Genomic DNA, 144,179 nt, shown 5'->3' on the forward strand with positions numbered 1-144,179 from the left:
GGGCATTTGCTACCATCCATGAATCGGTGTAGAGATAGAGAACTGGCCATTTTTCTCGTTCAGCAATGTCTAAAGCCAGATGAATGGCTTTCACTTCTGCAAACTGACTCGATTCACCTTCTCCCTCAGCAGCTTCTGCAACTCGCCGTGTAGGACTCCATACAGCAGCCTTCCATCTCCGATGCTTCCCCACAATACGACAGGACCCATCAGTGAACAGGGCATATTGCTTCTCATTCTCTGGTAACTGGTTGTACAGTGGGGCTTCTTCAGCACGACCCACCTCCTCCTCTGATGATATCCCAAAGAATTTGCCTTCTGGCCAGTCCATAATCACTTCCAATATTCCTGGGCAACTGGGGTTTCCTATTCGAGCCCGCTGAGTAATCAGTGCAACCCACTTGCTCCACGTAGCATCAGTTGCATGATGCGTAGAAGAGACCCTTCCCTTGAACATCCAGCCTAGTACCGGCAATCGGTGTGCCAGGAGGAGCTGCGCTTCAGTACCAACCACCTCCGAAGCAGATCGAACTCCTTCATATGTTGCCAATATCTCCTTTTCAGTTGGAGTATAGCGGGCCTCAGATCCTCTGTATCCCCGACTCCAAAACCCCAGGGGCCGACCTCGAGTTTCCCCAGGTTCTTTCTGCCAGAGGCTCCAGGTGGGGCCGTTCTCCCCGGCTGCAGTGTAGAGCACATTCTTTACATCCGGTCCTGTTCGAACTGGCCCAAGGGCTACTGCATGGACTATTTCCTGCTTGATTTGTTCAAAGGCTTGTCGTTGTTCAGGGCCCCATTTGAAATCATTCTTCTTACGGGTTACTTGGTAGAGCGGGTTTACAATCAGACTGTAATTTGGGATGTGCATTCTCCAAAAGCCCATGACACCTAGGAAAGTCTGTGTTTCGTTTTTGTTAGTTGGTGGAGACATAGCTGTTATTTTGTTGATCACATCCATTGGGATTTGACGACGTCCATCTTGCCATTTTATTCCTAAAATGCGTTAGCGATATCAATTGTGGCGTACCACTTGGCTGACTTCGATTCAAGTTCGTACTGAAGTTCCAGCATGTCCGGCACTGCAGCACTCAGTGGTGGCGTCACTTTGTTCAGGCCACGATTGTCCACTGTTAGTCTCCACTCACCATTAGACTTTCGCACTGGCCATATGGGACTATTGAAAGGTGAATGAGTCTTGCTGATCACTCCTTGGCTCTCCAATTGGCGAATTATCTTATGGATGGGAATCAGGGAGTCTCGGTTAGTGCGATATTGCCGCCGGTGCACAGTTGTGGTAGCAATTGGCACTTGCTGTTCTTCGACCCTCAGCAACCCCACAACAGAGGGGTCCTCTGAGAGACCAGGCAAGGTAGATAATTGTTTAATGCCCTCTGTCTCTAAGGCAGCTATACCAAAAGCCCACCGGAACCCTTTTGGGTCCTTGCAATATCCTCTTCTAAGATAGTCTATGCCAAGGATACATGGAGCATCCGGGCCAGTCACAATACGGTGCTTTTCCCACTCATTCCCAGTCAGACTCACTTCAGCCTCCAATACAGTCAACTGCTGAGATCCCCCTGTCACTCCACAAATACAGATGGGCTCTGGTCCTTTATAGCTCGATGGCATTAGAGTACATTGTGCACCGGTGTCTACTAAAGCCTTATACTTCTGTGCGTCTGACGTGCCAGGCCATCGAATCCACACAGTCCAATAAACTCGATTGTCCCTTTCCTCCCCCTGGCTGGAGTCAGGGCCCCCCTAATCCTGGTCAGAATCTTCTTCGTTTCTGTGTTTGAAGGACTGTCTGCTGGAAGTTGGAGCAGCAAACTTTTCAGAGAATCCCTTTTTCCTGATTGTTTTCTTTTGCAACTCACGTACCCGTGCCTCTAGGGTCGCGGTAGATTTTCCATCCCATTTTCTCATGTCCTCTCCATGGTCTCGTAAGTAAAACCACAGGGTGGCACAGGGTGAGTACCCACCATATCGTCTTCCTTGTGTGGATGAACGCCTACCCCTGATAGCTGAGACACTGCTTTGTACAGGTACGGAGGAGAATAATCTCTCTTCAAGTTGGTGAACCTTTTCAGAATGTTTCTCCACAGTGTTCTCTTTTGGTCGGTGGACACTGGTTGGTTCAGGTGGGGAGGACGATAGATTCTCTTTAAGTTGGTGAACCTTTTCAGAAAGTTTCTCCACAGCTGAGATGCAGGCCTGTAAGGAAGAGGAGAGACTTTCTTCGTACTGCCGGAGTTGTTTAGCCACTTCATCCACTGTGGGTTCCTCATCCTCTTTCCAGGCCATTATTGCCAATGAGCTGGCATATGATGATGGTGCACTCCGTACAAACTTCCGCCACATGGGTCGTGTACACCTGACTTCATCTGGATCTTTGGATGTTTGTCTGAGGTCTGGATCCTCATAAATCACTTCCCGTAAGGCTAATTCCCTCAGGTACTGGATTCCCTTCTCCATAGTGGTCCACTTGCCTGGTAGACATAAAAGTTCTTCCTTGAAGGGATACCTTTCCCTCACAGCTGACAGGAGACGCCTCCAGAGGCTGTTAGATTGTGCTCCATCTGCAATTGCTTTGTCAATGCCTGCGTCTCTAGCAAGGGATCCCAGTCGCTTGGCTTCCCCGCCATCTAATTCCACACAATTGGCTCCAGTGTCCCAGCATCGGAGCAGCCAGGTGACAAGCTGCTCACCTATACAGCGACCAAAATCTTTTCACACATCTCGTAACTCACGCTCGTTTAGGCTTCGGGTAGTTACTGTTGATTTTTCGGCATCCTCATCTTCCTCCTCCTGAATCCTTGATGGCCCAGCGTCGTCGTCGTCTCCGTCGTCTCTATACCTAGATTTGGCAGAAGACTCTCTCCGTTCTAAACGACCTGAATCTCTATACCATTTTTTCACCTTCTCTACAGGGGCAGCTTGCACTGCTACTGCTCGTTTTTCTGACCTTGTTACAGGGTCTGCCACAGAGGTTGGAATACCCTCTGCAGGGTCAACTTGCACTGCTACAGCTCGTTTCTCTGACCTTGTTACAGGGTCTGCCACAGAGGTTGGAATACCCTCTGCAGGGTCGACTTGCACTGCTACAGCTCGTTTCTCTGACCCCGTTACAGGGTCTGCCAGAGAGGTTGGAATACCCTCTGCAGGGTCAACTTGCACTGCTACAGCCCGTTTCTCTGACCCAGCCACAGGAGCTGGAGTGGCTGCAGGAGCTGGAGCAGCTGCAGGAACTGGAGCTGGAGCGGCTGCAGGAAGTGGAGTTGGAGCAGTTGCAGGAGCTGAGACTGGAGTAGTGGCAGGAGCTGGAACTGGAGTGGCTGCAGGAACTGGAGCTGGAGCAGTTGCAGGAGCTGGAACTGGAGCAGCTGCAGGAGCTGGGACTCAAGTGGCTGCAGGAGCTGGGACTGGAGCGGCTGCAGGAGCTGGAACTGGAGCGGCTGCAGGAGCTGGAACTGGAGTGGCTGCAGAGTCCACCGTAGGGGTCACAGTGTCCGTTGGATCTGTCACAGGGCTTGGAGTGGCCACAGGGTCTGTCACTAAATTGATAGCAGTATCAATGGCAGCTCGATAGGCATGAGCCAGGCCCCAGCATGTTACAATGATTTGTGTCACTTTGGAACTGCCAGAATCATGACACCTTTTTCTCAAGCATTCTGCCAGTTTTTGAGGATTTTGCAGTTGTTCAGGGGTGAATTTCCAAAACTCTGGGGGTGCCAACTGCTCTAGATGCCTGCCCATATCCTCCCATACTCCCTGCCACCCACAACTATACTGCCTCCGGGCACATCTCCGGATGAGCTTCCTAAGTAGTTGTTTAACTTTAAGCAGAACCTGAAGTGCATTCAGGAGGCAGAACAACAAGACTATGCTGGTCTGAGTATCCCAAGGATATTCAATATCTTGGAGAGCTATTGTAGCAAGCTCGGAGGGTAAGAGGGTGGTGAAGGAGGAAGGCATAGTGATCCAGGAGGATACAGGGGTGGTGAAGGAGAAAGGGAGAGTAATCAAGTAAGAAAAAATATCTTCCCCTTTCCCCTCCACAGATTGACTCCCTAATGGAAAAAAACAATAGGTATAATTGCTAATAGTTTCCAAGATACAGTTTCCAAAGTACAGAGTCGATGATGTTACTGAGTACAAATACCAAGTTAGAGTCATGACCAGATATCTCATCGTCTCATAAGCCATTGCTACAACACTCAGTACCATAATGATCTGAAACCAGGGCCCGGAGAGGAAAAACAACATGACAGAGAGCAAATACGGAAAATAATGTGCTATAATACTCAGTTTGGAAAACAGGCGCAGCACAGTTGAGATTAAAGCAATCAGCATTATGACAAGTGACTATTAAGCAGGACTAATACTTATACCAATTTTAGTTTAACACACTCTGGTCAGATCTGCCGTTATCTCAACCTTTCGAGCCCCACGTTGGGCGCCAAAAAGACTGTCGTGGTTTAACCCAGCCGGCAGCTAAACACCACACAGCCGTTTGCTCACCCTCCCCCCTCCCTCTTTGGGATGGGGGAGAGAAATGGAAAGTGAAGCCCGTGAGTTGAGATAAAGACAGTTTAATAAGACAGGAAAATAATAATAACAAAAATAATAATAACAATAATAATAATAATAATACAATGGTGATAATAGGAAAGTAATAATAATATGTACAAACAAGTGATGCACAATGCAATTGCTCACCACCCGCTGACCGATGCCCAGCCTAACCCCGAGCAGTCCGGCCCCCTCCCCCCCGGCTAGCCACCCCTATATATTGTTTAGCATGACGTCAGATGGTATGGAATACCACAGCATTCCACCAGCTACTAGGAAGAAAAATAATTCTGTTCTAACTGAAACCAGGACACCTCCCCATTCCCTTTCCCTTTAATTAAATCTTTCTAATCTCAAACCTCGAGTTCTCTGTGTTATATTTTCTCCCCCTTCCTCTTTGAGGAGAGGGGGAGTGAGAGAGTGGTTGTGGTGAAGCTTGGCTGCCCACCTGAGTCAAGCCACCACAGTCCTTTTTGGCGCCCAACGTGGGGCTCAAGGTTTGAGATAACAATAGCATTGGTTGAAGTATTTACAACTAACATATTGGTAGTCATAATGTTCGTTTTTCTGGTAATACATTTCTGTGTGGCTATGTTGTATGTAGTCCACTCTGTTTTCTTTTTTCCTTTACATCTGATCGGAGAAAGTGTTGAAGTCTGTGCTTGGTTTTTTTATCATGTTGTGCTGTAACATACTGGCCTTCAGTTTTGTTTGGTATTTAAGCCCGGCATTGTTATCTTCCTGGTCTCATGGAGATTATCTTTTTGAAAATATTAAGAATTACAGCCTTCTTTTTTGCCCCTAGCAGTCAATCAGTGAATAATATCGGGGGTGGTGCCTTCTACTTTTCTCCCTGTGGGCTAATTACAGCAGCCTTTCAGTATCTTGGATACCCTTGGTCAGATATTATCCTCCTATTACTAGGTCTAGTGTTTGTCTTCTTCCCCAAGGTAAAGCAATTTATTAAGAATAGTATCCAAGGACCTGTCCCTAGACAACGTAGTTGTGGGTGGCAAGGTGTGTGTGGGGATTTGGGCAAGTACCTATCACTGTTTTCTCCTCCAATGTTTCTAAATTTCACCCCTGAATAAGTACAGAATCCAAGAAAACTGGTAGAATGTTTGAAAGACGTATGCCCTGACCCTGGCAATACTAGAGAACTCCACCAGCTTGCTGCACTCTGCTGGGGTCTGGCTTACGCCTATCAAATGTCAATTAACATTGCCCAACACCCTCAAGGGGATAGGGAGGTTCCTGAATTTGATGATGAGACAGCACGCACTGTGACCACCCCAGAGGACCGACCATCTATGGTATCAGTCGCCCCTATAGTCAAGACAAAACAATGGAAACAGAAGTCAGCTCGTTTAGTAAGGGAAGAAGCTCCTCCTACGGATGAGGGAGAAGAGGAAAAGGCAGGCAGCTCTAAAGCAGCGTCATCACGGCAACATCATGGAGAAGAGACTGAAATCATAGATGAATCAGAAACTACTCGGTCTCTATCCTTGAGTGAGCTGCGAGAAATACGAAAAGACTTCAGTCGCCATCCAGGTGAGCACATCCTCACCTGGCTGCTTCGATGCTGGGATAGTGGGGCCAATAGCCAACAGCTAGAAGGCAATGAAGCCAAGCAGCTGGGATCCCTCTCTAGAGAAAGGCTCATTGATAGAGTAATTGGGAGAGAGGCACAAGTTCTCAGCCTCTGGAGGTGACTCCTAACAGCTGTGAAAGAAAGGTATCCCCACAAGGAAGATATTGTATACCAAGTAAGCAAATGGACCACTATGGATAAGGGCCTCCAGCGGCTGCGGGAATTAGCTGTGCTGGAGATGCTTTATAGTGATTTAAACAATGTCCAGACACCTAAAGACCCTGATGAAGTCCAATGCACAGCATCCATGTGGCGGAATTTTGTACGGGCTGCACCCTCATCACATGCCAGCACACTGGCAGCAATGGATTGGGAGGAGGGGATGGGGCCAACTGTGGACAACGTGTCCAACCAGCTTCATAAATATGAAGATAAATCTCTCTGCCCCAGTATGGGACTGCATTTCAGCTGTGGAGAGACTGTCCCAACAGTTAGATGAACACATAGCTTCCTCCTCACCTAGACGGAAGAATCTTTCAGTCATCAAGTGCCATCAGTCTCCGGCTCAAACAAGGGAGAATCCGGGACGCACACCGCGGGGTACCTTGTGGTTTTATTTACATGACCATGAGGAAGATATGAGGAAGTGGGACAGTGAACCGACCTCGGCCCTAGCTGCTTGGGTACGTGAGCTATGGAAAGATACAGCAGCAACAAAGAGGGCCCCTAGGAGGATTGCTGCCCCAGTTTCTGTTGGGCAGTCCCCCAGAGGCAGTAGAAGGGATAGTATTACTTCTGACCCTGACAAAGAGACTTCTGCTTCACATTTGGAAGAATTAATTGACAGATGCTCCAACCAGTGCCAGTGGGGCCCTGCCTCTGGCCAGGTAGAGGAGAGGGACAAACGGATTTACTGGACTGTGTGGATTCGATGGCCTGGCACACCGGAACTGCAGAAATATAAAGCTTTAGTGGACACAGGCGCACAGTGTACTGTAATGCCATCAGGCCACCAAGAGGCAGAACTCACCTGTATCTCTGGAGTGACAGGGGGATCCCAAGAGCTAACCGTATTGGAAGCTGAAGTGAGTCTAACTGGGAATGAGTGGCAAAAGCACCCCATCGTGACTGCCCCAGAGGCTCCGTGCATCCTCGGCATAGACTATCTCAAGAGAGGGTACTTCAAGGATCCAAAAGGGTACCGGTGGGCTTTTGGAATAGGTGCCTTGAGCACAGAGAAGATTAAGCAGCTGTCTACCCTGCCTGGTCTCTCACAAGACCCTTCTGCTGTAGGATTGCTGAGGATTGAAGAACAGCAAGTGCCAATTGCGACTACAACTGTGCACCGGCAGTAATATCACACCAACCGAGACTCCCTGATTCCCATCCATAAGCTAATTCGTCAACTGGAGAGACAAGGAGTGATCAGCAAGACTCATTCACCTTTTAACAGTCCTATATGGCCAGTGCGAAAGTCTAATGGCGAGCGGAGGCTAACAGTGGACTATCGTGGCCTGAACGAAGTCCCGCCACCACTGAGTGCTGCAGTGCCAGACATGCTAGAACTCCAGTACGAACTGGAATCGAAGGAAGCCAAGTGGTACGCCACACTTGATATAGCTAATGCATTTTTCTCCATCCCTCTAGCAGCAGCATGCAGGCCACAATTTGCTTTCACTTGGAGGGGCATTCAGTATACTTGGAATCGACTGCCCCAGGGGTGGAAACACAGCCCTACCATTTGCCATGGACTGATCCAGACGACACTGGAACAGGGGGACACTCCTGAACACCTGCAGTACATCGATGATATCATCGTATGGGGTAACACAGCAGAAGAAGTTTTTGAGAAAGGGAAGAAAATAATTCAAATTCTCCTGAAAGCTGGCTTTGCCATTAAACAAAGTAAGGTCAAGGGACCTGCACAGGAAATCCAGTTCTTGGGGGTAAAATGGCAGGATGGACGTTGTCAAATCCCAATGGATGTGATCAACAAAATAACAGTCACGTCTCCGCCAACTAACAAAAAAAGAAACACAAGCTTTCCTAGGCCTTGTGGGATTCTGGAGAATGCATGTGCCAGGCTATAGTCAGCTTGTGAGTCCTCTATATTGAGTGACTCGAAAGAGAAACTATTTCGAGTGGGGCCCCGAACAACAACAGGCCTTTGAACAACTCAAACAATTAATAGCTCGTGCAGTAGCCCTTGGGCCTGTCCGTACTGGACCAACTGTGCAAAACATACTGTACACTGCAGCTGGGGAGCATGGCCTCACCTGGAGCCTCTGGCAGAAGACCCCAGGAGAAACTCGAGGCCAGCCTCTGGGGTTCTGGAGCCGGGGCTATCGAGGATCAGAAGCCAATTACACCTCAGCTGAAAAGGAAATATGAACAGCATATGAGGGGATTCGAGTCACTTCAGAAGTTGTTGGTACAGAAGCACAACTTCTTTTGGCCCCACGGCTACCTGTGTTACACTGGATGTTCAAAGGGAAAATTCCCACTACACACCATGCAACCGACGCTACATGGAGTAAATGGGTAGCGTTAATTACACAACGGGCTCGAATGGGGAAACCCAACCGCCCGGGAATCCTGGAAGAGATTATGGACTGGCCAGAGGGCAGGGATTTCAGAGCACCGACAGAAGAAGTAACCTGTGCTGAAGAGGCACCACCATACAATGAGTTGCCAGAAGACAGAAAGCAGTATGTGTTGTTTACTGACGGATCCTGCCATGTGGTAGGGAGCCATCGGAAGTGGAAAGCTGCTGTGTGGAGTCCCACACGACAAGTTGTGGAGGCCATGGTAGGGGAAGGTGAGTCAAGTCAGTATGCAGAAGTAAAAGCTATACAACTGGCCCTAGAAATTGCTGAAAGAGAAAAGTGACCGGTACTGTATCTCTACACTGACTCATGGATGGTGGCAAATGCGCTGTGGGGGTGGCTGCGACAATGGAAACAGAACAACTGGCAGCGCAGAGGTAAGCCTATCTGGGCTGCTACCCTGTGGCAAGATATTGCTGCCCGGGTAGAAAACCTGGCTGTAAAGGTACGTCATGTAGATGCCCATATGCCTAAGAATCGTGCTACCGAAGAACATCAGAACAATGAAGAAGTAGATCGAGCTTCGAAAATTGAAGTGGCTCAGGTGGACCTGGACTGGGGACGTAAGGGTGAGCTGTTTGTAGCTCGATGGGCTCATGAAACATCAGGACATCTGAGGAGGGGTGCCACATACAGATGGGCTCGTGATCGAGGGGTGAACCTGACCATTGAGGCTATCACACAGGTTACCCATCAGTGTGAGACCTGTGCTGCAATCAAGCGAGCCATGAGGGTAAAGTCTCCCTGAAATAGGGGGAGATGGCTTGGATTTCGATATGGCGAGGCCTGGCAGATTGACTACATCGGACCACTCCCACAAACCCGGCAAGGTAAACATTACATACTTACCATGGTAGAAGCAACTACTGGGTGGCTGGAAACATATCCAGTATACCATGCCACCACCTGAAACACTATCTAGTGCCTGGAAAGACAAGTATTGTCGCGACATGGTACACCAGAAAGAATTGAGTCCGACAATGGGCGTCACTTCCAAAACAATTTGGTCACTTCCTGGGCCAAGAGACATGGCATTGAATGGGTGTATCACATCCCTTATCACCCACAAGCCTCTGGGAAGGTTGAGAGGTACAATGGACTGTTAAAGACTATGTTACGAGCATTAGGTGCTGGGACGTGGAAACAATGGGACACAAATCTACCAGAAGCCACTTGGCTAGTTAACAATAGGGGGTCTGACAGCCGTGCTGGTCCTGCTGAAACAAAACCCCTACACACTGAGGGAGAAGTCCCTGTAGTGCATGTGGGAAAGTGGATGGGGAAGGCGGTCTGTGTTGCCCCTGCTTAGGGAAAAGGCAAACCCACTCATGGGATTGTCTTTGCCCAAGGACCAGGGTATACCTGGTGGGTAATGCAGAAAGATGGGGATATCAAGTGTGTGCCTCAAGGAGATTTAACACTGGCAGAAAATTAATCTGTCATCCAAGTTATGTGTTGTAGGAGGACACTGCAGAACCAACGACAGGTCTACTTTGCTAGGAACGGGGCAAGTGCAACAGTGATGTGAGCTAAGCTGGTGCTGGTGTCAAGAAAACCAACTTCGCCTGCCCTGAGTGACCACTTTGACAGATGAAGCTGAAACCATCAACAGTTTTAATGAACATTTTTGGAAAAGACCTATGGAATAAAGAGAAGTACAGATATATAAATGCTTCAATGGACAGAAAACAATGGTGATGAGAACATCTATATACTAAACTGTACCTGATTGTGACACAAATGTTATGGAATACTTGTTTGGTTGGTTATCATTCTAAATTATATTCTTGTGGTATGAATGAGATGTGCTAGAGGCCTCTCTGTGTGATTGCATGATTGTGCTGTGTGAGTGAGTGTGTTGGGTCTGTCTGAGCTGGAGTCACCTTTTCCCTGCAGCAGTCCACACAGTGCTGTGCTCTGCACTCGTAGCTGGAACAGCACTGATATCACTCCAGTGTTGTGTCTATTGCTGCGTAGTGCTGGCACAGCATCAGGACTCCTTCCAAGCCCCCAAGAGCCAGCAGGCTGGGGATGGGCAAGTGATGGGGAGGGGGCATTGCCGGGGCAGCTGACCTAAACCAACCAAAGGGATATACCATAACACCTGATGTCACACTCAGCAATAAAAAGGGGGGCTCTCATGGGGGAGGGGTCTGTTCCTCCTGAACAACCACTACACGTTTTGAGGCCCTGCTTCCCAGGACGTGGCCGAACATCGCTCGTTGATGGGAAGTAGAGAATAATTTTTTTTTCCCTCTCTCTGTGCTTCCGTGTGGACTTATTGTTTCTTTTGTTTCTTTTTTTTTTTTTTTTTTTTTTTTCCTCCCCATTCCCTTTCCCTTTAATTAAATCTTTCTCATCTCAAACCTCAAGTTCTCTGTGTTATATTTTCTCCCCCTTCCTCTTTGAGGAGAGGGGGAGTGAGAGAGCGGTTGTGGTGGAGCTCGGCTGCTCACCTGAGTAAAACCACCACAGTGAGACGAAGCGTCGCTGCAAACGAGTGCGGAGTTCTGATCTGCGGTTCCGTATTCTCTGTGAGGGGAGCGGCTGGAGACGAACGAAGTGCGTGACAGACAGAAAAGAAGTGCTGTTTTATCCAAGTTTTGATTGGTGGTGTCTAATATATGGGCCTGGCGGTGTATCTTGTGATCCTATTTTATTATTTTTTTTTTCTCTTAAATGCTTTGAGTGTGACAAGAAAAAGGCGGGAGCATTATCTAAGTAACTAACAGTTGAGAAGTCTTGGTGTATTTTCTGTGGTGTTTGGTCAGTTTCCCAAGTACTGGGGGGGGGGGAGAGGGCTGACTGATTATCAAAGCAGTAGAATGGAGAGAGTCATTTCTTTGGTGGTTCGGGCTTGAGCCCTGGGAATTTGGTAAGGGGGGGGGAGTGAATTTATTTAGGCCTCAATACCTTTTAAACCCCCATATTGACAGATACACAGGAGTGATTCCTAGTTTTGTTTTGCATGGGTATACTAACAAAATGCATGAGAAAAATTGGCATTCGGATTGAAATTCGGTCCTGTTGAAATGCAAATTTTTGTGGAAAAGGTGATAATGTTTGTCTAGAAGACGGAAGGCTGAGTGCTTCAGATGTTTTCCTGAAGTCCTGTGGATTTATGATTGAAACGGGGCTCATTAATAATCTGAAATAGTAAAGTTTGCATGTGGGAAGAAGAGTTTAATCCCAGAGAATTGGGACATTGGGGAAGAAGATTCGGAAAAGATAGTAAAAACCCGCAGTAAAAAGGTTTGCCTGGAAATTGAAACAAAGGACAGTAACTACTAAGGAATAGTAATAAATAAATAAATAAATAAAAGGGAATAGGAAATCAAGGAAATGGATAATATCCAAATCAAAGACGTTTTAAAGAAAGCCTCCTTGGGTGCATATTGACACATTTGAAGAATATTGTTAGAAGTCGGGGCACAGAAAGCAAGAGGGCTTTCACTAAGTATTGCAATCAGTGGTGGCCACTATATAAACTAAATGGCCACTTTATGGATCAATCGACTATAACACTATCTTGCAATTAATGTTGTTTCTTAGAGGGAAAAGGAGTGGAATTAAGTTGGCCCCTGACTTAGCCTTTGGTGTTGGCATGAAAAAAATACAGGCTGGAGAAAGATAAAGGAAGTGTTAAAAGGGTTGTTGAAGGTGTGGCATGTAGTATTTAACAGAGCTGTTTGAAGTTGAATGAGCAGGGAAAGAGGATGTAGGAATGTTAATAGTTCCACCTCAACAGGAGGCTGTGATCTCAAAATCACCTGTGTGAGCCCTCTGGGGCAGAGGGACCATGATGGGTCCCAGAGAGTTGTCATGGAAACAGAAAAGCAGTTAACCCTTAAAACAACCTGAGTTGATGAGTGAGCTCAGATTGCCAATGGGACCACTCAGGGAACTGTTGACAATTGCATTCCCCTAAACCGACCCCCAACTGAGATTATAGTCACCCCGGAAATAATGAAAGGTAAATACCAAAATCTGGTTAAATTGGGAATTGAGAATCTGTTCCAACAAGATCCAAAAGAAACCCCTATGGAATTTTTGGACTGATTATGAAAAACAATGGAAAACAAAACAAAACAAACAAACAAAACTGGAGAAAATAGGGGCTAAATTAGAACAAGGAAAATGGACGCGGCCAGACAGGTGAGAGATATTGCTAAAAGATTACGGGAAGCAAATATTGGGACGTTTGCATGCACAAACACATAGGGGTACAAAGGTGTTAAGTGATCATTTACTAAAACAATTTGGTTGCATTGTTTTTTTTTTTTTCAAAATAGAAAAGCAAATTACACGAAGTTGTTTAACTTGTCAGAAGATAAATAAGAAAGTGTTTTGACAAGCAGCCACTGGAGGGAGGAAAAAAAACAACAACAACAAAAAAAAAACAAAACAAACAAAAACACAGCTTATAGGCCTTTTGAGAAAATACAAGTTAATTTCACTGAATTGCCCAAAGTAGAGAGGATAAAATATATATTGGTAAGAGGAGATCATTTAACACAATGGGTAGAAGCTTATCCCGTAGCACGAGCTATGGCACAAATGGTGGTAAAAATTCTATTAGAACACCTGATACCTAGATATGGGATAATCCAGTACATTGATTCTGATCAGGGCACACACTTTACTTCTAGAATAATAAAATTATTATGTCAATCATTAGGTATTCAGTGGGAATACCATACTCTGTGGCACCCACAAAGCCTGAAGGGAGGAAAGGGAGAAGGCAAGACCGGGGCAGGACCCTCCACTGCAGTGTGTATGGTCTACCGAGGGAGGCAACCCCTATGGGTATTGACTGCCGAGTGAGAGAGTCTCAACCGAGACTTCTCCCACACTAAGGTTAGGAGAGAAAATAACATTGAGATTAGTTTTCCAGGAGCTGGATCTCCCCGACAGGCTGAACAAGTAACACAAGCCCAAATCGACCCTGAAAGCGGGCCCAACCCCTTGATTGAAGGCGTTTGCCTATTATGATCCAGCTACATGGGCAGAAGACGGATCCTGAGGCTATAGGACCCCTATATATGCTTAACAGAATAATTAGGTTACAAGCTGTAGTAGAAATAGTTGTAAATAAAACCAGAGATGCACTTGGATTAATTGCAAAACAAAATACCAAGATGAGAACTGCTTTGTATCAAAATTGCCTAGCTTTGGATTATTTACTAGCACAAGAAGGAGGAGTCTGTGGAAAATTTAACCTTAGTAATTGCTGTTTAGAGGTTGATGATAAAAGAAAAGCTGTAAATGAACTTGTAAAAAAAATGAAAATTGGACATGTCCCAGTTCAAACCTGGAATGGAATTGATCTAGGAGTATTATGGGGGGGACTTTATGGGCGGTGATTGGCTTACTAAAATAGGGATGGTTTTATTGGGGAAATGTGGAGGATTGTTAAAAATTCCATGTTTAATACCTTGTATTACCAGACTAATACACTCGTGTTGCAGGAAGAACGGCCGAAAGCATGACAGACACCAGTATGGTCAGATCATGCTCTAACTTTATTACCCAAATAGCCTGACTTTTATAGTGGACTTAACAAGGGTGGATAGTGTCTCACGCAAGATTATTGGTCAAAAGCACTCAGACAAACAACTGCACGAAAACAAGGCCACCTGCAAGAAAACAACCCCCTTGTGATTAGCAGTCACGTAGATCCAGTCCTTGAAGCCAGCTGCAGGCAATAATATTTTTCTAAATTCCTCAATCAGGCGATATGGGAACACTGTCATGGGAACTTCTCATAGTCGCCCTGGTAGCTTGGTTTACTCAGCTGCAGCAAGCCATGGGATCTTTGCTGTTTCAAAAATCCCTCAACAATTCCCCCTTTTTCTTTTTGAGCAAACCAAGCCCGATATAACAGTTTTGCAAGTAAACCTTTAACCACATTTATTACAATACAACACGCAATGATGATTAACACCACAACAAACAGAATCCTTAATCCCTCTTTGACTAATCCCAGTAACCATCTATGCATCATTTCAAACAAATCAGTGAGCCATTGATTGAAAGGATTGATATCATATTGAATCTTTCTCATGTGCTCTTTCAGGAAAGTAATGGATTTGTGAATTGACTCATGATCAGAAAGGTTCAAACAGCACATTCCCTCAAAGTCCTCACACCCATGCCCTTGAGCCAAAAGCAAGAAGTCAATAGCAGCTCGATCCTGTAAGAGCGCGTGTTGCAGACTATTTTGATCTGGTAACATCTCCTCAAGTATCTCTGTTGTGGCATTGGCTTGCTTCCTGTCAGTTTGACCTCACCCTGTCAGTTTGACCTCAGTGCCAGGGAAGCTCATGGAGCAGATCCTCCTGAGAGTCATCACGCAGCACTTGCAGGGCAAGCAGGCAATCAGGCCCAGTCAGCATGGGTTTATGAAAGGCAGGTCCTGCTTGACGAACCTGGTCTCCTTCTATGACAAAGTGACGCGCTGGGTGGATGAGGGAAAGGCTGTGGATGTGGTCTACCTTGACTTCAGCAAGGCTTTTGACACCGTCTCCCACAGCATTCTCCTCAAGAAACTGGCTGCTCATGGCTTGGACTGGCGCACGCTTTGTTGGGTTAGAAACTGGCTGGATAGCCGGGCCCAAAGAGTCGTGGTGAATGGAGCCAAGTCCAGTTGGAGGCCAGTCACTAGTGGCGTCCCCCAGGGCTCGGTGCTGGGGCCAGTCCTCTTTAATATCTTTATCAATGATCTGGATGAGGGCACTGAGTGCACCCTCAGTAAGTTTGCAGATGACACCAAGTTAGGTGCGTGTGTCGATCTGCTTGAGGGTAGGAAAGCTCTGCAGGAGGATCTGGATAGGCTGGACCGATGGGCTGAGGTCAACTGCATGAAGTTCAACAAGGCCAAGTGCCGGGTCCTGCACCTGGGGCGCAATAACCCCAGGCAGAGCTACAGGCTGGGAGAGGAATGGTTGGAGAGCTGCCAGGCAGAGAAGGACCTGGGAGTGATGGTGGATAGTCGGCTGAATATGAGCCAGCAGCGTGCTCAGGTGGCCAAGAAGGCCAACAGCATCCTGGCTTGTATCAGGAACAGTGTTACCAGCAGGGCTAGGGAGGTGATTGTCCCCCTGTACTCAGCTCTGGTGAGGCCGCACCTCGAGTACTGTGTTCAGTTTTGGGCCCCTCGCTACAAGAAGGATATCGAGGTGCTTGAGCGGGTGCAGAGAAGGGCGACGAAGCTGGTGAGGGGTCTGGAGAACAAGTCCTACGAGGAGCGGCTGAGGGAGCTGGGCTTGTTCAGCCTGGAGAAGAGGAGGCTCAGGGGCGACCTTATTGCTCTCTATAGGTACCTCAAAGGAGGCTGTAGCGAGGTGGGGGTTGGTCTGTTCTCCCACGTGCCTGGTGACAAGACGAGGGGGAATGGGCTTAAGTTGAGCCAGGGGAGTTTTAGGTTAGATGTTAGGAAGAACTTCTTTACTGAAAGGGTTGTGAGGCATTGGAACAGGCTGCCCAGGGAAGTGGTGGAGTCACCATCCCTGGAAGTCTTCAAAAAACGTTTAGATGTAGAGCTTAGGGATATGGTTTAGTGGGGACTGTTAGCGTTAGGTCAGAGGTTGGACTCGATGATCTTGAGGTCTCTTCCAACCTAGAAATTCTGTGATTCTGTGATTCTGTGATTCTGTGATTCTTGGCCCAGCATACCAATTTTTCTAAGTTGTTAAGTGCGGCCGAAGAGGCCACTCCTGGCACTGAAATTGCCAATGCCTCTCTAGCCAAAACACCAAGCAATTCAACATTATCATTGCAATCCGGTATGAGCAATGCCTGTTTATGTCTAGTGATCTCATGCAACTGTGATAAGCTAGGAGTAAATATAGTGAGTTTATCTAAGTAACATGGACCTCTGATAGCATTTGCAGGGATACTTTCCCAGGCCCTATCCCCGCAAATCAGAAAAACATCAGGAGGTAAGGCCATAGCTGTACGATTGTTCCAAATGCTATAGTTGTTACCCCTTGTCTCCATGACGTAAGCCCCTAAACCCTGCCTATCAGTGTCATTGTAACCACAGGCGTTATTTGTATTTCTGTACCCGTATGGCCCTTTCCAAGTTCCTGTGGCAGGATCTCGGTAATTCATTCTTATTTGTGGTAACACATTTGGTGCTGCTCTATTTATTGTCTGAAAATGAATGCTTGCAGGAGGGTCTTCTCGGTCACTAGTCAAACATAAGTGATTCGAGACAACCAATGCCTCGGACAATCGCTCATCGATGTCCTTGATCTCTTTTAGTCTCTCTAATTGTTCCTTTAAAACCTGATGTGATCGTTCGACAATCGCTTGGCCCGTGGGAGAATATGGAACACCTGTGATATGCTTTACTCCCCACATTTTCATAAATTTTCTAACGCTTATGCTAACATATGCTGGACCATTGTCCGTCTTGATCTGCTGTGGCACTCCCATAATGGCCAAACAAACCGTCAGATGCCTACACACAAGGTGTGCTTTTTCTCCCCCCTGCACCTTTGCCCATATGAATCTTGAACAAGTATCAATACTCACATGCACGTATCTTTTAGTACCAAATTCCGTCACATGCGTTACATCCATTTGCCATACCTCAAGTGCCTTAACACCCCGTGGACTAATTCCCAAACCTAACCCTGGTCCATGATGACTACAGGAAGGGCACGCTCTTACTATTCCTTTTGCCGATGTCCAAGTAAATCCAAGCATTCTCCAAAGACCCTTTGCTTTCTGATGGAGCATTTCGTGCAACACTCGCGCATGTGCAAAATCACTCTCAGGCCTCTTTGTGACTATACTCACCAACTTGTCTGCTTGTGAATTACCTTCTGCTAACCCAATCGAGAACTGATGACTATGTATATGGATAACACAGTAATGAAAACAATCTGTCCCTCTTAGTTTGCCGTATCAAGGCATCCTCTATCCGGTTTTCCAAGTTGACAACATACAGAGAGTCTGAGACGATATTAATTGGCTCATGCATCCAGCACTGACAAGCTCAAACAACTGTAGACAATGCCAATGTTTGTAATGAATCCCCTGTTTCCCCCAGAATTATGTATTTCTCCCAACTTCTGTTCTTGTAGCACACACACACACAGCCTTCTTACTTGCTGCACCTGCATCAGTGTACACAGTGCGACCCACCACTGGTCGGAATGAGAGTCGTGGTGCTACCTGCCATTTATATGATCTTATATCTTGCCAGAGAGGCCCCTTTGGAGTTCGGGAATGTACCAATCCTGGGTAAACTAGCACAGTTTCTTGTAGTGGTATGGATTGCTGTAAACACCATTCCAAATGATCCTGAGTCATCGGCAGACTACTATCTCCTGGTTCCTGACCGCTGATCTCAATACTCCGCAAACGACCCTTACGTACTAACTCTGTGATAGCTTCTGCACGTGTTTGAACACTCGTTTTTTGGCTGAATCTGTAGGAAAATCCATTCCAGAACTCGAAAATTCTGCCCTATCATTCCACCCTTGTTATCACCTGTTTCATTTATGCCATTCCTATTACCCGTGCTGTTAATGTCAGTGGCATCCTCCTGATACTGTTTCCGTCTTTGTCGCCCCTTACTCTCCCCCTTTCCTTTTTGCCACTGACCAATCACCGCAAATGGATGAGACACATGATTGCTAATTAGGAAAGAGAGTGCAACGTCTGCTATATGTCTGCAAGCAGTGCCGGCTGCAACCTTAGAAGCTATTTGTGAAAGAGCCTGCCGGTAGTCATTTGTTAGTGTAATCTGTGGCTCGGCACTCCTGCCCTGCAATAAAGGTAGTAATATAGCTAAGTCGTCATTAGTAATCCGTACAATGTGGCAACCCCACTGAATATTATCCAGGAACATTTGTACATCTGTCAAGTTATGTAACATTGTAGCTATATCAACTTTCTGTGGACGAATAGTAGAGTCTGATATTTTCCATCCCGAGTATAGCCATGGCTGTTTCTGTTGAACCTTCTCTGGGGCTATCTTCAACCCTTTTGCTACCAACGTATCCTGAATAAACTTTAAATCTGAATCCTGGAAGCATTCTGGCCTACAAGACCGAATGTCATCCATATAATGGTAAATAATTACATAAGGCCACACTATCCGAATTGGTTGTAATGCCCAGGCCACATATAATTGACATAACGTAGGGGATTTCTTCATTCCCTGCGAAGCACTAGCCATTCATAGCGCTTTTCTGGGGCCTGTTTGTTAATGGTGGATACCGTAAAAGCAAATCTCTGGCAGTCCTTTACAGCCTGTGCCACCACATCTGGTTGCCTGGACTGATCAGCTCTCTGTACCCTTTCCAACATGTCCTCTACCGGTGCGGTTTTCGGCAGTGCAACTAAGATGTTTCGAGTGTTTGGTTTTGCATTGTCAAATGCAAGCATTTTAAACGTACTGCTTTTAGACTCCGGTGTTAGATCAGGATGATCAGGAATTGCTGCCCACAACCAATCGATAAATTTAGCATATGGTTCCGCAGGGGCCTGTTGTACAGATGCGAATGGAGGTGCTTTCTTTTCCCCTGGGAGACTAAGAAGAGCCCTCAGTGCGAGCTGTGCAGCTGTTTGGTGAATAATCGCAGGGAACTGCAGCTGAAGCTGGGTATCGAGATAAGGACCCATCCCTGTTAACATCTCTGCAGTAATCCCATACAGAGGGTCCCCCGGTTGACGCAGTTCACCCGCTTCCCCCTGTGCTAACTGCAACCATTCCCTTTCAAACAATAACAATGGGGAAGGAGTTAACAATAAGCGCGCCAAGTTTCGACAGTCAAATGGAAACATTAGTTCTGCCTGGAAAATCCATTGAATTATCTGTCAAGCCGCCTGGGATTTTAAACCGTAGTCCGTAACCGTTTTTCAAGCTTGTTGTAAAAGCTTCCAATCATGTGGCTGCCACGATTTGCTTTGCACAGGGTCGATAATTATAGGGCAGGCCAAGGATGTAGCATGCCAATGCCCTTCTATGATGGCATCATGTATGACGTCGGAGCACCTGTCCCTCCTTGGTGCCGACGGTGTTGTAGTGACGGATAATGAGGGATTCGGCTCCGGTGGGGCAGATGAGAGAGGAGGCTCCTTCGAATCTGTAATTTTTAAGTTCTCCGATTTCACTAGCAGTTCTTGGAACAGCTCCTCCAGTGAAGGTCGATTTTCGCAAGCTGCTGCTGCACCTCTCATTGGCAAAGAATCCCAAGTGGATTTATTGCTGCCTGGCAGCGGCACAGATGCTGGCAGCGCAGTTTTATCAAGATTTTCCGCCGTGGGGATTCGGAGGGCAGCCCCCACTTCCCATCAGCACTCTGCTCTGATAGGCCCTTAGTTATTTCTGCCACTGATTCCTTTATTGAAAAGGTCATACCCCAATCCGTGGTGGGTGCAGGAACCGATGAAAAGAATTGTGCCAGCCCCATTCCTGAGGTCTCAGGTTTTGCACTCGGCGTTCTGTCAGTCCCAGATGGTACTGACAAAGCTTGCGCCATCGTCATCGCTACCTGCTGTTCAGTTTTCATACCACACAGCACATTAATCACTGTGCTCCACATCCCACTTACATCTTTATTTAGCTTTCCACTTGAGATGGCTTTATCCGATAAGCTATCTCCTACGTGCCGCCACTCAGCTGGGCTAAACATTAGAGGGACTTCCTTCAGAAAAACCTCCTTCTGAGCCCAGTGCACCAAGGATTTGATCTTTTTTTACATTGCAAGATACACCTGTGTTAGAGAATACTAGAGAGAAGCTGGATAGCTGCTTCCTCCTCCATGGTTATGTCGGACGAGCTGCAGGGTCGTGATCTCCACCCCTCTGCTGTAAGCCAGTTCGCCTCACAGCAGCGCTCGTCTGCTGTTTCCACTGACGCCTCCGATCTGCCGTAGAAACTCGGCCCCGGATGTCCCACGTCTCTCCATGTCACTATTCTGCATCTCACCGCGACCCTATTCTGCGTCTCACCGCGACCCTATTCTGTGTCTCACCACGACCCTATTCCACGTCTCACCGCGACACCACTCACTGCATCTGTCCGTGTGTCGCGTTAAGGGGTGTAGCTGATTAACCGTTATGGGCCCAGTTGGATTCAGGGTACTGAACTATCACAGTCACAGATTTCACCAATAATGCATTAACCATCTGGGGTCCAGTCAGATATTCACCAATAACGCGTTAACCGTCTGGGGTCTGGTCGGATATTCACCGATAACGCGTTAACTGTTAGGGGTCTGGTTGGATTCAGAACACTGAGCTATCACGGTCACGGATTCACCAATAACGTATAACCACCCTTACCCTAGTTGCACTTAATGAGAGCTATCACAATGCAATCAAGTGTGATTTATTACAGCACCAGGTACACAGGTTCTTTGGATTGCCGGCGATAGTGACTGTCTGCAAAAGCAAGCTATCATGTTTGAGGAATGTTTTTGTGCCCGTAATTCTGCGCGCGAAGATCCGGACGAAGACGACAGGGTCGTTTGGATACCGTCTGGTTGGGTTCCGGTGTCCGGGATCGAACCGGACGAAGACGACAGTCGTTTGGATACCGTCTGGTTCGATCCCAGACGAAGACGCTTGTGGATACCGTCCGGTTGGACTCTGGACGAAGACGACTGATTCGTAAGATACTGTCCGGTTGGGTAAAGGTACGGTTGCCCGTGTTTGTGTGTGAGAGTGTAACTGAGGCTTCTAAAGTCTGAGGCGTAGAAGTCTTTTTGTTTTCTCACTGGTTCTAATCTCCTGTCGGGGGGGGCTGGGCTGGTGAAGAGAGGGATACGTGGGTGGGTGATAGGTCCTAAGCCCCCTGCAAGACACTCTCACTAGGGGCAACCAAGGGCTGTGGGAATTGCCACTAGTAAAATTCCCGGATGGGTCAGATAAAATCAAAGACCAAGGACCAGAAAGGGAGCGAAATACCAGATATACCACCAGAAAGTCCATTAGGAATAATGATTGGAAATTGGAACAATAGGGGCCCCAGAAAAGGAAAAAATAAATTAAAATTGGTTCATTACTGTATGATAGAATGGCCAAAAAAACCTTTAAGACCGTGTGTTTTCTGGCCTGTTTTTGGATCTTTTGATGATTGGATTTGTCAGGCTTTGAATATATACGTTAATTCAAAAGAGCCTTTCTGTCAGGAAGAAAGTGAGTATGCAGAATTGTGGATTGGGACTCCACGTCCAGCCTCAATATTAGCACTAAAAACAAATGAGGATTCTGGAGGGGAGGAAAAGCAGGAAAAAGAAAAGAATGATGAATGGGAGCCGCTGGATAATTTACCACCACCACCACCACCTCTGGGTCCTAATAACACACTCCCGGCTCTCCCGGCTCCCCCTCTGGTAATCTTTCCGGCAGTGCAGCCATGGTCCCTGCCTCCACCACAAACAGCACCAGAATTAGACCTGCCTCCGGCTGCATGCACAAGAAGTAAGACTGCCGTACCTGAAGAAACCTCTCTATATCCATTAAGAGAAGTACCCCTTGGAGGCAATCAGGGAGGATTTGGGTTCGTGGCAGTCCCTTTAAACACCACAGAGGTGAGATCTTTTAGGAAAGAAATGGGGACTTTGTTAAATGACCCCCTCGGAGTAGCTGAAAGACTAGATCAATTCCTGGGTCCTAACACTTATACCTGGGAAGAAATACAATCCATTTTAGGAATCTTATTTACTGTTGAGGAAAGGGGAATGATTAGGCAAGCTGGAATGAGGATTTGGGAAAGACAAAATCAAGCTGGACCCCCAGGAGATCAAAAATGGCCAAATGTGGATCCCCACTGGGATCACCAGCAACCCCAGGGAAGACAAAACATGAGAGATTTGAGAACAATGATTATACAAGGGATCAGAGAAGCGGTTCCACGAGGAAAAAACATTAATAAAACATTCAATGAACAACAAGGAAAAGAGGAATCTCCAACAGAATGGTTGGAGAGATTAAAGAAAAGTTTGCAAATGTATTCGGGGATCGATCCGAATACAGCAATTGGAACCGCACTCCTTAGAACACAATTCGTAGCCAAATCCTGGGTGGACATAAGAAAGAAATTAGAAAAGTTAGAAAATTGGCAAGAGAGAGGATTAGAAGAGTTACTTAGAGAAGTGCAAAAAGTATATGTCAGGAGAGATGAGGAGAAACAAAAAACAAAAGCCAAGATCTTTGTAGCAGCAGTAAAAGAAAGTCAGAAAAAGCCCTTGTCAGGAGAGAGGGAGAAGAGAAGAAGTATAGAAGAAACCCCTAGAGGTCAGCCTTCTCAAGGGAATTCAGCGTTCCCCGCTTGTTACTATTGTCAAAAAAGGGGACATTTACAGAAGAATTGTTGTAAGCGGGAACAAGACAAGAAAATGTTTAAAGAAGAATAGGGGTGTCAGGGGCTATATCTTCTGGGGACTTCAACATCAACAGAGCCCTTGATAAAACTATTAATTGGTCCCCATAAAGAAGAAGTACTATTTTTAGTAGATACAGGAGCTGAAAGATCCACTATTCAAAAGCTCCCAGAGGGAATAAAAGAAGGGAAGAGTTATACGTCTGTAATAGGGGCAAGAGGGGAGCCCTTTAAGGTTCCTGTTTTAAAAGATGTGGAAATAGAAACCGATCAAAAGATTTGTCTTAATGATTTACTTTTGCTTCCTGAAGCGGGGTACAATTTACTAGGAAAGGATTTGATTTTAAAATTGAACTTAAGCATTCAGAGTCAAGGGGATAAGTTGCAAATCAAATTATACACTTTAACCCAAAAAGATGAAGAAGTTATTAACCCTTTAGTGTGGTATAAGGAGGGAGAAATTGAAAAAATGGAAATGGACCCCATAAATGTTCAGATAATGGATCCACATCGTCCTATTCGAATTAAACAATACCCTATACCAATGGAGGGTCGAAGGGGATTAAAACCTATAGTTGATAGACTTTTGGAGGAAGGGACTTTAGAACCATGTATGTCACCTCACAATACACCCATCCTCCCTGTGAAGAAATCGGATGGGTCATACAGACTGGTACAGGATCTGAGAGCTGTAAATCAGCGAACAATCACTAAATTCCCTGTGGTAGCAAATCCTTACACCCTGCTGAGTCATGTCTCTCCCAAATATACTTGGTATAGTGTAATAGATCTGAAAGATGCTTTTTGGACCTGTCCTTTAGATGAAAATTCCAGGGATTACTTTGCTTTTGAGTGGGAAGACCCGGAGACAGGACGAAAACAACAATTAAGGTGGACTGTGCTACCACAAGGGTTTACTGAGTCACCGAATCTATTTGGACAAACTTTGGAAAAAGTTCTACAAGATTTTACATTACCTGGGGAGGTAAAGTTATTGCAATATGTGGATGATTTGTTAATAGCTGGAGAGACTGAAGAAGGAACACGAAAAGCCACTATTAATTTGTTAAATTTTCTGGGGGAAAAGGGATTAAAAGTGTCCCGATCAAAGTTACAATTTGTGGAACAGGAGGTAAAATACTTAGGACACTGGTTAAGCAGGGGAGAAAAGAAGTTGGATCCTGACAGGGTATCTGGGATCCTCTCCTTAAGACCCCCACAAACTAAAAAGGAAATTCGGCAAGCATTGGGATTATTGGGATATTGTAGACCGTGGCTTGAAAGTTACAGTGAAAAAGTTAAATTTTTATATGAAAAACTAATTGATAATCGATTTAAGTGGTCCACAGAAGATGATCAAAAATTTGAAGAAATAAAAAAAGCATTAATACAAGCACCTGTATTAAGTCTCCCAGATCTAGAGAAACCCTTTTATCTCTTTGTGAACACATCAAACCAGACAGCATATGGAGTCTTTACTCAAGATTGGGCAGGAATTAAAAAACCCGTGGGGTATTGTTCCAAATTACTTGATCCAGTAAGTAGGGGGTGGCCTGCTTGTCTTCAAGCCTTGGTTGCTACAGCATTATTGATAGAAGAAGTGAGAAAGATTACTTTTAGTGCTCCCTTAAAAGTGTATACTCCACACAATGTCAGAAGTGTCTTACAACAGAGAGCGGAGAAATGGTTAACAGACAGCCGGATCCTAAAGTATGAAGCAATACTAATTGACTCCCCCGATTTAGAACTGAAGGTAACCTCTGCTCAGAGCCAAGCACAATTTTTATTTGGAAAACCCTCAGAGGAACTACAACATAATTGTTTGGAGGTAAGCGAGACCCAGACTAAAGTGAGACCCGATTTGAGAGATACTGAATTAGAAAAGGGAGAGATACTATTCATAGATGGTTCCTCTCGAGTAGTAGAGGGAAAAAGAAAAACAGGGTATGCCATAATTAATAAACACCTGGAATCTGTGGAATCAGGCCCCCTGAGTCCATCATGGTCAGCTCAGGCTTGTGAGCTGTATGCCCTATACAGGGCCCTGGAACTATTAAAGGGAAAAAGTGGAACTATATATACAGATTCTAAATATGCATATGGAGTGGTTCACACCTTTGGAAAAATTTGAGAGGAAAGAGGTTTAATTAATACTCAAGGGAAGAATCTTATACATCAAGAATTAATAAGGAAAATTTTAAAAGCTTTAAGGGAACCTAAAGAAATAGCAGTAGTACATGTAAGAGGGCATCAGAAAGGATTGGAATACCACACTAGGAGAAATAATCTAGCAGATAAAGAAGCTCAGGAAGCAGCTTTAAGAATTCAGACTGCTAAAATTAATATAGTACAGGAAGAAGTAAGACAAGAAGAAGAAAGACAAGAAGAAGAAAAGAAGTTTACTCCTGAAGAACAAACAAAACTGGAGAAAATAGGTGCTAAATTAGAACAAGGAAAATGGACATTGCCAGATGGGCGAGAAATGTTACCAAAAGCTTATGCAAGACAAATATTGGAACGTTTGCATACCCAAACACACTGGGGTACAAGAGCATTAAGTAATCACTTACTTAAACAATTTGGTTGTATAGGGGTTTTTGAAATAGCAAAGCAAATCACACAAGGTTGTTTAACTTGTCAGAAAATAAATAAGAAAATATTTCGACAGGCGGCAGCGGGAGGAAGAAAAACAGCATATCGGCCTTTTGAGAGAGTACAAGTTGATTTTACCGAATTGCCTAAAGTAGGGAGAATCAAGTATTTATTGGTAATTGTTGATCATTTAACACAATGGGTAGAAGCTTATCCTGTGGCACGAGCTACGGCACAAATGGTGACAAAAATTTTATTGGAACATCTGATACCTAGATATGGGATAATCCAGTACATTGATTCTGACCAAGGCACACACTTTACTTCTAAAATAATAAAATTATTATGTCAATCATTAGGTATTCAGTGGGAATACCATACTCCGTGGCACCCACAAAGCTCAGGGAAAGTAGAGAGAATGAATCAAACAATAAAACAGCAATTGGCTAAATTAATGATTGAGACACAATTGCCCTGGACTCGATGTTTACCATTGGCACTTTTAAACATAAGAACTAAACCACACAGTGAGACTGGATTATCACCATATGAAATGTTATATGGTATGCCTTATTCACAGGGAATGCCCCTGGGGGATAATGTAGTTGAGGATCGAAGTATCCAGAAATATATAATTACTATTGGGAAAAGGTTGCAAGAACTAAGAGAAATTGGAATACTGGTTCAGACATCACCTTTAGGGTTTACCATCCATAAAATACAACCAGGGGATAAGGTCTTAATAAAAACTTGGAAAGAAGAATCCTTACAACCCCGGTGGGAGGGACTGTATCTTGTTTTACTTACCACTGAAACAGCTGTGAGAACAGCAGAAAGGGGTTGGACCCATGCATCCAGAGTGAAAGGACCAATAAATACCAAAACCTGGAGGGTTGAGTCCGCTCCTGGGGAACTGAAGTTAAAACTAAAAAGAACTAATGTTCCGGAAATAGGGCCTGCTCTGCATGAAATACCAGAAGAAGGGGACAAGCCTGCAATGAAGAAAGGGGAGAAGGCAAGACCGGGGCAGGACTCTCCACTGCGGTGTGTATAGTGTGTATAGTCTACCGAGGGAGGCAACCCCTACGGGTATTGACTGCCGAGTGTGAGGGCCTCGACCGGACTTCTCCCGCACTGAAATCAAGCTGTCCCAGAAAAAGAGACAAGCGAGCAGACGAAAAATGTATGTATATAGTAAGAGTTTTTTTTAACCTATTGTAATTAGTTTTCCAGGAGCTGAACCACCCTCGAAGGCTGAACAGTGACACCAGTTTAAATAGATTCTGGAAGTGGATCCAACCCCTTGATTGAGGACATTTCTCACACCCCTACATACCCTCCCTGGACGACGTAGAAGGATGCTATACTTCCTGGTACTATTCTTACAAGGGCAATTGAGCCATGGGAAAAATTTTTTTATTCTGGGGGAGGAAGTGGCTAAGACTTTTAATCTTAGCAATTGCTGGGTTTGTGGGGGACCAAGAGGAGCTGAAAGTTGGCCTTGGGTAGCTGGCCCAGTCGAACCTAAATGGTGGGTTAGTAATTTAAGTGAAGTTCATAATGGAACACAATTCTGGAAAGAGGAAGAAGGCCCGTGGCAATTGCATTCATCAGAAAAAGGTATATATTGTTTAAACAGAACAGGAACAGTAAAGGTGGGAGAAAGCATTTGTAAATGGACTCTGTCCCCTGGATATGAATGCACTGATCCTGAATGTAGACCTATAAACTGTACAGCAAGTAAAGGAAAATGGAATGCTACACATGTCCAGCTGAAAAGGGACTTGGCTGAAATGCTCATCTAAGGAATTCTTTGGACCTGGGTGTAAAGCCATGGCAAGAGCACAATCAAAAGGACAATTCGATGTTCAAATCTTGAGTTGTCAGCGTGATAACACCACTAGGGAACAGCATGTGGTAAAAATCTACCGCTGGAGGTGGCAAAATGAGAACGGGACGCAAGTGTTTTTTAAACATTTCTGGTCAGCCAGTAATATGACAAGTCGTGAAGGAGAAATTAGCTGTAATTGTGAGTGGGAATCTAGTGTAGGGGCTTGGAAGTGTATATATACGAGTATTAAGGAAGCAAACATTGTAACGGGGCCACTTGGTAACGAGAACACCTTGTATTTTCATGCCCCAAGGAATAGAAAAAACTGGGATGGTCCTTTTCCAAATGGGACGTGGACTTTAAAAGGACATTATTGGATATGTGGCAAACGGGCCTATAAAAGGTTACCAAAAGATTGGTCCGGAATATGCTACGCGGGATTCATAAGACCTTTATTCTTTTTATTATCTCAAATACAAGGGAATCACTTAGGAGTAAAATTATATGATGATCTCAATAGGGAGAAACGATATATTGATACCTCTTTAGCTGGAGGTAGTGCTCAAAAATGGAGAGAAAATGAATGGCCCCCTGAAAGAATCATACAGTATTATGGACTAGCTACATGGAATCCGAATGAAGTAATATCTGGAGCTCGAGAACCTATTTATAATTTGAATCGCATAATTAGGTTACAAGCAGTTCTCGAAATAATAACTAATCAAACAGCAACAGCTCTGGATCTCCTAGCTGACCAATCTACCCAGATGAGGAATGCTATTTTCCAACATAGAATGGTCTTGGACTATTTACTAGCAGAAGAAGGGAGTGTGTGTGGTAAACTAAACTATTCTAATTGTTGCTTACAAATTGACGATAATGGGAAAGTAGTTAAAAAGATAACCAAGGAAATTAGAAAATTAGCCCACGTCCCAACACAAACCTGGAAGGATATGGAATGGGATTTATTTTCATGGCTGCCTGGTGGACCATGGATTAAAAGGGTGTTATTTTTATTATTATGTGGTATAATGACGTTATTATTTGTACCTTGTATGATACCTTGTCTTACACTATATAATACACCGGGTGATAAATAGTACATTGGTAATAACTTCATTAAAAAAAGAAGGGAATATGTCAATTATGATGCTTAAGAATTGGACCCTCCAAGAACAAACTGATGAAATCCAATTATTAATAACAGAAGAGACACGAATTGGGGATATTAAAAAGAAGATAAGGGATTGTGAGGAATGTTTTAACAATTCGTGTCCATAAAGAACAATTCTGTTTGAATCGTTTGAATCCTGTCTGCCTCTGGGCCCTGCACTGGCAATTTAATTCTTGAACCACAGCTGCAGTGTGTCCCAGTCTCCCCCTCATTCCTCATTCTAGTCAATTTATCACTTCTTAAATTTATGAACCTGTTTGCTTTTGTTATTCCGGACTTCTATTTCTAACACTGCTATAGATGTGTCTGTGAATGGCTGGGGAAGAATGTTTTAATTACTCGTGTGTCTGGGAGTTTCAGAACAACTGATAACAACTAGTGACTGTTATGGGATACTGTGTGGATCTTTGGTATCTGGTTAGGGGGGGCCGAGAGATAAAGAGGAAGGAGAAAGAAGCTGAAGGGCGGCTGGGAGACAAGACTTGAAGAAGGTGTTCCGTAAACTTGGCATGGTGCCCAGTAAGTACAAAGGGGGAGAGGAAGACTGCGAGCCTTCAGCATGGAAGACCCCTAGAGACCCCCAGAAGAGACCCCAGAGGAGACTGCACATGCTCCAGTAGGAGGGACTGCACCCTGGAAGCTAATTTTAATAATCTATTTTTTTTAGAAGTAATAATGAATATGTATTAGTCTAGGAGCATAAAAATCAGCTGCTTGATGTAACTGGTGTGCGTCCTGGTGGAGCGGAGACTCCCGGTGCACCCAGCGCTGTTTGCTTACCTCTATTCCTTTATATCCTTTAATAAATCCTATTTTTCATTTAATCCTAATTTGAATCCTGAGCCATTTATAACACATGCATGAAATACACAGGTGTTACAGGTGTTACAGGTGCACAGCCTAGAAATAAACGCGTTAAAAGGATCAAAGACTCTAGAGAGATTTATAACCAAGTGTTCAAATCTCACCCAAAGGCGTCCCAATAGGGAGTGAAGAGAGGCTCAGCCCGTCGACTGGTCCCAGGAGTCAGGAGGTCCTAAGGATGTTGTATTTCCTCGGGATGGTATCTCCCCTGACGGTGGTATCTTCCCTAACATCCCCTTTTTTTTGGGCCAATTTATATTATTTTCTATCTTTTAGGTGGAGCTTGAGTGGCTCTAGTCAAGCATATCTTAGTTATGATTGGTGTAAAGTTTTCCCGTCTCCGTTTAAAGTAATAGGCTCCGAGAAATGCAGGGCACATGCTCAGTGAGGGGTGGTCGCACCTTGGAGGCGGGTAGCTTTTGGGATGGAGGTGTGTTTTGGTATTATAATGATATTATAATGAGCAAAAAGTACACTAGGGTACAGCATTTGTCAAAACATTACAGGTCCTTGGCTCAGGGTAGCAAAACATGCAGCTTATCGGTCTCGGTATGCACAACAACAATCGAGTCCCAACCTGGTCACAGAGCCTAGCCGTGGTGTCTCCACTCCACTCTACGCTCTGTGCTGTTCCTTAGAGCTAGCACACCAGGTTTCCCCAGCGCGATAGCATCTAAGATTGGAAACCTAGGGAATGCTCAGGTAATGCAGCTATGCCCTACCCTGAAAGCCTCTTCAGTGCTGTACATTTTCTTTAAAATGTGAATATTAGTTTTATTTCCCTAGTTACCTCAGGCAATTACACCACACCGTGTCTGTCTGGGTCTGTGCTCCAAGTCTCTCTACGTCCCGCGTGTTACTGCGTCTCTGTTCCTAGTCTCTCTGCGTCTCTCCATGTGTCTCCAAGTTCCTCTACGTCCCACGTCTCTGTGGGACACTCTACGTCTCAGGTCTCTCAGTGTCTCTCCGTGTCTCGCGTCTCTCTGCGTCTCACCGGGTGCCATTTGTTGCAGGAAGAACGGCCGAAAACACGACAGACACCAGTTTGGTCACATCATGCTCTCCCTTTATTATCGGAATAGCCTGACTTTTATAGCAAACTTAACAGGGGCGGATAGCGTCAAAAAAGCAATGGTCAAAAGCACTCAGACAAACAACTGCAAGAAAACAACCCCACCTGCAAGAAAACAACCCCCTTGTGATTAGCAGTCACGTAGATATTGTCCTTGAAGCCAGCTGCTGGCAACAATATTTTTTAATTCCTCAATCAGGCGATATGGGAACATTGTCATGGGAACTTCTTGTAGTCATCCTGGTAGCTTGGTTTGCTCAGCTGCAGCAAGTCATGGACTTCTTGCTGTTTCAAAAATCCCCCAACAAAAGGTCATCCGTTACCCACCTAGAGGGTGATGGGAGCCAGGGATTTGACCTTTCCAAAGTATATAGGTAGACTTCACTGAGTTACCTAAAGTAGGGAGACTTAAGTACTTGTTTGTCCTAATTGACCACATGACTGGATGGGTGTAAGCTTTCCCCTCGGTATCTGCCACTGCAAACACGGTGGCTAAGGTATCACTGGAGCAAATACTCCTTAGATATGGGATAGTTGAAAACATTGATTCAGATCAAGGAAGTCATTTCACTTCACAAGTACTGCAAGGGTTAATGCAGGCCTTACAGATTGAATGGGATTTTCACACCCCCTGGCACCCTTCCTCTTCTGGGAAAGTAGAGCTAATGAACCAGACATTAAAGAAGCAATTAAGTAAATTAGTGTTAGAAGCTCAACTTCCTTGGGTAAAATGATTACCTTTAGCACTCCTACAGGTTCAAACAGCACCAAGAAAGGAGATGCTGTTCAGATTACCCTATCTGGGCAGAAGGGATGAGATACCACAATTTGAAATGGGAGTTTTCTTAAAAACTGTAATTTTGGGATTGTCCTCTTCTTTGTTATCTCTTAGGACCCGTGGGCTGTTGGCTCAAACCCCACCTTTGGAATTCCCCATTCACCACCATCAACCAGGAAACTGGATCCTGATTCGGACCTGGAAAGAATCAAAACTCTGGCCTGAATGGGAAGGACCATTCCAAGTACTACTAACCACTGAAACAGCCATAAGAACTGTGGAAAAAGGTTGGACTCACTATACTCGAGTGAAAGCACCCATCAACCCTAGTACCTTGGAAGTTGTTCCTACAGAAGACTTGTTAAAAGTTAAAATCAAAATGAAAAACCTCATAATGGACTCTGGGCAGGATAAAAGCTTACTGTTGTAAACTAACCTTTCATTTTCACAGGTAACTAATGAGTGTGACTTGTGATTGAGAGAAAGGACTGGCTTATAGTGAATTGAAGTGCTCCCAAGGGGGGGTTGTTCTAATAGTAGTGTACATATATCTTATTATTTGTATTGATAATTATCTGGAAACCTAAGGGTTAAAAATAATGACAGGGAAAAATCAGAAAAATTAATTTTGTTTTTAGTGTTTGTATGCCTCAGAGAAGGCCTTGGTCATTTGGCAACTTAGAAAAGGCATGACTAGATAATAGGAAGATGGGATACCCCATCAAAATATAGGTGACTGTGACAGAGGGTTATGTACCACAATCTGTCATGTTTGATGCTTGTGAGGTGTTAGCTTGTGGAGATTTAAATGCCCAACGACAATTGAGCAGAGAGAACAAATAACTGGGAGAGACCCAACAGCCAGATTGAGAATAGCTGTATGGAAACAATCCTCTATTGCCATCAGAGAAAGGGAGAAACTCAAGGAGAAAACAGGAGAGAAAACAGGAGGCCCTCTTTGAAATGCGGTAGTTCAAACATTTGAGATTGAAACAGGGTATGGGGATGTGAATGCCTGGATAGAATGGGTCAAATATAGTGTCCAGAGTCTCAACCATAGCAACTGCTATGCTTGTGCCTCGGGACGACCGATTGCCCAGATAGTGCCCTTCCCATGGGGGTGGACCAAGGATTCCCAGGGGATGCAATGTATGATTGCATCGTACCAAGAAAAGACTGGCTGGGGAAATGAGGCCTGTAAGTCTCTCTTTGCTGTTCCCTTCTTTGTGTGATAGCAATATCAGGGTTCCCCCTGCATTCTCTACAGCTATAGATAACCATACGTCTTCCCTTTCATGGCAGGCCGTGAGTGCTACCCGGCATCTGGGAGAATTTCCCTTGTGCACCAGGACCTTGAATGCTACCAAGGACTTGATGGGAAACTGCTCAAGACTAGAGATCCCCAGGGCAGATCTCTGGTGGTACTGTGGAGGGAAGATCTTACAGTCCACCCCACCATCTAATTGGGGAGGCACTTGTGCACTTGTTCAATTAGCTATACCCTTCACCCTGCCATTTGAAAGAGAAACATCACAAATACCAAGAAGAGAAGATCAGCCGTCATGAGGGAGGCTGACGAGGTGTAGGCGGAACCAGCAGCGCCCCTCTAGGATGACGTTTAAAAGCAGCCCCTAGGGAGTGTGAGCAACCAGGGCGGGCAAAATGGGCGTGGCGCGGCAGAAGGGCATGGCTCGGCAGTTTGCCAGATGGGATCCACCCAAGGGTACTGAGAGAACTGTCGGAGGAGCTGGCCAAGCCGCTTACCATCATTTATCAGCAATCCTGGTTATCAGGGGAGGTCCCAGGCAACTGGCGGCAAGCAAATGTGACGCCCATCTACAAGAAAGGCCGGAGGGTAGACCTGGTGAACTATAGGCCTGTTAGTTTGACCTCAGTGCCAGGGAAACTCATGGAGCAGATTATCTTGAGTGTCATCACGCGGCACTTGCAGGGCAACCAGGCAGTCAGGCCCAGTCAGCATGGCTTTAGGAAAGGCAGGTCCTGCTTGACGAACCTGATCTCCTTCTATGACAAAGTGACGCGCTTGGTGGATGAGGGAAAGGCTGTGGATGTGGTCTACCTTGACTTCAGCGAGGCTTTTGACACTGTTTCCCACAACATTCTTCTCAGGAAACTGGCTGCTCATGGCTTGGACTGGCGTACGCTTCGTTGGGTTAGAAACTGGCTGGATAGCCGGGCCCGAAGAGTTGTGGTGAATGGAGTCAAATCCAGCTGGAGGCCGGTCACTAGTGGCATCCCCCAGGGCTCAGTACTGGGTCCAGTTCTCTTTAATATCTTTATCAGTGATCTGGATGAAGGGTTTGAGTGCACCCTCAGTAAGTTTGCAGATGACACCAAGTTAGGTCCATGTGTCGAGTTGCTCGAGGGTAGGAAGGTAGGAAGGCTCTGCAGGAGGATCTGGATAGGCTGGACCTATGGGCTGAGGCCAACTGTATGAAGTTCAACAAGGCCAAATGCCAGGTCCTACACCTGGGGCACAACAATCCCAAGCAGAGCTACAGGCTGGGAGAGGAGTGGTTGGAAAGCTGCATGGTGGAGAAGGACCTGCGAGTATTGGTGGATAGTCGGCTGAATATGAGCCAGCAGTGTGCTCAGGTGGCCAAGAAGGCCAAGAGCATCCTGGCTTGTATCAGAAATGGTGTGGCCAGCAGGGCTAGGGAAGTGATCGTCCCCCTGTACTAGGCTCTGGTGAGGCCGCACCTCGAGTACTGTGTTCAGTTTTGGGCCCCTCGCTACAGGAAGGACATGGAGGTTCTCGAGCGAGTCCAGAGAAGGGCGACGAAGCTGGTGAGGGGTCTGGAGAACAAGTCCTACGAGGAGCGGCTGAGGGAGCTGGGGTTGTTCAGCCTGGAGAACAGGAGGCTTAGGGGTGACCTTATTGTGCTCTCTATAGGTACATTAAAGGAGGCTGTAGCGAGGTGGGGATTGGTCTATTCTCCTACGTGCCTGGTGACAGGACAAGGGGGAATGGGCTAAAGTTGCGCCAGGGGTGTTTTAGGTTGGATATTAGGAAGAACTTCTTTACTGAAAGGGTTGTTAGACATTGGAACGGGCTGCCCAAGGAAGTGGTGGAGTCACCATCCCTGGAGGTCTTTAAAAGACCTTTAGATGTAGAGCTTAGGGATATGGTTTAGTGGAGGAATGGTTAGTGTTAGTCAGGTCAGAGGTTGGACTAGGTGATCTTGGAGGTCTCTTCCAACCTAGACGATTCTGTGAATCTGTTCCCCTGAGAAGGGATTCACCTACAACGATTACCCTTCTTTCTTTCTTGGTGGAGGCAGTCTTATGGCGTGGAGTTGACTTCCTCACCCTAGGCATCCCCATGGGTACACTTTCTACCTCAGCCTCACCCACCGGTCTCTCAAGCTCCAGGGCCTCAAATCTGTTATGTAAGGGCACCTGGGAAGGTGAGGCCGGTGGGGCCGGTAGGGGAAATTTAACAGGCCAGCAACTGAAGGCCATGCATTGTCTGTGAAGCATCGGATAGTTTGTGAACCTGGATTACCAGGTCAATGGGGAAACAGGGGAGGGTCCCGGTCATCGAGAAAGGAAGTATATAAACTGTACTGTGTGACTAGTAGATGTGCTCCTGCTTGTGGGACGCCTGTCATTGCAATTGCGAATGAATTACTGCTTCACTGAGATCCTCGCCTGTGCCTAAATTATTGGCTACGGAGTGTTTCTCACATAATAACGATTATTATTGTTATAAATGAGGTCTCAACTCAATCTGAATTTTGTAATATTTATAAAACAAATATTTCTAAAAGGTTTAAAAGGCAAGCAAACAGCGCTGGGTGTGTGGGGAGTCTACGCTCCACCAACATGTACACACGAACATCAAACATTCTAAACATATAGAACATGGCTTTTACATACTAAACCCAAGTATGCCTATACATACGTACAATCAGAAAAGGTAACAAACAATCCTTTAAGTTCCATGACTTAGCCTCCATTTTCCATTCCTTTTCTTGATTACTAACAAGTCTCCATTTTCCATTCCTTCTGAACAATATGTCTCGCTTTAAGTTGTCAAGCAAATCGGTCTTCAGGCCTTATGCATCCCATTCTTCCCAGATCGAAGAAGAGCATATCCATCTCCTTTTCAAGGCCAATAGGGCCTTAGTCAAAAGGCACGTCCAGGTCAACAAGGGGAGTAACAGCAAAAGCCTTCGATGGCTGTAGCAGCAGAGGGGCCCATGGCGTAGCAGTCGGATCAGTAAAGGAGCCCGCAGCTCCATCACTATCTGGCAAACCACGTTTCCGACTGTGGTCCCACATGGCTCTTTAAGGCCTCAGAGACTGCTCGCCAGGTGCCGAGCAATCCCACCGCAACCTTGCCATTTTTAGTTGCAGAGTCCCACACCTTGACCTCAGTTTGGTCCCATATTTCAGGCTCATAAACTGTCTGATTGTTAATAAGGAGAATAAGCTGTAAGGTTACCAGGACATGTCTTTATTCCTAAGGACATATGATTTCCCATAATGAACAACTGCTTACCAGCGAGAGGCAGTTGTGTGCGCGGGTCCACTTCTCTCAGCTTGAGCTTCTCTTCAGCTCCAGTGCACCTATTTCCAGCGACTTTCTGTACGAGCTTCTCTGAGCTGTTTGCTGAGTTTGGCCGAACCTATCTTCATGAGGCGATCAATGTGCCTGTCCCCGTCCTGGTCTCCGTTCTGCTAGCCTGTTCCTCTTCACTTCTTTTTCCTGTTTCTTTATTGATCATAACTTCATCACATCATGTTGCCTTCCTTTTTTATCTTGAGTGCAGGCTCCCCTCTTATACCCTTCTCTCCACAGCAGTTCTTTTCAAAACAACTTTTCATTGGTCAAATAACTTTGAATATAACAACAACAGCAAACAGCCTGCCTTAACGGCTGGAGAACAAGAAACCAGCTGGAGTACAAGAAACCGGAGACTGCATGGAGTCTCCTGAATCACCCTTCTTTGTTCCCTCTAAACTCTTTTACATTCCTGATGACCTCATCGTTAAGAGTCTCATGTTATCACCAACCACGAGGCTTTCCGACCCCCATCGCCACACTCCCACATCTCCCCCTTCTTTATTAATATCAACCATTTTTCTCAAGACAAATTACCACTCCATATATAACAATATACACCCTGTGGAACAATGAGTTGGGTGAAATATTACCATGAAATTGAAACGGAAGCTAAATATGAGATTCCAACCATTGCTAAAAACTTGTTTATAAACCTTGCAGAGAATATTGTGAAGCCTACACAGTTGTGGAGGCATTAAATGTAACAAACTGTTTTGTCTGTGGAGGAACAAATCAAGGGGAATGCTGGCCTTGGGAGTCGATGGAAGCAAACATTTCGGACCCAGAAATTTGTAAACCGGCAAAGGGTAATAGAATGACACAATGGGTATTACAAACAAGCATAATTGGGCGAACCTGCTGGCAAAACCAGAATGGGAAACAATCAGTAGGGCATTTAGTCTGTGAAGAAGGATATGAATGGAATAAGTCAATATTAAATTGGATCTGTGGTAAACTAGCATAAACTAAATTACCTAAAAATTGGACAGGATCATGCATATTGGGAACAATTAGGCCCAGTTTCTTCCTATTACCCATTGCTTGAGGAGAAAGACTGGGAATTATAATCTGAGTGTTGTTCCTGCGACTACTAACAATCCCGTGCTTAATTCCTTGTATTACACTTCTTGTATGGAGAATAATCCCAGGAATGCAGTTTACCACAGTCCTGGTGGAAAGTCCTCAAGAAGACAGAGTCTCTCTTATGGTTCAAGTGGCCTTGGCCAAATTTGAAGCTAAGACATGAATTAATGACATTCAAAAGAAGAGGAGGGATTGTCATATATGGAGTAATAATTCATGTCAAGAAGATGGTTGATAAACTGTTAAAATTTGTTGTTTAATGTTATATGATAATCATATCATTAGTGTAGTTTCAAGGGTTAATGAAACGCAGGAAAAGACGATTTCACATAAGTTCGTGTCAATCACATTTTGTTACATTCAGGAACCTTGTGGAGGGCAGAGCATATGCAGAAGAGGGAGCTGGTCGAAGCCGCCTCTGCGGTCTGGACGAGATCCAGGAACCCACAGAGTCTGCGCAGGAACAAAAGGTTACGTAGCTCGTGCTACGGGATAAGCTTCTACCCATTGTGTTAAATGATCTACTATTACCAATAGATATTTTATCCTCCCTACTTTGGGAAATTCAGTGAAATCAACTTGTACTTTCTCAAAAGGCCTATAAGCTGTTTTTCTCCCTCCCGTGGCTGCTTGTCGAAACACTTTCTTATTTATCTTATGACAAGTTAAACAACCTCGTGTAATTTGCTTTGCTATTTCAAAAATCCCAATTCAACCAAATTGTTTTAGTAAATGATCACTTAACGCCTTTGTACCCCAATGTGTTTGTGCATGCAAACGTCCCAATATTTGCCTTGCATAAGCTTTTGGCAATATCTCTCACCTGTCTGGCAGTGTCCATTTTCCTTGTTCTAACTTAGCCCCTATTTTCTCCAGTTTCATTAGTTTGGTTTGTTTTCCATTGCATTTCAAAGTTGGTCCAAAAATTCCATAGGGGTTTCTTTTGGATCTTGTTGGAACAGATTCTCAATTCCCAATTTAACCAGATTTTGGTATTTACCTTTCATTATTTCCGGGGTGACTATAATCTCAGTTGGGGGTCGGTTTAGGGGAATGCAATTGTCAACAGTTCCCTGAGTGGTCCCATTGGCAATCTGAGCTCACTCATCAACTCAGGTTGTTTTAAGGGTTAACTGCTTTTCTGTTTCCATGACAACTCTCTGGGACCCACCATGGTCCCTCTGCCCCAGAGGGCTCACACAGGTGATTTTGAGATCACAGCCTCCTGTTGAGGTGGAACTATTAACATTCCTACGTCCTCTTTCCCTGCTCATTCAACTTCAAACAGCTCTGTTAAATACTACATGCCACACCTTCAACACCTTCAACAACTCTTTTAACCATTCCTTTATCTTTCTCCAGCCTATACTTTTCTCATGCCAACACCAAAGGCTCAGTCAGGGGCCAACTTAATTCCATTCCTTTTCCCTCTAAGATGCTGAAACAACATATCAATATACTACATTTTATCTTATTTTCCTTCTCTCCTCAAAAACAACATTATCCTTCCAATGAGCCAATATGCACCCAAGGAGGCTTTCTTTAAAATGTCTTTGTTTTGGATATTACCCATTTCCTTGATTTCCCATTCCCTTTTGTGTATTTATTTATTACTATTCCTTATTAGTTACTGTCCCGTGTTTCAATTTCCATGCAAATCTTTTTGTAAGAAATAGTCCAGCAATTCGTGTCAATAGGGGATTTGAAGGGTTAACACTGAGGCTCAGGTCTGGGTCTACGAGATAAGAGAAAGAAGGGTTTTGAGATAACTGCTGACTATTGCACGAGATGCTGCACAAGTCTCTGACATCTGTCCCAGAGACTACCAAATGATTAGAGATATAAGCTGAAGGACAACTGAAGGACAAAGCCTGGGAGGAAGACTACGAGCCTTCAGCACGAGAGACCCCCAGAGGGACCACCGGAGACTGATACGCATGCATCCGTGGGAGGGTTCGGATTCCGGGAACTAATTATAATAACCCTGCCTTTTCTAGAAGTAGTAATGAATATGTAGGAGCCTAGGAGCATAAAAACCAGTCACTTCATGTAACTGGTGTGCGTCTTGGTGGAGCAGAGACTCCCGGTGCACCCAGCGCTGTTTGCTTGCCTCTATTCATTTAGTAAATTGTAAACTTTAATTGCAATCCTATTTGGGACTCAGTCATTTATTACATTTTTACTGCAGGTTTTTACTATCTTTTCCTACTCTTCTTGCCAAATGTCCCAATTCTCTGGGATTAAACTCTTCCATCCACATACAAACTTTACTATTTCTGATTCTAAATGAGCACCGTTCCAATCATAAAACCACAAGGGCTTCAGGAAAACACCTGAAGTACTCAGCCTTCCGTCTTCCAGACAAACAATACCACCTTTTTCAAAAAATTTACATTTCAACAGGACCAAATTTCAAGCCGAATGCCAATTTTTCTCATGCACTTTGTTAGTAAGCCCCCACAAAATAAGGAATCACTCCTACGTATCCGTCAATATGGGGGTTAAAAAAGGTACTGAGGCCGAAATAAATCCACTCTTCCCCTTCTTACCAAATTCCTAGGACTCAGGCCCGAACCACCAAAGAAGTGACTCTCCATTCTACCGATAATCAGTCAGCCTCCCCCCCCCCAATACTTAGGAAACTGACCAAACACCACAGCAAATACACCGAAACTTTTAAGTTGTTACTTAGATAATGCTCCTGCGTTCCTCATCACACTCAAAACATTTAAGAATAAAGAAAAAGTAGGATTACAAAATGCACCGCTGGGCCCATATATCGGGCATCACCAGTCAACACTTGGATAAAACAGCACTTCTTTTCGGTCTGTCATGCGCTTCGCTCGTCTCCAGCCGTTCTCCTCACAGAGAATACGGAACCGCGGATCCGAACTCTACACTCGCTTTGCAGCAATGCTGCGTCTCACACAGCACAATCACGCAATCACACAAAGATGCCCCTTGCACTTCTCACTCATACCACAAGAATATATCACTTAAAGCAATAAGCAAACTTGTTTGTATCATCTCTGGCCATGTTCCTCGTGGAGTAACTCACTTCACAACAATACTTTGTCTCAAACACATACACTTACACAAATGCTTTCAACATGAAATACCTAGACATCTACAAATAAGCCATACAATTGTTAACAATTAATATCCCGCCAACAGCTGCAAATATTACCCAGGTAACTTTGTCACAATTTTGAGAGGCCCGCTTACCCTTCTCTTGCTTCTTATACAGTCATTAACAGGTCTGTCCTGGCTCCCAATACTGGGATGCAGCGGTAACCTCGGATTTGCTTGATCTGCTCCCAAGATCACTAGTAGCTGTTCCATCAGTCAGCAAGTCCCCCTTGACCACTCCATCGGTCAGACAGTAGGTTACCCTCCTCCCATATGGGGACTATGCTGCACACCAGACATCGCTGCATGATTTACCAGCTGCCCCAGCCACGCGTATGACTTACAGGCCCTTCCTGTACTGTAAAACATACCATTTTTCCATGGTCCAGCAGGTCATTGTCTGCCCCTGCAGTGAGCGTCTGAGGAGTGGAGTTCCTCCAGGGAATTGTGCCCAGTGTGTGCTAGTATGTCCATGGCATGGCCACTCCTGTGGGCAGGCAGAGAGCCTCCTGGCTGGCTCGCCAAAATGATTCGTGTAAGAACTCTATAACTCAAAGCAAATGAGTTTATTTCAGTGCCAGGCACATGTGGGATAGCTCCCAAAGGCATGCGCACCTTAACACGGCAACTTGCTTTGGTTATATGCAGTAAAAAGTTACATATGCATGAAGTTTCCCAATACGCCTATACATATTCATAACCTATCCCTGCTTTGTATTAAAATTAGTTCCAAGTCATTTCCATAAACTCCTTCCATCTGCATCTGCGCAGTGCCTTCTGGTGGTGGTCGTCAGGGGGTCGTGGGGATGAAGTCCGATATCTCCATCACCACTAGTTGACCCCCTGCCTTTGTACAGACTCAGCTGCTCTTTGGCTCTTGTCCAAACCGCAAGGTCAGTCTCAGCTGGTTTTTGAGACAGGTTCCTATGAGTGACCCGTTCTGTGATAAACTAGAACTGATTGATATGGTGGTGCACTAAAGGTAATCAGGCTAGAGTAAGAGGAAGTGGGAACCAATCAGAAGAAGTTGCTAGGCTCAGATGGGCCTATAGAGAGCTAGTGTGGCTGCCTCTAACTTAAAATCATAGAATTATAGAACCATTTTGGTTGGAAAACACCTTTAAGATCACAAAGTCCAACCACCAACTAATACTACCATTAAACAATGTTCTTAAGTGCTACATCCACATATCTATTAAATGCCTCCAGGAATGACTACTCCACCACTTCCCTGGCTACCTGTTTGTGGTGGTTTTACTCAACCGACCTCCATGAGAACCTCTCTCTCTCCCCCTCCTCAAAGGGAAAGGGGGAGAAAATACCATGCACAGGCTGAAGGTATAATCACATCAGGACTTTTCCTATTACAGGAAAGAAAGAGTTAATTGTAATTTTATGCTAATTCGATATGATAAAAAGCAGTAATAAAATCTAATATTTAAATTGAGTTAGTGCTAGAATGCACCATACTTCCTGTTCATTTTAGCAGAACTGGGAACTAGTTTCTAATGTCAGTTTGAACTTGTGATAGATAGATAGATAGACTATAGCGCTTTGCCTCCTCTGCTCCTTCATGGTCACTCTCTTCCCCTGCTCCAATGTGGGGTCCCTCCCATAGGATACAGTCCTTCCCAAACTGATCCTGCAGGGGCTTCCGGGCTTCCCACAGGCAGCAGCTCTTCAAGAACTGCTCCAAATAGGGGCACCATGGGGTCCATCTGTCAGAAGCAAACTGCTCCAGCACGGGTCCCCCACAGGCATCAGCTCCCTTCAGGCCTCCTGCTTCTGCATGAGCTCCTCTCTACAGGCTACAGGTGCAGCCCGGAGTCTGCTCCAGTGGGTGTTCACAGGCCTCAGACTCCTTCAGGTCAGATTCACCTGCTCCACCATGGTCTTCTCCACAGGCAGCAGCATGGAAAACTGTTCCACCTTGGTACAGCATGTGCTGCAGGAGGGCAAACTGCTCCACCATGGTCATGTTCAGAGGCTTCAGGGGAACTTCAGCTCCGGCTCCTGGAGCACCTCCCTGTCCTGGTTTCAGTTAGAACAGAGTTAATTTTCTTCCTAGTAGCTGGTAGAATGCTATGTTTTGGCTTAGGATGAGAAGAGTGCTGATAACACCCCGATGTTTTAATTGTTGCAGAGCAATGCTTACACCAAGCCAAGGACATCTCAGCTTCTCACTCTGTCCTGCCAATGGGCAGGCTGGGGGTGCAGCAAGAGCTGGGAGGGGACAGACCCAGGACAGTGTGGTGTAAATGCCTGAAGTAACTAGGAAAATAAAACTAACATTGACATTTTTAAGGAAAAGGTACAGCATTGAAGAGGCTTTCAGGGTAGGGCATAACTGCATTATCTGAGCGTTCCCTAGGCTCCCAGCCTTAGATGCTATCGCGCTGGGGAAACTTGGTGTGCTAGCTCTAAGGAACAGCACGGAGTGTAGAGTGGAGTGGAGACACCATGGCTAGGCTCTGTAATCAGATGGGGCCTCGATTGTTCTTGTGCACAAAGCTGCACTTTTTGCCACCCTAAGCCAAAGACCTGTCATGTTTTGACAAATGCTGTACCCTAGTGTACTTTTTGTTCATTATAATATCATTATAATACCAAAACACACCTCCATCCCAAAAGCTACCCGCCTCCAAGGTGCGACCACCCCTCACTGAGCATGCGCTCTGAATTTCTCGGAGCCTATTACTTTAAACGGAGACGGGAGAACTTTTCACCAATCATAACTAAGATATGCTTGACTAGAGCCACTCAAGCTCCACCTAAAAGATAGAAAATAATATAAATTGGCCCAAGAGAGAGGGGATGTTAGGGAAGATACCACCGTCAGGGGAGATACCATCCTGAGGACAACATCCTTAGGACCTCCTGACTCCTGGGATCAGTCGACAGGCTGAGCCTCTCTTCCCCCCCATTGGGACGCCTCTGGGTGAGATCTGAATACTTGCTTATAAACCTCTCTAGAGTCTTTGATCCTTTTAACGCGTTTATTTCTAGGCTGCGCACCTGTAACATCTATAACATCTATAACATCTGTAACACCTACAACATCTATAACACCTGTAACATCTGTAACACCTACAACACCTATAACACCTGTAACATCTGTAACTCCTATAACACCTGTGTATTTCATGCATACTAGCTTGCTTTTGCAGACAGTCACTATCGCCGGCAATCCAAAAGAACCTGATTATCTGTTGCTGTAATAAACCATACTTGATTGCATTGTGATAACTCTCATTAAGTGCAACGAGGGTGAGGGTGGTTATCCGTGGTAGTTCAGTGTTCTGAATCTAACCAGACCCCCAGGCGGTTAATGCATTTTTGGTGAATGTCCGAACGGACCCCCAGATGGTTAATGCGTTTTTGGTGAATGTCTGAACAGACCCCCAGACGGTGAATGCGTTTTTGGTGAATGTCTGAACGGACCCCCAGACCGTTAATGCGTTGATGGTGAATGTCTGACTGGACCCCCAGACGGTTAATGTGTTTTTGGTGAATGTCCGACTGGTTCAGTATCCTGAATCTGACCGGGCCCGTAACGGTTAATCAGCTACACCCCTTAACGCGACAGACAGGTGACCCAAACTAGCCAAAGGGGTATTCCATACCATCTGACGTCATGCTAAACAATAGATAGGGGTGGCTAGCTGGGGGAGGGGGGCCGGACTGCTCAGGGTTAGGCTGGGCATCGGTCAGCAGGTGGTGAGCAATTGCACTGTGCATCACTTGTTTGTACACATTATTAATAGTAGTACTATTATCATCATAGTTATTATTATTATTGTTATTATTATTTTCCTGTCTTATTAAACTGTCTTTATCTCAATTCACGGGCTTCACTTTCTGTTTCTCTCCCCCATCCCGGGGTGGGGGAGGGTGAGCGAACGGCTGTGTGGTGTTTAGCTGCCGGCCGAGTTAAACCACGACATGATAGATTTGTTTCATAGAGTGTTGAATTTTCAGCAGTTTAATTTGAGTAGGTTTTTCTTCCCAATATTTACAGATAGCAAATCACTTTGAACAAGGTGTGTCATGCAGCTCACAGGCATGCTTATATGAAACCTACAAATCTTATAACAAATGTTCACATATATTTTTTTTTTTGTAGAGAAGAAGAGCAACTGTTTATATCACTTAAAAATGGTTCAAAAGTCTACCATTTTCTCTAAATAATTTTATAGATAGACCTGGCAATTTCTTTGTCACACCCCTTGAAATGAAATGTCTGAATAGATGGAAAAAAGAAAATAAAATAAGACATCTGAGTCAGTGTTTGCTCTACCTAATAGCAATTTGGCCATTATTCAGTGCCAGTTTATTTTCTATGATGCCTGACAATGCCATTTATTGAGTAAAGAGACAGGTAGTCCTCAGTGGATGTGAACTGAAAATACTTTTACAAGTTAGAAAATGTTTTCTGCAGAAATAAGGAAAAAGCTTGGCATTGTTTTGTCATGAATCACAACAAAATGTATATATCTAGTCACGCTAAAATTTTTTCCATATTCAGCATCTGATTTTTATATTTCTTTTCAAGTATAGCTGCTTAGGTTGGAAGATGCATGAGTAATGTTAACAAAAACATAGGCTCTTTAGTTGTTGTGAAGACAAGTGTGTTGCTGTTGCCTGTAGCATTTGCTAAAAAGCAGACAGATGTCACATGCCTGTATGAAATAAGACCAAACATCACTCTCAGCTTACAACATATTAGACATCATAGAAACATAGAATGGCTCAGTTTGGAAGGGACCTTAAAATTCATATAGTTCCAACAGCCCTGCCATGGGCAGAGATGCCACCCACTACATCAGGTTGCCCAGGGCCTCATCTAACCTGGTCTTGAACACCTCTGGACAACCTATTTCAGTGCCTCATCACCCTCTGAGTGAAGAATTTCCTCCTAAACTCTAATCTCAATCTTCCCTCTTTTAGTTTAAAACCATTCCCCCTTGTCCTGTCATTATGGAATTGAACAAAAAGTTGCTATCCATCTTTTTATAAGACTGCTTTAAGTACTGATAATCCACAGCGAGGTCACCCTTCTCCAGTCTGATCAGCCGCAGCTCTCTCAGCCTTTTTTTGTAGATGAGGTGCTCCAGCCCTCTGAGCATCTTTGTGGCCTTCCTTGTCTGGACCTGCTCTAACAGATCCACATTCTTATTGTGCTGGGGGCCCCAGACCTGGACGCAGTACTCAAAGTGGGGCCTCATGAGGGCAGAATGGAGGGGGACAGTATCCTCCCTTAACCTGCTGGCCACTCTTCTCTTAATGCAGCCCAGAACAAAGTTGGACACACTCTGGACTGCAAGCATGCACTGCTGGCTCATGTAAGCTGTTTGTCCACCAGAACCCTTAAATCCTTTTCTGCAGGGCTTCACCCCTCTGTACTCCTGTCTGGGGTTTCCCCAGTGCAGGTGCAGCCCCTTGCACGTAGACTTGTTGAACTTCATTAAGTTCAGGTGAGCCAACTTCTCAAGCTTGTTCAGGTCTGTTTGGATGGCATCCCTTCCTTCTGAACCACTCAGCTTGGTGTTATCTGCAAACTTGCTGGGAGTACACTAGATCTCACTATCTATGACACTGATAAAGATATTAAACAGTACCAATCCCAGAATAGACCCCTGAGGGACACCACTCGTCACCAGCCTCTACCTGGACATAGAACCACTGACCACCACTCTCTGTGTGTGACCTTCAAGTCAACTCCTTACCCACTCATGGTCCACCCATCAAATCCATCTCACCAATTTGGAGACCACCGGATATCATGTGGGACCATGTCAAAGGCCTTTCAGAGATCCAGGTAGATGACATCAGTTGGTCTTCCCTTGTTAACCGATGCAGTCATTCCGCCTTAGAAGGCCACCAGATTGATCAGGCACAATTTGCCCTTGGTGAAGCCATGCTGGTTGTCTTGAATCACCTCTTTGTCTTGTATGTGCCTTTACATTGCTTCCAGGAGGATCTTTTCCATGATCTTGCCAGGCACAGAGGTGAGGCTCACTGGTCTGGAGTTCATCAGAAGATCTTGTTCTGTAGTGAAATCACTGGGTCTTCTCAGAGTAGCTGAAGAAGCAATATTGGTTCTGCTGACAGAACCGTAGCAGCCATCAGAAAGAGTTAGGCATATCTAGTGTCTATGTATAAGGATGAGAAAAGATCACCTCTCCTTGACCACACAATCAATAACTTATGCTACTTTTTTTTTTGAGCAGGGACAATCATATGATTGTGTTTCAAGACATTTTTGAGAGTCTTTACATATCAAAAGAGTTAAAAGAAATGAAAGTGCTAGACTACATAGAGAAATATTTTCCTTATCACACTTTTAGCCTCAAAACGACTGGTAGTTTTGTGGCAGCCTTCATAGGGCATGTAAATACTTAGAGCATAGAATGCATTATAGTGGTTTAGTTACAAAAAACTGTGCCATGAGAAATTCCTGCATCAGTATTGCCAATCTACCCTTACACTCCTAATGGTTAGTGTGCTTCATTTTTAGGAACTCTGAAAGTAGAACACATAATACAACAAACTCATAGGTGTGTTCTCTTTGCTGATTAATACTATCCTGATAGAAAAATCCCTTGTACTCTTCATCATCAGATGACAAGAGAAATTGGAAACATCCTGTGAAGCTGTCAGAGAAAAAGCAGGTATGTTTTCCCATAATGTAGAAAATACACTACAAAACTAATTGTCTTGTAAAAACTAAAAACTAATTGTCTTCTAAAAACTAATATATATGTATTTCAGAAAAAAAAAAAAAGATTAGGCATGTTGATCAGGGGTAAAATCATTATAAACAATTGTCTGGGTGAAATTGAAGGTAGGGAGTCACTAAGTTTTAGGTTGCTAAAAACTGAGGTAGGGAATGTAAATGATGAAATTGTTCTATACATACACCATCTTTAATAATTTTTCTCTATATATTCATTCCCATCTACTCAGAACCAGAACAGGTGAACTGGTGAACCTTTGATTCCATTCTGTGTGGTTTATATTTACAGTCTTAGCCTTTTTTTTTTTTTTTTTTTTTTTTTGGGGGGTGTGTGTAATCCTAACACATCACAACTCACTGATTATTCCCTTTTCTGGTATTCCTGAAGAAAAGTCTTTCCTGCAAACTTCCTAAATATTTTTCTATGGAAATCTTTGGTGTTTCTTTGGTGTTTCTCTGTTTCTGCCTAAACTCTAAAACCAAACAGGAAAGCTGTTATCTCGATACATCCAATTGCAGTAGCTTCTGTCACCAAAATAAATGTTAGACTATAGTAGCAAAAGTACACTGAGATACTGGAGCATAACTCCTTACATTTACATGGGATTGACCAATGCAATTTTCTCTGTCCACTGCTATCAGACGGAAACATTAATGACCAGTTAAGATTAAGAGGACAATCCTATTGATGCTGACCATGAGAAACAGTCAAACTCTTCAAAAGTTCAAGTCACACACATATGGAGGACAACAAATCACCAGGATAGAGTACATTGGAAATCTAGAAATATTGCTAGAAATAGAAGCTGTGAAAATATGAAAGTCAGAAGAAATCAGAGATTTTTTTCCTTTAGGAATATTTAAAGACTAAATGCATTTTTCTTTATTTTCTTTAACATTTATCTTCCAGGTAATGTCTATGTACAACATAAATTTGAATTACTCTTTATATTTTAAAATCTTAATGACTTGCAGAAGATAGTGCATATGTCAGATAAATATTTCAGAAGAATAGTTTATGATGCAGCCTTGTATTTAAAGAGTTGTGACCAATAGTATTTAATACATGATATAAAAAGCATTGTACTAGCTTTCTCATGTTGCTTTGAAGAGCCAGATGTTACAAGGATTTGCAAGCACATTGCACAAAAAAAAATATATATATATATTGACCATAGCCCAAAGAGGCATGAAATTTATTTTCGTATAATTCTCTTTTTAAGCATCAAGAAACTGTTTATCCACTTTGAAAAATGGGAGCTTTTGCTGGGAATTCTTTCGCTAGTGAGATGTAGTCAGATGTTTCCTATGGGAACAAACCGTGTAACTGTCCTAGATAAGCAACCGTAAGAAGTCAGAAAGGGGGAGGAGGGACAGGGGGAGATGAATGGTGATCAAAGCTCTAACTCCTTTGTGTGAATGTATTTTGAGAATAAGAGAGAAATTAACAGAAAGTGACTTAGGGAACAAACATGTACATCACATTTTAGTTAATCATTTATTCATGATTCAATTTCTTTTTTTCTTGTAAACATCTACAAGAAACATAGCCAGGGAGAGATCAGAGCAGCATCAATAGGGAAATCACATGTGTCAGAAAGGGAAATAACAGATCTTATTTCACATGAAGTATTTTTAAGATATTTTGAGAAATACACAAAACATATAAATAATAAAAGCAAAATCTTTTGATTAAATTGTCTGTTTTCTTGAAAATGTCTACATACATATAAAAACATGTAAGAATAAATTTTCTTTGCAAAATAAATTTTTAAAGCTCTCAGAGTAATTCCTGTGTAGAAGATGAGTCAAAATGCTCCACAGAACTTACACTTATCCAAGAAAGTATTAATGATTATGGATTTAGTTTCTGAGTGGGTGGGGGAAAACAAACACACATATTATAATCTTGTGATATTCCTGAACAACGTACCTCCTTGGCACATGTTTGTGACAAGGAAAACAGAGTGAACTGAAGCCACAGTTTCACAAATCCAATAATTCAACATAAGATACTGTTGTCCTTTCCCTCCAAGTTGCTTGTTTCTATTCCAAGATACAATTTCTTTCACCTCCACTAAATGTTTGTGTGACTAAGTGATGAAACAAGTCAGGGAAATGAATTAAAATAAAAATAATGTAGCAATAAAATCTTATTATTAAAACATACCAGACCACATGTTTATAAATTATTATTGATACTAACAGTTCTTCCTTCAGAACACAGAAGATCCCAGGCATGGAGTGGTGAAGGAACCACTAGTGGGGAACTAAGGAAAAGTGTCATTAACTGAAACTTCACAACTGGGCCTGGGAACCCAAGGAGGAAAATCGACCTTATTAATAATGTAGTCAGCTAGTGCTGAAGTTACTAGGTTAGTGAAAATGGCACAATATAATAATATCAAGATTTGTTGATGTTTATTTATTTATTTATTTACCCCACAATGATTTGAAAGAGGACCTGAAATCAGTTTGTCATTTGCAGTTAAAATTTCTGCATTAGGCTTTTGTTTAGAACTCTTTTTCAGAATCCTAGCTGAAAACACATGCCTCAAGATGGGAATACCTTTCTGGTTGTTTAAGGAAAAGAATGAAATAAAACATATATTGCCTTAACATAGTATTTCAGTTCCTGTAACACATAGTAGCTAGTGTATCAAACTTTACTGAAGATTTTGAGCTACCCTTGAATGAATCTTGGAAAGTGAATTCTATTAACAGATGGACTAAGGTAGATTGATTCTGTTTTACCATGCAACTGTGCAGTGCAAGTCCATGAGTTTCATAACTAGAGATAAGAAACTGTCCCCTCTCTTTATCAAGACCTGTATCTTTATTGACCAAGATACTTGTTTACATAGCTAGTTAAAGTCATATAACCATTCCTTGATACTGTTACTGACTTGATTAGCTTGACTTTTTTAACTGTCCTGAAAGTAATTGACACAGATGACCAGTGGTAGATGCTGCAGTTGCATTTGAACAGGAAATTCAATTTTCCCAAATGTTTTATGAACATATAGCATTTTAGAATATCAGGGTCAATAGCTGTAAAGGTTCAGAGCCTGTCATCATTTATTTTGGTCAAAGTAGTCATATATTGTAAGATACCATGAAAAAAAAAAAGTAAAATAAATAAAATAAACTTCACTGCAAGTGTCATCTTTCCTAAGCATATTTAGAACATCTTGTATTGTCCTGTAGGGCATTTAACATGATTGTAAGACACTTCCACAAACAATACTTGCTTTTCAAGGTATTCATAAGATTAACTCACCCTGTAAAGGCTTTCCCTCTCAAATACCCAGGCAATGGGAGAAATTCCCTTTCTCACATTCTGTTTAGGTATTGTCCTCAGACTCATTCAGTTCCAAGTTAGTGATTATTTGCAACACAGCTTGGTGCACAGTTTTATCTCCATAGTCCTTGGCTCCCCACCTGTTTCTATAAAACAGTTACTAAGATGAAAAAGTATTTCAGCCAATAACAGCAAATTGAAACATGAAGAAACAGCAAAAAAGTTATATCTTGGGAATTTTGGTTGAATATTAGAAAAAGAATATTTTATTTATGAAGATAGTGCAGTGCAATGAGATGCCCAAAGAGGCTGTGGCACACCCGCAAAGTTTCCAAGTCTCAGCTGTACAAATTCATGGCTGACAATACAATATTGGCAATTGTAACATAGAATAGGGGGCTGGGCTGAAAGACCTCTAGAAATCCCTTTAAAAACAATCCAACACTATTTTTTTTCCCTCCATATGGAAAAGGGACAGCTGCAATTGAGAAAGACTATATGTGGGCAAAGGACTTCACTACAAAAATCTTTTAGTCTGAAGATTAATTGTATAGCTACATTTATTTTCCACTCTCCCCCGCTAGTGTCTGGCCTTTTCAGACAGCAACTTGTCTGCTTTCTCTCAGCACAATGATTTAAGCATAAGTGATTTCAAAATAAAGCTTTAGTTCTTCTATCATTCAAAAGCAATCTCAGTAGAGACACTTAGTGAACTATGTTAAACTATATAGAATCATAAGATTTGAATCTTTCAGAAATAGTGTTGTTTTGTTTGTTTGTTTTTGTGTACTTACATGCCCTCTCTAGCTATCCTGAAAAAGGAGAAACAAACAAACAAACAAAAAAACACGTATGATTTCTCCAAGTAACATACCTGAAAGACCATTAATGGTGATCTTTGAAAAACAAAGCTATAGACTGATTGTAAAGGGGAAAAGAGAAACCCATTTCTCTTTTCCAGGTGCAACATGACAGCTCTCAGAGACTTGTTAATATATTTATATATATATATATATATATACACCTGCATATGTTAAAGAATAGATTAATTATTTGAAGGGCAAAGTTCAAACAAGAAGATATTATCTCTCATCAACCTATAGCCACCTGAACCTGAACCGTACAATCATTTCAATCACATGAACAGTATCAGCCCAGTGTTTCAATACAATTAAAGATAGCAGGTATAAGATAGTAGCTGACAAGATTCCTTTAAGGTTAGCCTTAAGGATGAAAATGTTTCTGAACTTTAAAATTCTTTACAGTGATGGTAAATTAACATTGTTGTGATTAATGGATTTGAAAGAGCTTCTTGATTTAAATAGAATTTAGAATTTGGATGATCATCAAGTTTCTCAAATAAATTTCTTTATGCTTTATCATTAAAGGTATCACTGTGATATAAAGTAGGTGTTTCAGCAGGTAGAACATAAAACCCCAAGATTAGAAAACAAACCCACTTCTCATTCACTCAGAAGATATTATGTGATCCCTGTCTTCTTAATCTTTTTACAGTTTTTGTTTATCTCCTTATCGTTATAACCAGAGTATGAAAAATATTGTTTGTTCCTCTTCAAAATGTGCTAAATATACATGTAAAAATAACAGGAGATAAGTATAGAAAGAAAAAGCATGAAGCCAAATGAATGAGAAGGAACATAATGTACATCTCCAACAAAGACTTTAAAGGACCATAATTATCTGTTATTATGTGGTCAGTTATCCCCATAGGTATTATTATGTTGATTTGGGTATATTAGAATAGGGCTTCTAACTTTTTATGGCTGTAGTAAGCAATTATCAGTTTCATCGTAAGCATTTGTAGTTAACAGTATTTTCACATTATTATTATTTATCTGCCTGGCTGTAAACCTGATCCAAAGCCCAGAGCAGCTGACTCAGATTTGAGGTGACTTTTATATAGACCCACTGTTAAAATCAATGTTTTTGTCATGTTAGTATTTTGTCTTCAAAACCTAATTTAACTACTATTATATGTATTCACAAGGACAAAGGCAGAGTATCACTGTGATTTCCAGCAGCAGTTAAGTGGCTTAGCTGAAAACTATCCAGAGAAACAAAATTTCTGCAAAGCAATACAGAAAGGCACCTGGGAATAACAACGCATACAGGCTCTGACACTTCGCTTTGGTCTTTGCAGTTGGACAGTATGCCTCTCACTTTTTACTTTTTCACTTCTGCTCTCAATGACATATGCAAGTCAGATACAAAAGATACAGTCCAGACAGCAGTTCAGTTCATGTTCTTTAATACAGAGATGTTATATGAAGTTGTGGGCTTCCAACTGACTTTTTAAATGTAATAAATAAATATATATGAGTTCCCATAACAGTATCCACTTAGTAATTTTGGTCAGTATATGTAATGCAAAGAAAAGCATGAGTTCAGTGAATGGAGAAGAGACAAACATTATATATATATATATATTTCCCCTATGAATAACCCAGCTCATTTGCCCTTGGCTCCAGAAATGCCTGATTAAGGTTTAGAACCATCAATACAGAAGGAAGGGGCAAGAGCAAAAGGAAAACCAATCAAACAAAACATGCAACAGATAGCCAAGTAGGGAAAAAATATCCTACAAATATTAGAAAGATAGTTGATATGATTTTTTTTAGAGATCTGTATAAAACAGTGATAACTCTTTGCAAATCCTGACTTCTTTGTATCAGCAGTTCTTCCAGTTCATCTACTGAAACACGGTAGTAGGTGATAAAGCTGAAAACAGTAGGCTAATATTCCTTTGATGTTCTATATTGACTGATGACCATGCCAGCACATAAATAAATAACCTCTACGAAGCATACAAACTATATGCATACATGATAGTTTAATGTATATTTAGGATACAGGTTCAGATAGTTTATTAACATCTATCTGTCCTGATATTTTCTTCCTCTTCTAAAGTCTGTTGCAGAACAGAGTACTGTGATTTAGTAAGTTTAATTAATTTTAAAGGAATATTTTAAATGCATTGAGGGTTCTACAAAATGACATGTAGAAGCAAAAGAGTTAACACCTCCTAGGCTGCATAGTCCATTACTTAACTGGCCTCATGAGTTGAGAAACATTTGCAAACAGAACAATTTAATTAACAAATGAGTGGGTTATTTATAAAAGGATGTCCTGCCTAGACTATCCTTATCTGAGGGATTTCACTGTTTACCATATTCTGTTTATCTGAGATTATTTGGTAAAAAAACAGTTGAATAGCCTGAAGGTTTATAAACTGTTGCTGGAAGAACAGCCGAAAACACGACAGACACTAGTATGGTCAGATCATGCTCTCCCTTTATTACCCAAATAGCCTGACTTTTATAGCAAACTTAACAGGGGCGGATAGTGTCTCACACAAGATTATTGGTCAAAAGCACTCAGACAAACAACTGCAAGAAAACAACCCCACCTGCAAGAAAACAACCCCCTTGTGATTAGCAGTCACGTAGATATTGTCCTTGAAGCCAGCTGCTGGCAACAATATTTTTTAATTCCTCAATCAAGCGATATGGGAACACTGTCATGGGAACTTCTCATAGTTGTCCTGGTAGCTTGGTTTGCTCAGCTGCAGCAAGTCATGGCCTCCTTGCTGTTTCAGAAATACCTCAACAATAAACCCTGAAACTGTCCTATTTGGGCAAAGCTCACATGGGCAGAGGCTGTATGCTGCTGCTCTGTGCTTCCCCCTATAGCTACAGTAATAGACAACTTTTTTTCTAACCTGGTCTAAATCGTATTCTTGTTACTTCTACAACAGACATAACAAAACAGAATGTTTTCTATATTTCTTCAGGAAAAGAAAAAATTCAGAGTACAATAAAACTAATAATAGAAAGAAAATTAGATTTGTACAAGTATATTAGTAAAACTACAAAATTTTTGAAATTAGAGAAAAATGCACCCTGAAACTTTGTACTTACAACTGTATTTGTCTTTTACATATTTTCTTTTGTTACAGCTTGACTTGTTGATCTTTTTTTTTTTTTTTCCTTTGGATGGTTAAGGATATCCATTTTAAGATTTTATATTAGTCATATCTAATCACTTTGAATATTAACGTATTCTTTGTACATCAACAATCAAATGAAGAGGAGTAACAGTTTGCATCTATATTATTTCTAAACAGTTTCTTCCTCTTTAAATTGCAAAATTTACTGAAATGTCATCAGTTTCTTGAGAGACCATTCACATAGAATCATAGAATCATAGAATATCCTGAGTTGGAAGGGACCCTTAAGGATCATCAAGTCCAACTCTTGACACCGCACAGGTCTACCCAAAAGTTCAGACCATGTGACTAAGTGCACAGTCCAATCTCTTCTTAAATTCAGACAGGCTCGGTGCAGTGACCACTTCCCTGGGGAGCCTGTTCCAGTGTGCAACCACCCTCTCTGTGAAGAACCCCCTCCTGACGTCAAGCCTAAGCAAAAGTATAATCTGCAACAGTCCTTTGCAAATTTGATTTTGCATCCTTTGCAAAAGTATAATCTGCAACAGTCTGTGAAGGAATTATAATAAGTCCCAATACAACAGACTTGTAGCCTAGCTTTTATTCTATTTTCCTTTTTATTCAACAATTAAGAAAACTTTATGGGATTCCACAAAAGGTAAGGTTTTTCTGTAGACTACTTTAATTATCATGCTGCTATTAATAAGCTCTCCCTGCCAAATGCATGGACAGAGTTGTTAGCGCAGCATGCAAATCATAGCCTCCTGTCCAAAAGCTAAAATTCTGACAAAAACTCATTACATGGCCCCTTGTTTTCTGCAAGCTGAGTAATGATTTATTTGCCTGCAGCCCACCATTCTGGTTATTATCATACAGTATCTTTAACACCTTTCTGAAGGGCACAGACCTCATCACCCAGTGGGGAAGCATATGAAATAAAACAGTTGATTGGGAATTGGAAGGTCTATGGGCACATCACTCTCGTGATATATCAACCCTACCAGGACCCTATTCAACATAGACAGATTGTCTGCCTGTGTACATAGCACATGGATGAATGATTTGAGGTTGGTGCTGGCTCAGTAATCTGCATAGTGCTCCACAACACAGCAAATATTCTCCCTAAATCATCTGACTGGACACCAAAGCAGACCTTTAACTTATCTGTTACCCTTGTATGGGTCTTTTATGTTTTTGGTGGTGGTGTTTTTGTTTGTTTGTTTGCTTGCTTGTTTTTTCTATATAGACCATGTTTGAGAGACTCAGTTTACACAATGTAATCTAATTTCCTTATCAGAAAGCTGTTAAGACAGAATGAATCATCAAAGCAAGGCAAAACTGACTGTATAACTGTATGGTGGAAAGAAAAGTCATACATATAATTGACAGACATAGCTATGTCATCCCAAGACACACAGCTTAGATTTCATCATCTTTATGGACCAAAGCACTTATCCTGAAAAATGCAGTTGCTGTATCATTGTAGTAGTCACCACTGACACATTCCCTACTGTTAACAGTGACATTTGAAACCTTGATCGGGAAACTACCTGTTTGATGATGCTCATGCAGAGCAAGTGCGAAGAAGAATGTCTTCAATCTCTCCGTAACATCTTACTACTTCTTTGCAGGTGTTCAAATGACCACAGAACATAAAAGGCAGCAATAAAAGCAAGCAAACAAGCAAAAGCTTGCTTTTTTTTTTTTTTCTTTTTTTTTTTTCTTTTTCTGTGTGTCCTGGTTTCAGTTAGAACAGAATTAATTTTCTTCCTAGTAGCTGGTGGAATGCTGTGTTTTGGCTTAGGATGAGAAGAGTGCTGATAACACCCCGATGTTTTAATTGTTGCAGAGCAGTGCTTAGACCAAGCCAAGGACATCTCAGCCTTTCGCTCTGTCCTGCCAACAGGCAGGCTGAGGGTGCAGTAAGAGCTGGGAGGGGACAGACCCAGGACAGGTGACCCAAACTAGCCAAAGGGGTATTCCATACCATCTGACGTCATGCTAAACAATATATAGGGGTGGCTAGCCGGGGGGAGGGGGCCGGACTGCTCGGGGTTAGGCTGGGCATCGGTCAGCGGGTGGTGAGCAATTGCATTGTGCATCACTTGTTTGTACATATTATTATTACTTTCCTATTATCACCATTGTATCATTATTATTATTATTATTATTATTTTGTTATTATTATTTTCCTGTCTTATTAAACTGTCTTTATCTCAACTCACGGGCTTCACTTTCCATTTCTCTCCCCCGTCCCAGAGAGGGAGGGGGGAGGGTGAGAGAACGGCTGCGTGGTGTTTAGCTGCCGGCCGGGTTAAACCACGACATTCTTTTTCTTTTTCTTTTTCTTTTTCTTTTTCTTTTTCTTTCTTTTTCTTTTTCTTTTTCTTTTTCTTTTTCTTTTTCTTTTTCTTTTTCTTTTTCTTTTTCTTTTTCTTTTTCTTTTTCTTTTTCTTTTTCTTTTTCTTTTTCTTTTTCTTTTTGTGTACACCTGACTTCATCTGGATCTTTGGATGTTTGTCTGAGGTCTGGATCCTCATAAATCACTTCCCGTATGGCTAATTCCCTCAGGTACTGGATTCCCTTCTCCATAGTGGTCCACTTGCCTGGTAGACATAAAAGTTCTTCCTTGAAGGGATACCTTTCCCTCACAGCTGAGAGGAGACGCCTCCAGAGGCTGGGAGATTGTGCTCCATTTGCAATTGCTTTGTCAATGCCTGCGTCTCTAGCAAGGGATCCCAGTCGCTTGGCTTCCCTGCCGTCTAATTCCACACAATTGGCTCCAGAGTCCCAGCATCGGAGCAGCCAGGTGACAAGCTGCTCACCTATACAGCGACCAAAATCTTTTCGCACATCTCGTAACTCACGCTCGTTTAGGCTTCGGGTAGTTACTGTTGATTTTTCGGCATCCTCATCTTCCTCCTCCTGAACCCTTGATGGCCTAGCGTCGTCGTCGTCTCCGTCGTCTCTATACCTAGATTTGGCAGAAGACTCTCTGCGTTCTAAGCGACCTGAATCTCTATACCATTTTTTCACCTTCTCTACAGGGGCAGCTTGCACTGCTACTGCTCGTTTCTCTGACCTTGTTACAGGGTCTGCCACAGAGGTTGGAATACCCTCTGAAGGGTCGACTTGCACTGCTACAGCTCGTTTCTCTGACCTTGTTACAGGGTCTGCCACAGAGGTTGGAATACCCTCTGCAGGGTCGACTTGCACTGCTACAGCTCGTTTCTCTGACCCCGTTACAGGGTCTGCCACAGGGGTTGGAATACCCTCTGCAGGGTCAACTTGCACTGCTACAGCTCTTTTCTCTGACCCAGCCACAGGAGCTGGAGTGGCTGCAGGAGCTGGAGCGGCTGCAGGTACCGGAGCTGGAGCAGTTGTAGGAGCTGGAACTGGAGCGGCTGCAGGAGCTGGGACTGAAGCGGCTGCAGGAGCTGGAACTGGAGCAGCTGCAGGAGCTGGAACTGGAGCGGCTGCAGGAGCTGGAACTGAAGCAGCTGCAGGAGCTGGGACTGGAGCGGCTGCAGGAGCTGGAACTGGAGCAGCTGCAGGAGCTGGGACTGAAGCGGCTGCAGGAACTGGGACTGGAGCGGCTGCAGGAGCTGGGACTGGAGTGGCTGCAGGAGCTGGGACTGGAGCGGCTGCAGAGTCCACCGTAGGGGTCACAGTGGCCGTTGGATCTGTCACAGGGCTTGGAGTGGCCACAGGGTCTGTCACTAAGTTGATAGCATTATCAATGGCAGCTCGATAGGCATGAGCCAGGCCCCTATATATTGTTTAGCATGATGTCAGATGGTATGGAATACCCCTTTGGCTAGTTTGGGTCACCTGTCCTGGGTCTGTCCCCTCCCAGCTCTTACTGCACCCCCAGCCTGCCTGTTGGCAGGACAGAGCAAAAGGCTGAGATGTCCTTGGCTTGGTCTAAGCACTGCTCTGCAACAATTAAAACATCGGGGTGTTATCAGCACTCTTCTCATCCTAAGCCAAAACACAGCATTCCACCAGCTACTAGGAAGAAAATTAATTCTGTTCTAACTGAAACCAGGACATCTATCCACCCCTTATTCCATACCATTTATGTCATGCTCAGGTTACACTCTTTTCCATACATTCTAATTAGTCACCTACAGTAGTCATAGTAGTGATAACATACAGTATTATATAGTAATTAACATGGTACAATTCAGTTCATGGGCTATTCTCACCCAGTATTAAATCTCCTTGAGGTACACACCGGACCTCTCCGTTCTTTTGCATCACCCACCAAGTGTATCCAGGTCCCTGAGCGAAAACAATTCCACGAATAGGTTTGCCTTTTCCTGAGGCAGGAGTAGCCCAGACTGTTTTACCCAGCATATTTCTTACATGCACTACAGGAACTTTATCCCCATCTACAGTACGTAACAGGTTTGATTGGGCAGGTCCAGCTCGGTTGGCAGATCCCCTAGTATTGACTAACCAGGTGGCCTTTGCCAAATGCGTATCCCAATTTTTGAATGTCCCAGCACCCATTGCTTTCAATGTAGTCTTTAACAGTCCGTTGTATCGTTCAACTTTCCCGGAGGCTGGTGCATGATAGGGGATGTGATACACCCACTCAATACCATGTTCTTTGGCCCAAGTGTCTATAAGGTTGTTTCGGAAATGAGTTCCATTGTCTGACTCTATTCTTTCTGGGGTACCATGTCGCCATAGGACTTGCTTTTCAAGGCCCAGGATAGTGTTCCGGGAGGTGGCATGAGGCACAGGATATGTTTCCAGCCATCCGGTGGTTGCTTCCACCATTGTAAGTACGTGGCGCTTGCCATTGCGAGTTTGAGGGAGTGTGATGTAATCAATCTGCCAGGCCTCTCCATATTTATATTTCAGCCATCGTCCTCCATACCAAAGAGGCTTTGACCGTTTGGCTTGCTTGATTGCAGCGCATGTTTCACAGTCATGAATAACCTGTGCTATAGCATCCATGGTCAGGTCCACCCCTCGATCACGAGCCCATCTGTATGTTGCATCTCTGCCTTGATGGCCTGAGGTGTCATGGGCCCATCGGGCTATAAATAATTCACCTTTATGCTGCCAATCCAGGTCCACCTGAGCTACTTCAATCTTAGCAGCCTGATCCACCTGCTGGTTGTTCTGATGTTCTTCAGTAGCCCGATTCTTGGGCACATGAGCATCTACGTGACGTACTTTCACAGCCAGGTTCTCTACCCGAGCAGCAATGTCTTGCCACAAAGCAGCAGCCCAGATGGGTTTGCCCCTACGCTGCCAGTTGTTTTGCTTCCATTGCTGTAACCATCCCCACAGGGCATTTGCTACCATCCATGAATCGGTGTAGAGATAGAGAACTGGCCATTTTTCTCGTTCAGCAATGTCTAAAGCCAGATGAATGGCTTTCACTTCTGCAAACTGACTCGATTCACCTTCTCCCTCAGCAGCTTCTGCAACTCGCCGTGTAGGACTCCATACAGCAGCCTTCCATCTCCGATGCTTCCCCACAATACGACAGGACCCATCAGTGAACAGGGCATATTTCTTTTCATTCTCTGGTAACTGGTTGTACAGTGGGGCTTCTTCAGCACGACCCACCTCCTCCTCTGATGATATCCCAAAGTATTTGCCTTCTGGCCAGTCCATAATCACTTCCAATATTCCTGGGCGACTGGGGTTTCCTATTCGAGCCCGCTGAGTGATCAGTGCAACCCACTTGCTCCACGTAGCATCAGTTGCATGATGCATAGAAGAGACCCTTCCCTTGAACATCCAGCCTAGTACCGGCAATCGGGGTGCTAGGAGGAGCTGCGCTTCAGTACCGACCACCTCCGAAGCAGATCGAACTCCTTCATATGCTGCCAATATCTCCTTTTCAGTTGGAGTATAGCGGGCCTGAGATCCTCTGTATCCCCGACTCCAAAACCCCAGGGGCCGACCTCGAGTTTCCCCAGGTTCTTTCTGCCAGAGGCTCCAGGTGGGGCCGTTCTCCCTGGCTGCAGTGTAGAGCACATTCTTTACATCTGGTCCTGTTCGAACTGGTCCAAGGGCTACTGCATGGACTATTTCCTGCTTGATTTGTTCAAAGGCTTGTCGTTGTTCAGGGCCCCATTCAAACTCATTCTTCTTACGGGTTACTTGGTAGAGCGGGTTTACAATCAGACTGTAATTTGGGATGTGCATTCTCCAAAACCCCACAACACCTAGGAAAGTCTGTGTTTCTTTTTTGTTAGTTGGTGGAGACATAGCTGTTATTTTGCTGATCACATCCATTGGGATTTGACGACGTCCATCTTGCCATTTTATTCCTAAAATGCGTTAGCGATATCAATTGTGGCGTACCACTTGGCTGACTTCGATTCAAGTTCGTACTGAAGTTCCAGCATGTCCGGCACTGCAGCACTCAGTGGTGGCGTCACTTCGTTCAGGCCACGATTGTCCACTGTTAGTCTCCACTCACCATTAGACTTTTGCACTGGCCATATGGGACTATTGAAAGGTGAATGAGTCTTGCTGATCACTCCTTGGCTCTCCAATTGACGAATTAGCTTATGGATGGGAATCAGGGAGTCTCGGTTAGTGCGATATTGCCGCCGGTGCACAGTTGTGGTAGCGATTGGCACTTGCTGTTCTTCGACCCTCAGCAACCCCACAACAAAGGGGTCCTCTGCGAGACCAGGCAAGGTAGATAATTGTTTAATGCCTTCTGTCTCTAAGGCAGCTATACCAAAAGCCCACCGGAACCCTTTTGGGTCCTTGCAATATCCTCTTCTAAGATAGTCTATGCCAAGGATACATGGAGCATCCAGGCCAGTCACAATGCGGTGCTTTTCCCACTCATTCCCAGTCAGACTCACTTCAGCCTCCAATACAGTCAACTGCTGAGATCCCCCTGTCACTCCACAAATACAGATGGGCTCTGGTCCTTTATAGCTCGATGGCATTAGAGTACATTGTGCACCGGTGTCTACTAAAGCCTTATACTTCTGTGCGTCTGATGTGCCAGGCCATCGAATCCACACAGTCCAATAAACTCGATTGTCCCTTTCCTCCCCCTGGCTGGAGTCAGGGCCCCCCTAATCCTGGTCAGAATCTTCTTCATTTCTGTGTTTGAAGGACTGTCTGCTGGAAGTTGGAGCAGCAAACTTTTCAGAGAATCCCTTTTTCCTGATTGTTTTCTTTTGCAACTCACGTACCCGTGCCTCTAGGGTCGCAGTAGATTTTCCATCCCATTTTCTCATGTCCTCTCCATGGTCTCGTAAGTAAAACCACAGGGTGGCACGGGGTGAGTACCCACCATATCGTCTTCCTTGTGTGGATGAACGCCTACCCCTGATAGCTGAGACACTGCTTTGTACAGGTGCGGAGGAGAATAATCTCTCTTCAAGTTGGTGAACCTTTTCAGAAAGTTTCTCCCAAGTGTTCTCTTTTGGTCGGTGGACACTGGTTGGTTCAGGTGGGGAGGATGATAGATTCTCTTCAAGTTGGTGAACCTTTTCAGAAAGTTTCTCCACAGCTGAGATGCAGGCCTGTAAGGAAGAGGAGAGACTTTCTTCGTACTGCCGGAGTTGTTTAGCCGCTTCATCCACTGTGGGTTCCTCATCCTCTTTCCAGGCCATTATTGCCAATGAGCTGGCATATGATGATGGTGCACTCCGTACAAACTTCCGCCACATGGGTCGTGTACACCTGACTTCATCTGGATCTTTGGATGTTTGTCTGAGGTCTGGATCCTCATAAATCACTTCCCGTACGGCTAATTCCCTCAGGTACTGGATTCCCTTCTCCATAGTGGTCCACTTGCCTGGTAGACATAAAAGTTCTTCCTTGAAGGGATACCTTTCCCTCACAGCTGAGAGGAGATGCCTCCAGAGGCTGTGAGATTGTGCTCCATTTGCAATTGCTTTGTCAATGCCTGCGTCTCTAGCAAGGGATCCCAGTCGCTTGGCTTCCCTGCCGTCTAATTCCACACAATTGGATCCAGAGTCCCAGCATCGGAGCAGCCAGGTGACAAGCTGCTCACCTATACAGCGACCAAAATCTTTTCACACATCTCGTAACTCACGCTCGTTTAGGCTTCGGGTAGTTACTGTTGATTTTTCGGCATCCTCATCTTCCTCCTCCTGAATCCTTGATGGCCCAGCGTCGTCGTCGTCTCCGTCGTCTCTATACCTAGATTTGGCAGAAGACTCTCTGCGTTCTAAGCGACCTGAATCTCTATACCATTTTTTCACCTTCTCTACAGGGGCAGCTTGCACTGCTACTGCTCGTTTCTCTGACCTTATTACAGGGTCTGCCACAGAGGTTGGAATACCCTCTGCAGGGTCGACTTGCACTGCTACAGCTCATTTCTCTGACCTTGTTACAGGGTCTGCCACAGAGGTTGGAATACCCTCTGCAGGGTCAACTTGCACTGCTACAGCTCTTTTCTCTGACCCAGCCACAGGAGCTGGAGCGGCTGCAGGAGCTGGAGCGGCTGCAGGAACCGGATCTGGAGTGGCTACAGGAACTGGAGTTGGAGCAGTTGCAGGAGCTGGGACTGGAGTAGCAGCAGGAGCTGGAACTGGAGTGGCTACAGGAACTGGAGTTGGAGCAGTTGTAGGAGCTGGAACTGGAGCGGCTGCAGGAGCTGGAACTGGAGCGGCTGCAGGAGCTGGGACTGGAGCGGCTGCAGGAGCTGGGACTGAAGCGGCTGCAGGAGCTGGGACTGGAGCGGCTGCAGGAGCTGGAACTGGGGCGGCTGCAGGAGCTGGGACTGAAGCGGCTGCAGGAACTGGAACTGGAGTGGCTGCAGGAGCTGGGACTGGAGTGGCTGCAGGAGCTGGGACTGGAGCGGCTGCAGAGTCCACCGTAGGGGTCACAGTGGCCGTTGGATCTGTCACAGGGCTTGGAGTGGCCACAGGGTCTGTCACTAAGTTGATAGCAGTATCAATGGCAGCTCGATAGGCATGAGCCAGGCCCCAGCATGTTACAATGATTTGTGTCACTTTGGAACTGCCAGAATCATGACACCTTTTTCTCAAGCATTCTGCCAGTTTTTGAGGATTTTGCAGTTGTTCAGGGGTGAATTTCCAAAACTCTGGGGGTGCCAACTGCTCTAGATGCCTTCCCATATCCTCCCATACTCCCTGCCACCCACAACTATACTGCCTCCGGGCACATCTCCGGATGAGCTTCCTAAGTAGTTGTTTAACTTTAAGCAGAACCTGAAGTGCATTCAGGAGGCAGAACAACAAGACTATGCTGGTCTGAGTATCCCAAGGATATTCAATATCTTGGAGAGCTATTGTAACAAGCTCGGAGGATAAGAGGCTGGTGAAGGAGGAAGGGAGAGTGATCCAGGAGGATACAGGGGTGGTGAAGGAGAAAGGGAGAGTAATCAAGTAAGAAAAAATATCTTCCCCTTTCCCCTCCACAGATTGACTCCCTAATGGAAAAAAACAATAGGTATAATTGCTAATAGTTTCCAAGATACAGTTTCCAAAATACAGAGTCGATGATGTTACTGAGTACAAATACCAAGTTAGAGTCATGACCAGATATCTCATCGTCTCATAAGCCATTGCTACAACACTCAGTACCATAATGATCTGAAACCAGGGCCCGGAGAGGAAAAACAACATGACAGAGAGCAAATACGGAAAATAATGTACTATAATACTCAATTTGGAAAACAGGCGCAGCAGAGTTGAGATTAAAGCAATCAGCATTATGACAAGTGACTATTAAGCAGGTCTAATACTTACACCAATTTTAGTTTAACACACTGTGGTCAGATCTGCCGTTATCTCAACCTTTCGGGCCCCACGTTGGGCGCCAAAAAGACTGTCGTGGTTTAACCCGGCCAGCAGCTAAACACCACACAGCCGTTCTCTCACCCTCCCCCCTCCCTCTCTGGGATGGGGGAGAGAAATGGAAAGTGAAGCCCGTGAGTTGAGATAAAGACAGTTTAATAAGACAGGAAAAAAATAATAACAAAATAATAATAATAATAATAATAAAAATAATAATAATAATGATACAATGGTGATAGTAGGAAAGTAATAATAATATGTACAAACAAGTGATGCACAATGCAATTGCTCACCACCCGCTGACCGATGCCCAGCCTAACCCTGAGCAGTCCGGCCCCCTCCCCCCGGCTAGCCACCCCTATATATTGTTTAGCATGACGTCAGATGGTATGGAATACCCCTTTGGCTAGTTTGGGTCACCTGTCCTGGGTCTGTCCCCTCCCAGCTCTTACTGCACCCCCAGCCTGCCTGTTGGCAGGACAGAACGAAAGGCTGAGATGTCCTTGGCTTGGTGTAAGCACTGCTCTGCAACAATTAAAACATCGGGGTGTTATCAGCACTCTTCTCATCCTAAGCCAAAACACAGCATTCCACCAGCTACTAGGAAGAAAATTAATTCTGTTCTAACTGAAACCAGGACATATGGCAATTACAGGTCTGTCGGTCTCACGTCAGTGCGTGGTAAAATTATGGAGAAGATGATTCTTGAAGTTATTGAGGCACACCTGGGGGACAATGCAGTCGCTGGTCCCAGCCAACATGGGTTGACGAGGGGGTAGGTCCTGCTTAATAAATCTGATTTCCTTTTATGATAAGATCACCCGTCTAGTTGAACAAGGGAAACCAGATGATGTGATCTTTTTGGACTCCAGCAAAGCTTTTGACACAGTTTCCCATAGGATCCCACTGGAAAAAATGTCCAGCATACAGCTAAACAAAAACATCATACGATGGGTGAGCAATTGGCTGACGGGCAGGGCTCAAAGGGTTGTGGTAAATGGGGCCACATCTGGCTGGCGGATGGTCACTAGTGAGGTCCCTCAAGGCTCCATTTTAGGGCCAGTCCTCTTCAATGTCTTTATAAATGATTTGGATGTAGGACTAGAAGGTGTTCTGAGCAAATTTGCCGATGACTCCAAACTTGGAGCAATTGTAGACTCTGATGAGGGTGGAAAGGCCTTGCAGAGAGATCTGGACAGATTGGAGAGCTGGGCGATCACCAACCACATGAAGTTTAACAAAAGCAAGTGCTGGGTCCTGCACCTGGGAAGGGGCAACCCTGGCTATATGTACAGACTGGGGGATGAGACGCTGGAGAGCAGCCCCGCAGAGAGGGATCTGGGGGTTGTGGTTGACAGCAAGTTGAATATGAGCCAGCAGTGTGTCCTGGCAGCCAGGAGGGCATCCTTGGATGCATCAAGCATGGCATTGCTAGTTGGTCAAGGGAGGTGACTGTCCCGCTCTACTCTGGATCTCTCACAGATCTGGTTATGACAGATACCATGTTTTTCCTCTTTGTCTATTCAGCTATAAGCTGGTCTTCCAGCATATAGTTCTGACAAGTCTTGTCAGGTTATGATTGCCCTGTTACATGCTTTGAAACTATTATCACATGACTACATAAAACTATTGCAAACAATGAAAGAAGTATTTGAAAGATTCAAATGTATTGTGCAGAGCTAAGGATGCTACAGTGCTGCTGTTGTTGTTGTTTTGGAAAGAGGTTTTATTTACACCCTCTTCCCAGTTTTGTGTGTTCATGTTTTGTATTTTTAACAAGCCTTATCTTAGCGGTATCATAACGAAAACTCATAGCATTCTGGCCAACTTAACAAAATTAGACATTGCATCAGATTCTTTATTCATTATTACAGTCTGTGACATGGAAGGATCAGTCTGAGGTCTACTTGGAGTTATTTCATAAAAAAAGCCACATAAAATGGCTATTCCAATACAAAAGGTGAAGCTTGAAATTCAAGGGGAAAGGAAGAACTGATAAACATTTCAGGAGTACTACTACTTATATGCTTGTGTAACATATGTAATGCTTATATGGGAAAAGTCATAGTCAATGTAAAACAAAAATTTTTCATTTGATGTGATTCCAAAAAAAACCTTAGATGGATGTTGAAAGACCAGAGTAATTATATAGGTGGACATAAAGAGAAAGAAGGCAAAAATGGGGTGCATCAAGCACAGCATTGCTAGTCGGTTGAGGGAAGCAGTTGTCCCGCTCTACTCTGCGCTGGTGCGGCCTCACCTCGAGTACTGTGTGCAATTCTGGGCACCGCAGTACAAAAAGGACATTAAACTGTTGGAGAGTGTCCAGAGGAGGGCAACGAAGATGGTGAAAGGCCTAGAGGGGAAGATGTATGAGGAGTGGCTGAGGTCACTGGGCCTGTTCAGCCTGGAGAAGAGGAGGCTGAGGGGGGACCTCATTGCGATCTACAACTTCCTTGCGAGGGTGAGTGGAGAGGCAGGGAACTGAAACTAAAGCTAAAGAAGAACTAATATTCTGGCAACGAGGCTCTGCGTGAATTAAGGATGCCAAATAAAGGGAACAAGCCTGAAGGGAGGAAAGGGAGAAGGCAAGACCGGGGCAGGACCCTCCACTGCGGTGTGTATGGTCTACCAAGGGAGGCAACCCCTATGGGTATTGACTGCCTGTACTGGGTCTGGCTGGAATGTTAACTTTCCCGGCAGCAGCCCATTCAGTGCCGTACTCTGTACTTGTAGCTGGAACAGCAGTGTTATCACACCAGTGTTGTGTCTACTGCTGAGCAGCAGTGGCACAGCATTGGGCCTTTCTCTAACCCTCCTAGGGGGTGGGCAAAAAAGTGAGGAGAGAAACATCACTAGGGCAGCTGACCTAAACCAATCAAAGGGATATTCCATACCATGTGGTGTCACACTCAGCAATAAAAGGTGGAAACAGGAAGAAGAGGGGAGGGGTGGGCTCTCGTTGAGAAGACGTCGGTCCTCCTCTCGAACACCGGCTGCGTGCGTTGAGGCCTTGCTTCAAGGACGTGGTCAATCATCGCTCATTTGTGGGAAGTAGAGAGTAATTTCTTTCCTCTGCACTTCCATATAGCTTTCATTTATTTTGTTTGTTTGTTTTCCTCCCTTTTTTCCCCTTTCCCTTTTTATTTCCCCTTAGTTAAATTGTTTAGTTCATGGTAGTCTTTATTTAATTATTATAATTATTTCCCTTTAATTAAATTATCCTTATCTCAACCCGTGAGTTGTTCTTTGCTTTACTTCTCCCCCTCCTTATCTAAAGGAGGGGGAGTGAGAGAGCGGTTGTGGGGTTTAGCTGCCCAGCACGGTAAAACCACCACACTGCCGAGTGAGAGGGCCTCGACCGGACTTCTCCCACACTAAGGTCAGGTTGTCCTGAGAAAATAACATAAGAACCTCTTTTCTTTAAACGTATATAAAATTGTGATTCATTTTCCAGGAGCTGGATCACCCTGACAGGCTGAACACAAGCCCGAATCGACCCTGAAAGCAGGCCCAACCCCTTGATTGAAGGCGTTTGCCTATTATGATTCAGCTACGTGGGCAGAAGATGGATCCTGGGGCTATAGGACCCCAAAATATACAGTTAATAGAATAATTAGGTTATTAGCTGTAATAGAAATAGTTATAAATAAAACCAGAGATGCACTTGGATTAATTGCAAAGCAAAATACCAAGATGAGAACTGCTTTGTATCAAAATCGCTTAGCTTTGGATTATTTACTAGCACAAGAAGGAGGAGTCTGTGGAAAATTTAACCTTAGTAATTGCTGTTTAGAGATTGATGATGAAGGTGTTTCTTCCTAGTTGCTGGTAGAATGCTTATGTTCTGGCTTAGGATGAGAAGAGTGCTGATAATATGCTGATGTTTTAATTGTTACAGAGCAGTGCTTACACCAAGCCAAGGACATTTCAGCTTCTCACTCTGTCCTGCCAGTGGCCAGGCTAGGCATGCAAGAGCTGGGAGGAGGGCCGGACTGCTCGGGGTTAGGCTGGGCATCGGACAGCGGGTGATGAGCAATTGCATTGTGCATCACTTGTTTCATACACGTTATTACTAGTAGTACTATTATCATCATTATTGTCATTATTATTATTGTTATTATTATTTTCTTGTCTTTATCTCAACTCACAGGCTTCACTTTCCCATTTCTCTCTCCCATCCCAGAGAAGGAGGGGGGGAGGTGAAGGAGCGGCCGTGTGTTGTTTAGCTGCCAGCTGGGTTAAACCACAACAGAAAGAAAAGCTGTAAATGAACTTGTAAAGGAAATTAAGAAAATTGCACATGTCCCAGTTCAAATTTGGAATGGAATCGATCTAAGAGGATTATGGAAGGGGGCTTTATGGGTGGTGATTGGTTTGCTAAAATGATGATGGTTGTATTGGGGATATGTGGAGGATTGTTAATAATTCCATGTTTAATACCTGGTATTACCAGACTAATACACTCAGTTATACAAGGAATGCAAATATCTGCGGTACCTGTTGACCCAGAACCAAAAACCAGGGAAAGAGAAAACCCATTCCCTGATGATAATAAAAACAAACAAAGATCCAAAATTGGTATCAATTGATATCAATTCGGCAAGTATTGACTTGATTAGAAAGGAAAACACGAATCAATGCCATGAAAAAGGAAATGGGGGATTGTGAGATATGTTCATCTGATTCGTGTCAGTATGGAACAATGCTAGGGCCACATGGTATGATGAATGTGACCTTCTGTCTTACATACCCTTGTATAACCACAAGTCTAAGAGAAACAGAGTGGTTAATGTATAAAGTTCTTGCATCTTGCAAAGGAATGTTTTAGCAATTCATGTCAATAGAGAGCTTGAAGGGAAATGTATTTGTAGGATTTTCCTTGAAGTCTCTGGTATCTGGTGGGGTTTCAGAATAACTGCTAACTATTATGACTATTGCATGGGACACTATGCAAGTCTCTGATATCTGGCCAGGAGATTAAGGAGACGGGGAGAGCTGAAGAACAACCAAAAGACAAAGCTTTCAAGGGGTGCTGCACAAGTCTCTGACATACAGCCAAGTTGGGCAGAGGAGAAGGACAAGAGGGAGGAAGACTATGAGCCTTCAGCATGAGAGACCCCTAGAGACCCCCAGAGGGCCCACCGGAGACTGATACGCATGCTCCAGTAGGAGGGTTTGGATTCCAAAAACTAATTATGATAACCCTGATTTTTTCTAGGAGTAGTACTGAATATGTATTACCCTAGGAGCATAAAAACCAGCCGCCTGATGTAACTGGTGTGCATCTTGGTGGAGCAGAGACTCCTGGCGCACCCAGCGCTGTTTGCTTACCTCTATTCCTTTAATAAACTTTTAACTTTGATTATAGTCCTATTTTGAAGACTGAGCTATTTATTACAAAATTGTGCAATTATGAACTCACATTATGGAGGATATACTTTCATTACAACTGGAAAAGTGTTAAAGAATATATTTGTTATCTTCCTGAAATTAAATTTCACTAGTGGGAAGCTTAGCTGCACATTACATGATGAAGATAAAGACTACAATTGAGGGGTGTTTTTTGGAATTACAGCAATCTTATAATTGATTTTTAACGAATGTTTACAGCTTGACCAACTAAAATTTGTTTAACAGGTATTTGTAGAGGCCAATTAATCAACATTTTCTTACTTTTGGATCACTTGTGCTCTTTGCTCCCTCTCCCCCCCCAAAAAAAAAAAAAGTTAACACTTTACTAACCTGTGTTTCCTCTTCAAATTGAATCTGTTAAGTACCATGGAAACTAGAGAAGATTACCACTGAATGAAACATGGAGTGATTTGTAAAACAGATGCTAACACGCAAACATAATCAATTAGAAGATCTTTTCTTTCTGATTTTATATCTTCTAAAAGCCATTAATCAAAAATATTTTTATTTTATTTGAATCAGAAATTAATCTCCAGCAACAGTCCTATTGACCCCATGTCCCGGTTTCAGTTAGGACAGAGTTAATTTTCCTCCTAGTAGCTGGTAGGGTGCTATGTTTTCGCTTAGGATGAGAAGAGTGCTGATAACACCCCGATGTTTTAATTGTTGCAGAGCAGTGCTTACACCAAGCCAAGGATGTTTCAGCTTCTTGCTCTGTCTTGCCAACGGGGAGGCTGGGGGTGCAGCAAGAGCTGGGAGGGGAGGACAGACCAAGGACAGCTGACCCAAACTGGCCAAAGGGGTATTCCATCCCATCTGATGTCAAGATGAACAATATATAGGGGTGGCTAGCCGGGATGGGGGGGCCGGACTGCTCAGGGTTAGGCTGGGCATTGGTCAGCGGGTGGTGAGCAACTGCACTGTGCATCGCTTGTTTCGTACACATTATTATTAGTATTACTGTTTATCCTTTCTGCGCCCTGGTTTAATATCATTATGGTACTGTGCGGTGTATGATATGATGAAATTTCTGGTCATGACTCTAACCTGGTATTTGTACTCAGCACTGTCGTCGATTCTATACTTTGGAAACCATATCTCTTAAGCTATTAATAATTACACCTACTGCCTTTTTTCATCAGGGAGCCAATCTGTGGGGGGGAAAGGGGAAGATATTTTTTCTATTTGTTCACTCTCCCTTTCTCCTTCACCACCCTCTTATCCTCCGAGCTTATTACAATAGTTCTCCAAGATATTGAATATCCTTGGGATACTCAGAACAGCATGATCTTGTTATTATGTCTCCTGAATGCGCTTCAGGTTTTGTTTAAGGCTAAAAAACTACTTAGGAATCTCATTCAGAGATCTGCCCAGAGGCAGTATAGTTGTGAGTGGCAGGGAGTGTGGGAGGATATGGACAGGTTTCCAGAGCAGTGGGTGTTCAAGGAAGAATGGCTGAAAACACAACAGACACCTGTATGGTCAGATCATGCTCTCCCTTTATTACCCAAATAGTCTGACTTTTATAGCAAATTTAATAGGGGCGGATAGCATCTCACACAAGATTATTGGTCAAAAGCACTCAGACAAACAACTACAAGAAAACAACCCCACCTGCAAGAAAACAACCCCCTTGTGATTAGTAGTCACGTAGATCTTGTCCTTGAAGCCAGCTGCTGGCAACAATATTTTTTAATTACTCAACCGGGCGACATGGGAACATTGTCATGGGAACTTCTCATAGTTGTCCTGGTAGCTTGGTTTGCTCCGCTGCAGCAAGTCATGACCTCCTTGCTGTTTCACAGATCCCTCAACAAGTGCGCATCTCCAGTGTTTTGGAAATTCACTCCTGAACAACTGCAAAATCCTAAAAAACTGGCAGAATCCTTGAAAAAAAGGTTTCATGGCACTGGCAGTTCCAAAGTGACACAAATCACTGTAGCGTGCTGGGGTCTGTCCCATGCCTATTGAGCTGCAATTGATGCTACTGTCAACCTAATGACAGATCCGGTGGCCACTCCAAGTCCTGTGACAGGCCGAACGGCCACTCCAACCCCTACAATGGACCCTGCAGCCATTCCAGCTCCTGCAGCCGCTCCAGCTCCAGCTCCAGCTCCTGTGTCTGGGTCAGAGAAACGAGCTGTAGCAGTGTCAGTTGCCCCTGTAGAGAAGGTGAAAAAATGGTATAGAGATTCAGGTCGTTTAGAATGCAGAGAGTCTTCTGCTAGGTCTACGTATAGAGAAGACGATGCTGGGCCATCAGGGATTCAGGAAGAGGAAGATGAGGATGTCGAAAAATCAACAGTAACTACCTGAAACCTATACCAGCGCGAGGTACGAGATGTGCGAAAAGATTTTGGTCGCTGCATAGGTGAGCAGCTTGTCACCTGGCTGCTCCGGTGCAGTCCCCAGAGAGGGAGGGGGGAGGGTGAGCGAACGGCTGTGTGGTGTTTATCTGCTGGCTGGGTTAAACCACAACACTCCGTTGGAAAGAAAACAAATCTCCACTGCAGAAGATAATCTTAATTCCTTTTGACTACAGTTTGATCAAAGGTTTTTACTCAAATTTGCAAAAGCAATTAAAAGTTACTGCAACATTTCCTTAGTTAATACTTCAAATACAGAAATCTCTATAGTATCTGCAGTAGCCATCACTGAACACTGAGTACTGATGACAGCTTTAAAACTGTTCTGTTTTCTGACAAATGGTGTTTTGTTTCAAAATAAAAAAATCTTTTCAAAAACCTTTTCAAAAAAATTCAAAACCTTTGTGCTGACATTCATGAAAGTCAGCCTATGAGGAAACTTTCAAAACAAGTCACTTCCCTTCAAAATTCTAATATTTCTTTTCTTTTCTCCCCCCTGGCCCTGGCCAGAAGGAAAGGGCCTGTGGCTGCAGCCCTGTACTGCAACATCTTCGGCTGGCTCTTGTCCCAGCTCTGTGAAGGGATCCTCCTGCTCCCTGGGGATGGGTGCGGTGGGCGGGTAGCCAGGACCCCCATGCAGGGCAGCACTGGAGGTGCTGGGGAGCTCCTCCATATCAGAAGTCTCTGGGCTGCTGGAGGAGAGCAGGCTGGGGAGACGGGTCTCCCTGGGGGAGGCAGTAGGGCTGGGGGTGGCTGCAGGGATGTCTTCTGGCTCTCTGGCATCGTGGTAGCCCTCAAGGTCCACCTCAGGACTGTTCTGGTGCTGGCTGGTAGGAGGGGGTTCCAGGAGCCCCAGATCCTCAAGGAACTCATCACTACACATCTCCACAGTTCCATCAATGAGCCAGTGCACAAAGCTTGATGTATGGCCCTGCAGAAATGGCTGCAGCTCCCAGACCTAGGCCTCTTCCACCAGCCCGCAGTGGCACAGACAAGCAGTGACACTGGCCTCCAGCATATCCTGGTCCCACCAGGCAGCCCTGAACAACTCCCTAGCTTGCTGACGCACCCAGGGCCTCAGCGGACCGAGGATATCTGGGTAGTCCCTGAAGAGGGCTGCCCATTCCTCAGGCAGGAGGCCACTCACTGTAGTCTGGTGTTGCAGGAAGCACGGCCGAAAGCACGACAGACACCAGTAGAGTCAGATCATGCTCCAATTTATTGCCCCAATAGCCTAACTTTTATAGAGAACTTAACAGGGGTGGACAGTGTTTCACACAAGATTATTGGTCAAAAGCACTCAGACAAACAGCTACAAGAAAACAACCCCACCTGCAAGAAAACAACCCCCTTGTGATTAGCAGTCACATAGACCTTGTCCTTGAGGCCAGCTACTGGTAACAATATTTTCCTGAATTCCTCAATTGGGCGATGTGGGAACACTGTCATGGGAACTTCTCATAGTTGCCCTGGTAGCTTGGTTTGCTCAGCTACAGCAAGCCATGGGATTTTTGCTGTTTCAAGAAATCCCTCAACAATTCCCCCTTCTTCTTTTGAGCAAACCAAGCTTGACACAGCAGTTTTACAAGTAACTCTTTAGCTATACTTACAACACACAACGATGATTACCACCACCATAAACCAAATCCTTAATCCCCTTGTGATTAAACCCAGCAACCATCTACACTTTGTTTCAAACAAGTCAGTGAACCATTGATTGAAAGGATTGATACCATATTGAATCTTTCTCATGTGCTCTTTCAGGAAAGTAGTGGATTTGTGAATTGACTCATTATGATCAGAAAGGTTTAAACAGTACATTCCCTCAAAGTCGTCACACCCATTCCTTTGAGCCAAAAGCAAGATGTCAATAGCAGCTTGATCCTGTAAAAGCAGATGTCGCAGACTATTTTGATCTGGTAACATCTCCTCAAGTATCTCTGTCGTGGCATAGGCTTGCCTCTCGGCCCAGCATACCAATTTTTCTAAGTTGTTACGTGCGGCCGCAGATGCCACTCCAGGCACTGAAATTGCTAATGCCGCTCTAGCTGCAACCCCACACAATTCAACATTATCATTGCAATCCGATGCAAGCAATGCCCATTTATGTCTGGTGATCTCACACAACTGTAACAAGCTAGGAGCAAATACAATGAGTTTATCTAAGTAACATGGACATCTGATAGCATTTGCAGGGATACCTTGCCAGGCCCCATCCCCACAAATCCGAAGCACATCAGTAGGTAAGGCCAAAGCTGTACAATTGTTCCAAACACTGGAGTTGTTACCCCTTGTCTCCATGCTATAAACCCCTAAACCCTGCTTAGCAGCGTCATTGTAATCACAGGTGTTATTTGTGTTTTTGTACCCGTATGGCCTTTTCCAGGTTCCTGTAGCAGGATTCATCTGATAGCCACGGCTACGTTCACTTTTGTAGCCACCTTTCAGGTTGATACAGATTTGACTACAGATACCAGGGTTTTGACATTCATCAATGTCTCCACAGTTTCTCTTGTCTACAAACTCAAACTCAGCTGGACAGCCACATTCCTTTATGATGCATTCCTCCAGGGGCTCATCACCCCAGTCCTTGCAGTCTCTCTGCTGGTTACACACTTTATTGATATCTATGCATTCTCCACTTCTGCACTTGAATTTGTCAGGTCCAGAGCACTGAATAACATTGTTATAGTTTGCTTCATCAGTGCCATCCAGACAGTCTCTTACACCACTGCACTGCCTACTCCCATGGACACAATTCCCATCTTCACATCTGAACTGGTCTGGCCTGCAGGTCCGAGAAGGGCAGTTAATTTCATCGCTTCCATCCTTGCAATCAGGATCTCCATCACATCGCCACTTCTTGTGGATACATTCACCTGAGCCGCACTGCACCTCACTAGTATAACACTTCACCGGAGGTGCAGGCAGGTGGCCACACTGCTCCAAAGATTCATCCGAGTGGTCGGAGCAGTCAGCATCATCATCACACACCCAGCTTATAGGGATGCAGGTAGAACTCTTGCACTGAAACTCATGAACACCACAGGTAGGAGGTGCACACTCCAGCTCATTGCTACCATCACTGCAGTCATCTTGAACGTTGCAGACAAAGCTTTTGGAAATACATTGCCCACTACTGCATGTGAATTCTGCTGCACTACAAGTCACAATGCCACAATTCTCTTCATCTTCTCCACTGTCACAGTCCTTTTCACCATCACATTTCCAGGACACTGGGATACGCTGGACTGACTGAGGACCACAGCTAATTTCATTTACCCGACATGTTCTCATATGACACAGATCAGCACTCTCATCAGACCCATTTTCACAGTCCGGATCCCCATCACACGGCCATCTATTTGGCACACACTGACCACTGTTGCAGACAAAGTCAAGTTCAGCACACATCTTCTTTACACAAGCACTCTCATCACTGCCATCTGAGCAGTCTTCACATTTTACTCTTGCACTGTCGGCGGCAGTGCACAGGCAGGCGAGGGCGAGCAGCAGGCAGAGCGCCCCACAGAGCAGCAGCGCCTGCCACCGCTCCGCACCTGTGTCACTTATACTACTCCTATTACCCATGCTGTTAGTGTCAGTGGCATCCTCCTTTTCTTTTTGCCACTGACCATTCACCACAAATGGATGAGACACATGATTCCTAGTTAGGAAAGAGAGTGTAACGTCTGTTTTACGGCTGCCTGCAGTGCCAGCTGCAACCCTAGAAGCTGTTTGTGAACAAGCCTGCCGGTGGTCATTTGGCAGTGTAATCTGTGTCTCTGCACTCCTGCCCCACAATAGAGCTAAATTGTCACTAGTAATCTGTAGAATGTGGCAACCCCACGGAATCTTATCCAGAAACATAGTTATAACACCGATCTGGGGATGAATAGCCTTTTTTGCATTACAAGATAAACTTCTTATAAAAAGAATGCCAGAGAGAAGCAGCACAGCCGCCGCTGCCTCCATGGTCACGTCAGACAGGCTGCAGGGTCCTGATGTCCGTCCCTCTGCTCTGTGCCTACTCGCCACACGGTGAGGGTCGGCTGCCGTTGTCCACTGACGCCTCTGGTCTCCCGTAGCAACTCGATCTCGGATGGCCCGTATCGCACCGCGATTACTTCAATTTCATGCGATTACTTCAAATTTCCCGCATCTCTCCGCGATTCCTTTTTCCGTGTCTCTCCGCGATTCCGCATCTCTCCGCGATTCCCTTTTCCGCGTCCCCCCGTGATTCCGCGTCCCCCCGCGATTCCGCGTCTCACCGCGATTCCTTTTTCCGCGTCTCTCCGCGATTCCGCGTCCCACCGCGATTCCTTTTTCCGCGTCCCACCGCGATTCCGCGTCCCACCGCGATTCATTTTTCTGCGTCCCACCGCGATTCCGCGTCTCACCGCGATTCCGTTTTCCGTGTCCCACCGCGATTCCGTTTCCCGCGTCCCACCGCGATTCCGTTTTCCGCGTCTCACTGCGATTCCGTGTCCCACCGCGATTCCGCGTCTTACCGCGATTCCTTTTTCCGCGTCTCTCCGCGATTCCGCTTCCCACCGCGATTCCGTTTTCCGCGTCCCACCACGATTCCGCGTCCCTCCGCGATTCCGCGTCCCACCGCGATTCCGTTTCCCGCGTCCCACCGCGATTCCGCGTCCCTCCGCGATTCCGTTTTCCGCGTCCCACCGTGATTCCGTTTCCCGCGTCTCACCGCGATTCCGCGTCCCACCGCGATTCCGTTTCCCGTGTCCCACTGCGATTCCGCGTCTCACTGCGATTCCATTTTCCGCGTCCCGCATCTCTCACCGGGAGTACCGCGTCTCACCGTGAGGCCTGTGTACAGTGTTTCCAGGTTGGTGTCTGGTCTGCTCCAGCGCCGGTCGGATGGGTGCTCCGATGTCCTGGCGCCGCGCCGATGTCGCGGCGCCACTGGTCCCGACGCCACTGGTTTCCTGGTCCCCCTGCGTTCCGATGTGCCGGCGCCGCTAGTGTCCCGCTGCGCTGCGATGTTTGTCCCGGTGCCGCTGCGATGTCCTGTTCGGGTCCTTGTTCGGGCGCCATATGTTGCAGGAAGCACGGCCGAAAGCACGACAGACACCAGTAGAGTCAGATCATGCTCCAATTTATTGCCCGAATAGCCTAACTTTTATAGTGAACTTAACAGGGGTGGACAGTGTTTCACACAAGATTATTGGTCAAAAGCACTCAGACAAACAGCTACAAGAAAACAACCCCACCTGCAAGAAAACAACCCCCTTGTGATTAGCAGTCACATAGACCTTGTCCTTGAGGCCAGCTACTGGTAACAATATTTTCCTGAATTCCTCAATTGGGCGATGTGGGAACACTGTCATGGGAACTTCTCATAGTTGCCCTGGTAGCTTGGTTTGCTCAGCTACAGCAAGCCATGGGATTTTTGCTGTTTCAAGAAATCCCTCAACAGTCTGGGGCACTGGCTCAGCAGCCCCCTGCTCATCCTGGTGGCTGTCATCTTGAGGCTCTGCACAGTGGACAACCTGGACCTCCAGAAAGTCATCTTCCAACCAGATAGAGTAGTGGATGGAGGTGATGTCCTGCCTGCAGAGGGGGCAGTTGGCACTTCTCTTGGCCTAGCGCATGATGCAGCCAAAGTAGAATTGTTGTAGACGGGCTGACGTAGCTGGCACCCTTTGGGGTCCCCTGGCACACAGGGCAGGTGACGTCGGCCTCTCTGGCCATAGTGTTGGCTCACTGCTGCGGGTTGGGGAAAGCTGCAGATGGGAAGCTGCTTCCCCTCACTGGCTCTGCTGTGACAGGTGCTTCATGCTGCAAGAAGGAGAGAGGCCAGGGTCACTGGCTGTGCCAGGGTGGGCAGCGGCAGTGCCCTGGCCCCTCAGATGGAACCTCCCTGGCCCCAGCCCCGTGGCTGGGCTGTCCAATGCCCCCCGCCCACCGTCCCAGGGCACACATCCCTGCACAGTTCACCTGTGCTGCTGCGAGCACGCCTCACAGGGCCCTGGCTGCCTGAGCCAGGCAGGGCTAGGGAAACACAGGCAATGACTGTGGGGATGGGCACTGAGAACAGCAACTGGCGGCCCCACAGCATGGCTCCACCAAATCCTCGCTCGATTCTCTAAGCCTCAGCAGGAGTCCAGCCACGAGCTAGGCTGACGTGGCCTCTGCTGGCATCCCAAGATACGCAGTGAGGGCTGCGAGGTCACAGCCCATTGCTTAGTGAGGTAACAGTCCTGTCTGTCCTGGCAGCTGCTTGAGGTCGTCGCAGCTCCAATGCAGGGCTCCCCTGCCTGGTGTCTTCACAGTACTGGGGTGGCCCGGGCCTGGTCAGCCACAGGCTTTGTGCCCGCTGGGCTTTGGGAAGAGGGCAGTGCCCAGGACATTCCCTCCAAAATAGCCTCCTGGTCTGGGAGCTGTGGGACAGTCAGAAATGGTCACAGTGTGTTCCAGCTTGTTCTGCTGCATGGACACACAACAGATGTCTGTGACTGGGAGTCTATCGAATGCTAGAATATTGCCAGCTGAAAGGTACCCCCACAGATCCTCAAGTCCATCTACTGGCTCCACACAGGAGCCCCCAAAATCCAAAGCACATGTCTGAGATCATTACCCAGATGTTTTGTGAACTCCAGCAGGCTTGCTGCCCTGACCACTTCACTGGGAAGCCTGTTTCAGTGGCCAAGGCCCCTGTCAGTGAAGAATATTTTCCTCACCTCCAGCCAGACCCTCCCCTATCACAGCCTCATGCCATTCCCTCGAGTTTTGTCGCTGTCTCCAGAGAGCAGAGCTCAGCACCAGCCCCTCTGCTCCCCTTGTGAGGAAGCTGCAGGCTGCCATGAGGCCTCTCCTCAGTCTTCTGCAGGCTGAACAAACACAGGGACCTCAGCTGCTCCTTGTCCATCTTGCCCTCCAGACCATTCACCATTCTGAAGCCCTTCTCTGGATGCTCTCTGAGAGTTTTATGGCCTTCTGATATTGCAGTGCCCAAAATTGCATACAGGACTTAAGGTGATGCTGAAAGAGCACAGAGCAAAGCACAATAATCCCTTCCCTCAACCGGCTAGCGATGCTGTGCTGGAGGCACCCCAGGATGAGGTTGCCCCTCATGGATGCGTGGGCTCTGCCCCTGGCTGCCAGGGCCCATGGTTGACTCACGTTCAACTTGCTGTTGAACAAAACCCCTACATCCCTTTCTGTGGGGCTGCTCTCCAGACTCTCATTGCCTAGACCGTCCATACAGCCAGGGTTGCCCCTTGCCAGGTGTGGAATCTGGTACTTGCTCCTGCTAAACCTCGTATTGTTGGGGATTGCCCAACTCTCTGATTTGTCAAGATCTCTCTGCAAGGCCTCCCTACCCTTGATGGAGTCAGCTGCTCCTCCCAATTTAGCGTCATCCATAAACTGACTCAATATGCCCTCAAGTCCTACATGCAAGTCAGTTAGGACAATATTGAAGATAACCGACCCTAAAATGGAGGCCTGTGGAAGCCCCCTAGTGACTAGCTGTGTGCCAGTCAATTTGTCCAGAAGGAGACAGTGAGAAACAGTATCCAGTCTTTGCTGAAATCCAAACAGATGCCATCAGTAGTCTTCCCTTGGCCAACTAGATGGCTGACCACTTCATAAAAGGAAATCAAGTTCGTTAAGCAGCACTTTCCCCTGGTGATCCTGTGTTGGCTATGAGCAATGACTGCACTGTCCTTCTGGAGTTTTTGAAGAATTTCCAGAATAATTTTCTCCATATTTTTACCATTTTTTACTGCAGTGGGCTGAGGGATAGAAATCTAAACAAAGAAACAAAGTAAATTTATGTGGGTTGACATAAGGACAGTTTAATAGGACAGAAAGTTAAAGAAAAAAATAAAGAATATAGAAAGCAAGTGAGGCACAATGCAATTGCTCACCACCCACTGAGCGATGCCCAGCCTGTCCCCAAGCAGCAATCCTACCACCACCCCAGCCAACCAGCCCATACGAATTGTTCATATAACTCCATTATATGTTATGGAATATCTCTTTGGTCACTTGGGGTCAGCCGTCCTGCTTCCGCAGCCGTCCTGCGTGAGAAACTGAAATGGTCTTGGCTTAGTGTAAGCACTGAGTGGAACAACTGAAACATTGCAGTGCAGGACCTGGCACTTGCTTTTGTTGAACTTCATCCCATTGGCCTCAGCCCACCAATACAGCCCTTCCAGGTCCCTCTGCAGGGCCTTCCTACCCTCCAGCAGGTCGACGCTTCGCCTCAGCTTGATGTTGTCTGCAAATTCAGTAAGAGTGCACTCAGTTCCCTCATCCAAGTCAAGACCTTTAGTAAGGTGATCTTTAAGGTCCTCTCCAACCAAAACCATTCTATGATTCTGTGATTGTATGTTAATCCACCAATCAAACTGAGGTGCTTTTGAAGTACTGAGGAGTTGTGAGGTTCCAGGGGCATTATTTGCATACCAACGATTTATCTTTGTCTGCCCTGATAGTAATGTGAGCTAGACAGGTTCCATGAAAAATAAAACTTTATCCAAGCATCCTTGAGCTTTATGATGGAATGGTGGCCAATTCTCATTTGATTTATTTACAGTGTATGAGAATATTTGATAAAATATATTATGCTACTAACTCTCACAGATATTATACTTGCAGAATGAATCAAAAGAACAGCACTGGCTCCAGCAGAACTACGCAGTGTATTGATAACACCCCTTGGTCCACTATTTGGACTGAGATAATGGGCTACAAACTTATGGCACATTAAGCCCAGCCATGTGGAAAAAGAAAGACTTTTTTTCATACCCCTTCTACAACTGGAGAAATTGTTCCCACTGGCATACTACCTGTTGAGTATGCACAAAATATATTAAACTAAAAAGTTGAAAAAAAAAATTGCAGCACCATTAGCGAACATAGGCTCAAAAGATTATAAACCTTGCTATTCACAAGTGCTCTCATTCACCAGCTGTGGTAAACAGACCTCAAAGTCAGACGTTCAAATCTAAAGACAAAAAAAACTTTTCCACATGGACTGAAGACATTATAAGACACTTTTTGTTGAATATGAAAAGTCATTATATATATGCAGATGACTCTTTTCTCTTGTTGGGCTCTCAAGAATCAAAATACATCTTCAAAGGAAGGATTTCAGACATATTTTGACTAAATGTTATGACAAAGTAAGCTGTAATATCTATTTGCAATTTCAATTCCTTTGTGCTAATGTTTTCACAGTGAACACAAAGGGTAAGGTCATACACAACAGAAGCACATATGTTTTAACTCCCCAAAACTTGCATATGACCTGTATTTCTTAATGGTATTTCATGACAGGTGAGATGGAGCAGCCCAGCCCACGGTGGATCTGGATGCTGGGACTATTTAAGCACCAAAGAGATCAGAATTAACACCCTATCTGGTGATCCCCCCATGCTCAATTCTTCTCTGCTCCCATCACTACCCTTACGAGGTTCCAGCTGCCCATTCCTGCAAAGAGGTAACTGCTGGCCTTGAGAGGCTGGGCAGAAAGCCATGGGCTTTGTGCTGTGCCACCATTCGCATACGTTACAAAACATCATTCCTGGGCATCCTCTGTGCTCCTCCACATGCAGCTCTATTTTCTTCTGGATTGTTTCCTCCAGACAAGGTCTTCCTTGTCCAAGACCCCTTCCTCTCTCTGACATCAGTTTTTTGAGTAATCCTTTCTTTAATGCTCCTCTTCTTTCAGGAACCCCAGTCCCCCATTTTCCCCAGTCTAACAATTCTATGTGCAGAATGATAACACATGGTCAGCCTCCCAGCTGGAAGTTCTGTATAATGTCTATTTATTAATTGATATATTCAGGACAAACCTGCTTTTCTTATTTCAGGTGTCATCGAAATTTGCAACTAGTCCATTCCATTTGAGTTGTCTTCTGTTTGAGAGTTCAATGTTCATTTTCAGACCTTCAGCCCTTAAAAAGCGCTCAGCTGTCTGCTTGCTTCCAAAATCCAAGCTGTTTTTCTCCTAAGACAAACCAATAGACTACTTTTTACAATATTATTGTAGGTAGTATTTTCTCTCTACATAGATCTAACCATAGTTCATTTTTTGTGTTCACAGGGTGAAAAAATAGTCAAATTCTTCATCTCTGTGTTTTCTTCCTGATGGGATGCTCAGGTTACAGTATTACAGGAGTGGGAGTGGATGGCTTTCTTAAACTGGGTTTCGTTATGTATACTTTTTTCCAGAATATTGCAGTCTTTGTCCCCAGACATAATGAGCAGCACCCTCTGATGTTACCATCTAGACTCTTGAAACTCCTGATAATTTTAGGAAATATTTGAGGAAGAAGGGACCCTCCTCCACCTCCCAATCTCCTCAATGTAATGAATCTAACACACCTGACAAATTAATATAATTGTTTATCAACATTAACACCCAAGAACACATAACAGCAGTAGTGTTTGCGTTACTACCTCAAAGCCAATCCCTGCAACTAGGTGAATTTTGCAGACAAACATCTAGATGAAGGAGAAGGAGAAGGAGAAGGAGAAGGAGAAGGAGAAGGAGAAGGAGAAGGAGAAGGAGAAGGAGAAGGAGAAGGAGAAGGAGAAGGAGAAGGAGAAGGAGAAGGAGGAGGAGAAGGAGGAGGAGAAGGAGGAGGAGAAGGAGGAGGAGAAGGAGAAGGAGAAGGAGAAGGAGAAGGAGAAGGAGAAGGAGAAGGAGAAGGAGAAGGAGAAGGAGAAGGAGAAAGCAACAGAAAGAAGTTATGAAATATAAAGTACTTTTTCTCAAGTGGGTTTCCCCATTGGATTTCAGAATCAGGTTGGGTTTACAGGATTTGCTCTTGAAGGGATGGGAAGGAAAGAAAAAGGAAAATAACTATTTTTTTTAGTAAAATGGGAGGTGTCTTACATAAAGGTTGACAGAAAACCAGGTATACAATCCCAAAACAACATTGTTACTGTCAAATATCAACATGAGCTAGTACCTCTCCTTAAAATGTAAAATCCCCAAAACGTTTTGCTGAAGTGATAAATCTCTAGTGTTTTCTACTACTGTTTTTAAAAATAAATAAGTAATAATAATAATAATAAAAAAACAGCAGCACATACACCTAGAAGCTTGCCAAATTGCACTATCTTTTAAAATTGTACAAACTACAAAGACAGCTTCATGACATTCTGATTGCATTAAGGTAAGAAGATAATTTTACAAGGAGATCCACTAGATCCACTTCATGACAAACATGATGTTGCAAATTGACTCTATGGAGAAGTTCTAAGGTAGCTACAAAATAAATCATTATATTGAAACTTTCTTTCATTTTTGGTAGTGTGATTCTTAGTCTGTCCCTGTATGACTTTAATGAGAACCTACAAACAAGGTCTAGAAAAGTAGCCACAGGACTCTTTTATTTAACAACCCTCACTTTTGAAAGAGTAAACAGTCTGAACTGCACCAACCAGAAAACCTGAAGAAACTGAAAACAAGAGTTCTGGTTTACAGAAATTCATAAACCAGAAAACAAAATAAAACAAAATAAAAGACAATAAATTGTCACACCCCACAAATGTGAGAAACACTCCGCAGCCAATAACTTAGGCTCAGGCGAGGATCTCAGTGAAGTAGTAATTTATTCGCGATTGCAATGGCGGGCGCCCCACAAGCAGGAGAGAGCGCATCTACCAGTTCCAAAACACAGTTTATATACCTTTTGATGGCAGGACCCTCCTCTGTTTCCCCACTGAGTGGGTAATCCAGATTCACAATCTATCTGATGCTTCACAAACAATGCATGGCCTTCAGTCGCTGGCCTGTTAAATTTCAAATTTCTTTTGACATTTTTACTGCTTGAAGTGGTAATGTTTCTTCACTTATCTGACTTGACTTGACACCGTGATTTTCACCTAATTGTCCTAAGGAGTCTGATTGTCTGCATTTTACAAGGTCGCCTGCTAAACTTTCTTATCACTGTAAGCATATCTCAGTACCACATTCCCTCCTTCTAAACAATGTAACTCTGCAAAAACAACATTTCTATTCCCACAATTCCCCCCTTTTCTTTTTTTTATAAACTGTTGATTTTTGCAAAAACTCTTTTTATTTGTATGTATGTATTTATTTATTTATTTTAAGTGTAATTTGGTAAATATCTTCCTCTTCTTCACTTTCTTTGCTCTCCATTTCCTCTAATATCATTTTATCTGAGTAGGGTGGTGGATCTATGGTCATTTGTTTCAATAATGCGGTTTCAATTAACCGCTGGACAAGTCCCCTTACACAGGGGATAATGCAACAGCCAATAGCTGTCAAAACTCCTGCTACTACAATCAAGGATGTAAATATGGACATTACCATCCCTTTCTATTTACCAAACCAAGATTTCAACCATCCTGTGATGGAAGTGTCTGCTCCTGAATTTTCTGCCAATTCATTGGCAAGGGTGGTAAACCCTTGCAATGCTCTTGTTACTGTGCCATCCGGGGTAGTATTGTTAGGGATGAAAGTACAACAACGGTTGCCCAGCATCACGCATACACCACCCTTCTCCATGAACATCATATCTAATGCTATCCTGTTTTCCCAAGCCATTTTGCTGATGGCATCTAGTTGTTCAGCGATTCCTCTCATCGCATCCTTGGTATAATTGATGAATCTCTGCTGATTATAATAGAAATAATTAATCCAATCCACATTTTTATTGATTGTTACCCACCAGAACAGTAACTCAAACCCTGCAGCAATTTGATTTCTGGCTTTATGTTCATCCGGAACTCCTCTAGGTACCCCAATAGAATCTATGTATACTCTATCATCAAATGATATTCCTAAGCCTCTTTTACTACTTCTGGGTATTTGTGATGTTTCTCTTTCAAATGCCAGGGTGAAGGGTATAGCTAATTGAACAAGTGCACAAGTGCCTTCCCAATTAGATGGTAGGGTGGACCGCAAGATCTTCCCTCCACCGTACCACCAGAGATCTGCCCTGGGGATCTCTAGTCTTGAGCAGTTTCCCATCAAGTCCTTGGTAGCACAAGGCAAATTCTCCCAGATGCCAGGTAGCAGTCACACCCTGCCGTGAGAGGCAAGCTGTATGGTTACCTATAGCTGTAGAGAATGCAGGGGGAACCCTGATATTGCTATCATGCAAGGAACAGCAAAGACAGACTTACAGGCCTCATTTCCCCAGCCAGTCTTTTCTTGGTACAATGCAATCATACATCGCATCCCTTGGGAGTCTTCGGTTCACCCCCATGGGAAGGGCACTATCTGGGCAATCGGTCATCCCGAGGCACAAGCATAGCAGTAGCTACGGTTGAGACTCTGGACACTATATTTGACCCATTCTATCCAGGCATTCACATCCCCATACCCTGTTTCAATCTCAAATGTTTGAACTGCCACATTTCAGAAGGCCTCCTGTTTTCTCTCCTGTTTTCTCCTTGAGTTTCTCCCTTTCTCTGATGGCAATAGAGGATTGTTTCTATACAGCTATTCTCAATCTGGCTGTTGGGTCTCTCCCAGTTATTTGTTCTCTCTGCTCAATTGTCATTGGGCATTTAAATCTCCACAAGCTAACACCTCACAAGCATCAAACGTGACGGCTTGTGGTACATAACCCTCTGTCACAGTCACCCATATTTTGATGGGGTATCCCGTTTTTGCTATTATCTGGTCATGCCTTTTCCAAGTTACCAATTGACCGAGGCCTTCTCTGAGGCCTAGAATCACTAAAAACAAAATTAGTAATCGATTTTTCCCTTTCATTATTTTTAAACCTTAGGTTTCCAAGTAATTATCGATACAAAAAAATAAGATGTACACTACTACTATAACAACCCCCCCTTGGGAGCACTGCAATTCGCTATAGGTCTGTCCTTTCTCTCAATCACAAGTCACACTCGTTAGTTACCTGTGAAAATAAAAGGTTAGTTTACAATTGTAAGCTCTTATCCTGCTCAGAGTCCACTATGAGATTTTTCTCTTCAATTTCACCTTCCAACAAGTCTTTTGTAGGAACAGCTTCCCAGGTACTAGCGTCGACGGATGCCTTCACTCGAGTATAGTGAGTCCAACCTTTTTCCGCAGTTCTTACGGCTGTTTCAGTGGTCAGTAATTGTCCTTCCCATTCAGGCCGGAGTTGACTCTTTCCAGGTCCGAATCAGGACCCGGTTTCCTGGGTGATGGTGGTGAATGGGGAATTCCAAAGGTGGGGTTTGAGCCAACAACCCACAGGTCCTGAGAGATGACAAAGAAGAGGACAACCCCAGAATACAGTTCTTAAGAAAACTCTCTTGTTCTGAATTGTGGTATCTCATCCCTTTTGCCCAGATAGGGCAATCTGAACAGCATCTCATATGGTGAAATTCCTATATCCTTTCTTGGTGCTGTTTAAACCTGTAGGAGTAAGCATTTTACCCAAGGAAGTTGGGTTTCTAACACTAGTTTAGTTAATTGCTTCTTTAATGTCTGATTCATTCGCTCCACCTTCCCAGAAGAGGAGGGGGTGCCAGGGGCTGTGAAAATCCCACTCAATCTCTAAGGCCTGCTTTAACCCTTGCAGTAAAGCTTACACCCATCTAGTCACGTGGTCAATTAGGACAAACAAGTAACTCAGTAAAGTCTACCTGTATACTTTGGAAAGGTCAAACCCCTGGCTCTGGTTCCCCTCTAGATGGCTTACAGAACACCTTTTTATTTACCTTTTGACATATGGTACATCCTCTACATATGTGCTTCCCTAAAGTGTATATTCCTACACAGACATACTTTCTGAGCACAATATCACACATTGCTTGCGCCTCCCAATGACTCTTTTGATGTAAAACAGTTAATATTTGCCTCATTATCACTTTATTCAGCATTTCTCTCCCATCAGGGAGTATCCGTTTTCCTTCAGACTTCATGGCTCCTGATTCCTTAAAAAAAATCTTTCTTTTAAAACTTTTTAGATCTTTCTTAATTTTCAATAATTCCCTGAACTCTCTCTGGATTTATTCTTCATTTTCCCTCAGACATTAGATGCCTTAAATACCTGACTTCTCTTTCTCCATATTGTAATTTTTTATTTATTTATTTTTTTTAATACTCCCAAGCCCTGCTTTCCCAGAAAGTTGAATAGCTTGTTAGTAGCTTTCTTCACAACTCTTTTCTCCTGTCCTGACAATAGAAAACGATCCACATATTTGTTAACATTAATACCTCCTTGGGAGGTTGTAATTGCTCCAAAATCTTTTTTTTTTAGAACTTACCCAAATAGATAGGTGGCCCTGTAAACCCCTGAGGTAAAATTGTCCACCTATATTGTTGCTTCCGCCCCCATTTCAGGGTCTTTCCAGTCAGAGGTGAATATACATGTATGTTTGCTCTCAGGGCCAGAGAGCACTCCATTAATAACACTGTTATTCCAGTCTAACAATTTACTATTTGAATGCCCAATTTAATCATCAAATCCCTTCCCAACAAATTAGTCCTTGCCTTGGGTACATACAATAATTGCCCAGTGATCATTTTATCCCCTAGTCTCAGCTTGGTATTGTGGTGTAAATGCCTGAAGTAACTAGGAAAATAAAACTAACATTAACATTTTTAGGAAAAGGTACAGCATTGAAGAGGCTTTCAGGGTAGGGCATAACTGCATTATCTGAGCGTTCCCTAGGCTCCCAGCCTTTGATGCTATCGCGCTGGGGAAACTTGGTGTGCTAGCTCTAAGGAACAGCACGGAGTGTAGAGTGGAGTGGAGACACCACGGCTAGGCTCTGGAATCAGATGGGGCCTCGATTGTTCTTGTGCACAAAGCTGCACTTTTTGCCACCCTAAGCCAAAGATCTGTCATGTTTTGACAAATGCTGTACCCTAGTGTACTTTTTGCTCATTATAATATCATTATAATACCAAAACACACCTCCATCCCAAAAGCTACCCGCCTCCAAGGTGCGACCACCCCTCACTGAGCATGCGCTCTGAATTTCTCGGAGCCTATTACTTTAAACGGAGACGGGAAAACTTTACACCAATCATAACTAAGATATGCTTGACTAGAGCCACTCAAGCTTCACCTAAAAGATAGAAAATAATATAAATTGGCCCAAGAGAGAGGGGATGTTAGGGAAGATACCACCGTCAGGGGAGATACCATCCCGAGGACAACATCCTTAGGACCTCCTGACTCCTGGGACCAGTCGACGGGCTGAGCCTCTCTTCCCCCCCCATTGGGACGCCTTTGGGTGAGATCTGAATACTTGCTTATAAACCTCTATAGAGTCTTTGATCCTTTTAATGCGTTTATTTCTAGGCTGCGCACCTGTAACATCTGTAAACACCTATAACACCTATAACATCTATAACACCTGTGTACTAGCTTGCTTTTGCAGACAGTCACTATCGCCGGCAATCCAAAAGAACCTGATTATCTGTTGCTGTAATAAACCATACTTGATTGCATTGTGATAACTCTCATTGAGTGCAACGAGGGTGAGGGTGGTTATCCGTGATAGTTCAGTGTTCTGAATCTAACCAGACCCCCAGGCGGTTAATGCATTTTTGGTGAATGTCCGAACGGACCCCCAGATGGTTAATGCGTTTTTGGTGAATGTCTGAACGGACCCCCAGGTCGTTAATGCGTTTTTGGTGAATGTCTGACTGGACCCCCAGACGGTTAATGTGTTTTTGGTGAATGTCCGACTGGTTCAGTATCCTGAATCTGACCGGGCCCATAACGGTTAATCAGCTACACCCCTTAACGCGACAGGTATCCCCCCCAAAGTGGCACTGTTATCCCAGCCCCTTCTACCCCCATCACTTTTTAGGGTTTCATTAGTTAATTTAATCCCTGATACTTTACAGGTCAGTAATGACCTAGCTGTTCCCCAATGTATTGGGTTTGATGGCAAGGTTCGGGGGCTGTGAGTAGGGGGGTGGGAAACTGCAGTGGCAGCCCCCGTAAGAAAAACCCAGAAGCCTCCCCGTGGCAGATAAGGGACAATTTCATCTGGCCCCAAAGGGGGGCCCACTGCTGCCCAGAGCCAAGCCATGAGCAACACAGTCCATGCCTCTGTGAGAGCACATCCACGAAAACAAACAAACAAAGAAACAAACAAAAACCTGCTGCTCAACAGCAGTTGGGAGAGCGAGAAACCCCCCCGCAGACACCAAAGTCAGTGCAGAAGGAGGGGGAGGAGGCGCTCTAGGCGCTGGAGCTGAAGCCCCCCTGCGGCCTCTAGAGAGGCCCCTGGTGGAGCAGGCTGTTCCCCCCTCCTGTCCCCCTCCCCGATGCTTGGGAAACTGACCAAACACCACAGCAAATATGCAAATATACCAAAACTTCTAGACTGTTACTTAGATAATGCCTACATCTCCTTTCCCTGCTCATTCAACTTCAAACAACTCTGTTAAATACTACATGCCACACCTTTAACACCTTCAGCAACCCTTTTAACACTTCCTTTATCTTTTTCCAGCCTGTACTTTTCTAATACCAGCACCAAAGGCTCAGTCAGGGTCCAACTTAATTCCATACCTTTTCCCTCCAAGATACTGAAACAACATATCAATATAGCATATTTCATCCCATTTTCCTTCTTTCCTCCTTCTTCCACTCCAGATATTCCTATTCGAAGTGGCCAGCCTGGCCACACTTAAAACATCTTATGAAAGCCTGTCCCTGCCAGGATTCGGGCCACAACACAGGCAGCCTTCTTTGCCTGCCATTCCTTCATCTCTCTTCCTCTCCTTTCCATCCTGGCCCTGACTCCCCCTGAAGATTTTCTTCATCTTTCTCCAACCCTCTGCCTCACTACCTGCTGCACTGTCAATACCCTTAGTTTTGCTCTCTGCTTTTCCTTCTCATCTCCCCTCCGGACACACACCTCCAGGGCCTCCCGCAGGAGGGTCCCCCAGTGACTGTTCACTACATCCCCCCACCTTCTGAAGCATTTTCTGCGTATTTTGCCAGGCTTTAATCACAAAATGAACTTTCAAGAGCCCTTGGGATACTGGGTCCTCAGGTCTCATCCCCAAGTACTTTCTCATTCTGACCCCCAAGTCTCTCATATGATTTCTGTGTTGCACACTATTATTATTCCAGCCAGGATTGGCAAGTGGGTATTTCTGCCCTGCTGGTATTACCCCTGGTCCTGGAGGATGAGCTCTTTCCCATTCTTGTATAGCAGCTCTCCTCCTGATCATTCCCATCTCTTTCCCTGTAAACAACATACTTATAGACATAATTCCCTCCCCCAAGAGTATAAATCAGGTCGTAGGAACTGGTCTAATTGTTCAACTAGGCTGTTGGGGTCCTCGAATAAAGACTTCCTCTCCTTCTTAAAAGTCCTAACCTCTCTGCTGGTAAGGAGGAGGGGGTAGTTCACCTAAGAGGATACACAGTTAGTGTTAGTACTGTTAGTATCAGGGAAGGCAAAATTCTCAACATATCTTCTACCTTGTTCTAATTCTTGCCAGAGCCTAGAGTACGATCCTTCTTTAGGGACAGTGTTAATTCCAGTCCCTGTCTCCCTTCCTGGAGTGACTGCTGCTGCCACCAGTTCAATATTAAGATTATAGGGAGCATAACTTGGCTCCTTCTCTGAAAAAGGAATCTTATTGTTTACACATAAATTTAAAGCCTGAATTTTCATCAGACCTGTATTTTGGCCAAAATACTGCTGTTTCCTTAATTGTTTTTTTTTTGTCCAGACTGATACACAACATTTAACCCTTTTTTTTTTTTTTTTAATTACTTTTCTTTTACAATCCCTCTAATTTTGGGATTATGTTTCCAATTTCTTATCATTCTTCAGGAAGAACTATTAGTAGGCACTCCCCCAGGGATATCTCCCTGTCCCCTGGAACTCATATTTTCCCATTTTTCCTAACCCTCGCCAGTATGTGCTACAGAAATTTCCCTTCTGCAGTGTACCACACACCAATGTACTGAAAAATGGGGGTGTACCGCCAAGCACTTCCCCGTGCAAGCGTTACCGCACACCTATGAGTTTACCAGATTCCCTGGAACTCGTACTTCCCATCTTTCCTAACCCTCACCAGTATGTGCTACAGAATTTTCCCTTCTGCAGTGTACCACACAGCAACGTACTGAAAGATGAGGGTGTACCGCCAAGCACTTCCCCGTGCCAGCGTTACCGCACACCTGAGTTTACCAGATTCCCTGGTGTACTTCCAAGCACTTCCCCGTGCAAGGATTACCGTACACCAGATTCCCCTGGTGTAGTGCCAGCACTTCCCCGTGCAAGGGCTTACCATACACCAGATCACCAGACCCCCAAGGCAATACTTAATATTTCTTACCTTGGTCTGTGCACAGTTACCGGATCGATTCTTAAAAACCCGGAGTGCCTACCTTCTTCCTTTTCCCACTACTTCACGGATCCTGCCTCTTTAACCAGTCTCGGGCCCTTTGTCAGCTTTCTGCAGAACTGCCACCGTCGATGCACAGGACCGCTGAAATCAGCGGGGCATGCCTTCCTGCTGCTGCGGCAGTGGGGCTCCCCAGTAGGTGACTGGATCCCGGACGAGCCCCCAAATTGTGAGAAACACTCTGTAGCCAATAACTTAGGCTCAGGCGAGGATCTCAGTGAAGTAGTAATTTATTCGCGATTGCAATGGCGGGCGCCCCACAAGCAGGAGAGAGCGCATCTACTAGTTCCAAAACACAGTTTATATACCTTTTGATGGCAGGACCCTCCCCTATTTCCCCGCTGAGTGGGTAATCCAGATTCACAATCTATCTGATGCTTCACAAACAATGCATGGCCTTCAGTCGCTGGCCTGTTAAATTTCAAATTTCTTTTGACATTTTTACTGCTTGAAGTGGTAATGTTTCTTCACTTATCTGACTTGACTTGACACCGTGATTTTCACCTAATTGTCCTAAGGAGTCTGATTGTCTGCATTTTACAAGGTCGCCTGCTAAACTTTCTTATCACTGTAAGCATATCTCAGTACCACATTCCCTCCTTCTAAACAATGTAACTCTGCAAAAACAACATTTCTATTCCCACACAAAGAAGTGCCAAAGCAGAAGAAAAACAAACAAACAAACAAAAAACCAACCACAACAAATAAAAACAACAACAAAAAAATCCATCACTATGGAAAACCTCAATCATAAAAAAAAAAAAGGCAAACAGTTGTCCCAATAACTGCTGAAGTCCCTGTAACCTGCTTTCATGTGATGTAGTGCTGCTTACTAGCCAGGCAAATAGGTGTTGCTGCAGTAGATGAATGGGAGCCATCTGCAGAACATCTGCGGTTACATTTATAAGCTGAAAAACAAACAAACAACAAAACAAAACAAAACAGCTGTTGTTTCATGTTCCACTGTGTCCTGGTTTCAGTTAGGACAGAGTTAATTTTCTTCCTAGTAGCTGGTAGAATGCTATGTTTTGGCTTAGGATGAGAAGAGTGCTGATAACACCCCGATGTTTTAATTGTTGCAGAGCAATGCTTACACCAAGCCAAGGATGTTTCAGCTTCTTGCTCTGTCTTGCCAACGGGGAGGCTGGGGGTGCAGCAGGAGCTGGGAGGGGACAGACCCAGGACAGGTGACCCAAACTGGCCAAAGGGGTTTTCCATACCATCTGACGTCATGCTGAACAATATATAGGGGTGGCTAGCTGGGGGGAGGAGGGCCGGACTGCTCGGGGTTAGGCTGGGCATCGGTCAGCGGGTGGTGAGCAATTGCATTGTGCATCACTTGTTTTGTACACATTATTAGTAGTAGTACTATTATCATCATTATTGTTATTATTGTTATTGTTATTATTATTCTCCTGTCTTAATAAACTGTCTTTATCTCAACTCACAAGCTTCACTTTCCCATTTTCTCTCCCCAATCCTAGAGGGGAGGGGGGAGGGTGAGCGAATGGCTATGTGGTGTTTAGCTGCTGACTGGGTTAAACCACAACACATTGTAAACATAAGACTAAGGAAAGAAATCTGATTTTCACCAAGCAGCTTAATGCTTCAAGATGTACCATTTGCAAGAGTGCAGTAGGAAGAAAGCATTCAGTGAAAGAAACTTGCCATTTTGATTGATCTAGATTCCCCTAAGTATTGGGTTTACGTGGCAAGGGTTTAGTAGTAGAGTTACTGCAGGGGTGGCCTCTGTAAGCAGAGACCAGCAGCTGCCCCATATCAGAGCAGAGCCAGCTCCAGCTGCTCCAAAAGGGGCCTGCTGCTGGCCAGAGCTGAGCCATGAGCAACAATGGTTGGGCATCTGGGAAAGCAAAGATAAGAAAGCTGGCCAATAGCAGCTGGGAGAGAGGACTGGGAAACAGCCCTGTAGACACAGTTCAGTGCAGTGAGGAGAGGAGGGGTGTGTGTGTGTGTGTGGGGGGGGGGGGGGGGGGGGGGCTCAGAGCCCCTTCAGTAAAGAAATTTCTCCTAATATCCAGACTAAATATCCTCTAGTGCTACTTGAGGCCATTTCCCCTTATCACTTACATCTTACCACTTTCTGCTTGGGAGAAGAGCCCGATCCTCACCTCACTATAACCTCCTTTAAGTTAATTGTAAAGTACAATAAGGTCTCCCCTAAGCCTTCTTTTCTCCAAGCTAAACAACCCCAGCTTCCTTAGTTGCTCCTCATAAGTCTTGTTCTCTAGGCCTTTCACCAACTTTGTTGCACTTCTTTGTAAAAGAAGTACCCTTTTGGCCCAGGGAGAAGGCCACGGTGAAGCAGGCTGTCCCCCCTGCAGCCCATGGGTCCCACATGGAGCAGATCTCCATGCTGCAGCCTGTGGAGGAGCCCCCAGTGCAGCAGGTGAATGTGACCTGGAGGAGGCTGCGGCCCATGGAGAGCCCCTGCAGGAGCAGGCCCCAGGCCGGAGCTGCAGCCCGTGGAGAGGAGCCCACGCAGGAGCAGGGGGTCTGGGGGGAGCTGCCACCCATGGGGGACCTGTGCTGGGGCAGTTTGCTCCTGGGGGATGGATGGACCCTGTGGTACGGAGCCATGTGGAAGCAGTTATTGAAGAGCTGCTGCCTGTTGGAAGCCCCCGCAGGCTCAGTTTGGGAAGGATGGCATCCCAAAGGAGGGACCCCACGTGGAGCAGGGGCAGAGAGTGACTGTGAAGGAGCAGAGGAGATAAAGAATCACGGGCTGACCACAGCCCCCATTCCATGTTCCAATGTGCTGCTTGGGGGGAGCAGGTAGAATAGGGTAGATGGGGGGAAAGTGGTTTTAGTTTGTTTTTAGTTTCTCACTGTTCTAGTCTGCTAATGATAGACAACATATTCTATAAATCTCCCTACTCTGTGTTTGTTTTGCTCATGATGATAAGTGTTGGGTGATTTTCCTATCCTTACCTGAACCCTTGAGCCCTTTCCATCATATTTTCTCCCCTTTTTTCCTTTGAGAAGGGGGCGTGAGAGAACATTTGTGGTGGAGTTCAGCCGCCCAGCAAGGTAAAATCACCACATTTTAACACATAGAGTTCAGTTCCACTGTGATTCTGGATATCCATTTCAAGCACAGCAATGATACAAAAATTATTTTACATGTGCAATGAATATGTAAAGTAAACTTGGATGGATTTATTTAAAAGAATTTTTCTGACATACAAATAAGTATTTACATAATATTGAAGACTTCAATATTAGATTGAAGATTTAATCAGTAACTTCATATTTAAGTTGCATATTTTAAAGTTCCTGTTTTACTCCAGAGAAGGATAAAACTCATTACACAGTTGTGAAAAACATGGTGAAGGATCAAGTGACAAAGGAATAGGATGAAGTAACAAGTTTTATTAGAATGGCAAACAACTAAAACAACCATGTAAAAGATGCAACAGATTCAGGAACAAGAAGCAACACAAAACAAAACTGACAAAAGAGATGAAGTAATAGAATAACCTAATCTCCAAATTGGAGAGATATGGGTTTGAAGGGTGCACCATTCAGTAGATAAGGAATTGGCTTGAAGGATGCATCCAGAGAGTGGTGGTCAATGGCTCTATGTCCAAGTGGAGGCTGGTGATGAGCAGTGTCCCTCAGAGGTCTGTCTTAGCGACAGTAGTGTTTAATATCTTTTATCAACAACATAGACAGTGGAATAGAGTGCACCCTCAGCAAGTTTGCAGATGATGCCAAGATGAGTGGTGCAGTCAATACAACAGAAGGAAAGGATGCCATCCATAGAGACCTGGACAGGCTGGAAAAGTGGGCCCATGAGAACCTAATGAGGTTCAACAAGTCTACGTGCAAGGTGCTATACCTGGGGTAACGCAGTCCCAGACAGGAGCACAGTCTGGGTGGATAATTCATTGAGAGCAGCCCTGCAGAGAAGGACTTGAGGGTTCTGGTGGATGAAAAGTTTGACATGAGCCAGCAGTCCATGCTTGTAGGCCAACTGCATCAGGATTGCATCAATAGAAGAGTGGCCAGCAGGCTGGGGGAGGGGATTGTCCCCCTCCAATCTACCCTCATTAGGTCCTCATTGGAGTACTGAGTCCAGGTCTGGGGCCCACAGCACAAGAAAGATGTGGATCTGTTAAAGCGGGTCCAGAAGAGGAAGGCCACAAAGATGCTCAGAGGACTGTAACACCTTTCCTATGAAGAAAGGCTGAGGGAGCTAGGGATGTTCAGACTGAAGAAGAGAAGGCTTTGGGGTGACTTCACTGTGGCCTTTCAGCAATTAAAGGAGGCTTACAAAAAAGATGGAGAGCAACATTTTACTCAGGCATATAATGATAGGACAAGGGGGAAAGGTTTTAAACCAAAACAGGATAGATTTAGATTGGATGTTAGGAGGAAGTTCTTCACTCAGTGGGTGGTGAAGCACTGGAACAGGTTGCCTAGAGAAGCTGTGGATGTCCTGTCCCTGGAAGTGTTCAAGACAAGTTTGGATGAGGCCTTGGGCAACCTGATGTAGTGCATGGCATCTCTGCCCATGGCAGGGCTATTGGAAGTAGATGATCTTTAAGGTCTCTTCCAACCCAAACCATTTTATGATTCTATGATCCAACACTTATTCTGTATAGTCAACACAACTTAGTGACCTGGTAAAGGACACAGAATGGCATGTTATTATTAGTAAATAACTTTACTATATACTCTATCTTCTTATTCGTCTTCTTTTTCTTCTTAGTTCATGAAGTATCTATATATCCCTTGTGATTTGCCCAGCATTTAAGTCATTCTAATCTTACTGTTGCGTTATGATACGGTCAAGACTGACCCATATCTTCTTGAAATCAGAGTACTGACCAGTGCTACTACTTTGGTAGGGTTTAGATTTAGCCCATCTAAATCAAAAGAATCCATTTTCAATGAGAACAGACTAGAAAATTGGGCAACCTAAGTTATTTGAAAGCTCAAAATCAGTACCTCAAACGCTGAACTTCCACCAAGTGTTTCCAAACTTGGAAGGTGAGACTCTACCCAGACCTGCTGATGACAAATAAGATGAGGAAAGAAGAAACAGAGACCTTTCTTCATCTTTGGGGTGTATAAAAACCCCTATATATAGTTTGACCTACATAAAACTGTCTGGGATCTGCAGGATTCCTCATGTCCTTTGCTGCCAGCCTGCCCTGCAGACTGCCTCACATGACCAACATCGGATGTAAGGGCTCCATGGCTCACACACTTTCTAATCCAGTGTTTTTTCATGGGCAATTGACTGATTTTGTGCCAGAGTCTTCTGGAAAGTATTCTGAGTATTAGGGTATCCCAGGAGGGGGATTTTCCAGAAAACAGATTGTAAGTAATGCTTGGGACAAGATATTTACGAGCATTTGGGACAAGATGTTTAAGAGCCTTATTGCCTTCACAGTGCAGTGCATGCACTTCCAGAAGGTCTACAGGTCTGCAGAGCTCTATTATATATGTGATTTATTTATTTTTTTTTTATTTTAGTCAGGATGCTGGTTAAATTTCTATTTCTCTACTGTATCAGTTGGACACATCTCCAGTTCAGTCTGCAGTCATAGTATAGTCTTTATGACAACATGGTAGCTGCATGGCATGAATCAGAAGTCCCTCAGTCACAGTGTTATAAATGGCTCAGGATTCAAATTAGGATTAAATAAAAAAATAGGATTTATTGAAAGAATATAAAGGAATAGAGGTAAGCAAACAGCGCTGGGTGCACCGGGAGTCTCCGCTCCACCAGGACGCACACCAGTTACATCAAGCAGCTGATTTTTATGCTCCTAGACTAATACATATTCATTACTGCTTCTAAAAAAAAATAGATTATTAAAATTAGCTTCCGGGGTGCAGTCCCTCCTACTGGAGCATGCGCAGTCTCCTCTGGGGTCTCTTCTGGGGGTCTCTAGGGGTCTTTCATGCTGAAGGCTCGTAGTCTTCCTCTCCCCCTTTGTACTTACTGGGCACCATGCCAAGTTTATAGAACATCCTCTTCAAGTCTTGTCTCCCAGCCATCCTTCAGCTTCTTTCTCCTTCCTCTTTATCTCTCGGCCCCCCCTAACCAGATACCAAAGATCCACATAGTATCCCATAACAGTCACTAGTTGTTATCAGTTGTTCTGAAACTCCCAGACACACGAGTAATTAAAACATTCTTCCCCAGCCATTCACAGACACATCTATAGCAGTGTTAGAAATAGAAGTCCGGAATAACAAAAGCAAACAGGTTCATAAATTTAAGAAGTGATAAATTGACTAGAATGAGGGGGAGACTGGGTTCAAGAATTAAGTTGCCAGTGCAGGGCCCAGAGGCAGACAGGATTCAAACAGAATTGTTCTTTATGGACACGAATTGTTAAAACATTCCTCACAATCCCTTATCTTCTTTTTAATATCAACAATTCGTGTCACTTCTGTTGTTAATAACTGGATTTCATCAGTCCGTTCTTGGAGGGTCCAATTCTTAAACATCATAATTGACATATCCCCTTCCTTTTTTAATGAAGTTATTACAAATGTACTATTTATCACCCGGTGTATTAATAATGTAAGACAAGGTATCATACAAGGTATAAACAATAACATCATTACCATCATTACACCACATAACAATAAAAATAACACCCTTTTAACCCATGGTCCACCAGGCAGCCATGAAAATAAATCCCATTCCATATCCTTCCAGGTTTGTGTTTGCTTGCTCACCTCCCCCCTCCTTCTCTGGGATGGGAGAGAGAAATGGGAAAGTGAAGCCTGTGAGTTGAGATAAAAACAAGAAAATAATAACAATAACAATAATGATGATAATAGTACTACTAGTAATAATGTGTACGAAACAAGCGATGCACAATGCAATTGCTCACCACCTGCTGTCCGATGCCCAACCTAACCCCGAGCAGTCTAGCCCTCCTCCCAGCCTGCCTGCTGACAGGACAGTGAGAAGCTGAATTTGGCTTGGTCCTTGGCTTGGTGTAAGCACTGCTCTGTAACAATTAAAAACAATTAAAACATCAGCATATTATTAACATTCTTCTCATCCTAAACCAGAACATAACATTCTATCAGTTACTAGGAAGAAACACCCTTTTTATCAATCTTTAAACAGCAATTACTAAAGCTAAATTTTCCATAGATTTCTCCTTCTTGTGCTAGTAAATAATCCAAAGATAGGCAATTTTGATACAAAGCAGTTCTCATCATTTATAACTATTTCTATTACAGCTAATAACCTAATTATTCTATTAAGTATATATACTGGGGTCCTATAGTCCCAGGATCTGTCTTCTGCCCACGTAGCTGGATCATAATAGGCAAACGCCTTCAGTCAAGGAGTTAGGCCCGCTTTCAGGGTCAATTCAGGCTTGTGTTACCGTTCAGCCTGTCAGGGTGATCCAGCTCCTGTAAAATGATCACAATTTATATAGGTTTAAAAAAGAGGTTTTTGATGTTATTTTGTCAGGACAACCTGATCTTAGTGTGGGAGAAGTCCGGTCAAGGCCCTCTCACTCGGCAGTCAATACCCATAGGGGTTGCCTCCCTTGGTAGACCATACACACCGCAGTGGAGGGTCCTGCCCCGGTCTTGCCTTCTCCCTTTCCTCCCTTCAGGCTTGTCCCCTTTACTTGGCATCCTTAATTCATGCAGAGCCTCGTTGCCAGAATATTAGTTCTTCCTTAGCTTGAGTTTCAGTTTCCCAGGAGCGGACTCAACCCTCCAAGTTTCAGTAGTTACTGGTCCTTTTATTCTGGATGCGTGGGTCCCTTTCTGCAGTTCTCACAGCTGTTTCAGTAGTCAGTAAAACAAGGTACAGTCCCTCACATCGGGGGTTCAGTGATTCTTTCCTCTCGTGGCTGCTTGTTGAAACACTTTCTTTTTTATCTTCTGACAAGGCGCTTTCCAGGTTCCTGTAGCAGGATTCATCTGATAGCCACGGCTACGTTCACTTTTGTAGCCACCTTTCAGGTTGATACAGATTTGACTACAGATACCAGGGTTTTGGCATTCATCAATACTTCCACAGTTTCTCTTGTTTACAAACTCAAACTCAGCTGGACAGTCACATTCCTTTATGATGCATTCCTCCAGGGGCTCATCACCCCAGTCCTTGCAGTCTCTCTGCTGGTTACACACTTTATTGATATCTATGCATTCTCCACTTCTGCACTTGAATTTGCCAGGTTCAGAGCACTGAATAACATTGTTACAGTTTGCTTCATCAGTGCCATCCAGACAGTCTCTCACACCACTGCACTGCCTACTCCCATGGACACAATTCCCATCTTCACATCTGAACTGGTCTGGTCCACAGGTCCAAGAAGGGCAGTTAATTTCATCACTTCCATCCTTGCAATAAGGATCACTGTCACATCACCACTTCTTGTAGATACATTCACCTGAGCCGCACTGCACCTCACTCACAGAACACTTCACCGGAGGTGCAGGCTGGCAGCCACACTGCTCCAAAGATTCATCCGAGTGGTCGGAGCAGTCACCTTGACCATTGCAGACAAAGCTTTTGGAAATACATTGTCCACTACTGCATGTGAACTCTGCTGCACTACAAGTCACATTGCCACAATTCTCTTCATCTTCTCCACTGTCACAGTCTTTTTCACCATCACATTTCCATGACACTGTTCTCATATGACACAGCTCAGCACTTTCATCAGACCCATCTTCACAATCCGGGTCCCCATCACACTGCCATCTGTTTGGCACACACTGACCACTGTTGCACACAAAGCCAGATTCAGCACACGTCTTCTTCACACAAGCACTCTCATCACTGCCATCTGAGCAGTCTTCACATTTTGCTCTAGCACCATCGGCAGCAGTGCACAGTCAGGTGAAGGCGAGCAGCAGGCAGAGCGCCCCGCACTGTCACCTGTGTCACTTATACTACTCCTATTACCCATGCTGTTAGCGTCAGTGGCATCCTCCTTTTCTTTTTGCCACTGACCATTCACCACAAATGGATGAGACACATGATTACTAGTTAGGAAAGAGAGTGTAACGTCTGCTATACAGCTGCAGGCAGTGCCAGCTGCAACCTTAGGTTTGTGAAAGAGCCTGCCGGTGGTCATTTGGCAGTGTAATCTGCGTCTCTGCACTCCTGCCCCGCAATAGAGCTAAGTCGTCATTAGTAATAGTTATAACACCGATCTGGGGACTAATAGTCTTTTTTGCATTGCAAGATAAACCTTTTATAAAAAGAATGCTAGAGTGAAGCAGCAAAGCCGCTGCTGCCTCCATGGTTACATCAGACAGGCTGCAGGGTCCTGATGTCCGCCCCTCTGCTCTGTGCCAACTCGCCACACGGTGAGGGTCGACTGCCAGTGTCCACTGACGCCTCTGGTCTCCCATAGCAACTCGATCTCGGATGTTCCGCAATTACTTCAATTTCCCCGCGTTTTGCAGCTTCTGTCAGGTCTATTCTGTTTCTCTCAGAGCCGTCCGTGGCTCTGCAGTGTCTCTCAGGGCTCTCTCCGTCCAGCAGTAGTCCCTCCGTAGTTTCTCTGGTCTCCCAGCGCCGCTCCAGTCTCTCGGTCTGTTCAGGTCTCAGCGAGTCCAGGTCTCGGCCTGTGCGGGCCTCATATGTTGCAGGAAGCACAGCCGAAAGCACCAGTAGAGTCAGATCATGCTCCTGCCTTTTTCTTGTCACAGTCAAAACATTTAAGAGCAAAAATAGGATACACGAGATACACAAGATACACCGGGCCCATATATTAGGCACCACCACTCAAAACTTGGATAAAACAGCACTTCTTTTCAGTCTGTCAAGCACTTCGTTCATCTCTGCCCACTCCCCTTGCGGAGAGTACAGAACCACGGATCGGAACTCTGCACTCGCTTTGCAGCAACGCTGCGTCTCACTCACACAGCACAATCGCACATGGAGGCCTCCAGCACATCTCATTCATACCACAGGAATATAATTTAGAATGATAACCAACCAAACAAGTATTGTCTCTGACTGTGTTCTTCATGAAGTGACTTGTAACACTTTGTTTCAAACCCTTACACTTACACAAATACTTTCAACACAAAATACGTACAATATGCAAATATTACAATATACAAAATTTCAACACAAAATACAACACAAAATACATACATAAAAACACATACAATTATTAACACTCCAGTTAGTATCCCTCCAGCAGCTGAAAACATACTCTTTGTCTGCAGTTTCAGGAGTTCTTTGCTCCTGCGGTGAGCAGCCGAGAGTGGAGTCCCCTCCGAGCAAAACGCTCAGGGTGCACCTAGGGGCGGTCGCGCTGCAGCCGATCCCGCAGCCGAGCAGAGTGTCTCCTGCCTGGCTCACCAAAATGACTCACAGAAAGCTGACTCCACAATCCGTAAGATTGTAAAGTAGGTATGTTTACTCAGTCCTGGACGGCAAGGGGTGGGTAGTCCCACCAGAGTCGTGCACGCCTAACGTGGCAAATTGCTCTAGTAAAGAGTTACATATACATGAACATTCCTATACATATGCATAACCTGTCCCTTTGTGAACAGTCCTCCTTATCTCAGACCCCTTGATTAAAGTCCGAACCATGAGGTTGTTTTTGATCTGGTTCTCGGGGTCCGAGAGGCTCCTGTTATCTGGTGGTATAAGTGCAGCACAGACACAAATGTAGCACATATTCATTCTTAATCAATTGCTCTCTAATTTCTAATTCCAATGTTTCAGCTTGCTCTTTTCCGGATCCACAGGTATTCTACTATTAATGTTCAAAGCCTGACAGACCCCGTCCTCCGTGGATCAAAATACATGGGGTCTTAAGGGTTCTTTTGGTCATTCTACCGTATAATACTGGATCATTTTTAATTTACTCTTTAATTTTCTGGGGCCCCTGTTGTTCCAATTTCTAATCATTATTCATAATGGACTTTCTGGTCGTATATCTGGTAATTTGCTCCCTTCCTGGTCCTTGGTCTTCGATTTTATCTGACCCATCCGGGAATTTTACTTGTGGCAATTCCCACAGCCCTTGGTTGTCCCCTAGTGAGTGTGTCTTGCAGGGGGTTGCCTCAAGTCAGGCAAAATTAAAACACCCTTTTCCTCATAAAGGAATCAGACTTTCTACACAGCTCTTTCATTTGTTAAATAAAAACAACTCTCATTTATGTCCTACAAATTAAAATGAAAGTCTTGTCCCCTTCTCCCTGCTTGGCCTCTTCTAGAGTAACCGTGTATGGGCCTGAGGGTCTGGGCTTTGCAGTGTTATTTTCTGTGACACATAATTGTTTTCATTGCATATATAATTTCCTGTTTATACATGGCATGGTTGTATTCACAGATTAAAATGAATTCTATATGCAATTACATATTCAAAAAATTAATTAATATTTTTGTTGAGTGATAATTTTTGAATAGAAAACCACTGCTCAGAATATGCTATAACAGGTTTCCAGTAAAAATCTAGGGGTAGCAGGGAAAGTTTTGATGTTTTTATTCCCTTTTTTTTTTTTCATTTCATCTTAAATTTCTCTACTCAGACAAAAGTACTGAACTAGCTAGCCTGATAAGAACAGCTACTCCCAATAGATGTTGAAAATAAGTACAAAAGTTCCTTTGGATGGGTCACAATTCATAAATTTTGTGGAAGAGAAAGAAATAGCTGAAAGGAATATTTCTCTCAGAAGAGCTGGTAATTTTTTATGAAAATTGATAATGTGTGGTTCAGAGAGTTTGACACAGACTTTAAATGGTAAGACAAAAATCTGTGCACTTAGTTTTGAAAGCTTTGCTTCCTACAGCATCATGCACAAGTAGTATGAAAATTAACTATTTGACATAGAATATTATTAATGGAATATAAAACAATCTTATTTAAGGAATGTAAACCAATCTGATAACACTCCAGCAAGACCCTTCTTATTCTTTTTCCCAGTTTCTGTGGAGTTTTGCAAGAAGCTGTTATGGGAAAGTTAGATATGTGAGTAGGAATGAAGTGAGCATTCTAAGATCCCTTTAAGACCTAAAATAATAGGGCAAGTATTCTGTGAATGGTCAACAATCTTACGAATTAGTCTATTAGTTAGTTATATATTAAGTATTTATAATGGCAAAATTTGCTATGTTATTTCAACACTCTTTATCTGATGTAGATATTTTTTTGAAAACTGCCAATTATGTGATTATAAGGATAATCATTTCAGAAACAAGAAATGACATCTCATATCCTCTTAAGGCTCACTGCTTGGAAGATTAATTTAGCTATATACTAGTTTTGACTGGGAAAAGTTAATTTTCTTCATGTACCTCATATGTTGCAGTTTTGGATTTGTGATAAAAAACAGTGCTGATAACACACTGATGTTTTAGTGGTTGCTGAGCAGGGCTTGCTCTGAGTCAAGGCCTTTTCAGCTTCTTGTGCTGTCCCACCATTGAGGAGGCTGGGAGGGGACACAACCAGGAAAGCTGACCCAAACTGTCCAAAGAGATATTCTATACCATACGAAATCATGTTCAACAATAAAAGTTGGGGGAAAGAAGGAGGAAGCAGGGGACATTTGGAGTGATGGTGTTTGTCTTCTGAAGAAACTGTTAAGAATGTTTTAACAATTCGTGTCCATAAAGAAAAGTCCTGTCTGCCTCTGGGTCCTGCACTGGCAATTTAATTCTTGAACCACAGATGCAGTGTGTCCCAGTCTCCCCCTCATTCCAGTCGACTTATCAAGTCTTCAGAAAATACTCCTCAAATTTATGAACCTGTTTGCTTTTGTTATTCCGGACTTCTATTTCTAACAGTTACAGCCCTTTTTTCTGTCTTCTTCGAGATTAATTTAACACTGCTATAGGTGTGACTGTCCCTGTGAATGGCTGGTGAAGAATGTTTTAATTACTGGTGAAGTGTCAATAAGAAAGCTATTTGTGTTTGTATGAAGTCTTTGATGTCTGGGGGTTTCAGAACAACTGATAACAACTAGTGACTGTTATGGGATACTATGCAGGCCTCTGATATCTGGCCAGGTGGCCGAGAGATTAAGAAGAAGAAAAAAGAAGCTGAAGGACGGCTGGGAGACAAGACCTGCAGGGGATGTTCTATAAACTTGATACGGTGCCAAAGGAGTACAAAGGGGAAGGACTTGGAGAGGAAGACTACGAGCCTTCAGCATGAAAGACCCCTAAAGACCCCCAGAGGAGACTGATGCGCATGCTCCAGTAGGAGGGACTGGACCCCGGAAGCTAATTATAATAACCTGTTTTTTTTGGAAGTAGTAATGAATATGTATTAGTCTAGGAGCATAAAAATCAGCTGCTTGATGTGGCTGGTGTGCGTCCTGGTGGAGCGGAGACTCCCAGTGCACCCAGCGCTGTTTGCTTACCTCTATTCTTTTATATTCTTTCAATAAATCCTATTTTTTATTTAATCCTGATTTGAATCCTGAGCCATTTCTAACAATTTGGGGGCTCGCTCGGGAGGGCTATAGTTCCTGAATTCTGATTTAATCTAGGAGAGGCGCCCCACCATTTGGTGGCTCCTGTTTGAGTCAGATCGGGACTAATGCCATCCTGAACCTGAATAAAGGTAAGCAAAGAATTTGATTTTTTTTGAGCTCCCTTGCCGGCTGTTTTTTGCCTGTAATTCTGCGCGCGAAGATCCGGACGAAGACGACAGGGTCATTTGGATACCGTTCGGTTGGATTCCGGTGTCCGGGATCGAACTGGACTAAGACGACAGTCGTTTGGATACCGTCTGGTTCGATCCCAGACGAAGACAGCAGAGACGCTTGTGGATACCGTCCGATTGGATTCTGGATGAAGACAACTGATTCGTAAGATACCGTCCCGTTGGGTAAATGTGCTGTTGCCAGTTTTTGTGTGTGAGAGTGTAACTGAGACTTCTAAAGTCAGCGTGGAGGTCTTTTTGTTTTCTCACTGGTTCTAATCTCCTGTTGGGGGGGCTGGGCCGGTGAAGGGAGTAATACGTGGGTGGGTGATAGGTCCTAAACCCCCTGCAAGACACTCTCAATGGGGGCAACCAAGGGCTGTGGGAATTGCCACAAGTAAAATTCCCGGATGGGTCAGATAAAATCGAAGACCAAGGACCAGGAAGGGAGCAAATTACCAGATATACGACCAGAAAGTCCATTATGAATAATGATTAGAAATTGGAACAACAGGGGCCCCAGAAAATTAAAGAGTAAATTAAAAATGATCCAGTATTATACGGTAGAATGACCAAAAGAACCCTTAAGACCCCATGTATTTTGATCCATGGAGGACGGGGTCTGTCAGGCTTTGAACATTAATAGTAGAATACCTGTGGATCCGGAAAAGAGCAAGCTGAAACATTGGAATTAGAAATTAGAGAGCAATTGATTAAGAATGAATATGTGCTACATTTGTGTCTGTGCTGCACTTATACCACCAGATAACAGGAGCCTCTCGGACCCCGAGAACCAGATCAAAAACAACCTCATGGTTCGGACTTTAATCAAGGGGTCTGAGATAAGGAGGACTGTTCACAAAGGGATAGGTTATGCATATGTATAGGAATGTTCATGTATATGTAACTCTTTACTAGAGCAATTTGCCACGTTAGGCGTGCACGACTCTGGTGGGACTACCCACCCCTTGCCGTCCAGGACTGAGTAAACATACCTACTTTACAATCTTACGGATTGTGGAGTCAGCTTTCTGTGAGTCATTTTGGTGAGCCAGGCAGGAGACACTCTGCTCGGCTGCGGGATCGGCTGCAGCGCGACCGCCCCTAGGTGCACCCTGAGCGTTTTGCTCGGAGGGGACTCCACTCTCGGCTGCTCACCGCAGGAGCAAAGATCTCCTGAAACTGCAGACAAAGAGTATGTTTTCAGCTGCTGGAGGGATACTAACTGGAGTGTTAATAATTGTATGTGTTTTTATGTATGTGTTTTGTGTTGAAATTTTGCATATTGTAATATTTGCGTTTTGTATGTATTTTGTGTTGAAAGTATTTGTGTAAGTGTAAGGGTTTAAAACAAAGTGTTACAAGTCACTTCATGAAGAACACAGTCAGAGACAATACTTGTTTGGTTGGTTATCATTCTAAATTATATTCTTGTGGTATGAATGAGATGTGCTAGAGGCCTCTGTGTGTGATTGTGCTGTGTGAGTGATACGTAGCGTTGCTGCAAAGCGAGTGCAGAGTTCCGTTCCGTGGTCTTCGCAAGGGGAGTGGGCAGAGACGAATGAAGTACATGACAGACTGAAAAGAAGTGCTGTTTTATCCAAGTTTTGAGTGGTGGTGCCTAATATATGGGCCCGGTGTATCTTGTGTATCTTGTGTATCCTATTTTTGCTCTTAGAATCATAGAATCATAGAATCATAGAATATCCTGAGTTGGAAGGGACCCTTAAGGATCATCAAGTCCAACTCTTGACACCGCACAGGTCTACCCAAAAGTTCAGACCATGTGACTAAGTGCACAGTCCAATCTCTTCTTAAATTCAGACAGGCTCGGTGCAGTGACCACTTCCCTGGGGAGCCTGTTCCAGTGTGCAACCACCCTCTGTGAAGAACCCCCTCCTGATGTCAAGCCTAAATTTCCCCTGCCTCAGCTTTACCCCGTTCCCGCGGGTCCTGTCACTGGTGTTAATGGAGAAAATGTCTCCTGCCTCTCGACACCCCCTTACGAGGAAGTTGTAGACTGTGATGAGGTCTCCCCTCAGCCTCCTCTTCTCCAGGCTGAACAGGCCCAGTGGCCTCAGCCGTTCTTCGTACGTCTTCCGCTCCAGGCCTTTCACCATCTTCGTAGCCCTCCTCTGGACACTCTCCAACAGTTTCATGTCCTTTTTATACTGTGGTGCCCAGAACTGCACACAGTACTCGAGGTGAGGCTGCACCAGCGCAGAGTAGAGTGGGACAATCACCTCCCTCGACCGACTAGCGATGCCGTGCTTGATGCACCCCAGGACACGGTTGGCCCTCCTGGCTGCCAGGGCACACTGCTGGCTCATATTCAACTTGCTGTCTACCACGACCCCCAGATCCCTCTCTTCTAGGCTGCTCTCCAGCGTCTCATCGCCCAGTCTGTACGTGCAGCCAGGGTTTCCCCGTCCCAGGTGCAGGACCCGGCACTTGCTCTTATTGAACTTCATGCGGTTGGTGATCGCCCAGCTCTCCAACCTATCCAGATCCCTCTGCAAGGCCTTTCCACCCTCATTCGAGTCCACAACTCCTCCAAGTTTGGTGTCATCAGCAAACTTGCTCAAAATACCTTCTATTCCTACATCCAGATCGTTTATAAAAATATTGAAAAGTACCGGCCCTAAAATGGAGCCTTGAGGGACCCCACTGGTGACCACCCGCCAGCCTGACGCAGCCCCATTTACCATAACCCTATGGGCCCTGCCCGTTAGCCAATTGCTCACCCATCGTATGATGTTTTTATTTATCTGTATGGTGGACATTTTGTCCAGTAGGATCCTATGGGAAACCGTGTCAAAAGCCTTGCTGAAGTCCAAAAAAATCACATCAGCTGGTTTCCCTTGGTCCACCATATGGGTGATCTTATCATAAAAGGAAATCAGGTTAGTTAGGCAGGACCTACCCTTCACAAACCCATGCTGGCTGGAACCAATGACTGCTTTGTCCCCCAGGTGCGCCTCAATAAGTTCGAGAACCATCTTCTCCATGATTTTACCAGGCACTGACGTGAGACTGACAGGCCTGTAATTGCTAGGGTCTTCTTTCTGACCCTTCTTGAAAATTGGCACAACATTTGCCAGCTTCCAGTCTACCGGGACCTCTCCAAATTCCCAGGATCGTTGAAAAATAATTGAGAGAGGTTCCGCGATGACGTCCGCCAGCTCTTTCAGCACCCGGGGATGAATCCCGTCCGGACCCATGGACTTGTAGGGATCCAGGTGGAGTAGCAAATCCCGCACACGTTCAGGGTCGGTTGGGAGTTTGTCATCCCCACCGTCCTGGTCCTCCAGCTCAGGGCACCCTGGGTCCCGAAGCCCATCATCGGCATTGAAGACATAGGCAAAGAAGGCGTTAAGCGTCTCTGCTTTGCCTATGTCATTGTCTGTGAGGAGACCTTCCCTATCAAGGAGAGGCCCTATGTATTCTTTAGTTCTCCTTTTTCCATTCACATATCTAAAAAAACCCTTTTTATTTTCTCTCACAGACACAGCCAGCTTCAACTCTAGCTGTGCTTTGGCCACTCGAACTTTCTCCCTACAAACACGAACAGCATCCCTGTATTCTTTCCATGACGCCTGGCCCTCCTTCCAGTAGCGAAACACTCTCTGTTTCCGCCTAATCTCCATTAGAATGTTCCTGGTCAGCCACGCCGGCCTCCTGCCCCGCCTGCCTGACTTGTGATATTTAAGAATTGCCTTATCTTGTGCTTCTAGGAGGCATCGCTTAAAGAATGACCAGCACTGGTGGACATCGAGGCCTTCAAGAGCAGTTTCCCAGGGGACCTTGCTGACTAGTTCCCTGAGCAGCCTGAAGTCCGCTTTCCCCATATCTAGGGATGAGGTTTTGGTGGCACTTTTCCTTCTGTCACCGTAAATTTTGAACTCAACCACTTCATGGTCACTATGACCGAGGTGGCCACCAATCACCACATCTCCCACCAGACCCTCTCTGTTTTCTAGCAACAGGTCTAGGAGGGCTCCTTTCCTAGTTGGCTCCGTTAGCACCTGCACCAAGAAGTTATCATCTAGGTGCTTCATGAACCTCCTGGACTTGCTCATGTCAGCCGTGTGGCACTCCCAGTTAACGTCTGGCAAGTTGAAGTCCCCCATAAGGACAAGGGGAGTTAATCTCGAGGCCTCTCTTAGTTCTGTAAAGAATAATTTAGCAGCGCTATCGTCCTGGCCAGGCGGTCTGTAATAGACTCCCACAACGACATCCCCTTTATTCGTTTGTCCCTTGATCCTTACTCAGAGGCTCTCAACTTTGCCATTGCCGACCTGAAGTTCCACACAGTCCAGCCCCTGCTTCACATACATCGCCACCCCACCACCTCGCCTACCCTGCCTGTCCCTCCTGAAGAGCCTGTAACCATCTATCGCAACACCCCAGTCACAGGACTCATCCCACCAGGTTTCGCTTATGCCGATGATGTCGTAGTTGCGGGACTGGGCCAAGACTTCTAGCTCATCCATTTTATTCCTCATACTGCGTGCGTTCGTGTAGAAGCACTTCAGGTGCGTCTCCTTACACTCAGCACCTTGTGGATCTGACCAAAGGACTTCACTGGCACACAGTCCCTCTGATTCTAGTGTACCATCCCTTAGGTCTTCACTGGCGTGCCTGGTTTTAGCCCCTTCCCCCTTCGACTCTAGTTTAAAGCCCTATCTATCAGCCCTGCCAACTCCTGACCAAAGATCCTTACCCCTCTCCGAGAGAGGCGCATCCCATCCGGTGCCATCAGGCCCGGTGTAGCATAGACCTTCCCGTGATCAAAGAAACCGAAATTCTGCCGGTCACACCAGTCTCGAAGCCACGAGTTTATGTGAACAGTACGTCTTTCAGCTTCGATCCCCCCTATCGGAAGGACAGAGGCAAACACCACCTGCGCCCCTGATCCTCTAAGTAGTCGCCCCAAATCCCTAAAGTCTCTTTTGATCGCCTTCGGACTTCTCGTTGCTACTTCATCGCTACCAGCCTGAAAGACCAGTAGCGGGTAGTAGTCAGTGGGCCGTACCAGGCGCTTGACTTTCTTGGCAAAGTCTCTCACCCGAGCCCCAGGGAGGCAACAGACTTCTCTGCGGGTTGGGTCCGGTCGGCATATCGGTCCCTCTGTCCCTTTCAGAAGGGAGCCCCCCATAACAATAGCCCTTCTTTCTTTTTTGAAGGATGATGTGGCAATGCGATGTGTAGGTCGCCTTGTCTTAGGCGCCCCCTCCAACTGGGACGGGTTTTTATCTACTTTGTCATTCAGATTGTCTTGTTCTAGTCCTTCATATCGATTATTTAAGGGTAGATGAGAAGGTGAGGTGGGCAGAGAGAGGGCTCGCCTACCACCCCGAATAGGCACCTGCCTCCATTCCCCCCCTTGATCTAGGTCTCCTCCCACTGCCTGGCAGGAGGAGGGAACCTCCGTCTTCTGCATAACAGGAGACACCTGTGCTGTGGCAGGCTCGTGAGCCTGCCTCAGAGAGGGTAGAGTGCACCTCCACCAGTCAATTTCCATCTCTGATTCCCTGATGCTCCTGAGCCTGTTCACCTCCTCCCGGAGCTCCGCTACCTGGCTGAGCAGTTCTTCAACCTGGGCACACCTCCCACAGGCATACCCACCACTGCTGTTGGAGACCGACAGAAGGCTGGGGCACACTCTGCAGCCCAGGACCTGGACGGCTGCGTGTTTCCCCGAGCCCTCCGTCTGAGTAGCCACACTGGTGACCGTGGCTGGAGATGCCGCACGAGATGCGGAGGCCACGGTTTTCTGCCTGGTTGATACCATGGTCAGGTTCTACGCAAGCAGGTTACAAGCACCAAAGGGAGAGGCAGCTGCAACAGAGCGACGATGGGCCCCCCGCTCGCCCTGTCCGCGCAAACTGCCGCGCAAACTGCCGCGCCACGCCCTTCGACGTGCCACGCCCTGTTTGCCCGTCCTGGTCGCCGTGCTCCTGGTCGCTCGCGCTCCCTAGGGGCAACTTTTAAACAGCCTGGGAGGGGGCGCTGCTGGCTCCGCCCGTGCCTCGTCAGCCTCCCTCGCGAGGACTGCCGGGTCCCGGCGGCTCCCCTGAGTGGCCTCGATGCCGGAGAAAAAGCCCTGCCCGCCCCGGCAGAACACGTCCGCCCTGGAGCCGATCGCCCCAGCAAAATGGGGCGATCTTAAATGTTTTGACTGTGACAAGAAAAAGGCAGGAGCATGATCTGACTCTACTGATGCTTTTGGCCGTGCTTCCTGCAACATATGAGGCCCGAACAGGCTGAGGCCTGCACAGGCCGAGACCTGGACTCACTAAAACCAGACTCGCTGGGACCTGAACAGGCCGAGGGACCGGAGTGGCGCCGAGAGCCTGGAGCGGCGCCGGGAGACCCGAGACACTACGGAGGGGACTACCGCTGGACAGAGAGAGCCCTGAGAGATGCTTCAGAGCCACGGACGGCTCTGAGAGAAACAGAATAGACCTGACAGAAGCCGAAAAATGCGGGGAATTGAAGTAATTGCGGTGCGACGCGGGACATCCGAGATTGAGTTGCTACGGGAGACCAGAGGTGTCAGTGGACACCGGTAGCTGACCCTCACCGTGTGGCGAGTCGGCACAGAGCAGAGGGGCGGACATCAGGACCCTGCAGCCTGTCTGACGTGACCATGGAGGCAGTGGCAGCTGTGCTGAGCTGTGCTGCTTCACTCTAGCATTCTTTTTATAAGAGGTTTATCTTGCAATGCAACAAAGACTATTCGTCCCCAGATCAGTGTTATAACTATTACTAATGACGACTTAGCTCTATTGCGGGGCAGGAGTGCAGGGACGCAGATTACACTGCCAAATGACCACCGGCAGGCTCTTTCACAAATAGCTTCTAAGGTTTCCGCTGGCACTGCCTGCAGCTGTATAGCAGACGTTACACTCTCTTTCCTAACTAGTAATCATGTGTCTCATCCATTTGTGGTGAATGGTCAGTGGCAAAAAGAAAAGGGGGAGAGTAAGGGGCGACAAAGACAGAAACGGTACCAGGAGGATGCCACTGACACTAACAGCATGGGTAATAGGAGTAGTATAAGTGACACAGGTGACAGTGCGGGGCGCTCTGCCTGCTGCTCACCCTCACCTGCCTGTGCACTGCTGCCAACGGTGCTAGAGCAAAATGTGAAGACTGCTCAGATGGCAGTGATGGGAGTGCTTGTGTGAAGAAGACGTGTGCTGAATCTGACTTTGTGTGCAACAGTGGTCAGTGTGTGCCAAACAGATGGCAGTGTGATGGACTGTGAAGATGGGTCTGATGAGAGTGTTGAGCTGTGTCATATGAGAACATGCCGGGTAAATGAAATCAGCTGTGGTCCTCAGTCAACCCAGTGTATCCCAGTGTCCTGGAAATGTGATGGTGAAAAAGACTGTGACAGAGATCCTGATTGCAAGGATGGAAGTGATGAAATTAACTGCCCTTCTCGGACCTGCAGGCCAGACCAGTTCAGATGTGAGGATGGGAACTGTGTCCATAGGAGTAGGCAGTGCAGTGGTGTGAGAGACTGTCTGGATGGCACTGATGAAGCAAACTGTAACAATGTTGTTCAGTGCTCTGGACCTGGCAAATTCAAGTGCAGAAGTGGAGAATGCATAGATATCAATAAAGTGTGTAACCAGCAGAGAGACTGCAAGGACTGGGGTGATGAGCCCCTGAAGGAATGCAACATAAATGAATATGACTGTCCAGCTGAGTTTGAGTTTGTAGACAAGAGAAACTGTGGAGATATTGATGAATGCCAAAACCCTGGTATCTGTAGTCAAATCTGTATCAACCTGAAAGGTGGCTACAAATGTGAATGTAGCCGTGGCTATCAGATGAATCCTGCTACAGGAACCTGGAAAGGGCCATACGGCAAAGCAAATTACATAACCGTTGCTTAACTTGTCAGAAGATAAAAAAGAAAGTGTTTCAACAAGCAGCCACGGGAGGGAAGAATCACACTGAACCCCCGATGTGAGGGACTGTACCTTGTTTTACTGACTACTGAAACAGCTGTGAGAACCGCAGAAAGGGACCCACGCATCCAGAATGAAAGGACCAGTAACTACTGAAACTTGGAGGGTTGAGTCCGCTCCTGGGAAACTGAAACTCAAGCTAAGGAAGAACTAATATTCTGGCAATGAGGCTCTGCATGAATTAAGGATGCCAAATAAAGGGGACAAGCCTAAAGGGAGAAAAGGGAGAAGGCAAGACCGGGGCAGGACCCTCCACTGCGGTGTGTATGGTCTACCGAGGGAGGCAACCCCTATGGGTATTGACTGCCGAGTGAGAGGGCCTCGACCGGACTTCTCCCACACTAAGAGCAGTGCTTACACCAAGCCAAGGATGTTTCAGCTTCTCACTGTCCTGCCAGCAGGCAGGCTGGGAGGAGGGCCGGACTGCTCGGGGTTAGGCTGGGCATCGGACAGCAGGTGGTGAGCAATTGCATTGTGCATCACTTGTTTTGTACACATTATTACTAGTAGTACTATTATCATCATTATTGTTATTATTATTATTGTTATTATTTTCTTGTTTTTATCTCAACTCACAGGCTTCACTTTCCCATTTCTCTCTCCCATCCCAGAGAAGGAAGGGGGGAGGTGAGCGAGCGAGCACAAACCTGGAAGGATATGGAATGGAATTTATTTTCATGGCTGCCTGGTGGATCATGGGTTAAAAGAGTGTTATTTTTATTGTTATGTGGTGTAATGATGTTATTGTTTGTACCTTGTATGATACCTTGTCTTACATTATTAATACACCTGGTGATAAATAGTACATTGGTAATAACTACATTAAAAAAGGAAGGGGATATGTCAATTATGATGTTTAAGAATTGGACCCTCCAAGAACGGACTGATGAAATCCAGTTAACAACAGAAGAGACACGAATTGTTGATATTAAAAAGAAGATAAGGGATTGTTAGGAATGTTTTAACAATTCGTGTCCATAAAGAACAGTCCTGTCTGCCTCTGGGTCCTGCACTGGCAATTTAATTCTTGAACCACAGATGCAGTGTGTCCCAGTCTCCCCCTCATTCTAGTCGATTTATCAAGTCTTCAGAAAATACTCCTCAAATTTATGAACCTGTTTGCCTTTGTTATTCCGGACTTCTATTTCTAACAGTTACAGCCCTTTTTTCTGTCTTCTTCGAGATTAACTTAACACTGCTATAGGTGTGACTGTCCCTGTGAATGGCTGGTGAAGAATGTTTTAATTACTGGTGAAGTGTCAATAAGAAAGCTATTTGTGTTTGTATGAAGTCTTTGATGTCTGGGGGTTTCAGAACAACTGATAACAACTAGTGACTGTTATGGGATACTATGCAGGCCTCTGATATCTGGCCAGGTGGCCGAGAGATTAAGAAGAAGAAAAAAGAAGCTGAAGGACGGCTGGGAGACAAGACCTGCAGGGGATGTTCTATAAACTTGATACGGTGCCAAAGGAGTACAAAGGGGAAAGACTTGGAGAGGAAGACTACGAGCCTTCAGCATGAAAGACCCCTAAAGACCCCCAGAGGAGACTGATGCGCATGCTCCAGTAGGAGGGACTGGACCCTGGAAGCTAATTATAATAACCTGTTTTTTTGGAAGTAGTAATGAATATGTATTAGTCTAGGAGCATAAAAATCAGCTACTTGATGTGGCTGGTGTGCGTCCTGGTGGAGCGGAGACTCCCAGTGCACCCAGCGCTGTTTGCTTACCTCTATTCCTTTATGTTCTTTCAATAAATCCTATTTTTTATTTAATCCTGATTTGAATCCTGAGCCATTTATAACAAAACTGTGATGAGCCATGTTTTCCTGGAAATGGCTGAACATCTGCCTACCAATTGAAAGCAGTGAATCAATTCACTGCTTCCTCGTAAGGGGGTGTCGATAGGCAGGAGACCTTTTCTCCATTAACACCAGTGACAGGACCCGTGGGAACGGGGTTAAGCTGAGGCAGGGGAAATTTAGGCTTGACATCAGGAGGGGGTTCTTCACAGAGAGGGTGGTTGCACACTGGAACAGGCTCCCCAGGGAAGTGGTCACTGCACCGAGCCTGTCTGAATTTAAGAAGAGATTGGACTGTGCACTTAGTCACATGGTCTGAACTTTTGGGTAGACCTGTGCGGTGTCAAGAGTTGGACTTGATGATCCTTAAAGGTTCCTTCCAACTCAGGATATTCTATGATTCTATGATTCTAATTTCTTATTTTGCTGTTTTTGCATGCAGCCTTTGCTTTACCTATTAAATTGTCATTTTCTCAACTACAGGTTCTTGCACTTTTACCTTTCCAATTCTCTCCCATATCCCACTGGGGACAGTAAGTGAGCAGCTGTGAGGGGCTCAGCTGCCTGAAATACCCACAATCAAGTATTTCAGCAGTCTACCTTTTCTGTGATGAGTCAAAATAGGCAATCTGTTAGGATGCCAAGATTTCAAGAGGGTATTGGAAGGCAAATGACATCCCATAATTACTTGCCAACCAACAACCTGTGTAGGTCTCTTTAAACCAGGAAGAGTTGCAGCTGTCTTCATTGGTGGAAAGGTTTTATGTAATGAAAGAAGCCCACTGGTTCCTTCTGGCTTTCTGAAAAGCCTGACAAGGTCAACTCTGACAGTGCAGAACTCTGAATCTTCATTAAATAAGTTGGTCAGAAATTCCACCAGCATCTCTCACATTTTCTTTTATCACCTCCTCTAACCTCTATATGAGATTATGCCTCATGGCTTTCATCTTCACTCTAAGGAGTGCTGGGATGGTAGATGAAAAGGAAAGGTAACAGGAGGCAATGTCAATAAACAGTAACAGACAACTAGAGATTCATCTCTCTTGCTAGAAGGTGAGTTGAATTTTCTATTAATAGAAGTGTTAGGAATGTTTTAACAATTCGTGTTGTCATGGTTTAACCCGGCTGGCAGCTAAATACCACGCAGCCGTTCGCTCACCCTCCCCCCTCCCTCTCTAGGACGGGGGAGAGAAATGGAAAGTGAAGCCCGTGAGTTGAGATAAAGACAGTTTAATAAGACAGGAAAATAATAATAACAAAATAATAATAACAATAACAATAATGTTACAATGGTGATAATAGGAAAGTAATAATAATATGTACAAACAAGTGATGCACAATGCAATTGCTCACCACCCGCTGACCGATGCCCAGCCTAACCCCGAGCAGTCCGGCCCCCCCCCCGGCTAGCCACCCCTATATATTGTTTAGCATGACGTCAGATGGTATGGAATACCCCTTTGGCTAGTTTGGGTCACCTGTCCTGGGTCTGTCCCCTCCCAGCTCTTACTGCACCCCCAGCCTGCCTGTTGGCAGGACAGAGCAAAAGGCTGAGATGTCCTTGGCTTGGTATAAGCACTGCTCTGCAACAATTAAAACATCGGGGTGTTATCAGCACTCTTCTCATCCTAAGCCAAAACACAGCATTCCACCAGCTACTAGGAAGAAAATTAATTCTGTTCTAACTGAAACCAGGACACGTGTCCATAAAGAACAGTCCTGTCTGCCTCTGGGTCCTGCACTGGCAATTTAATTCTTGAACCACAGATGCAGTGTGTCCCAGTCTCCCCCTCATTCCAGTCGATTTATCAAGTCTTCAGAAAATACTCCTCAAATTTATGAACCTGTTTGCCTTTGTTATTCCGAACTTCTATTTCTAACAGTTACAGCCCTTTTTTCTGTCTTCTTCGAGATTAACTTAACACTGCTATAGGTGTGACTGTCCCTGTGAATGGCTGGTGAAGAATGTTTTAATTACTGGTGAAGTGTCAATAAGAAAGCTATTTGTGTTTGTATGAAGTCTTTGATGTCTGGGGGTTTCAGAACAACTGATAACAACTAGTGACTGTTATGGGATACTATGCAAGCCTCTGATATCTGGCCAGGTGGCCAAGAGATTAAGAAGAAGAAAAAAAACGAAGCTGAAGGATGGCTAGGAGACAAGACCTGCAGGGAATGTTCTATAAACTTGATACGGTGCCAAGGAAGTAGAAAGGGGAAGGACGAGAAAAAAAATTGGAGAGGAAGACTACGAGCCTTCAGCATGAAAGACCCCTAGAGACCCCCAGAGGGACCACCGGAGACTGATGCGCATGCTCCAGTAGGAGGGACTGGACCCTGGAAGCTAATTATAATAACCTGTTTTTTTTAGAAGTAGTAATGAATATGTATTAGTCTAGGAGCATAAAAATCAGCTACTTGATGTAACTGGTGTGCGTCCTGGTGGAGTGGAGACTCCCGGTGCACCCAGCGCTGTTTGCTTACCTCTATTCTTTTACTAAATCCTATTTTTTTATTTAATCCTATTTTGAAGTTTGAGCCATTTCTAACAATTTGGGGGCTCGTCCGGGATGGCTATGGTTCCTGAATTCTGATTTAATCTAGGAGAGGCGCCCCACCATTTGGTGGCTCCTGTTTGAGTCGGATCGGGACTAATGCCATCCTGAACCTGAATAAAGGTAAGCAAAGAATTTGATTTTTTTTTTTGAGCTCCCTTGCCAGCTGTTTTTTTTTGCCCGTAATTCTTCGCGTGAAGATCCGGACGAAGACGACAGAGTCGTTTGTGGATACTGTTCGGTTGGATTCCAGACGAAGACGGCACAGTCATTTGTGGATACCATCCGGTTCGATTCTGGACAAAGACGACGGAGTTGTAAGTGGATACCGTCCGGTTGGGTAAAGGTGCGGTTGCCAGTGTTTGTGTGTGTGAGAGTGTAACTGAGACTTCTGAAGTCAGTGTGGAGGTCTTTTTGTTTTCTCACCGGTTCTAATCTCCTGGGGGGGGGGGGGTTGGCCTGTCAGATAACCCGACCAAAAGGCCCTGGGACAAACGGACACAAAAACCAGCGTTCTGTGCCGTAAGCCCAATTTATTGCTACGTGACAGTATCTTATATAGAGCAAAAGCGTCCCACCCAGGAACCCAGGACCCCTCCCACTGTGCTCGCAGGCACCCCAGACCCTTCCCCTCGTGCACACAGGCACGACCCAGAGTAACCCCACATCTCCCCCCTCTTTATGCAGTAACGTACCCCCTTTAACCCGTTACGCTAAGCGTGATTTAATCATAACTACTTAGGGACGAGTCCCAGGAGCAAGTGGTGATAGTGGGAACTCCTCATGATTTTTGGCGAGAATGGTCAGCATGCTGCGATTCATTATACTGCTTCTAGCTATTTTTGCTTTTATACATGAATATACTAGCCCTATCACAATGAATACTATTACTAGTAGCAATATTGTTCGCAAAAGCGATTTAAGCCATCCCTCTAGATGAAGGCCTAGCCCCTCAAGTGTTGCCCCCATCCAATTCTGTTCTGCGTCACGCTGCTCTTCTTTTATTTTGGATTCTACCTGGGCTAGTTGGGATATGTCACGTTCTACATTGGCAGTTACATTTGGAATGTGTATACAGCAATGGTCAGCCTTTTCTTTCAGGTATCCACAGACACCGTGTTCTTTTAACAAAAGCATACCCAGGGCCAATCTATTCTGCAGGGTCATTCTTGTTGTGGCTTGTAACTGTATATTCAAGTCCTTAAACCCCTTTCTGGTAATGCAGGCCAATCTATGTACTTGCCCCATCAAATTGTAAATCACCTCTCTGTTGTGGTAGGAAGCTATCGGGGCAAGCAACGATTCTGCCATCCATCCAAATTTAATCCCAGTGGACGGTTCCTGCCACTCATAATTTTCTTCACTTACTTCTCTTTTTGTCCTTCTCCTTATGAGAGAGGATTTCTTCCAAAGTGGGCAAAGGGTGGGCAATCCTAAAGTTATTTCTTTTACTGGGCCATCCAAACTTAAATGAGTTGTCCAAGTTCCATCACTGGCGGCCCACACAATATGTCCCATGCTTCGTATAGTTGAAGATTTACAATTCACTAAGATCTTTTTCCTACCGGTCTGGCTGGCTATATTCCAATTGGTGATACTCATGTTAACTTGTAGACCTCTGCATGCACATCCGGTGGCTAAGGCTATCTTTACCGGGAGCAGAGAGATTGTTTCTAAACCAGTGTCACAATTGAATATTTGTGTACAATTCCACCACGGGACTGCCTTCACCCTCTCCCGACTACTAGTTTCCCTCTGAGCCGTCTCATATAGTAAACTCTGGTCACTATTCGTCCTTCCTACCCATTGCAAACGCCAAGGAGTATTCCCCCCATATTGGTATTTCTGCAGTATACTTAATGCCCATGCTGACTCCCAACCCTCTAATCCACCTGTCTCATTACCTTCTTTGCACTTCCATATAACCTTTTCCTTTTGTTGTGTGCATGGTGCATCATACTCACACATCCCTAGTCGTCCATCCTCATTGTCTAGGTCCGTAAATATGTAATTTCTTTCCTTTTTACACCAAGGATAAAGGCGAATCTGACACTCTCTATAAAACCCTCCCAGAATTTCTGTCTCTATGATTGTTTCCGATTCACATTGGACTGTTTTGTTTTTCTCAATCTGGGGTATCAGTGATGTGATTATGCCCCAGGGTATAGGATCACCTGCAGATTTAGGCATAGGTAAACAAGCGGTCACTTGACTCACATTCTGCATTTTTGCGAAATCTCTAATTAACCCTATCATTAAATTTTCCTCTTGATTGCTCCTTGCTTGCTGTGTGTACTGAGCTGACCTTTTATCTCTCATTTTTAAAAACACCGGAATTTTACAGACTCCTCGGGTTGCTCGTGGGCTGCGAACAGAGCGATGTGGCCACAATAGCAGACCCATAGAGCACAAACCAAGTGTCGTGTTAGCTGGGATCACCTTCCAAGCACGTGAACAGAGCAACCAATAGGGGTTAAGTAAGCGCCAATGAACAGAGTTCGAAACATGTGTGACGCGGACCGATTGATAAGGGGCCGTCGCATGGCTATTTACAGTCCAAACATCCCCAGGGAAAAAGTCCACCAGTGCAGGATCTTGGCCCGGTGGCCCCACCCACAACCAGGCCACAGACTGATTGAGCACCGTGGTCTTAACTGTCCACGGCGGAACGGTCATATCCGCTATTGTCCCATTGTCCCAAATGTCAATGGAGCCGCACAATCGCGCCACTGGCAGAACGGTTTCTTTTCCGTCCTCCGTCGCATGCGTGGTGCCGTCCGATGACAAGTGTATTTCATGTGTCAGATTGATACCTGCCTGCATGGTGGCATGGATATGGATGGTAGTCAGCTTCCTTCCCCGGCAAGTAACAAGCGGGAACGGTCCACGAAGTGTCCCATTGGGTACTGGCTCAGCAGACCGTAGGTTGTAAGCGTATGGCGTTGGAAACAGCGGAGCAGTCCGGTAGCCCACAGCATACTCCTGCCAGTAGCCCCCGTACACTGCAGGACACAAGGCAAGGACAAGCAGGAGTAAAGGGGAGAAAGTTACTTACTCATTTCCTGTTCCTTTGAGTCCGCCAGCTCAGGGAGCGGCTGTTCCTTTGAATCCACCTGCTCAGGGAACGGACGTACCCATCGGGCTGGAACCCATCGAACCCCCGATGGTAGTTGTACACAGGCGTAACCCTGACCCATAACTAACAGGGGTACCGGATCCCGATTCCACGGCCCACCATCCAGGCATACCTGAACAACCCCTAAAGGTGCGTGTTCTGTCATAGCATGGTCTGCGGATCGACCTTCCAAATGATTTAAACTAAAAAGAACCTTTAATAACAAAGCATGTGGACAGGAATCTCCATAGCCAGTCGCCTCCATTCCCCCCTCTTTAAGGGCATCAAGGTGAGCTTTCAAAGTCAGATGAGTACGCTCAATAATGGCTTGCCCAGTAGAATTATGCGGAATACCCAAGATATGAGTGATGCCCCAGGTGCAACACCATTGGCCAAAGAGCCAACTAGTGTAGCCTGGACCATTATCTGTTTTTAGAGTGTGTGGGATTCCCATGACCGCTACTGCAATGCGCAGGGCACGAATGCACTCTCGAGCTTTCTGTGCTGTGAGAGCAGTAGCCCACATCATACCACTACAGGTATCCACCGCGACGTGGAGAAACCGGAAACGTCCGAAAGGCGCATATTCTGTGACGTCCATCTGCCACAGCTCGTTGGGACGCAGTCCTCTCGGATTTACCCCAGACGGCAGAGGAGCAGGGTGACTACAGGCTGGACATGCCGCTATTATAGACCGTGCGTCGGCTAATGGAATTTTAAATAGACGATGCAGCGACAAAGCTGATTGGTGAAATTGGCGATGCGACTGGGCAGCAGCTACACGGGTATCGACAAGAGCAGGGTAGCATGCCAAGTCTGCTGCCGCGTTACCTGCTGTAATGAAACCAGGTAACTGGGTATGGCTGTTAACATGCATTACAAAAAGAGGCTGGCTGCGCCGAGAAAGAGCATTAAACAGGAGGACTGCGGTTTCAGTCCGTGGTGCGATGCAGGAACGGCAGAGAGCGGCAGAGCGAAAACAGTATTGGCTATCTGTTACAATATTCAAAGGCTCTGTGGGAAAAAGAGAGAGCGCGAGACAAATAGCAAGCATTTCAAGACGCTGTAAAGAAACAGAAGTGTTGCAGCGCACTTGGCCTTCCCATTCCGAGCCAGTCCACCACACCACGGCAAACTTGTGAGTGGAGCCAGCTGCATCAGTAAAAACAGTTCAAGCCTGCAATGGCTCTAGAGAGATCGGCAAAGCAGGGATTACATCAAGTACGGAAAACAGATTCACATAAAGCGACTTTGGATACGCCTGCAAAGCATGAGGGTAAGCTGCTAGGGCAGTCTGCAGCCGCATAGGTTGTTGTAAAAGAGACGCCAAGGCATTCGGCCGTAGTTCCACCGACAACAGGCGCGGTTCACTGCCATCTATTGCACGCACCTTCATTCGAGCCCACTCTATAGCGAGGGCAAGGAGTTCATCTCATTGTGGAAACGCAAAGCAGGGCACAGACACATAGCCAAAAAGCAGTGGGCACTGCAGCTGGCCCTGATGTAGAATAATAATAGCTCCCTGTACCTGCAAAAGGATGTGTGCAAGCAAGGGTTGCGCAGCATCGCGACGCCATAAACCTTGCTTTTGGAGACGTTGCATAAAGCGCTCTAATATGTGCTGATGTCGGGAAGACAGCTGGCATGGGGCTGTCAGGTCAGTGTCGCCCCGCAACTGATCAGTAAATAATTGCATCTCGTCAGGGGGCAGTGGAACAAATTGACGGAGCCACCAACCAACATTTGTAACTGATGCAAGTTAGTAACTGAATTCTCTGTGACTAACAATTTTTGAGGTCGCACGAGGCGTTCTGTAATCTGAGTCCCCAGATATTTGTATGGAGACACTAGCTGAGTTTTATCTTTCCCAATGGTCAAACCAAATCCCAATAAAGCGGTCTCTATTTGATCATACAGACCCGAAGGCAGTACGGGGGCAGCAAGCAACAGGTCATCCATATAATGGACAACCAAGATAGTGGGGTGCCGCTGACAAACCACCTCAAGGGCTTTGGCCACATACATCTGACAAATCGTAGGGGAATTTTTCATACCTTGAGGGAGGACAACCCACTCGCACCGGGCCGCTGGCTGCATATTGTTCAATGATGGAATGGTTAGAGCAAAACGCTTGGTGTCATCAGGATGCAGAGGTATGCTGAAAAAAACAATCTTTTAAATCTATAATCATACATTGCCAATCTCTAGGGATCATAGTAGGTAACGGCAACCCGGGCTGTAAGGGCCCCATGTCCTCCATCGAGGCATTAACCACGCGTAAATCATGTAAAAAGCGCCACTTCCCAGATTTTTTCTTAATTACAAATACAGGGGAGTTCCAAGGGCTAGTTGATGGAACGAGATGTCCTTGTTGGACTTCTTGTTTGACGAGTTCATGCAGAGCGATAAGCTTCTCTTTTGTGATGGGCCACTGGGCAACCCATATGGGGTCATCCGACCGCCACGTTAAACGCCAACAGGGGCACGGCTCCCCAGTGGCCCCCTGGATAAAACCTGCTGTGAAGGTTCAATATGTAAGCGAGCTCCTGCTAACACTAATGCATCACGACCTAACAGAGATATAGGAATGGCTAGAACGTAAGGTCTGAGGGGCCCCACCTCCCGCCGGACACCAGCATCATCCAAGTGAATCAATACTGGATGACGGCTGCGATGACCTTCCACCAAACCACCCACCCCACTGACCGCTCGTGGCAGTGGATCCAGCGGCCATTGTGAAGGCCAGTGTGCAGCGGAAATGGTGACATCTGCACCAGAGTCCACTAAAAAGGTTATAGTGGCTACCGGTGGAAATAGATCCTTCACACCTTGAATAGCTACTCGGGCAGGCAAAGTTGGCCGAGAGCCCATGTCAAAGCTAACTTGTATCAGGGGATAATCCGCGCTAGAGAGCCCATCATCACTTTCGGTTACCAGAGGAAACACAGTGGACTCGGTTGTGGCAGTCCACAGTTGCACGGGAATCTCCACTCCTTGCTCCACCGCCTGCGCACCCGCAAGCCAAGCTTCTGTATTTACCACTCGTTTTCCGTCCCAAGACTGGACGGCGGACTTGTCCACCCCTGCTCTATGGGGGTTGGGACCCACGCTTGCGGCCAAGACGGTGGGTCCCTTTTCGTCCCGGCATTGGCATTTCCCGACTGCCCATCCCTTTTTCCCTCTTTCACTTCCCCTTTGCATTGTGAGCACTCTCGAGCACGATGGCCAGACCGCCCACACACCCAACAATGAACACGGCTGACTTCGACCACAGGTTCCCTTTTCTTGGGACATTCATGGGCTACGTGACCACGCTGACCACAGCGAAAACAACCACCAGGGTGCATCTGGAGGGCAAATGCCTGGAAGGCAGACGTGACTCCCACCATCTGCTCACTGAGGGCAGCAGCAAGAGGTTGCATTTCCTGAGCCTTTCCAAACGCACAGCCACGAGCGATCAGCTCGCCCGCGCTTGCTGAAGCCGGAAGCGCTGCAAGAGCGGCTTTGAATTCAGGCAGAGCTCCTGTTCTTAAGCATTCCCTCAAAACAACATCTTGTGCTTCCGGTGGTAAATTACTGCTTGCCCCAGCTGTCTGCACCCTGTCTGCAAAACGCCCAAAATGTTCCTCAGGTTTTTGCCGAATATGCAGATAACTGGGAGTCGGGCTGACTACAGCATTCATCCTCTCTAATGCCCTACGACCCAAATCGGCGGCGGCAATAAGCACAGCTTGCGGCAGCAATAATTGTTCCTGCGGAGTATTCCACCGCCCTCATCCCAACAACGCTTCCCCAGACATGCCATGTAAAGGATCCTGGGGGTTCGCCCATGCACGCACCATCAAGACTTCACCCTCCTCTTCCAGCAAAGACTCAAACATGGGTACCTGCGCTGCCGTCAGGAAGGCTCGGGCAACCTGCCGCCAATCAAACATCAGGGGCCCTTGCAAAGCCACTGCATCCAACAAAACCTGTGTCTGTGGGCTAGAGAATCCACCCTCCTGTACAGCCTTTTTTAACTGTAGCAGCATCTTATAGTCTACCGGCTGCCACTGATGTCCCTGAGACCCCGCGAAAACAGGAAAGCACCCTATCCGCACAGGACTTGGCATTATTTCACAACCCGAGAGAAGACATTCTCGCGCAATAATAGTCCATTTTTCCCTTGCCTTCTGCACCTCCTCGCGGATGTGCATCGGCTGTCACGGAGTAGCCTGTCTAGGATCCCGAGACTCCTCATCTGTTGAACTCTCACTATCCACTCGTTCTCTCTCTCGGGACGCAGCACCCGACGGAACGGGAACGCGACACACGGACGATGGTAGGGGCTTCTCCGAAAAAGACTCTACCCGCGCTTGCCCCCCCTCCCGCTCTCCAGGGTCAAACACCGGAGGGGCATACAGCGGTGGCCGGAGGGAGCCCGAAAACGCCAGCGCCTGCCCGGATGCCACCCCTACCCCTTCAGGACCCCCAGCAGGGAATAGGATAAGGGAGCCCTTCTTATTTACCCCCCAAAAGGACCCGTCCGATGAAGTATGTACTGCGTTCCCTTCTGCCGGGGGAGCACTAGGCACTGCTATTTTTTCATGATCTAACCGAACTCGCAGGGGGGCCACAAGGGGGTTTCCACCTTCTTCTTTCTCCTGCTCCACATTATTTTCATCTCCCAATCGAGCCTCCTCCTTCGCCTGCCCTGACCCCTCCTCTAGATTGTTTTTTACCGGAAGCTCCATAGGGGCCCTCTTATCCTCACCGTCCCCATCTGACAAAAGCATGCGGCGCACAGTAGCCCACAGGCATGCCTCGTTGGCTGCCTTTTCTAAAACCGCTCGCACCGACCCATAGGTTGGAAATAAAGTCAGCGCCTCTTTGTTCCCAATGCAGGCACTATCGAATAAATCCCGTCCCACCGTTTCTAAAACGGTCTGTCTCAAGCAATGGACAGGAGACTGCCAGATTCTGGCGTGTCACCCAGAGCAAGAGGGACTGTATGTCCTTCTTTCATAGTGTTATCCCTACTTCCTTGGCCAAGGATTTAACAGTACTCACCACCTCATCGACTCCAGGCCCCATGGCCACCCGCATACCTAGCACGTACGCACCACGCCTAACTCGCGCCGCGCCTAGCTAGCGCCAACCGGTTTCACGTTGAGATTCGAATCACGTCGGGGTCACCAAATGTCGGATAACCCGACCAAAAGGCCCTGGGACAAACGGACACAAAAACCAGCGTTCTGTGCCGTAAGCCCAATTTATTGCTGCATGACAGTATCTTATATAGCGCAAAAGCGTCCCACCCAGGAACCCAGGACCCCTCCCACTGTGCTCGCAGGCACCCCAGACCCTTCCCCTTGTGCACGCAGGCACGACCCAGAGTAACCCCACATAGCTGGTGAAGGGAGTGATTCTATAGAAGTGGTTCCTATAGAATTCGGGGATACGTGGGTGGGTGATAGGTCCTAAACCCCCTGCAAGACACTCTCAATGGGGGCAACCAAGGGCTGTGGGATTTGCCACAAGTAAAATTCCCAGATGGGTCAGATAAAATCGAAGACCGAGGACCAGGAAGGGAGCAAATTACCAGATATATGACCAGAAAGTCCATTATGAATAATGATTAGAAATTGGAACAATAGGGGCCCCAGAAAATTAAAGAGTAAATTAAAAATGATCCAGTATTATACGGTAGAATGACCAAAAGAACCCTTAAGACCCCATGTATTTTGATCCATGGAGGACGGGGTCTGTCAGGCTTTGAACATTAATAGTAGAATACCTGTGGATCCGGAAAAGAGCAAGCTGAAACATTGGAATTAGAAATTAGAGAGCAATTGATTAAGAATGAATATGTGCTACATTTGTGCCTGTGCTGCACTTATACCTCCAGATAACAGGAGCCTCTCGGACCCCGAGAACCAGATCAAAAACAACCTCATGGTTCGGACTTTAATCAAGGGGTCTGAGATAAGGAGGACTGTTCACAAAGGGACAGGTTATGCATATGTATAGGAATGTTCATGTATATGTAACTCTTTACTAGAGCAATTTGCCACGTTAGGTGTGCACGACTCTGGTGGGACTACCCGCCCCTTGCCGCCCAGGACTGACTAAACATACCTACTTTACAATCTTACGGATTGTGGAGTCAGCTTTCTGTGAGTCATTTTGGTGAGCCAGGCAGGAGACACTCTGCTCGGCTGCAGGATCGGCTGCAGCGCGGCCGCCCCTAGGTTCACCCTGAGCGTTTTGCTCGGAGGGGACTCTACTCTCAGCTGCTCACCGCAGGAGCAAAGATCTCCTGAAACTGCAGACAAAGAGTATGTTTTCGGCTGCTGGAGGGATACTAACTGGAGTGTTAATAATTGTATGTGTTATTCTTAAATGTCCGGGTATTTTGTGTTGAAAGTATTTGTGTAAGTGTAAGGGTTTGAAACAAAGTGTTACAAGTCACTTCATGAAGAACACAGTCAGAGACAATACTTGTTTGGTTGGTTATCATTCTAAATTATATTCTTGTGGTATGAATGAGATGTGCTAGAGGCCTCTGTGTGCGATTGTGCTGTGTGAGTGAGACGCAGAGTCACTGCAAAGCGAGTGCAGAGTTCCGATCCGTGGTTCTGTACTCTCCGCAAGGGGAGTGGGCAGAGATGAACGAAGTGCTTGACAGACTGAAAAGAAGTGCTGTTTTATCCAAGTTTTGAGTGGTGGTGCCTAATATATGGGCCCGGGAAAAACACAGGGAATTTAAGTAATTGAGGTGCGACGCGGGACATCCGAGATCGAGTTGCTACGGGAGACCAGAGGCGTCAGTGGACACCGGTAGCTGACCCTCACCGTGTGGCGAGTCGGCACAGAGCAGAGGGGCGGACATCAGGACCCTGCAGCCTGTCTGACGTGACCATGGAGGCAGTGGCAGCTGTGCTGAGCTGTGCTGCTTCACTCTAGCATTCTTTTTATAAGAGGTTTATCTTGCAATGCAACAAAGACTATTCGTCCCCAGATCGGTGTTATAACTATTACTAATGACGACTTAGCTCTATTGCGGGGCAGGAGTGCAGAGACGCAGATTACACTGCCAAATGACCACCGGCAGGCTCTTTCACAAATAGCTTCTAAGGTTTCAGCTGGCACTGCCTGCAGCTGTATAGCAGACGTTACACTCTCTTTCCTAACTAGGAATCATGTGTCTCATCCATTTGTGGTGAATGGTCAGTGGCAAAAAGAAAAGGGGGAGAGTAAGGGGCGACAAAGACAGAAACGGTACCAGGAGGATGCCACTGACACTAACAGCATGGGTAATAGGAGTAGTATAAGTGACACAGGTGACGGTGCGGGGCAGCGGTGGGCGCTGCCGCGCTACGGGGCACTCTGCCTGCTGCTCGCCCTCACCTGCCTGTGCACTGCTGCCAACGGTGCTAGAGCAAAATGTGAAGACTGCTCAGATGGCAGTGATGGGAGTGCTTGTGTGAAGAAGATGTGTGCTGAATCTGACTTTGTGTGCAACAGTGGTCAGTGTGTGCCAAACAGATGGCAGTGTGATGGACTGTGAAGATGGGTCTGATGAGAGTGCTGAGCTGTGTCATATGAGAACATGCCGGGTAAATGAAATCAGCTGTGGTCCTCAGTCAACCCAGTGTATCCCAGTGTCCTGGAAATGTGATGGTGAAAAAGACTGTGACAGAGATCCTGATTGCAAGGATGGAAGTGATGAAATTAACTGCCCTTCTCGGACCTGCAGGCCAGACCAGTTCAGATGTGAGGATGGGAACTGTGTCCATAGGAGTAGGCAGTGCAGTGGTGTGAGAGACTGTCTGGATGGCACTGATGAAGCAAACTGTAACAATGTTGTTCAGTGCTCTGGACCTGGCAAATTCAAGTGCAGAAGTGGAGAATGCATAGATATCAATAAAGTGTGTAACCAGCAGAGAGACTGCAAGGACTGGGGTGATGAGCCCCTGAAGGAATGCAACATAAATGAATATGACTGTCCAGCTGAGTTTGAGTTTGTAAACAAGAGAAACTGTGGAGGTATTGATGAATGCCAAAACCCTGGTATCTGTAGTCAAATCTGTATCAACCTGAAAGGTGGCTACAAATGTGAATGTAGCCGTGGCTATCAGATGAATCCTGCTACAGGAACCTGGAAAGGGCCATACGGCAAAGCAAATTACATAACCGTTGCTTAACTTGTCAGAAGATAAAAAAGAAAGTGTTTCAACAAGCAGCCACGGGAGGGAAGAATCACACTGAACCCCCGATGTGAGGGACTGTACCTTGTTTTACTGACTACTGAAACAGCTGTGAGAACTGCAGAAAGGGACCCACGCATCCAGAATAAAAGGACCAGTAACTACTGAAACTTGGAGGGTTGAGTCCGCTCCTGGGAAACTGAAACTCAAGCTAAGGAAGAACTAATATTCTGGCAATGAGGCTCTGCATGAATTAAGGATGCCAAATAAAGGGGACAAGCCTAAAGGGAGAAAAGGGAGAAGGCAAGACCGGGGCAGGACCCTCCACTGCGGTGTGTATGGTCTACCGAGGGAGGCAACCCCTATGGGTATTGACTGCCGAGTGAGAGGGCCTCGACCGGACTTCTCCCACACTAAGAGCAGTGCTTACACCAAGCCAAGGATGTTTCAGCTTCTCACTGTCCTGCCAGCAGGCAGGCTGGGAGGAGGGCCGGACTGCTCGGGGTTAGGCTGGGCATCGGACAGCAGGTGGTGAGCAATTGCATTGTGCATCACTTGTTTTGTACACATTATTACTAGTAGTACTATTATCATCATTATTGTTATTATTATTATTGTTATTATTTTCTTGTTTTTATCTCAACTCACAGGCTTCACTTTCCCATTTCTCTCTCCCATCCCAGAGAAGGAAGGGGGGAGGTGAGCGAGCGAGCACAAACCTGGAAGGATATGGAATGGAATTTATTTTCATGGCTGCCTGGTGGATCATGGGTTAAAAGAGTGTTATTTTTATTGTTATGTGGTGTAATGATGTTATTGTTTGTACCTTGTATGATACCTTGTCTTACATTATTAATACACCGGGTGATAAATAGTACATTGGTAATAACTTCATTAAAAAAGGAAGGGGATATGTCAATTATGATGTTTAAGAATTGGACCCTCCAAGAACGGACTGATGAAATCCAGTTAACAACAGAAGAGACACGAATTGTTGATATTAAAAAGAAGATAAGGGATTGTTAGGAATGTTTTAACAATTCGTGTCCATAAAGAACAGTCCTGTCTGCCTCTGGGTCCTGCACTGGCAATTTAATTCTTGAACCACAGATGCAGTGTGTCCCAGTCTCCCCCTCATTCTAGTCGATTTATCAAGTCTTCAGAAAATACTCCTCAAATTTATGAACCTGTTTGCCTTTGTTATTCCGGACTTCTATTTCTAACAGTTACAGCCCTTTTTTCTGTCTTCTTCGAGATTAACTTAACACTGCTATAGGTGTGACTGTCCCTGTGAATGGCTGGTGAAGAATGTTTTAATTACTGGTGAAGTGTCAATAGAAAGCTATTTGTGTTTGTATGAAGTCTTTGATGTCTGGGGGTTTCAGAACAACTGATAACAACTAGTGACTGTTATGGGATACTATGCAGACCTCTGATATCTGGCCAGGTGGCCAAGAGATTAAGAAGAAAAAAAAGAAGCTGAAGGACGGCTGGGAGACAAGACCTGCAGGGGATGTTCTATAAACTTGATACGGTGCCAAAGGAGTACAAAGGGGAAGGACGAGAAAAAAACTTGGAGAGGAAGACTACGAGCCTTCAGCATGAAAGACCCCTAGAGACCCGCAGAGGGACCCCCAGAGGAGACTGATACGCATGCTCCAGTAGGAGGGACTGGACCCCGGAAGCTAATTATAATAACCTGTTTTTTTTAGAAGTAGTAATGAATATGTATTAGTCTAGGAGCATAAAAATCAGCTACTTGATGTAACTGGTGTGCGTCCTGGTGGAGTGGAGACTCCCGGTGCACCCAGCGCTGTTTGCTTACCTCTATTCTTTTACTAAATCCTATTTTTTTATTTAATCCTAATTTGAAGATTGAGCCATTTCTAACAGAAGTATTGTTAAAACATGGCTAGAATTCCAAAGATCATGAATTCGTAATTTCTTCATGAATGTTACAATGTATGTATTTTCTATATGAACAGTCTTATGAAAGATTTATGGCTAATATGTGATCTTCAGAATTCTTGCTGCATTGACTAACTATATAGATTGTGTCCTTACTGCCTTTTTCTCACTAATATAAACATTTGTTTTAATTAACAACTGTAGCTCACAGCTCAGAATGGATTCCACTGAGGTAGTCATTGTATGCACAAAAAAACTTGAAAGGTTTTAAAACCTGTCAGTGCAAGACCCCATGTAAAAAGGAAAGGAGAGCACACTGAAATGTAGGGGGTTGCTTAAAATCACATAGGATGTTCACAGTTGAAATGTTAGACACTCTACTCTAGCACGGTTTCAGTGGAATGTTTCTTTTATTCTACCAATACTAATGTAGTATTCAATTTTTACTTTCATCACTTTTTAGCTTTTTTCTCCATAGGATATCCATATTCAGGAATACTGAAAAAACAATAATAAAAATAAAAATATTGGACATACTTTTAAGAAAACAAAGAAAACAGATTTATTTTTTAGTAGGGCTTGGACAGATTACTCAAAAACACTTATTACTGACTTTCCACAAAGACATATTGTATATGAAGAGTCAGACCTGGAACATACATAATTGACATCATAATGCTCACATATCTGTGATAACAGAAAGATAACAGTAACCACACTCTCCATGGTTCTGATTCCCAAGACAACAAAACTGAAGACCTCTCAGACCAGACATCTTGTGATCCAAAAGCTTTCCTGTTTTTTTCACTCCATGAGAAAATCAGGGGATAGCTGGGACAAAGTCATCATGTGTAATCAGGAGCAAAGGCTGCTCCTCAGCATGCAGCTAGTCTTTGTCTCCAAGTTTTTCTTGGTGAGCAGCAATATTGTTGCATGATAAAACATGACAATTACCATTTAAATCCTGAAATAATAAATTAAGAAGCTATACACTTTTCATGTCTTGCTTTCTTCATGTTCATCATGCATGCACCTTCTATCTCTACTCTTATTAACAAACAGAATAAAACAAAGGGAAAACAACAAAGAAAGGATTGTTGGGTTTTGACAATTATTTCACAGAATTTACATTCAGTTTCTTTTATTACTTTGTACTGAACCAAACTGTTCTTAAAACTTTTCTGTAAATTTTCAGTTAGGTAGCAATGATGGATGGTATATCCACCTGCTTCTTGTTCCCTTAGTAACATCAATATTATACAACTTAATAAAACAGCCTACACTAAGGAATTGTTGTCATCAGCATTCAACATTTACAGGGCCAGAATGATAATGAGGTCATACTATGGACATAAGAACACTCACTGGATACTCTCAGTAATGGAGAAATCCCACTTTGAAAGAAAAAAAAAAAAAGCTGAAGGGAGTGCTTTACCCAGCTCTGATTTTCAATGTCCAATAACTGGATTTATGATATGTATGATAAGTTATAGCAGACGGGTGTCTTTCACTTTAATTGCAAGCCAGAGACTTTGGACAATAATGTATTCTCTTTTCATTTGGCATTCTTGCTAGATTTTCATCATAAATGCTTTCATATTTATTTATTCTGAATAGCCATACAAATTTATCTTCAGGTTCTGTCATGCAGGGATTATGCAACTGGCCCTTTAAAGATGAAAGAATTAGTGTAGACATTTTAAACCATTATTGTCCCTCAGTTATTCTGGTTTGGTTCTTGATAAAATGACCAGGGTGCAGTGCAAGTCAGCAGACCATATGGTAACACCCTTCTGGCTTTCCCTGCAGATAGATTCAAAAGTGCAATGGACCTACAGTTTGGGAGGGATAAGATTTAAAATAAGTTCTTTCTTTTTTTGATAGGTAAGCCTCCCTGTTTCTGCTTGGCTCTGCCAAGCACACCCTCTGCCTTGGTGCTCCTACCTCCAGTTCTTTCCCTCCCACAAGATAAAGCTGTTTCCCCACGTCTCTGGTTCAGCAGACAGACCAGAACTGTTCCCTGAATGGCCCCACCACCATATTATTGCCTCCCCTGACCTGCATCTTCATCTTCCTAGTGTGCAGATTTGTAAACCACTGGAGTCTCCCAGCGGCATGTTTCACAAAGCATCATGTAGGTTTTGCAGGATGATACAGCAGTGAGCTGTTAAACAGCCTTCAGAGATCATTAGTCTGAATGATAGTGCCAGTGTTTTAGTTAAGTGGTGACTTGTCCTGGTTTCAGTTAGGACAGAGTTAATATCCTTCCTAGTAGCTGGTAGAATGCTATGTTTTGGCTTAGGATGAGAAAAGTGCTGATAACACCCTGATGTTTTAATTGTTGCAGAGCAGCGCTTACACCAAGCCAAGGACGTCTCAGCTTCTTGCTCTGTCTTGCCAACGGGCAGGCTGGGGGTGCAGCAGGAGCAGAGAGGGGACAGACCCAGGACAGGTGACCCAAAGTGGCCAAAGGGGTATTCCATCTCATCTGATGTCATGCTGAACAATATATAGGGGTGGCTAGCCAGGGGAGGGGGCCAGACTGCTCAGGGTTAGGCTGGGCATCGGTCAGTGGGTGGTGAGCAATTGCACTGTGAATCACTTGTTTCGTACACATTATTATTATTAGTACTATTATCATCATCATCATTATTATTATTGCTATTATTATTTCCTGTCTTAATAAACTGTCTTTATCTCAACTCACGGGCTTCACTTTCCCATTTCTTCCCCATCCCAGAGAGGGAGGGGCTGTGTGGTGTTTAGCTGCTGGCCGGGTTAAACCACAACACCGAAGTATCAAACTAGAACTGAAAGATCCTCAGAAATTAGTTGAGATGCTTATTTTTATATTCACATTAATAGCCACAGTGTCAATTAAAATCATATAATCTTAGAATCATTAAGGTTGGAAAAGACCTTAAAGATCATCTGGTCCAACCATCACCCTACTACCAATGTCACCCACTAAACTATTTCCCTATGCACCAGATCAAAACTTTAATTAATCGTATTTTTATTATACAAAGCAGAGAGGCATCACCAACACAAGTAATATAGGAGGCTGAAGCAATAAGCATGGAATTCAATCAAGCAAAATGAAATCACATTCTTAAGAAATATCTTGCTTACTAACATTATTTTCTTTTCTATAAAAATTGTTCACTACTGTATTGTTTTTTCTACAAATGCTGGAGAAATCAAGTGCCATGGAAGATTCAGAGGTCAGTCACTGATGGTGAGCAAGTGAGCTGGCTCTGGAGAACAAGGATTACAAAAATGAGTATGTACTATGAGCAATAGGGACAGTGCAGGTCATGCTGATTCATGCTGATTAAGACCGAGAGCAGCATAGCACAGACTGCTATACTTCAAAGAAGAAATAAAAACTCTGTGCAAGGACTGTAATAGAGTACAGAATTTATTTAGTCTCACAAGCAAATAATATATTTTATTAATGTGAGGTCTGGATTCAAGAACTAGCTGCAAGAACACTGTGGGAAGGTGAAGGAAGGCAAATGTCTATTTCTGTTATGTGTTATTTCTTCACTTTGACTTTTTTTTCTTTTCAAAAAAGTTGCCTTTTTTATTTTTTTAATTCCAAGAAAGGAGCGATTTATGTTATTTACTTTAAAACACTAAAAAGTGTGTTATATTACCAAATGAAATATTCTTTTCTAAAAGGAACCTCAATACAGAATCTGGAATCTGACAAAAAAAGGGCACTATAGGACAAATAAACCTTGTTTTCACATGCAAACTATACTCAGTGGACATACACAGTTCCCACAATTTATTCTTTTATTCCACCTATCCAGCTAAAACTGCAGCTTTATATACACACAGGTTTTCCTACTTCTATATTTCTACTTCCTTCAGTAAATACTCTCACAGAGGGAGATAAATATATATTTTATAATATATATAAAATATATATATATAATATATTTTATAATATAATAATATATTTTTTGCAGCCACTTGCCGAGGCGATCAGCTCCAGGGCAGACGCGTTCTGCAGCGGAGTGGGGGATCGGACAAGCAGGGCTAATTTTTCCGGCATCGAGCCAACTTGCAGGAGCCTCCAGGACCCGGCAGCCCTCGCGAGGGAGGCGAACGAGGCTTAGGCGGAGCCAGCAGAGCCCCCTCCCTGGCCGTTCAAAAGCTGCCCCTAGGGAGTGCGGGCGACCAGAAGCATGGGCAACCAGGGCGTGGCGCGGCAGTAGGGAGTGGCGCGGCAGTTAGTGTGGCAGTTCGTGCAGGAAGGGCAGAGCGTTCCCCCCCACCCATACGAACAACTCCTCTAATGGCGGTCTACCGCTAGCTAGGCTGCAATGGTGTACACCAGGCACAGTGCTCTCTCTAGGAAGTCTGTACCCACACAGACTGACTGCCCATTCAATAATGCGGCAGTTCAGGTCTCCGGATGCAGGGAGCGCCTAAGCCTGTTGCTACCATCTGCGGGAGGCAGAGAGACTGTGTGCGTGAGGTGCAAGCAGGTGGATGACCTGGTCCGCCTGGTGGCAGAACTCAAGGAGGAGGTGGAGAGGTTGAGGGATATCAGGGAGAGTGAGCAGGAGATAGAATTGTGGAGCAACTCAATGCAGGGCCCGAAGGACAGGTACCGGGGTGAGACCCCCTCGAATGGGGGTGGACCCCCTGCCCTGTTGCTGTCGGGCAGAGGGAGGGGACCTAGGAGTTGAGGAGGAATGGAAACAGGTCCCTGCTCAACATTGCAGGCGATGCACCCGCCAACTGGACCCACCTTCCCAGGTGCCCTTACACAACAGGTTTGAGGCCCTGGAGCTTGAGAGACTGGTAGCTGAGGAAGAGGTAGAAAGTCTACCCAGGAGGATGTCTAGGGCGAGGAAGTCGACTCCATGCCTCAGGACTGCCTCCAACAATTAAGAAAGAAGGGTGATTGTTGTGGGCGACTCCCTTCTCAGGGGAACAGAAGGACCTATTTGTCAGCTTGACCCTACCCGTAGGGAAGTTTGCTGCCTCCCTGGGGCCAGGGTCAGGGACATTGCCAGAAAGTTTCCCAACCTGGTTTGCCCCTCTGACTATTATCCTCTTTTAATAGTCCAGGCTGACAGTGATGACATTGAAGCCTGAAGACCATCAAACGGGACTTTAGGGGACTGGGACGTTTAGTGGATGGAGCGGGAGTACAGGCGGTGTTTTCGTCCATCAGGTGGCAGGGAGGGGTACAGAGAGGACAGGGAAAGTCCACCTGATAAACACGTGGCTCAGAGTCTGGTGCCAACACAGAATATTTTTTTTTTGACCATGGGGCACTTTACTCGGCACCTGGCCTGACTGTGGCAGACGGGTCCCTATCTCTAAGGGGAAAACAGATCCTAGGCCAGGAGCTGGCAGGGCTCATTGAGAGGGCTTTAAACTAGGTAAGAAGGGGGATGGGGCTGAAACAAGGTTTGTTGGAGCTGTGCCAGGGGGAACAATGGCAAGGCTGGGGGATAAGGCAATGGCCCTACTGAAGTGCATCTACACTAATGCAAGCAGCTATGGTAACAAACAGGACGAGCTGGAAGTCATTGTGCGGCAGGCAGGCTACGACTTGGTTGCCATCACGGAAATGTGGTGGGACCACTCTCACGACTGGAGTGCTGCAATGTCTGGCTATAGGCTCTTCAGAAGGGACAGGCAGCATGGAAAGGGTGGTGGTGTGGCTCTCTATATCAGAGAGAGTTTTGATGTTGTAGAAGTTGAGGATAGGAATGATAAGGTTGAGTCCCTATGGGTTAATTCAAAACATATGGGTCCTTCCTGACGCAGTTGGTTAGTGAGCCTACCAGGGGAGGTACCCCACTAGACCTTCTCTTCACAAACAGAGAAGGACTGGTGGGAGATATTGTGGTTGGAAACTGTCTTGGGCAGTGTCGTGGTTTAACCCGGCCAGCAGCTAAACACCACACAGCTGTTCGCTCACCTCCCCCCCTCCCTCTCTGGGATGGGGGACAGAAATGGGAAAGTGAAGCCTGTGAATTGAGATTAAAAAAGTTTATTAAGACAGGAATATAATAATAACAATAATAACAATAACAACAATGATGATAATAGTACTACTACTAATAGTGTGTACAAAACAAGTGATGCACAATGCAATTGCTCACCACCCGCTGACTGATGCCCAGCCTAACCCCGAGCAGTCTGGCCCCCTCCCCCGGCTAGCCACCCCTATATACTGTTCAGCATGACGTCAGATGGTATGGAATACCCCTTTGGCTAGTTTGGGTCACCTGTCCTGGGTCTGTCCCCTCTCTGCTCCTGCTGCACCCCCAGCCTGCCTGTTGGCAAGACAGAGCAAGAAGCTAAGATGTCCTTAGCTTACTGTAAGCAGTGCTCTGCAACAATTAGAACATTGGGGTGTTATCAGCACTCTTCTCATCCTAATCCAAAACATAGCATTCTACCAGCTACTAGGAAGAAAATTAACTTTTCTTAACAAGCAGAATGTGGCCCTCACTATCCATGAGGAAATGGTTGGTGACCTGCTATGGTACTTGGATGTACGCTAGTCGATGGGGCCAGATGGGATCCACTCGAGGATACTGAGGGAACTGGCAGAGGAGCTGGCCAAGCCGCTTGCCATCATTTATCAACAGTCCTGGCCATCGGAGGAGGTCCCAGTTGACTGGCGGCTAGCAAACGTGACTTCCATCTACAAGAAAGGCCGGAGGGTAGACCCGAGAAACTATAGGCCTCTTAGTTTGACCTCAGTGTCAGGGAAGCTCATGGAGCAGATTATCTTGTGTCATCATGCGACACTTGCAGGGCATTAAGGTGATCAGGCCCAGTCAGCATGGGTTTATGAAAGGCAGGTCCTGCTTGATGAACCTGATCTCCTTCTATGACAGTTACGCGCTTGGTGGATGAGGGAAAGGCTGTGGATGTGGTCTACCTTGACTTCAACAAGGCTTTTGACACCATTTCCCACAGCATTCTCCTCAAGAAACTGGCTGCTCTTGGCTTGGACTGGAGTACTCTTCATTGGGTTAAAAACTGGCTGGATAGCCGGGCCCAAAGAGTCGTGGTGAATGGAGTCAAATCCAGTTGGAGGCTAGTCACTAGTGGCTTCCCCCAGGGCTCAGTGCTGGGGCCATTCCTCTTTAATATCTTTATTGATGATCTGGATGAGGGCATCGAGTGCACCCTCAGTAAGTTTCAAGATGACACCAAGTTAGGTGCGTGTGTCGATCTGCTCAAGGGTAGGAAGGCTCTGCAGGAGGATCTGGATAGGCTGCACCGATGGGCTGAGGTCAACTGTATGAAGTTCAACAAGGCCAAATGCCAGGTCCTGCACCTGGGGTGCAACAACCCCAAGCAGAGCTACAGGCTGGGAGAGGAGTGATTGGAGAACTGCCTGGCAGAGAAGGACCTGGGAGTGATGGTGGATAGTCGGCTGAATATGAGCCAGCAGTGTGCTCAGGTGGCCAAGAAGGCCAACGGCATCCTGGCTTGTATCAGGAACAGTGGGACCAGCAGGGCTAGGGAGGTGATCGTCCCCCTGTACTCGGCTCTGGTGAGGCCGCACCTCGAGTACTGTGTTCAGTTTTGGGCCCCTCGCTACAAGAAGGACATCGAGGTGCTTGAGCGGGTGCAGAGAAGGGCGACGAAGCTGGTGAGGGGTCTGGAGAACAAGTCCTACGAGGAGCGGCTGAGGGAGCTGGGCTTGTTCAGCCTGGAGAAGAGGAGGCCCCCGGGTGACCTTATTGCTCTCTACAGGTACCTTAAAGGAGGCTGTAGCGAGGTGGGGGTTGATCTATTCTCCCACGTGCCTGGTGACAGGACGAGGGGGAACGAGCTAAAGTTGCACCAGGGGTGTTTTAGGTTGGATATTAGGAAGAACTTCTTTATTGAAAAGGTTGTTAGACATTGGAACAGGCTGCCCAGGGAAGTGGTGGAGTCACCATCCTTGGAGGTCTTTAAAAGACGTTTAGATGTAGAGCTTAGGGATATGGTTTAGTGGAGGACTGGTTAGTGTTAGGTCAGATGTTGGACTCGATGATCTTGAGGTCTCTTCCAACCTAGACAATTCTGTGATTCTGTGATTCTATCATATATTAATGATTGTGTTTATAGATAAGTTAAATTGAAATTGGAAACCATTTCAGTTAGTATTGTTATAAATGGCTCAGGATTCAAATTAGGATTAAATAAAAAAATAGGATTTATTGAAAGAATATAAAGGAATAGAGGTAAGCAAACAGCGCTGGGTGCACCGGGAGTCTCCGCTCCACCAGGACGCACACCAGTTACATCAAGCAGCTGATTTTTATGCTCCTAGACTAATACATATTCATTACTACTTCTAAAAAAATAGATTATTAGAATTAGCTTCCGGGGTGCAGTCCCTCCTACTGGAGCATGCGCAGTCTCCTCTGGGGTCTCTTCTGGGGGTCTCTAGAGGTCTTCCATGCTGAAGGCTCGCAGTCTTCCTCTCCCCCTTTGTACTTACTGGGCACCATCCCAAGTTTACGGAACACCTTCTTCAAGTCTTGTCTCCCAGCCGCCCTTCAGCTTCTTTCTCCTTCCTCTTTATCTCTCGGCCCCCCCTAACCAGATACCAAAGATCCACATAGTATCCCATAACAGTCACTAGTTGTTATCAGTTGTTCTGAAACTCCCAGACACACGAGTAATTAAAACATTCTTCCCCAGCCATTCACAGACACATCTATAGCAGTGTTAGAAATAGAAGTCCGGAATAACAAAAGCAAACAGGTTCATAAATTTAAGAAGTGATAAATTGACTAGAATGAGGGGGAGACTGGGACACACTGCATCTGTGATTCAAGAATTAAATTGCCAGTGCAGGGCCCAGAGGCAGACAGGATTCAAACAGAATTGTTCTTTATGGACACGAATTGTTAAAACATTCCTCACAATCCCTTATCTTCTTTTTAACATCCCCAATTCGTGTCACTTCTGTTGTTAATAACTGGATTTCATCAGTCCGTTCTTGGAGGGTCCAATTCTTAAACATCATAATTGACATATCCCCTTCCCTTTTTAATGAAGTTATTACAAATGTACTATTTATCACCCGGTGTATTAATAACGTAAGGCAAGGTATCATACAAGGTATATACAATAACATAATTACACCACATGACAATAAAAATAACACTCTTTTAACCCATGGTCCACCAGGCAGCCATGAAAATAAATCCCATTCCATATCCTTCCAGGTTTGTGTTTGCTCGCTCACCTCCCCCCCTTCCTTCTCTGGGATGGGAGAGAGAAACGGGAAAGTGAAGCCTGTGAGTTGAGATAAAAACAAGAAAATAATAACAATAATAATAATAACAATAATGATGATAATAGTACTACTAGTAATAATGTGTACAAAACAAGTGATGCACAATGCAATTGCTCACCACCCGCTGTCCGACGCCCAGCCTAACCCCGAGCAGTACGGCCCTCCTCCCAGCCTGCCTGCTGGCAGGACAGTGAGAAGCTGAATTTGGCTTGGTCCTTGGCTTGGTGTAAGCACTGCTCTGTAACAATTAAAAACAATTAAAACATCAGCATATTATTAACATTCTTCTCATCCTAAACCAGAACATAACATTCTATCAGCTACTAGGAAGAAACACCCTTTTTATCAATCTTTAAACAGCAATTACTAAAGCTAAATTTTCCACAGACTTCTCCTTCTTGTGCTAGTAAATAATCCAAAGCTAGGCAATTTTGATACAAAGCAGTTCTCATCTTTATAATTCATTTAGATCAGTTCTCATCATTTATAACTATTTCTATTACAGCTAATAACCTAATTATTCTATTAAGTATATATACTGGGGTCCTATAGTCCCAGGATCTGTCTTCTGCCCACGTAGCTGGATCATAATAGGCAAACGCCTTCAGTCAAGGAGTTAGGCCCGCTTTCAGGGTCACTTCAGGCTTGTGTTACCGTTCGGCCTGTCAGGGTGATCCAGCTCCTGTAAAACGAATCACAATTTTATATAGGTTTAAAAAAAAAGTTTTTTTTTATGTTATTTTCTCGGGACAACCTGATCTTAGTGTGGGAGAAGTCCGGTCGAGGCCCTCTCACTCGGCAGTCAATACCCATAGGGGTTGCCTCCCTCGGTAGACCATACACACCGCAGTGGAGGGTCCTGCCCCGGTCTTGCCTTCTCCCTTTTCTCCCTTTAGGCTTGTTCCCTTTATTTAGCATCCTTCATTCATGCAGAGCCTCGTTGCCAGAATATTAGTTCTCCCTTAGCTTGAGTTTCAGTTTCCCAGGAGCGGACTCAACCCTCCAAGTTTCAGTAGTTACTGGTCCTTTTATTCTGGATGCGTGGGTCCCTTTCTGCAGTTCTCACAGCTGTTTCAGTAGTCAGTAAAACAAGGTACAGTCCCTCACATCGGGGGTTCAGTGTGATTCTTCCCTCCCGTGGCTGCTTGTTGAAACACTTTCTTTTTTATCTTCTGACAAGTTAAGCAACGGTTATGTAATTTGCTTTGCCGTATGGCCCTTTCCAGGTTCCTGTAGCAGGATTCATCTGATAGCCACGGCTACATTCACATTTGTAGCCACCTTTCAGGTTGATACAGATTTGACTACAGATACCAGGGTTTTGGCATTCATCAATACCTCCACAGTTTCTCTTGTTTACAAACTCAAACTCAGCTGGACAGTCACATTCATTTATGTTGCATTCCTCCAGGGGCTCATCACCCCAGTCCTTGCAGTCTCTCTGCTGGTTACACACTTTATTGATATCAATGCATTCTCCACTTCTGCACTTGAATTTGCCAGGTCCAGAGCACTGAATACAGTTTGCTTCATCAGTGCCATCCAAACAGTCTCTCACACCACTGCACTGCCTACTCCTATGGACACAGTTCCCATCCTCACATCTGAACTGGTCTGGTCCACAGGTCCAAGAAGGGCAGTTAATTTCATCACTTCCATCCTTGCAATAAGGATCTCTGTCAAATCGCCACTTCTTGTAGATACATTCACCTGAGCCGCACTGCATCTCACTCATAGAACACTTCACCGGAGGTGCAGGCTGGCAGCCACACTGCTCCAAAGATTCATCCGACTGGTCGGAGCAGTCACCTTGACCATTGCAGACAAAGCTTTTGGAAATACATTGTCCACTCTTGCATGTGAACTCTGCTGCACTACAAGTCACATTGCCACAATTCTCTTCATCTTCTCCACTGTCACAGTCTTTTTCACCATCACATTTCCATGACACTGTTCTCATATGACACAGCTCAGCACTTTCATCAGACTCATTTTCACAGTCCGGATCCCCATCACACTGCCATCTGTTTGGCACATACTGACCACTGTTGCACACAAAATCAGATTCAGCACACATCTTCTTCACACAAGCACTCTCATCACTGCCATCTGAGCAGTCTTCACATTTTACTCTAGCACCGTTGGCAGCAGTGCACAGTCAGGCGAAGGCGAGCAGCAGGCAGAGCGCCCCGCACCGTCACCTGTGTCACTTATACTACTCCTATTACCCATGCTGTTAGTGTCAGTGGCATCCTCCTTTTCTTTTTGCCACTGACCATTTACCACAAATGGATGAGACACATGATTACTAGTTAGGAAAGAGAGTGTAACGTCTGCTATACGGCTGCAGGCAGTGCCAGCGGAAACCTTAGGTTTGTGAAAGAGCCTGCCGGTGGTCATTTGGCAGTGTAATCTGCGTCTCTGCACTCCTGCCCTGCAATAGAGCTAAGTCGTCATTAGTAATAGTTATAACACCGATCTGGAGACTAATAGTCTTTTTTGCATTGCAAGATAAACCTTTTATAAAAAGAATGCCAGAGAGAAGCAGCACAGCCGCTGCTGCCGCTGCCTCCATGGTCACGTCAGACAGGCTGCAGGGCCCTGATGTCCGCCCCTCTGCTCTGTGCCGACTCGCCTCATGATGAGAGTCGACTGCCGGTGTCCACTGACGCCTCTGGTCTCCCGTAGCAACTCGATCTCGGATGTTCCGCAATTACTTCAATTTCCCCGCGTTTTGCAGCTTCTGTCAGGTCTATTCTTTGTCTCTCAGAGCCGTCCGTGGCTCTGCAGCGTCCCAGGGCTCTCTCCGTCCAGCGGTAGTCCCTCCGTAGTGTCTCAGGTCTCCCAGCGCCGCTCCAGTCTCTCAGCCTGTTCAGGTCTCAGCGAGTCCATTCTCGGCCTGTGCGGGCCTCATATGTTGCAGGAAGCACAGCCGAAAGCACCTGTAGAGTCAGATCATGCTATGCTCCTGCCTTTTTCTTGTCACAGTCAAAACATTTAAGAGCAAAAATAGGATACACGAGATACACAAGATACACCGGGCCCATATATTAGGCACCACCACTCAAACTTGGATAAAACAGCACTTCTTTTCAGTCTGTCAAGCACTTCGTTCATCTCTGCCCACTTCCCTTGCGGAGTGTACAGAACCACGGATCGGAACTCTGCACTCGCTTTGCAGCAACGCTGCGTCTCACTCACACAGTACAAACGCACACAGAGGCCTCCAGCACATCTCATTCATACCACAGGAATATAACTTAGAATGATAACCAACCAAATAAGTATTGTCTCTGACTGTGTTCTTCGTGAAGTGACTTGTAACACTTTGTTTCAAACCCTTACACTTACACAAATACTTTCAACACAAAATACGTACAATATGCAAATATTACAATATACAAAATTTCAACACAAAATACAACACAAAATACATACATAAAAACACATACAATTATTAACACTCCAGTTAGTATCCCTCCAGCAGCCGAAAACATACTGTTTGTCTGCAGTTTCAGGAGATCTTTGCTCCTGCGGTGAGCAGCTGAGAGTGGAGTCCCCTCCGAGCAAAACGCTCAGGGTGCACCTAGGGGCGTCCACGCTGCAGCCGATCCTGCAGCCGAGCAGAGTGTCTCCTGCCTGGCTCACCAAAATGACTCACAGAAAGCTGACTCCACAATCAGTAAGATTGTAAAGTAGGTATGTTTACTCAGTTCCATGCAGCACGGGGCGGGTAGTCCCACCAGAGTCGTGCACGCCTAACGTGGCAAATTGCTCTAGTAAAGAGTTACATATACATGAACATTCCTATACATATACATATTCCTAACCTGTCCCTTTGTGAACAGTCGTCCTTATCTCAGACCCCTTGATTAAAGTCCGAACTGTGAGGTTGTTTTTGATCTGGTTCTCGGGGTCCGAGAGGCTCCTGTTATCTGGTGGTATAAGTGCAGCACAGGCACAAATGTAGCACATATTCATTCTTAATCAATTGCTCTCTAATTTCTAATTCCAATGTTTCAGCTTGCTCTTTTCCGGATCCACAGGTATTCTACTATTAATGTTCAAAGCCTGACAGACCCCGTCCTCCGTGGATCAAAATACATGGGGTCTTAAGGGTTCTTTTGGTCATTCTATCATATAATACTGGATCATTTTCAATTTACTCTTTAATTTTCTGGGGCCCCTATTGTTCCAATTTCTAATCATTATTCATAATGGACTTTTTGGTCATATATCTGGTAATTTGCTCCCTTTCTGGTCCTTGGTCTTCGATTTTATTTGACCCATCCGGGAATTTTACTAGTGGCAATTCCCACAGCCCTTGGTTGCCTCCAGTGAGAGTGTCTTGCAGGGGGTTTAGGACCTATCACCCACCCACGTATCACTCCATTCACCAGCCCAGCCCCCCCCGACAGGAGATTAGAACCAGTGAGAAAACAAAAAGACCTCCACGCTGACTTTAGAAGTCTCAGTTACACTCTCACACACAAACACGGGCAACCGTACCTTTACCCAACCGGACAGTATCTTACGAATCAGTCGTCTTCGTCCAGAGTCCAACCGGACGGTAT

The 144,179-nt window shown here is 45.3% G+C and overlaps 1 protein-coding gene across 1 annotated transcript; it reads right to left on the reverse strand.

Moving 5' to 3' along the window:
• Positions 1-32,977: 32,977 nt before the first annotated feature.
• LOC309889528 (very low-density lipoprotein receptor-like) lies at positions 32,978-120,263 on the reverse strand (the record flags this gene model as incomplete). Its single annotated transcript, XM_082782375.1, has 6 exons — positions 32,978-33,055; positions 72,339-72,624; positions 74,166-75,272; positions 77,526-77,599; positions 119,724-120,112; positions 120,245-120,263. The coding sequence occupies 6 exons, from the start codon at positions 120,261-120,263 to the stop codon at positions 32,978-32,980; spliced, it is 1,953 nt and encodes a 650-aa protein (XP_082638501.1).
• Between the last annotated feature and the right edge of the window lie 23,916 nt (positions 120,264-144,179).

This window comes from Aythya marila (assembly GCF_965140915.1).
Source record: "Aythya marila genome assembly, chromosome: W".
Classification (NCBI taxonomy): Eukaryota; Metazoa; Chordata; class Aves; order Anseriformes; family Anatidae; genus Aythya; species Aythya marila.